This window comes from Convolutriloba macropyga, chromosome 3 (genome assembly GCF_964194025.1).
Source record: "Convolutriloba macropyga chromosome 3, txConMacr16.3, whole genome shotgun sequence".
Taxonomy (NCBI): Eukaryota; Metazoa; Xenacoelomorpha; order Acoela; family Convolutidae; genus Convolutriloba; species Convolutriloba macropyga.
Genome location: NC_134470.1, coordinates 38830875 through 38951131, shown reverse-complemented (window position 1 = coordinate 38951131; position 120257 = coordinate 38830875). Strand labels below are relative to the sequence as shown.

At 38.0% G+C, this 120257-nt stretch overlaps 1 protein-coding gene across 4 annotated transcripts; it reads left to right on the top strand.

The window, feature by feature from the left end:
• Positions 1–15735: 15735 nt before the first annotated feature.
• Positions 15736–88067, top strand: LOC142336193 (uncharacterized). 4 transcript variants are annotated; one of them, XM_075384838.1, is made up of 7 exons: positions 15736–16155; positions 19263–19677; positions 29289–34279; positions 36926–37099; positions 57057–57184; positions 59701–59864; positions 87810–88067. In XM_075384838.1, the coding sequence occupies exons 1-7, from the start codon at positions 15957–15959 to the stop codon at positions 87847–87849; spliced, it is 6111 nt and encodes a 2036-aa protein (XP_075240953.1). In that variant the 5' UTR covers positions 15736–15956; the 3' UTR covers positions 87850–88067. The 4 variants fall into 4 exon arrangements, 3 of the variants coding, with proteins under 3 accessions (XP_075240953.1, XP_075240952.1, XP_075240954.1); XM_075384837.1 differs by having other exon boundaries at positions 15736–16170; XM_075384839.1 differs by having other exon boundaries at positions 15736–16170; positions 59701–59884.
• Positions 88068–120257: the final 32190 nt, after the last annotated feature.

The following is a 120257-nucleotide window of genomic DNA, read 5'->3' as shown; positions in this document are numbered from 1 at the left end:
GGGACAATAGATCGAAATTAAAATTATTCAAGTTACGTACTGGCCGATCAGATTTGAGCGCTCATATATTATACAGCATATAACATGTTCTGTTGAGATATTTTGTTCGGTTTTGATAGATTCATATCAAGTCCCATGGGCCGCTAAGGCATGGCCATGGCTCGCGAGGCATGGCCATAATGTGGTAATTATATTGCAGCTCGCAAAATTTTGTTTTCGAACTGTTGTCCTTTCGATCTATTGTCCGGTCACCTGTTTCCCGATAGCAAGATTGCAGCAATTATATTACTTCTGTGGTCTTTTAATGCGATTTCTCGGCTAACACATTTGAGTTTTTGTCCTCAAAAACGGGATAAACAGGTACAGCCACGAGGGCGTTAAGTGGCTGAGCAATGACGCCTTACTAGCTTCAAAGAATAAGATTCATCGAACCATTTTTGAGAAGATCGTTGCAAGGTGAGAAGGGCGGTTCCTATTTAAAAGTTTGACCCCAATCATTCACCCTTCCCCTTCAAACCTCATCTTCAGCCAACCTCCCCCCCCCCCCCCCCCCAACCACCACTACCACCGCCACACTCATTCCCCATTAATGATCCCCCGTCCACCCTCCGGCACCTGGCAATTTGGACCTCCTTTTGGTCTAGCCATCCCAACCCTCACCCATCGGTTGGCCCCCAACGCTTGCCCCCCATCAGCTCCCACCCAACGTTTAACCCACCAACGCTTGCACCCCTATCAGCTCCCCCACCGCTAATGCTAGCATCCCCAAGGCCCAGCTGGACAATACCGCAGGCAATCGCACCACTCGCCTGTCGTTTGAGAGCAATTCGCCCGACGTTAATCGGCTATATTTATGTGACTGGCTATTCGTAGAGTTTCAAACCCGTCAGTCCTCCATTGCTATCCACTTGATCCGCACACCCCTTCAAATATCCTTACAAGCATCTACCGGTACCGAACTAAAACTACTTCCAATAAATATGGCTGGCGCTTTCGGGCTCTGAATAACGCTAAATGTGGGAAGTGCTTAAATTTTGTGAAAGAAGTTTCCACAAAGCAATTAAAAGCCTTAAAATATAAAACAGGATCAAATAAATGTGAAAAGTATTTACTTTCGGCTGTAAGGCCATTTCACGAAATTTTAATTCTTTTGCCGCTCAGTTTTACGACTTGATGTTTTACTGAAATGAGGGATCAATCAATCTGCCGCCGAAGCAGTTTTTACTTATCAACTTCCAGTTTGAAAGTGAAAAATGGTGTCAGCACTATTTACACAATTTCATGTTACCCAATGCTATTATACCAAATGCCATTTTATCAAACCAGCCATCTTACCCAATTCCATTTTACTCAATGCCAACTTACCCAATTTGCCCTATTGCTAAAATTACTAAAACGATTATTTAGCCAACTTTATATAACTAAATGACCCGTGGGACTTGATATGAAACTAAAATGGGATTATTTTGTCAACATAAATATTTTAAATCATCCTTGTAATAGCGACTGCTTATTTGTAATCAGATAATTGAACAAAAACATCAAAGAGCATCGGGTATGTTGGTAATGGGTAAAAAGGCATTGTGTAAAATGGCATTGTGTAAAATGGCATTGGGCAAAAGGGCATTGAGTAAAATGGAATTGAGTAAATTGTCATGTAACCGCGAAAAACACTGACAAAAATTTCCATATAAGGAACCGACTTTTTGTCCGCAAATTTTGAAAGTATGTTTAACACGCACAATGTATTAACATAGGAAAAGTGAAATCTGGAAACCAAAACGAGAAAATTTACTCGAAAAATTGTTACCCGTAGGTTGCTCGTAATGATGGTAAAGCCAGTCCACATAAAACGCAGCTAGCTACAAAACCCCTCGCCAGTCGTTTGTGAGTACTATTGCCGTCTTTGTTTTTATATTGCCGTCTGTGGAGAGATTAATAACACATACACACACACACACACACACACACACGCACACACACACACACACACACACACACACACACACACGCACACACACACATATACACACAAGCACACAGTACCCCCAACATAACCCCAGTCCAACCTCCTCTACCTGGCGGTCTGAACCCTCCTCTGCCCATTCATTCCAACCCTCTCCCAATCACTTGACCCCCCCCCCCCCCCCACCGTAACCGACTGCCCCACTCTGCCCACCCCAACACCGCCCCCACCCCACTCCGCTCAAAATGCAAATGTTTTCCCCAAGCTGGATGCTACCGAAGCCCACCGCTCGCCGTTCGAGTGAGATCAGTTCGCCCGACGTTAGTCGGTTATATTTATAGGTTAACTCATAAGTTATAAGCTTGTAGTTTCATTATTGGTTTTTTACTGGTTTCGTGCGTTAAAGAATATGATGGCATATTTCTAGAGTCACTTCAGACTCTAGTTTATTTGGACTTCGCAATCAAAAATCTTTGAATTGTTGCAGGACTTGTATTGCTATTAATTATTTGAAGACCTGCACACGCATTTTTATAAATATTGAAATAAAACTTAGGTGATTATTTTGGTCTCGCCAGAACACGAATTAGACCGAAAAAGCGAACTGTTTTGCTTTGAAGAACTTTTTTACTCGAAACTTGGTACCCGTAGGTTGCTCGTAATGATGGTAAAGCCAGTCCACATCAAACGAAGCTAGCTACAACACCCCTCGCCAGTCGTTTGTGAGTAATATTGCCGTCTTTGTTTTTATACTGCCGTGGAAAGATTATTAACACAAACACACAGACACACACACACATACACACAAGCACATAGTACCCCCAACATACCCCCAGTCCAACCTCCTCTACCTGGCGATCTGAACCCTCCTCTCCCCAGCCATCCCAACCCTCCCCCAATCACTTGACCCCCCCCCCCCCCCCCAACGTCACCGCCGGCCCCACTCCGCCCACCCCAACTGTGCCCCCACCCCACTCCGCTCAAAATGCAAAGTTTTATCCCAAGGTGGGCTTCTACCGAAGCCCACTGCTCGCCGTTTGTTTGAGATCAGTTCGCCCGACGTTAGTCGGTTCTATTTTAGGTTATCTCATAAGTTATAAGCTTGTAGTTTCGTTATTTGTTTTTTTTTTTGGTTTTTGATGGCATATATCTAGAGTCACTTCAGACTCTAGTTTACTTGGTCTTCGCAATGAAAAATCCTCGAATTTTTGCAGGACATGTATTGCTAATATTTTTAAAGACCTGTACGCGCATTTTCAAAAATATTGAAATAAAAACTGAAGTGATTATTTTGGTCTCGCCAGAACACGAATTAGACGGAAAAAGCAAACCCCTTGGCTTTGGAGAACTTTTTTACTCGAATTCTGAAGCAGAATGACAAAACGGTCTTTGAGCAAAAATTCGCTGTCTCGCCAATGATTTTTTGTTCACATGCAGCAATTTGACATTGATTTTCACAGTTTTTTCGAGTTTTTGATGTAATTTGTTTCTAAATGGTTTTCCCAATCCATTCATTGTCCAATCTAATTCAAGTTTCCTGTTTAGTCATTGAAAATGCCTTCAATTTTGCGTAAGTACTTGTCCAGCTATGGTTTTACAATTCAAAAAATTTGAATTGTCTTGGTGAGCTGTCTTTTTTTTAAGATATGTTCACGCTTTTTCCGGTTTTTTCACGTCAGTGAGATGTCAAGTTAGAGAGGTGATTTTGGTCGCATTGAAATAGTAAAGAGAGGAAAAAATGGAGTAGGTTTGAGGCGTGACTTTTTTGAAAATACCTTTAGAGTGGAGTGAGATAAAGGTGTTTGAACAATTTGGCGGTTTTGAGATAGATTGTTTTCAGTTGCGTCATTTTGACTTCTGCTTTCAGAGTTTCTTCTCCTTCAGTGATATTAAGACGGTACATATGTGTTCTAAATTTGCCTATTATCCTTTGCTTGAATTCATTACAGGACAGCTAATACTTTTTATGGCTTTGCCACTTTTTGTTGTCATAAAATTTTAGTGAACTTTAGATTTTTTCAAAATATCTGTTGTCATATATCACTTAGTTCATTCAATGACAGGTCTGATTGGTTGCTAATGAGGCATAAAATAACCAAATCAATGACTCGATTCAATAGCTAGTGGTTGTCATGACCTTCACTGTACTTTTTCAAAAAAAATGTTGAGTGAACTTTCCAGTTCTGCAAGTATTTTTTGTACTTTTTTGATGTCTTATCTTTTAGTCTCATTGGGGATAAGTCTCTGATGCTGCTATTAGGGGTTAAGTTTATCAATTTTATCGCTTTTGTTCAAAACTAGTGCTCTCTATGGCTTTTACACTAATTGTTTTCAATAATAATTATCGAGTTTATTTAGTTTTGCACGTTTTTCGTTTTAATTTCTCTGAAACGAAGTTCATAGCAATTTTATTAGTTCTGTCAGTCTTTTTTATGCGATTTTTCGCCTGACCGAGTTTTCTTCTGATGCTTTTGATTTTTCATCCGCGAACACAAGATAAACAGGTAGCTCCCAGCGGGCAGTAAGTGCTATCAGAGCTTTTCAACTTTGTGTCAGCTCATAGTGTTTTGGAGAATTAGACTTAGGCTGTGAAGGGCGGTTCTTTGAGGTTGGAGACCCCTCCACTCTTGATCCCCCTCCCGCTACCAACTCCATCCCCCCGCGCTGTTACCCCCTACCCCACTGTTGCCCTATCCCCCCAGCTGCTCTCGGTGCAACCCCTGCCCCATTTCTAGCTACTGACGATCAACCACGCGCTAAACACACGCAAATTTATACCATTTTGCACATTTTTTTGCTTTTTGAAAACAAATGACGTTTTGATTTTCATTAGCCCTGTGTGTCAAGGAATTTCTTCTAGGTTTAAATAATAGTTTACTGCATAGTTTCTAATTTTAATGGAATGGTTTCAACATTTTAACATCACAAATTTTAGCATTTTTTTGACAAAATGTGCATTTTTTTCAAACTCTTTGACATCTTTTTTTCTTTATTAAGGTCTTTCCAAACACAGGGGCCAAAAAACCTCCTAAAATTTTGATAATAAGATACCGAGAAATTTTTATTGGCCATAGATTAGTTTTTCAACTTTTTAATGTCACAAATTTTTGCAATTTTTTTTTATAAAACTTGTTTTTTTTTTCAAGTTTTTTGAATTTTTTTTTGTCATTTGTGGCTTTCTCTTTCCTCAAGAGCCACGGAACTTGTTCTAGGGGTTGATAATATATTACTGCATAGTTTATACATGAAATGGAATAATTTTCAAAGTTTTAATATCACGTATTTAAGCGCTTCTTTAAAAGTTTTGCAATTTTTTCATGTTTTTGAATTTCTTCCAGCACCATGTGCTCTCGGACCTCCTCCAGGGTTTGTTAATAAAATGCTGCATAGTTTCTAGAGTTAATGGAATGCTGATCAATATTTTTCTGACTCCAGATTTTGTAATTTTTGGAAAAAATTTTCAATTTCCGGAAAATTTTTGTAATGTTCCAAGTGTACGGATCTTTATGAGCCAGTGAAACTATTTCAGGCTTTAAACAGGGATACTGGAGAGTCTCTTGAGACAATAAAATGGTTCTTAAGAAATTAATGTCCTGAATTTTTTAAAAAAATTTTTAAAACTTGCAATGGTTTCCAAAATTTTTCAAAAATATTTGTCATTTTTTGAGTTTAACGACCATTACTGGCAACGAAACTTTTTAAGTCTTGGATATGGGTTACCTGACAGAAGTTTCAAGACAAAAAATAGTTTTTAAGTTTTCTACTGCGAAGTTGAAAACTTTTGTTTTTAGTTTTGCTTTTTTCAGTTTTTTATATGATTTTTTTACAAACAAAGCTAGAAAACTAAAACTAAAGAAAACTAAGAGTCGAAATCCATCAAGGAAAATTTTCCTATCTCTCTTACCTTCTCTGTCGAATAGAATTTTCATTTTTTTCTTTATCGTTCATGTTTTATCTATCTCGCTCTCTCTCACTCTATCGCTCTCTTTGTTGATACCGCACTTCAGCAGATTTTATGTGGCGTAATGTCATCATCTCTGAGCTTTAACAATGAGTTATAGTGGAAACGGTTTTATCAAAAATTACCTAACAGGCACATATTAGGAAATCATTGTTTATTGCTCTCAAAAGCAATTTGTAACAAATATATTAATCCTGTTTGTCTCGCAATTTTTCGCTTGGCTGATTTTTCATCTTACCCATTTGAATTTCGTCTTCAGAAACGAGATAAAGAGTTAGCGCCCAGTTTGCGTTAAGTTCTCTTAGAGCCGTTTAGCCCTCTGGTCTTCAAGTATGCGATTAACAGAAACTGTTTTGGAGACTTAAACTTAATGTGTGAAGGGCAGTTCTTAGAAATTGATCCCACACCTCCACCTACCCACCGCCCCCACATCAGTCATCCCATTCTATTTGCGCAAACCCGCTGCAGTGCACCCCTACGCTCACCTTACGCTCCTTCAAATAGTCTAAAGCTAGTCTCACTAAACCAAAGCCAACTGACGAAGCCAACCGCCCGCCGGTCGTTTGAGAGCAATTCGCCCGACCTTAGTCGGTTAAGTTTATTTTTGTCGCCCTAACTTAGTCTCAATATAGACAGCTCTCATCGGTTGCTAAAAACGCTTCAATTAAAGCAAGTCATTTTAGTTCATAGCTATTTATTTTTGTGACTTATACGCCTGTTCGTTTTTTGAAAAAAACTTTAGGGGTTTTTTTAGTTCCCTAGTATTTGTTGTACGTATTGCTCTCAAATCAATTGATCTTATATATGACAGGTCTTAACAATGGTCATTGTGGACTCAATCATTTGATGTAATTGTACCCTAGAGTAGCTGTTGCGTTCTGTGACTTCTATACTAAGTCTCTACAAAAAGTTTCGGTGAGTTTTATTGCGATGTTTGGATATTTTTGCCGTATTAATTAATATTATTAGTAAGAGGACTCATTGACATTTAATAATAAATTGCTAAAGAAAAATAGAGGAGAATAATGGCAATTTGAGTTCATAGCACATGTTTTTTGTGGTTGATCCCTTCTTTTCAAAAAATAAAAGTTGAATTTTTAGTCTTGCTCTTTTTTGTTGCTGTGGGTTTTTTTTATTGCGTAGTCTTATTACTAACAGCTCTGAGTTGCCTTTTAAAGCGGAGTTAATGATTTTCCGGTTATAAGTTGATACAATTTTTTGAATTGTATTTCAGGACTTGTCCTGCTCTATTTTTTCAATTAAATTTTTTGGTCACGCTTGACTAAGTTTAATCTCAAATTGACTCTTTGTCTGTTTTAAATTAATTTTTGCTACGTAATTGAAATGAGCTGAGGTTAATTGTGGATACCTTTACCTAATTGAACCTTAATGGGGCCATTTTTACCGTACGTGCGTAGACATTAGAAAGTTAAAAGCATAATTACTCGTTACTAGAAAACGAATTTGAACACAGAAAGTTATATTAATTGATGTTTGAGATGCTCTTTAAAAATGCTCCAGGTGTACGTAGCTTTTTGGCACCATAGTGTATTTTATGACTTTCTGCCATCTACATCTCCCATTTCCTTCCTATGAAACGTGGTATAATTGGCAGCCCGTATGAAATTAAGATGTTGAACAGTTTTTTCTGGGCTTCATGAATCTTACTGGGTTTCATGTATCTGAGTCATCGAAATTGCTCAGAAAACAAAAATTCATATTGATATGAACAGCAACGTTTGACCCCTCCCCCCTCCCACTCAAACCTCCAATGCACCCATCGATCTCTAAGGTGTAGTGTCGTGCTCTCGTAGGGTCGTTGAAGAATTTGCGGTATCAAGTTACCGATTGTCCTTTCGGAAGGGAGAATCACATAGCAAACCATTAGTCAGTTTTCTAGAACTGTCGTAGAACTCAATTACTTGTTTATTGGAACACGCGACAAAATGAAGATTAAATTGTGTCACTGAACCGAAGTGACGAAGCCTGTACCAATTATATTAGTAATGTATTCTTTTTTATGCGATGCTTCACTTGACCGGTTTTTTGTCTGACCTTTTTAGCTCTTCATCCGCAAAAACGGGTTTAACAAGCAAAGCTTGGAAGGCGTTATTTGTCTGAGCAGCTTTATTAGAGCCTTTCGCCTTACTGGTTTCTTAGTTTGCGATTACCGGAAGCCACAGAATAGAGACAAAGAATCATGATGTGAAGGGCGGTTTCTAATCATAAAAGATTGACGCCCCGCAGTTACCCCCATTCAACCATCCCTTCCCCCCGTTCACGCTGCTCCATCTGTCGATCTATACTCCAACCTCCCGTCCACCTCTCCCAAACCGTTCTCCGTCTATTGACCCACTCCGCTGACCGTCCTCTCCCCTAATTCTAGCTTCCCTAAGCCGCAGTTGGCTACTAACTAGGCAAACTACTTGAGGGTTGTTTGGAAGCATTTTGCCCGACGTTAGCCGGTTATGTTTTCAAAATTAGTATACGATTTTTGAATACAGATCTGTAGTTTATGAATTTTGGTATCAGAATGCTACCACACTTCTGTCGATGGTGAGCAAGTGTAGAGATGGACACTAAAAGTCGACCTTAAAGGCTCCAGAGTCATCCGTTTTACGCAAAATTATGATCTCATCCAAAACTGGAACTGGCCAGCAGATTTTGCATCCCAGGTCGAGATGTGCGCTCGAAATCGTCCTGGTCAAGACTTTACCAGACCGAAAGTGCCGCTGCTCAGAATCACGCGCCCTCGACAGTTTCTATGCACTCGAACAGAACTGCCTTTCTGACTCGAACCACCTGCGTTGGATTTCATCTCTGATCACACTCAAGTGCTCTCGACAGTTTCTCTGCGCTCGAAATGGCCTACTTTCTACATCAGACGTACTCACCTGCGCTGAAGTTAAATATTAATATTACTAATTTTGTTAATATTATTATTGTTTTTATTAGTATTATTATTTTTATTATTTTAAATAATCTTCTTTCATTCGTTATTATTATTACTGTTATTATTATTAATATTATTATTATTATTATTATTATTATCATTATTATTATTATTATTATTATTATTATTATTATTATTATTATTATTATTAGTATTATTATTATTATTATTATTATTATTATTATTATTATTTTTATTATTATTATTATTATTATTATTATTATTATTATTATTATTAGTATTATTATTATTATTATTATTATTATTATTAATATTATTATTATTATTATTAGTATTATTATTATTATTATTATTATTATTTTTATTATTATTATTATTAGTATTATTATTATTATTATTATTATTATTATTATTATTATTATTACTATTATTATTATTATTATTATTATTATTATTATTATTATTATTAGTATTATTATTATTATTATTATTATTATTATTATTATTATTATTATTACTATTATTATTATTATTATTTTTATTATTATTATTATTATTATTATTATTATTTTTATTATTATTATTATTATTATTATTATTGTTATTATTATTATTATTATTATTATTATTATTATCAAGTTACCGATTGTCCTTTCGGAAGGGAGAATCACATAGCAAACCATTAGTCATTTTTCTAGAACTGTCGTAGAACTCAATTACTTGTTTATTGGAACACGCGACAAAATGAAGATTAAATTGTTTCACTGAACCGATCTGACGAAGCCTGTACCAATTATATTAGTAATGTATTTTTTTTTATGCGATGCTTCACTTGACCGGTTTTTTGTCTGACCTTTTTAGCTCTTCATCCGCAAAAACGGGTTTAACAAGCAAAGCTTGGATGGCGTTATTTGTCTGAGCAGCTTTATTAGAGCCTTTCGCCTTACTGGTTTCTTAGTTTGCGATTACCGGAAGCCACAGAAGAGAGACAAAGAATCATGATGTGAAGGGCGCTTTCTAATCATAGAAGATTGACGCCCCGCAGTTACCCCCATTCAACCATCCCTTCCCCCCGTTCACGCTGCTCCATCTGTCGATCTATACTCCAATCTCCCGTCCACCTCTCCCAAACCGTTCTCCGTCTCTTGACCCACTCCGCTGACCGTCCTCTCCCCTAATTCTAGCTTCCCTTAGCCGCAGTTGGCTACTAACTAGGCAAACTACTTGAGGGTTGTTTGGAAGCATTTTGCCCGACGTTAGCCGGTTATGTTTTCAAAATTAGTAAACGATTTTTGAATACAGATCTGTAGTTTATGAATTTTGGTATCAGAATGCTACCACACTTCTGTCGATGGTGAGCAAGTGAGTATTCAATCGAACCTGAAGAGAGACAACCGGCTGTGATATACATTCCCTTGTTTTCTTTAAAAACGTCCGAACAAATCAAATGGTGTAAAATATTTGCGGCTGCCTGGTAGAGATGGACACTAAAAGTGGACCTTAAAGGTTCCAGAGTCATCCGTTTTACGCAAAATTATGATCTCATCCAAAACTGGAACTGGCCAGCAGATTTTGCATCCCAGGTCGAGATGTGCGCTCGAAATCGTCCTGGTCAAGACTTTACCAGACCGAAAGTGCCGCTGCTCAGAATCACGCGCCCTCGACAGTTTCTATGCACTCGAACAGAACTGCCTTTCTGACTCGAACCACCTGCGTTGGATTTCATCTCTGATCACACTCAAGTGCTCTCGACAGTTTCTCTGCGCTCGAAATGGCCTACTTTCTACATCAGACGTACTCACCTGCGCTGAAGTTAAATATTAATATTACTAATTTTGTTAATATTATTATTGTTTTTATTAGTATTATTATTTTTATTATTTTAAATAATCTTCTTTTATTCGTTATTATTATTACTGTTATTATTATTAATATTATTATTATTATTATTATTATTATTATTATTATCATTATTATTATTATTATTATTATTATTATTATTATTATTATTATTATTATTATTATTATTATTATTATTATTATTATTATTATTATTATCATTATTATTATTATTATCAAGTTACCGATTGTCCTTTCGGAAGGGAGAATCGCATAGCAAACCATTAGTCAGTTTTCTAGAACTGTCGTAGAACTCAATTACTTGTTTATTGGAACACGCGACAAAATGAAGATTAAATTGTGTCACTGAACCGATCTGACGAAGCCTGTACCAATTATAATAGTAATGTATTCTTTTTTATGCGATGCTTCACTTGACCGGTTTTTCGTCTGACCTTTTTAGCTCTTCATCCGCAAAAACGGGTTTAACAAGCAAAGCTTGGAAGGCGTTATTTGTCTGAGCAGCTTTATTAGAGCCTTTCGCCTTACTGTTTTCTTAGTTTGCGATTACCGGAAGCCACAGAAGAGAGACAAAGAATCATGATGTGAAGGGCGGTTTCTAATCATAGAAGATTGACGCCCCGCAGTTACCCCCATTCAACCATCCTTTCCCCCCGTTCACGCTGCTCCATCTGTCGATCTATACTCCAACCTCCCGTCCACCTCTCCCAAACCGTTCTCCGTCTATTGACCCACTCCGCTGACCGTCCTCTCCCCTAATTCTAGCTTCCCTAAGCCGCAGTTGGCTACCAACTAGGCAAACTACTTGAGGGTTGTTTGGAAGCATTTTGCCCGACGTTAGCCGGTTATGTTTTCAAAATTAGTATACGATTTTTGAATACAGATCTGTAGTTTATGAATTTTGGTATCAGAATGCTACCACACTTCTGTCGATGGTGAGCAAGTGAGTATTCAATCGAACCTGAAGAGAGACAACCGGCTGTGATATACATTCCCTTGTTTTCTTTAAAAACGTCCGAACAAATCAAATGGTGTAAAATATTTGCGGCTGCCTGGTAGAGATGGACACTAAAAGTGGACCTTAAAGGTTCCAGAGTCATCCGTTTTACGCAAAATTATGATCTCATCCAAAACTGGAACTGGCCAGCAGATTTTGCATCCCAGGTCGAGATGTGCGCTCGAAATCGTCCTGGTCAAGACTTTACCAGACCGAAAGTGCCGCTGCTCAGAATCACGCGCCCTCGACAGTTTCTATGCACTCGAACAGAACTGCCTTTCTGACTCGAACCACCTGCGTTGGATTTCATCTCTGATCACACTCAAGTGCTCTCGACAGTTTCTCTGCGCTCGAAATGGCCTACTTTCTACATCAGACGTACTCACCTGCGCTGAAGTTAAATATTAATATTACTAATTTTGTTAATATTATTATTGTTTTTATTAGTATTATTATTTTTATTATTTTAAATAATCTTCTTTTATTCGTTATTATTATTACTGTTATTATTATTAATATTATTATTATTATTATTATTATTATTATTATTATTATTATTATCATTATTATTATTATTATTATTATTATTATTATTATTATTATTATTATTATTATTATTATCATTATTATTATTATTATCAAGTTACCGATTGTCCTTTCGGAAGGGAGAATCGCATAGCAAACCATTAGTCAGTTTTCTAGAACTGTCGTAGAACTCAATTACTTGTTTATTGGAACACGCGACAAAATGAAGATTAAATTGTGTCACTGAACCGATCTGACGAAGCCTGTACCAATTATAATAGTAATGTATTCTTTTTTATGCGATGCTTCACTTGACCGGTTTTTCGTCTGACCTTTTTAGCTCTTCATCCGCAAAAACGGGTTTAACAAGCAAAGCTTGGAAGGCGTTATTTGTCTGAGCAGCTTTATTAGAGCCTTTCGCCTTACTGTTTTCTTAGTTTGCGATTACCGGAAGCCACAGAAGAGAGACAAAGAATCATGATGTGAAGGGCGGTTTCTAATCATAGAAGATTGACGCCCCGCAGTTACCCCCATTCAACCATCCTTTCCCCCCGTTCACGCTGCTCCATCTGTCGATCTATACTCCAACCTCCCGTCCACCTCTCCCAAACCGTTCTCCGTCTATTGACCCACTCCGCTGACCGTCCTCTCCCCTAATTCTAGCTTCCCTAAGCCGCAGTTGGCTACTAACTAGGCAAACTACTTGAGGGTTGTTTGGAAGCATTTTGCCCGACGTTAGCCGGTTATGTTTTCAAAATTAGTATACGATTTTTGAATACAGATCTGTAGTTTATGAATTTTGGTATCAGAATGCTACCACACTTCTGTCGATGGTGAGCAAGTGTAGAGATGGACACTAAAAGTCGACCTTAAAGGCTCCAGAGTCATCCGTTTTACGCAAAATTATGATCTCATCCAAAACTGGAACTGGCCAGCAGATTTTGCATCCCAGGTCGAGATGTGCGCTCGAAATCGTCCTGGTCAAGACTTTACCAGACCGAAAGTGCCGCTGCTCAGACTCACGCGCTCTCGACAGTTTCTATGCACTCGAACAGAACTGCCTTTCTGACTCGAACCACCTGCGTTGGATTTCATCTCTGATCACACTCAAGTGCTCTCGACAGTTTCTCTGCGCTCGAAATGGCCTACTTTCTATATCAGACGTACTCACCTGCGCTGAAGTTAAATATTAATATTACTAATTTTGTTAATATTATTATTGTTTTTAATAGTATTATTATTTTTTTTATTTTAAATAATCTTCTTTTATTCGTTATTATTATTACTGTTATTATTATTAATATTATTATTATTATTATTATTATTATTATTATTATTATCATTATTATTATTATTATTATTATTATTATTATTATTATTATTATTATTAGTATTATTATTATTATTATTATTATTATTATTATTAATATTATTATTATTATTATTATTATTATTATTATTATTATTATTGTTATTATTATTATTATTATTATTATTATTATTATTATTACTATTATTATTATTATTATTATTTTTATTATTATTATTATTATTATTATTATTATTATTTTTATTATTATTATTATTATTATTATTATTATTACTATTATTATTATTATTTTTTTTATTATTATTATTATTATTATTATTATTATTATTATTATTATTATTATTATTATTATTATTTTTATTATTATTATTATTATTATTATTATTATTAGTATTATTATTATTATTATTATTATTATTATTATTATTATTATTATTATTATTATTATTATTATTATTATTATTATTATTATTATTAGTATTATTATTATTATTATTATTATTATTATTATTATTATTATTATTATTATTATTATTATTATTATTATCATTATTATTATTCGTTTTGGTATGATCACTCCTTTTACTGTTATTCTCGAGTTCCATCCGGAAATAAAACACAATTGCGAGAGCTTTTTTCTGCTCAACCTGAGCGAGACCTTTTTTCTTGTGATCAACCAGAAAGCAAATGTATTTCTGATCAGGCCCATTTGCGTCCGAAATCATCTCTGACCAAACTCAGTTGCACTCAAAAAGCTCTCTGATAGGAAAATTCCGAGCGCAGAATTATCAATTATCTTGAGCTCGAACGGCTTATGATCAGAACCAATTGCGCTAGAACCGTTTATGACAAGACTCAGTTGCGTTCGAATTGTTTATGATCAGACCCAGTTGCTTGTAGTCGTTTACGATCAAATTTAAGCGCGCCCAGAAGCGGTTCTGATCAGACTCAATTTCGCTCAAAATTCTCTGATCAGAGAATTTTTTTTAATTGTAACCAAATATCTTAATTTTGCTATAATATCTTCATTTCGTAAAAAACTGATAATTGCAGTAAAATACTCAACTATGGAAGCGCCAATTGTGAAAGTATTGCTAAGGCAACAAAACCCAGCTATGGCAAAAATAATTTGTATTTTATACCATTAGTGCATATTTCGTACTCAATGGATTAACTTACACATCTTTCCAGAAGAAACGTCTTGATCTACAGTTAATTAAACTCCTCTAAAGGGGACCGGCAATTGCTATCAACTGGACCCCTTGGTTCTGATCAGAGTCATTGGGCTTTAGATGAGACTCTTATCGGAACACTGCACTTGGCATATTTCGCTCAAAATTGTTTCTGATCAGAGCCACTTGCGTTCGAACCATTTATGATCAGACTCAAAGGCCCTCGAATCCACCTCTGATCAGACTCGAGCGCGCTCAAATCCGTTTTTGACCAGACTCAAGTGCACTCGTACGCTCGAAATTTTTGCTCGAAATCGTTGCGCTCGAAATGGAACCAGGACAATTTCGAGCGCACACCTCGACCTGGGAAGGGATTGTTCAAAATTCATCCACCCACTTTGTAGCCGAGTCTAGTATCTCATCCAATTATGATTGACATCTCAAGGACTTTTGTATGTGCCGCATATATGAAGTCTTTACATGCAATTGCCAGCAATCTGTCTGAGTGGAGTTTTGGCATACAAGCTCTCAAATTTGTTCATTCAATTTTTGCTTGAAGCGCCCTCCCTTTCACATTGTATATAATCAGAGAAGTACATTCAAGCAATTTTTGATTGTTGCATCATCATTATTGACCATAAGAAAGCGGGGAGTGGAATTTTGGGTTGGACTAACGTGTTTTTTTTTCTATTGTTCAAACTTTGTTTTGTTAATGACGAAAAGTTTTTGCATACAATGTTTGTCAGGTTGATGATTATACAATAAAAAGCAGCAAAAACTTTTAACTTTTGAAGTACAGCAACCATTTTCAACTCTAGTTGCTTTATAAATTTAAACCAAAATATCATCATGCAGTCATATTTAAAGTAACTAATTGACACGTTAAAGTTAAAAATCTACGATAGTCACTTTTGAATGAAACGCTTTGATTAACAGAGACAAAAGAACTTTCATTTTTGGAATTTTGAGCCAAATTTTGGACGGTACGAGTGCTTCAAGCTCAAATAAATCTTACGTCAGAGAATTAAGTATTAAAATGAACTTTTCATCATTAATGAACGCACATTTGACTAAAAAAATTGTTGGTCAAATTCTGGTTGATTATTGTTGAACACATACAAGCTTACAGTCACAAAACACAAGCTCAAAATTAAAGAATAATTCAGCAAGAAGCAATTAAACTTACCGTAAACTGATATTGTGTTTGCAAATTTCTGAGTTGAATCAACTGATGGATTGGCACGTGATACGAAAGAAGAAAAAGCGAGGGGGAGGAGAGATTTTCCACGAGTGGCAAACAGGGACGACCCTTCTGACAGTCGGAGTAATTGTTTTCGCAATGATTGGAATTTGTGATTGCCAAGCTCAACCAAGCCCAAAGCCTGATGCTGCAACTACAGACTTAAGTGGAGGGGGAAACTTCCAATCAGGTGACGATGGAAAGGGTGAGATCACTAGCACTAATACCAGATAAAGATTGCACATGCAGTCCGCATCTTGAAAAAATTAAATTTTCGTAAGGCTATAATTTCTTGCGCTTGAAAGCCGAACGTTTCGACAATACGGATAAAAAACGAGGATTCTCGTCGCTTTAATTAAGTGAAACTAAAAACATGGAAAATCCTTTGTTTAAAATTAACGTGTTTAATAAATATGACTTAGATTCTTCAATAAATGGAGAAAGTGTGTATATGTGTGTGCCTGTGTGTTGTGTGTCTCTGTGTGTGTGTGTGTGTGTGTGTGTGTGTCTGTGTGTGTGTGTGTGTGTGTGTGTGTGTGTGTGTGTGTGTGTGTGTGTGTGTGTGTATGTATGTGTGTGTGTGCGTGTGTGTGGGTGGGTGTGTGTGCATGTGTGTGTGTGTGTGTGTGTGTGTGTGTGTGTTTTGGAATGGCGTATGAGTGGGGGAACGACTACTTAAACAACGGGGTTAGCACCATAGCTATCCTTCGCACATGAAGTGTTCTAACCTGTTGAATAACATTCTTATCAATGGGTTATGGGGGAAGAGAAGACAAGAACAATCAGTAGTAATGTGAAGTCCAAGATAGCTACTGTAAAAGTTTTGTTTCTCAATTCACAGCCACATTCGGAAATTGAAAAATAGATTTGTTAGACGTCTCTCCCCCCTTTTCCAGCGACCAACTTAACCAAAAAAACTTAGTCTAAGTCTTATAGAACTGAAATATCTAAGAAAAAATTCTTGGAAAATGTTGAAACTGACTATTCTTGTTTTAGGATCAGAGAGCTGCACTTAGTGGCCTCTCACTCTTTATAACTATTATTTGTTTTTGGAGCTCAAATTCCGACAAAGAAACGAACAAAGAGTTCCAAATAAGCTGAAAAAACTTTAGTTTTTACCTCAAACTAAAACAAAGGCTTCCAAACCGTTCTCAAATAAAACACGTAAACATTTTTCCTCTCCCAATACTATGAAGGAATTGGACAAAAATTAGTTCGATTAACTGGCGACTAGAACTTTATGTTGATTGATTGGAACCATTTTATGATGATTGTGATAACAATTTTTGTGAAAGTGAGCTTCGTCTTAATTTCCACCCTGGTGTCATAATTTCCACCCTAAAAAATTTCCATTCTGAAACTTTTCCACCCTAAAAAATGTCTTAATGTCCACCCCCAAAAGTGAAACAAATGTCTTAATTTCCACCCTAAAAAGAATTTATATAAGGGTTCTTTAATAACTGACCACTGTGTTATCGCACTCAGGTTATTTACAAATCAAAGAATTTGCATTTAATTGGTGCTGTAATTTTTTGTAAGCGGTGTTCACACATTTTTCCGATGACTCAGAGCTTTCAAATTGGGATAAATAGGTAAAAGCAAACGTCATCAAATGCATTGAAGTCCCTCAGTTTTTTCTAATAGTCATACAGGTGACCATTAAGGTGAAATTACTAAATTAGTACTACATTTAGGTTGAAAAGGTCACTTTCTGAAGTTTTTGTACAAAAATGGTTTTTTCTTGTCCGTTATTTAGATTTCTCTTACATTTGTCGTCAATTGATGTTGAATATTTTTATTAGTCGTTTTTTTTTTGCGAACCATATCTTCATTTCCTGCTAGTTTTTTTCGGACAAGTACTATTGATTTTGAAGTCTTAATTCTCAATAACATCAGCAAGTTATAATAATAATTTTATTTCTAGTTTTTTCCCTTTTTGTCTGTCTTCTCTAAAAAGTCGTGCCTGTTTGTCCTGCAAGTTGTGGCAGGAAAAATCACTGGAAAAAATATGCATCAAATGAATAAATCAAAATAGCAATGCAATTTCAACTTAATCAACTTTTTGAATTTTTTCTGTCTTTTATGTTTTCAGTTAAAGCCGTCAATAAAGTTATTTTAACTGGCTGATGGGGTCTTATGTACATTTTTAGTGATTTTGAATTTTTAGTTGAGTAACAACAAGAACATAGGGTGGACATTTTGCTAGACCTTTCATTTCATTTTTTGAACTTAATTTATGGTTAGCTAAATAGTTCATTTAGGTGGTCCCCAAAACGGTTTAAAGTATCCAATATAAACCTTTTTTTTATTTATTAAGATCAAAGACTAATGATTCTATAGCAATTTTCAAAGCAATAAAAGTTCACTATTTGATTGGAATAAAGTTTTGAACGAAGAAAAAAATACTCAATAATTCTTACTTTTTATGAATCTGCTGGGTAAGTTCTGAAAGAATTTCCATTTAAAGTTTTATGCTTTATCTAAATTATATATTGCACGAACAAAAAGTTTTAAGGTCAAAAATAAGAAAAATTTTCAAACCTCATTTTTTCCTCCAGAAATTAAAAGTTCTGAGAATTTATTTTCTACAAACAATTGATTCAGTTTTTAAAGAGTTTTTCAATGGTACCACTTTTTTATTTCTCCCCAAAAGATATCGATAGCCCAAAATTGACGGAATAAAAAAGTCAGCGGGGTAGTATAAATTTTCTAACCACCAAATAAATTTGGATGTTGAAACACATAGCAGACATTAAAAATCATGTTTGGGCAATGGTCTTTTCATGAATGTCTGATATTTTCATATCGAGCAAATACTTTTTAAAAACAAGTAGACCTGTGAGTTAAAGCTATAATTGTTATAATGCTTATAATGCTTTTCGAATGCAACTCGAAAAAACAAACTGGTCGCCAGTTTTTCTTTTCCGGAGATGTGAATGTTCTTTGGAAATCTAGTTTATTTCAGAGAAATAATCCCAATACAGCCATCAAAGCCAAATTTGAAGCGTAATTTTGATCATAATGTGGGCATTTTTGCAGAAGACAACTTGTGCATAAAAAGGCAAAGACCAATTTGGGTCGTGGATAGGGGTTAAGATCAAGCAGGCCAAAAATCAGTTAGAAGTCAGACGAGCAAAGATTCAAGTTCTCTTCTTTTTTCTTTTCATTTTGTTGCAAAAGCTAAAGGTGCGCACAAAAGTCTTGATATTCTCACACACGTCCTTGGTAGAATATGATTTTGGTTACAGAGCTAGACCTGTGTAACCTTCAACTGAGTGGAAAATAACTGTTTTTCAGAAGACCAGTTACTGCCCACTGATTCGGCAGACCCGATAGCCCAAGCGGGCAACGGAGATGGGAACTATTACCCGGGCAGTGGCTACTATCCATCCGGAGGTGGATACGAGCCTCATGAAGGCGGATATCCCACTGGCTCCGGGTACTATCCCACAGACGGAGGGAACTACCCGTCAGACGGAGGTGATCATCACGCTGGTGGTGGATACGATCACGACGATGATGATGATGACCTGGAAGACGAACTGGCCGACAGTTTGACCTCTATTGCGGAAGCAATTGTGCTGATGAGCAAAGTACACCCCAATTCCCTGAAACATTTCCACCCCAGCAAGTGCCAGGACTCCTACTACCCTGCACAGAACAACGACCACGGATACAATGGTGATGGTGATGGTGACCGCCCCACATACGCGTGAGGAATATTTTTCTGTTTGCGACAGACGAACGTTGAAAATAAACCTGTTCTCCCTCCTCCCCCCCCCCCCCCCCGCGCCACCCCGCGCTTTTTAAGACCCCCCCCCCCCCGTTCTCCATAAGACGTTACCAGGTACAAAAATAATACAAGCTCCTAGGAAGCATAAAAGTAATTTCCAATGCCATAAGCAGATCTGAAAATGGTTCATCAAATACATCAGTGCTACCAGATTTATAATCATCATTTTCGGACTGTTTCGCTCCCCTTTGAACAATTTTGTGCCCCCCTCCCCCAGCTTAGTGGGTGCACATTATTTGCACCCCCCCCCCCACCATCAGACGCACGTGCCATGTTTTTACATAACGATTTACTATGTAATGACACGTGCTTTGTAACGGAGAGAGTGGGCTAGTCAAATTAGAGATAACACTAGCCATCACAGTTATTATATATCAAAAGGGAGTGAAAAAGCAAGCAAAATTGTAAGTGGTCACAATCTACGGGAGGCCACATGGCAAGTATAGTATAAGTATAGAAAAATGTCTGACCGGGATAAAGAAAAAGGCATTCAAACTTACAAGCATCGATTTGAATGCCTGTTTCTTTATCCGGGCCAGATATTTTTTCCTTATAAATAAGAGTGAACAAATTAACGACTTTTTAAACTATGGCATAAGAACTGCAATTGCTCTAAACGATGATAGAGCGAAAGGAAAATAACCAAGCAATGTAAATATCAAAGGCAGTCTCAAAAACTGCTAACCAATTCAATTGAGTTTGAAAGTGGTGAGGAATCCCTGCTCCACTTTTTATCCCCAAGATTTTATTATTGACGTTTTTGATATTTTGCGCTAGATTTGAGCAAAGACATTAGTCAACTGGCCCTGCGATAAAAACTGCTGCATAACTTGCGGCTGTAATCGCAATGAGAGTTGGTTAAAACCATTACCAAACGCCTCAGAGTTTCATAACTTCTCGATGGAGATAATAACCCTGTGGTAATATTCATATATTCATTGAAGGTATCGTGTTACGGTTGTTGATGTCTTTGACAATCTTGAAAAGCATTTAGAGATAGAACAGTTTTAAATTGTCAGCAGATAGGCAAATGAGTTTTAAGTAGACCATAAAAAAATAAAAAATTTTTTCCAAAGCAATTGGGTTTGACAAAAAAATAATTGAAAGCATAGCATCAAACTTTATGTTGATGATATTGACACGACGATTTGCCGAAAATAGAAACGTTTTCGCCTATCCGAAAGAAAATACGTAATACCACTAATAGATGCAAGAGCAAAAGGGAAAAAAGTTCAAACAAATCATATTCTCGCTGAATTCAAACTTAGTTTGTGCTTAATTTGTCACAAAAAACCTACAATTTCGGCCAGCCCTAACATCGTAATAATAATGCAATGAAAATTGATTGGTACAATAATCCACGTAGACCCATTTATTGCATTTGAAACAATTCAAAAAACGGTATTGTGGCATGATAGATTGTGTGAACTGCAAGGTTAAGTTGGATTGTTGGCCCTTGACTGTTTTTGCTTCGGCATTTTTCTTTAGAATTTTGGCGGAAGGATTTTTACTACTACACTCGTATTGCAATCGGTGAAACATCTGATACTAGTAAAACTGCCCCTGGTTTTAGAATAGGTGGGTAAAGGAAGAGGCGGAATGCTTTTTTAAACCAATCGTTCAACTTTAGCAAGATGCTTTCAGAAGATTTCTCTCCTCGCTTGTTAAAAATTTTTCTTCATCTCTTTGTAGCTACTCCACTCCAAAAGCGCACTTCCACCCAAAAAGAAAAACCTATTTTCCGCAGATGAACTACACGCAAAAAACGGTGGTATAAACTCTGATAATATCCAAAAACAATCAGTAGTTCGAGGATTGTATTCGTCATCTATTCAATTTATATAAATCTACGTATAGCTATAACAAAGCAACATTATTTGGTTACAGCTATAAGGCTCGGGGCTATACGCGGGTTTCTCGTGTGACGTTATGGACGTTAAAATCGGTTCATAATCGGTCCACAATCGTCCATAGAAACCAAAAATATTAAGCCGAAAACAACCTTAGTTAGTACATATCGTGATTATATTTACTTCATATTAGGTTAAACCGAGTTTTTGCGACGTTTCTACGTATTATATTCTTACTTTAAATGAAGCGTAGAAATACTCAATTCTGATTGGATAATATTATCACGATTATTTACTCCTTAACATCTTCCCGCCCCGAAGATGTTGGGAAAACTGGTACAAGTTTTACAAGGGGCACACGAGTGAACCGGACGGTTTACGTAAAACGATGGAGCGAGCAACGTTGTCGGAGCCGTAACGGAGTTTCAAAATCCGAGCGGTAGGTTAGTTTCCCCTAGGGTTGGTTTCCTCAACTACCCATACCAAGTCACCGGTCTTAAGGTGTTATTCGGCACGCGTCTGCCAATTAGAATGTCGGTTCAATGTCGGTACCTACTCTCTGATCCAACTTGACCAAACAGCATTAGCATAGGACTGCGCACCGGCATAGCGTTTGCGATGATCAAATTCAGTATCACCAACAAGAAACGGGATGCCGGTAGAAAATTCTCCCAACAGAAAGTGCGCCAAAGCGTTCAAAGGGTTGGAATTGGCGCTTATGGGCGTTAACGGACGCGAATTAAGAGCACGCTCCATGGGAGAAAAGATAGTTTGCAGCGTCTCATCCGTGAGGCGACTGGTACCAAGGATAGTATAGTGGTTTTTTTTTTACTAATCTATGCCCTTGCTGAAATTCTTTCAGAATCACACGTCTGTTGCTACTGCACTATCCCACAAAAGTTTTAATTTTTGTCCAATGCAATATATGTGTCCCATGTGAGAGATCTGAAGTGTCCAATAGCGTCTAATTCAGTACCCAATTAGCTCTTAAGAAGACCCTCCTGTTTATTTGCTGAAGTTATTGTTGTTTTTAGCTGTCAAAACGGTGCCTTATTTCAAACCAGGTAGTCGTTAATCGATAAAAAAGATCTCACGATAAACTTCAGTGAATTCAAATTGAATTCTGTTGGTGTTAATTTCTCGTTTTTATCAAGTCACTGTTTTTTTATCAAGCGTCTTGAGTTAACTGAGTTAAAGATACACTTATTTTCCATCTGTATGCCATAACGGATATCTTTGATCAAAGTCGCTCGCAAGTCAGCCCGCGTTTAAGTAGAATATAATTGCAGAGTCGCAAGTTCTGTCAGATCGCAAGAGAAGAAACTGCGTGGAGTAAATTGGGGCAGGGTGACCCGGGTCGAGGTGTCACCGCTAAAAGTCGCTAAAAGATGGAAGATTTGCGGTGAATTTGAGTAAAAGTGTAAGACTTGCGTTCAATGCGATGAATGCGGTGAAAAAAAACCTTTAAGCGGTGAAAAATTTTTTTCAGCGCTTAAGCGGTGAAAGCAAATTTTTCATCGCTACAAGCAGGATGCGGTGAAAAAAAAATTCACCGCTAACAGCAGAATGCGGTGATAAAAAATTTTTCACCGCTAAAATCGCAAATCTTACAAATATTCACCGCGCTAATTTCAACGCTTATCTTATATTCACAGGAAATATCATTGAAGTTAGTGACAGATGGCGCAGTGGATTACGAAGTTGGTGACAAGCATGAGGTAGAGGTTCGAACCTTTGTACGGCAGTTTCTTTTTTGTAAGATTTCGGGTGAATGCCGTGAAAAAAAAATTTTTCACCGCAAAATTCAACGCAATTCTTAAAAAAAATCACCGCTTTCAGCGCATTCAACGCTAAAAGATGCGGACGCTTTGCGGTGAAAAAAGTTTATTTTCACCGCTATTCACCGCTAATCTTATATTATTTTTTGACAAAACCTCGACCCGGGGAATTTGCCGTGTTGTGTCGCAAATTTATTAAATAAAAGCTGGCACCAACAATATAGAGTTTCAATTATTTGATCAGTGCTAATTAAAATACCATGGATCCCAAATGTGACAAATTTGGATCCATAATTAAGACAACATGCATCCCAACTTGGTAATCTCAAGATGGGCTATTTTGTAGTGTAGCTAATATACTAAGATAGGGATGGTTTTGTTTCGATTAACAGAACGTGACAGAGAGGTTATTTTGATGCTTCCAAGATACAATCTTTTCATCGAATAGAAATCTTCGTTAAAATCAAACAACAGTATCCGCTAATTTTATAAATTTAAGGATAATTTTGTATTTTCCAATATTGTCATTGCTTCATGCATTATGTTTTCAGTATCGGCTTTGAAAATTAATCCTAACTAACTGGTCCTTAATATTTCAGCAGCTTCTGAGTGCGCTTTTTGAGCAACAAAATTTGTAAATAAAAATAACAAAACATTAACAAAAAATATGGGACGGACATAGTCTTTTAACATTTTCAGTACACTTTGTGAAGTACTAAGAAAAATGTATTTACAACGTTGAGTAAATGACCCATGCTGGCTATTTTTAGTTTCTCTTGAACAATGTTCATAGCAACTATTGTAAACGTGTTGGCCTTTTTATGCAATTTTTTCTCTTGACCAATTTTGCGTTTTTCTTCTAGAACATTTTTTGACTTCTCAAGTGACTTTTTCACGCTCTTGTTCTTCGTTTTTGAGTGATTGAGTGATCTCTATTGCTCTCGCTCTGAATTAAAGCTTGTTGCTAAAATAAAATCGGTTGCTGCATAGTAACAACAAGGGACCGATAGGCAAGTGGGCAGTGCATCTGATTGTGGATGGGTAGGTCAATGGTTCGAATCCCGGTTGGCTTAACTGTTTTTTCATCCGCCTGTTGCTCGAGGGCAATTCTTCCGACATTAGTCGATTTTTGTTTTCAAAGCAGAACGCTTGTTATAGCTTGTTTTTATGAATCAAGAACTGCTCAATTGATTTCAGGAACGTGATGTTTGGGAAACAAATAGATGAATTAACTACTGTAATAGTTGAGAACGACTGTAATTGCGAAAAAGCTGCTCGAAAAAAAGAAAAAGCGTGTCAAAAAGAAAAATTTTATTGTTATAGTCCTTATTGCCATGATAGTGGAATAGCAGTTCTTTGAAATGAAGGCTTTCAACCTTATTACGTATTTCAATTTCGGGTGGTGGAACGCCATCGCATGAGAAAATCTTTTCTGCATTTCCAAGTTGATATTGCATAGAAAAAAAGTTTGTCGGCTTTATGAGGTTTTGCATTATGTGTTTTTAGGTATTCCCGTCTGTAAAATGACGTGCAAAATTGAAATAGAATCTGAACTTTTAAACTAAATTTTTGAGAACGGTTTTATCCGCTATATTGTGGAAAACAATGGCATTAGTTGTTACACATTTAGTCCATAAACTAATCGTTCAGCTTGTATTCGCTTGTATTCATCAAATAACTCTCGGTTTTCTTGACTACTTCCTGGACCGTAAATGCTAGAAAAAGTGCTGATTTATGTTGGCTAGGCTTACTGTTTGATGAAAGATAAGCAAAAAAATATATGGATGGGCATGGCCTTTAATATTTACAACCGATGTTAATACATGGCTACATGAAAAGCATTATATTTTTTATGAAGAACTTCTCGGAATTACTAATGAAGACCGGAATCAACTAGGTAATTGGTAAGTGAACGAAACAAGAATACACAGTTGATCTGCTCCTATTAATTAATGGCTTTTTATTAGAACTTTGTTCTTCAATGTTAAAATTTGAGAAAATCAAAGTAAATTCACTTTTCAATGAGTTACAGTTAATTTAAGGCTGTAAAATCACTGATGGTTTACAAATGATTTACAGCAACAACACGCAATGACCAGTTAAATATACTGTTTAAGTACCAACTTTCAATACACACTCTAGATTAATTTAAAAGGAGAGAAAGTTGTCAGATTTCAAACGTTTTTTTTGTATATTTCAAGCTCTTTGTTTGCGGCTAGTCACGTGGTTTTACATGTCAAAACTGTATCTCCGATTGGTTGTAGCGTTATGGCGTTCAGTTCATTTGTTTCCTCATTTGGGAAGCGCTTTCTTATTAGCATACATTTTTTAAAATCTCTTTCTCATCTATCTGTTACGCAACTTTGAGGTGTATATAGAGGCCTTTAAATATTATAGTCACCGATTTTGAGGACATCAATGCTACTTTCAAGTCCACTATATCACAGGCTTTTGGCCTCGTTGAACATATTAATTTTAATTTTGTCCAGATGTTGCAAGAAGAAAAATCTCATATAACATTGCCAGTCTCTTCAAAGGATCGAAAAACTTGAATTTATGAGTTCAATCGAGTGCGAACTTCAGCAAATTTAACTGTTAAGTTATTAATTTGCTGGGCTTCTTTGCAACCATTTGATTCTGTGATATTCCACGTGATAAGCTCTTCTTGTAGCTTTTAATTTTGTACTTAACGCTGCCTTACAAAAGTGAGCTTCGGTTCAAAAACAAAAACTAAGTGCAATACTCGGTTTATTCGTTCGTCATACGAGTCAAAATATTGGTTTTTTTTGTTTCATTAGAGCGCTGAGCTGATTCGTTTGGCCGCATTAGGAACTACAGTTTTTGCAGTCGGTTCACCGATAAAATACATGCAACTCATTCTTAAAAGGTGATGAATTCAGTTTATTTCGCAGTTTTGATGAAAAAATTAAAGCAATTCAATTCTTGCTGATAGAAAATAGAGAGCTAGGAGGGGGAACAGTGGGTTTAATTGTTTTTTCACCCGCCTGTTGCTCGAGAGCAATTCTTCCGACATTAGTCGATTTATGTTTTCAAAGCAGAACGCTTGTTATAGCTTGTTTTTATGAATCAAGAACTGCTCAATTGACTTCAAGAACGTTATGTTTGGGAAACAAATAGATGAATCAACTACTGTAATAGTTGAGAACGACTATATTTGAGAAAAAGCTGCTCGAAAACAGAAAAAGCGTGTCAAACAGAAAAAGTTTTTTTTTGTTATAGTCCTTATTGCCATGATAGTGGAATAGCACTTCTTTGAAATGAAGGCTTTCAACCTTATTACGTATTTCAATTTCGGGTGGTGGAACGCCATCGCATGAGAAAATCTTTTCTGCACTTCCAAATTGATATTGCATAGAAAAAAAATTTGTCGGCTTTATGAGGTTTTGCATTATGTGTTTTTAGGTATTCCCGTCTGTAAAATGACGTGCAAAATCGAAATAGAATCTGAACTTTTAAACTAAATTTTTGAGAACGGTTTTATCCGCTATATTGTGGAAAACAATGGCATTAGTTGTTACACATTTGGTCCATAAACTAATCGTTCAGCTTGTATTCGCTTGTATTCATCAAATAATTCTCGGTTTTCTTGACTACCTCCTGGACCGTAAATGCTAGAAAAAATGCTGATTTATGTTGAATAGGCTTACTGTTTGATGAAAGATAAGCAATAAAAATATATGTATGGGCGTGGCCTTTAAAATTTTCACCCAATGTTAATACATGGCTATATGAAAAGCATTATATTTTTTATGAACAAATTCTCGGATTTACAATTAAGAAACCGGAATCAGCTAGGTAATTGATAAGTGAACGGAACAAGTATACACAGTCGATCTGCTTCTATTAATTATACGCTTTTCATTAAAACTTTGTTCTTCAATGTTAAAATTTGAGAATCTCAAAGTAAATTCTCTTTTCAATTAGTTAATGTTAAGTTAAGGCCGTAAAATCACTGATGTTTTACAAATGATTTACAGCAACAACACGCAATGACCAAATAAGTATACTGTTTAAGTACCAACTTTCAATACACACTTAATTTAAAAGGAGAGAAATTGGTCAGGTTTCAAATGTTTTTTTTGTAGTTTTCAAGCTCTTTGTATGCGGCTAGTCATGTGGTTTTATATGTCAAAATTGTATCTCCGATTGGTTGTAGCGTTACGGCGTTCAGTTCAGTTGTTTACTCATTTGAGAAGCGCTTTCTTATTAGCTTGCATTTTGTAAAATCTCTTTCTCATCTATCTGTTCCGCTACTTTGAGGTGTATATAGTGTCCTTTAAATATTATAGTCACAATTTTTGAGGACATCAATTCTACTTTCTAGTACACTATATCATAAGCTTTTGGCCTCGTTGAACATCTAATTTTAATTTTGTCCAGATGTTGCAAGAAGAAACATCTCATATAACATTGCCATTCTCTTCGAAGGGTTGAAAAACTTGAGTTTATGAGTTCAATCGAGTGCGAACTTCAGCAAATTTAACTGTTAAGTTATTGATTTGCTGGGCTTCTTTGCAACCATTTGATTCTGTGATATTCCACGTGATAAGCTCTTCTTGTAGCTTTTAATTTTGTACTTAACGCTGCCTTACAAAAGTGAGCTTCGGTTCAAAAACAAAGACTGCATGCAATACTCGGTTTATTCGTTCGTCATACGAGTCAAAATAGTGGTTTTGTTGTTTCATTAGACCGCTGAGCTGATTTCGGCCACATTGAGAACTACAGTTTTTGCAGTGAGTTCACCGATAATATACGCCCAACTCATTCTTGAAAGGTGATGAATTCAGTTTAATTCGCAGTTTTGATGACAAAATAAAAGCATTTCAATTCGGATCTTTTCTGCTAGCGCCCCCCCAGCCTTATATAGCCGATAAATTTTGCACCCCCAAAATCTAAGTTTTCGCGAATTATAAGAGCGATATTTGAATTTCATTGAAACAATAGTGTCTAGGTAGATTGAAGGCACTTTTAGAATAGTTTCCTTTAAAAAGTTTTAAAAATTCAAGCTCTATAGTAGCCGATAACACCAAAAATGATCTAATACAGAAATTTTTATTGATGCTTACGTTATATGCAACAAATTTTGGTTGAATACGTAATACTTTCAAACCATAGCTGTGCTAGCTTTTAGTAAATGCATATTGCTCATATATGTTCACGTATAAGATTACTTAGCTTTAACAATATGTTTACACATTTATAAATGGGGGTGCCTAACTAAGCGGGGGGGCGCTAGCAGAAAAGATCCTTCAATTCTTGTTGATAGAAAATAGAGAGCTAGGAGGGGGAACAGCTCAAAGTAAACATTGCATAACAAAACTCACTTGGCCATTTTCTGGGTTTACCGATCAAACAGCGTATTATTTAGTTCCGATTGTTTCCGACCGGAAAAACAGTTTTGAAAAAAATAGTATCTTATTTTGGATCCATTCAGATTCTATTAGAGCAACTCTTTGCTCGTTATGTTGATTCAATGTCAACACCATTATAGTGAGAGTAAAGTTTGGGACCTTTGCGGGTTACGACCCCCACAATCTCTTAATTGATTACAATACTGTGCTCTCCACTGAGCCAACATGTCCACATTGAGAGAGTCTTACTATGCTCTCTTATATTGAGCTATCATTTCAAGCTCCATCTTATGATCACAGCTTACTTACTAGAGTGTGTACTCTAACAGTTTCGCCACCCAGTCTCTTTTAAGCCCCCTTACTATTTATGTTGTTATATAGCACGTTACCATGTAAAAACAGGACGGGCGCCTAGGGGGCGTAAAAGTTTTAGGCTCACTAAGCTCCGGGGGGGGGGGAACAGAATAGATAGAATATATATATATATTTTTTTAATTTTAGGGCAAGCAAATAAACTGCATCTGTTTTAGATACAGAAGAGAAAGGCGACAGGCTTCGGGTGACAATGAAAACAAATATGAAAATTTCCATTTGGAGACGGAATATGGGTGGTACCAGATCTGGGGCCATGGCCACTACGCAACTGGATCCTTGGGGCTCTTTTGGCATCAAGGATATGGAAGCTGCAATATTTCAGCTTACGGGAATTACAGTATTATGGTGTACGGGAATTTTACTTGGTCAAACGGAACAGGATTTGAAAGCGGAGTTTCTGAATATTTTGCACGGAACGAGTTGGACAGTTACTTTATTCTGAATGTAACTGATGGCTGGTACAATGTCAGTGGTACAGGAGGAGTTGATGCTCGTGGAACTGGTGACTACTTCATCCAAGCTTATGGGGGCTACTGGGTAAAGGGATCTGGAGGGTTTGATAACAGTACTTCTTGGCAGAATACTGATGACGACCACGATGATGATGATGATCTTCTCATGGTCAAGCCTGAGTACCATTTGCAGGGAGACTCTGCAGGTGCCGACATAACAGGAAATGGTACCTACAACTGTTCTGGATATGGCAGTTTCTTTATCTGGGGATATGGAGATCTTGAATTGAGCGGCTATGGAGAATATCTTCTTGAGGCGAGCGGGAGTTGCTCAATTCAAGACCAATACGGTACAACAGTTGAGGATATAGGTGGACTTTGCCACTCTGCCAGCGATTGGGGTAATTTCAATTTGAGCGCTACGGGAGGGTTCTACAACGTCACTATTTGGGATGGTGGAGTCAATGTGTGCATTGCTCAATACGGGTACTACAACATCTCTTTAAAAGGCAGTATCGCAATTCAAGGAGATGGAGCCGAGGAGACCTCGATCGCATGGACTGACAAGGTGATTGAGTTCAAGGACCTACCCGATGAATACTGGAAGCCAATTGAAGAGGACGGTACAGGCTACTACTACGTCCAAACTACAGACCAGGGTGCAGCATACATCCTGGGTAACGGGAACATTGACTGTGGAAATGGGCACGGAAACTTTACCCATTCAGGAGACGGAATGTTTTCAACTTCGGGTTACGGACAGTTTCATTTCGAAGGCAATGGCTCTTATGTCATTCAAACAGATTGGTTCGGAAAACAAGAAAGCCCCTGGGGCGAATTCCAGGTCTACGCTGAAAGCGGCTACTACTTCGTCAACATCTCTTATGGACATTACGAGATCTCAACTTCAGGAGACAAATACAGTTGCTACGGACGGAGTACTAACCATTATTCATTGTACGCTCAGGGGCGAATTGACGTGTGGGGAAGTGGACTCGATACAGAGAACAGTCACAAGTGGGAAATGGATAAGGACGATGATGATGATGATGATGACGATGATGATAAAGATGGGCGCGACAAAATGGAGTCTTCGTCTGTTCGATTTGAAGGCTCATATCAGCTCAGTGTTGAAGTGGGTGGGTACAGAATTGAAGGCGAGGGAGATTTTGAGAACACATACAGCGAGGGCAACTTCACTTATATCGGGAGCTCGGGAAACTTCAGCATATCATCAGACGCTGAATGGTACTATGTTTACGCTGACGAACCCTGCTATTATCAGTCAGATGATCCCAGCATCCAAGTCATAGATTCCGGACCCTGTCAACAGAGCGGGTCTGGCTGGTTCTACCTCAGTGCAGCGGGTTCTTGGTACAGTGTCGAAGTGCATCAAGGCAGGGTATATGACGCACGCTCTACTGGGTATAATTACTACAACATCACAGCCACCGGAATGTACAACGTATCTGGCTCCGGCGCATGGGATCACAGTACCGCTTGGGACAACAAGACCAAAGTTTTGACCAAACAAGAACACAGATCAGAGTCAACAAAAATTTATGAGAACTTCCAGTTGGAATCGTACGGTGAAAAAGGGTTCGAAATCCATGGTGAAGATGGGTCCTATAGTTGTGGACAAGGAGAAGGATTTTTCGCATTCCAGGGCGACAATGGGAACCTGTCAATCAGTGGACATGGTAAATACATGGTGAGTGGGTCTGGAGATGTAACAGGAAGCTCTAGCATGTATGGCTGGTCTGAAATGTTTGACCAATCGTACTTGATTGCTGGCAATGGTGATTATTCATTCACCGTCAGTAAGGGAGCCTTCTATGTTGCAGTTTGGGGCACAAAATACTACTGCAATGCACAAGTACCGGATAGCGATTTTTCGCTTTACGGGGTGGGCGAGTACAGCGTGACTGGCAAAGGTGCGCATCCGGACAGGAGCTCCCATTGGGTTGTTGAAGAAGATGATGACGGTGACAAAGGACCTTTTGATGGCCACCTCAAAAACGTCACCGCTTACCACCAAGTGAGTGAAAACTTCAAGTTGGACATTCACAACGGTGGATACAAAATCGAAGGGGAAGGAACCTACAGCGGATACGGGGAAGGCAACTTCACATTTGCGGGTAACTACTCGGCCTTCAAAATATCCGGGTATGGATATTATAATGTGTACGCTACATCTCCTTGTAATTTAACGTCCGATGACACCCCGGTCTCATATGAAGGGAGTTCAAACAGTCCGTGCCAGGAATCAGGGTTCGGTTGGTTTGAAGTATTTGCGTCTGGAATCAACTACGAAGTTTCAGTTACGTACGGCAACGTGAACTACGTTTACGCAGAAAGCTACACTTATTTCTTGAAAGGCTCTGGAAAATTTAAACTCAACGGAACGGGAGCTTATAGTGATGAAAGCACGTTTTGGGACCACGAAACAGCAAGGATGATGGACGATGGCCGGGACAATGTCAAACAAGTGCCCGAGGAGTTTGAGTTGGAACCCCAAAACATGGGCGGCTACGAGATTCACGGCAATACCGGATACTTCTCCTGTGAAAAAGGGGAAGGAATGTTCAAGTTCGCAGGTGATGGTACTCTTACAACATACGGACAGGGAAAATATGTGATCAGTGGTTATGGAAGCTATTCGGCAGATACCACCACGTACGGTTACATGGAAAGTTACGATGACACCACATGGCAGCTAGCTGGAAATGGTTCATACAGTTTCAGTACTTATTCTGGTTATTACAATTTAACCGTTTGGGGACACAACGACTACTGCTACGGATACGGTTCCTATTACTTCCTGTACGGACTGGGAGAATTTGACATAAAAGGAACTGGCGCAGACCCACAAATCAGCGAGCACTGGCGCTTTGATGATGGTCCATACCCACCCCCAGATGGTGACGATGATGACGACGACATTGATTGGAAAGACAGTGACATCTGTGAATTGAGCGAAGACGAACAATGGGCCGCGTACCATTTGATTAACAACCAGAAAAAGACCCTTAGCCAGTTGCTAGAATACTTTTCAGGACTTGCAGAGGAAACGTTTGAAGATATGTGCTCCGATGACCATGACAAACCAGATGAACAGATGTGGGCATGCTCCATTATCAAAGCATTTGTGAATTCCGACGGAAGAGGCGACGGCGACGATGAACGTCCTCCGAAATGCTCTGTTTTTGACATCATGGGTGTTCTCATGCATCCAGATTCATACCTGTCCCTTCTAGATGAAAGCGTAGAGTCGTGCAGCTCAGACAACCCAGACATCTCAGTCAGCGACAACGAGTATTGCAAGTCCGTCATGCTACAAGAAGATGTGGCTAGGACTTTTGGAGCACTGCTCAAGACCATTGATGAGGATGGCCTCTCAACAATCATGTTTGACGATAAACTAGTCTGTCCTTCTGAGGAGAACAAGAACTACTGCAACTACAAGAAATACCTTGACAGAGCCCTGAATGTTGGGGAACTGACAAGTTTCACCAACGAGGACATTGGCGATTTCTTTGAGTTCCTGTTCGACATCGCGACCGGCAATGAAGAATGCCCTGATTATTTCAAGGAGCTGTGCGAAAGTGAGTGGTATGGCCCGTTCAAAACGGTAGTCAAGCTTGCGGATGGTCTCTTTTCATTGCTTGAAGACTTCATGGACGATGATGAACCCAATGAGCCAGATTTGTATAGACGTCAAGCACCCACAACTGTCGAAGAGAAGTCAAACGTTGTCATGTTCTTCGAGAAACTTGAAGACTTGCTCAATATAGTTTCGGAGGGTGGCGCCGTAATGCAGGTTCTCAGTTCTGTCGAAATGCTCGGCATTCTCGGAGATTACGACGACGCTCGAACATTCTGCGCCCAATATCCATACTGGTACGATTACAGAATGTGTACTTTGAACAACGTCGAAGTTCAAAACTCAATTTTTGGCATGCTCGATACTGTTTGGAATCGAAACAACGCAAAGATGCTGTCATCTATTGCAGCCATGATGACAGACTACAGATCCATCCGGTTTGTTGTCGACAACGAATATGAAATGAGTGATGACCAAATTTGCTCTATGGTAGATTTGAACTGGCACGACTCCAATGGAGATCCGATTCCCAATACCATTCAGGAATTATGCAATGACGACCATCGCCAATCAGTTGCGAGTTCCACTTCAATTGTACGAACTATGGGCAAGTCAGTATCGGCAATGGGTCCAATGTTCTGTCCCGCATTCTCGGATCTGGAATGGCTGGATCCGTATTTGAAAGATTCCTTCAATGAGAGCATGGTCGAAGTCGTCCGTGAAGTATTAAACATGGAGATGCAATGTATGTCCGACAACCTCGACATTAGAGATCTTTTTGACATTGACAAGCTGTTAGATGACCATGAATTGAAGGACTTCGTATGTGGAGGAAACGGATCTTCCCATAACGGTAACACAGGAAAACTGTACGGCGAAGATGATGATGACGACGACGATGACGATTCCCTTGAAATGATAACCCGGTTTGTGATAATTGGCCTGCTGGTTATAATTCTCATTGTGATGCTAATGATTCTGTACATCCAGTTCCGTATAATCCGTCAAATGGGCAAACAGTCCAAATCATCGCAGCAAGAAGAAACTGGCACTAGTCACCTTTCAGCGAACCTTGCGGACAACCATCCAGGTTAGAATTTGGGACATCATGAGCAAGAAAAATTAACAGCTGATTGAAGTTTAAGCAATCATAAATTATGACACGCCTGCTAAAGGACCATAAGGTAGCGCGCTTTTAAGATTTGGATGAACAAGATTTGGATCGTTTCCTTTTGTGTCCCAGTACGTTTTGCTCCCCCCGAGCATGTGTTATTACACGGTAAATCATTATCTAATAAGATGGCACGTGCTTCGGGGGGTGCAAATAATATGCACCCTCTAAGCTTGGGGAGGGACACAAACGGAAAAGATATTAAAGTTTACATTGTCTATCGCCAAAGAAATTTAAATGAACTCTGAAACTTCTGTGACGTCTCAAGAGAATTTACATATCCCTTGTTATGTCTTTGTATTAACATAACTTCGGGAAATTCAATTTTGACAATTCAAAGGATTTGAATTGCTTTGGTGCGCTTTTTTAAAATTCCTTTTTGGGGTGACAATTCATCAAAGTGCTTTTTAAAGTGAAGTGAGAAAATGTTGTTTAAACGGATATTCACTTTTTGAGAGCCAGCTTTTTTGTTCACGTGTGGCAATTTGATTTCTGTTTCCGTTGCTTTTCTCTTGCTTATCTGTGCGAATACATTTGAAAAGCAATTTGCACGTTCTAATAATGCGTGGTTTTTGTGGTTGCTTAGAACTCCCAAAAGGAAAACTAATAGCTTTTAATGACTTTGACGTTATTTGTCTTCATCAATTAGTGATTTTTTTTGTGACTTCGCCTGTTTTGTAGTTCCTTTTGCTGTTTAGCTATTAAATCTCGCCAATGACAAGTCTCAATGGTTCTCAATGACGCATGCTAAACTCAGTTGGAGTTTTAGTTGAAATTACTGGTTTTAAAGACTTTGACGCTAGCTGTTTTCGAAAATATCTCCATTTTTTGTAGTTTTTAATTGCTCTCCAGCAAAATTTGAGGCAATATTGTCAACGTTTTGGCCTTTTTTATGAAACATTTTTTGCTTGACAGACTTTGCGCTTTTGTTCTAGAACATTCTTTGACTTCTCAAGTGACTTTTCCAAGCCTTACTTCTTCAGTTTGAGTGATTTCCAGTGCTCTCCTTCTGAACTGAAGTTTGTTGCCTATATAAAAGTGATTGTTACAAAGTGTTTGTAGCCAAGTGCTAACGATGTCTGACTGCTATGCAGGAGAAAAATTGGACTATGATCGACGGTTCGAACCCACATCAGGTCCGAATTTTTGCACCCAAAAATTTCTCAGCTACACCCCCAAATTAAGTTGCTCCCAGCTTGTCGCTCGACAGCAATTCATCCTGTCGCTCCCAGCCAGTCGCTCGAGAGCAATTGAAGCGACGTTAGTCGCTTCATGTTTTTTGGTCAGTCAATTAGGCTTATTTCCAGAGACTCTTAACTCTTCTGCTATGCCTGTTGGTAATTCTCCCTAATGATGGGTTTCATTTGGTCTTCAGTTAACAGTAAATGAAACTATTGGATGGTTTCACTTTACTGCTGATAATTTATTCGGCTGAGAGCTTTTGTTTTCGTGGTCCCCCAATTATTTTCATTAAAAGTCATGTTTGTTTTTTTGGTGGACAGTGCAAAATATGCTTACGATTTCAAATTTTAGTTAATTGTTTAATTGACTTTTATGCCATTTATTTTCAAAGGTTGTCGTCAATTTTTTTGGCGAATGTCGTTTCTGTTGTCCTTTCACTTTGTCTCCAGCGGTTTTAAACAGTTTTTTTTGTTTTCTGCCTAAAAGAATTCTCATAGTCCTATTTTTCTAACATTTTCTTTAAATGAAACAATTTATCCTATTTTCTTTAAATGAAACAATTTTAGTTTTCGATTTTTAAAGTGTTCTGTTTAGTTTTCTGAAAGTCCTGGTATCTGATTTGTTTGATATTGGAGGTTTTTCTTCTAAGGAGGCTTCTATTGTTGTCTTCAGTTGCTTCAAGGTTTTTAATTGTTCAAGAGGGTCTTGCTATGTTTTTTCAATAGAATGCTCCTATTAGTTTTGTAAGCTCTAATTTGAGAGCTCTAGAACGCTGTTTTTGGAAAGAATTGGAAACAACAGAATTTAAATTTTTACTTCAACCAAAAAATGTGACCAAGTAATGCCATTTGTTGATTACCCAGAAGATTGGTAAAAAATGTTAGATATTGTTACCCCACTGAAACAGAAATTGATGCATCAAGATACAAACATGAACAGTCTGTTGGCAAAACTTGAGGTTATTTATCAATAACTTGATAACATGTACCCCTTTCCAGGTTCCTGTCAATTAAGTCATAACAAGTAGTTTCCTCGGCATCAGTTCCTAAGTTTTCTGTTCTTCTATGAGCATCAATGAACAAAAAATATGAACACTTTTTTATGCAGTGATCAACTATCAGGAAAGTCTAATCAATTGATAATCAATACCCCCCCCCCCCCAAAAAAAACAAATATTGACTACCATCTGCCAATTTTGTGATTTTTTGTTTATTCTATTTCTAACATTTACAAGCATATTTGACAATGTAAAAAAGAAATCTTAATCCGACATCATCCCGTGAGAACAGTAAGCTCTTTTTTAGAAACAGAGAGACAAAATAGTGTTTGCATGTAAGAGCAAACAGTAAGCGTAACGAAACGAAGAGTAATGTTTTTGAATAGGAGGTCACGTGAGCAATATTGAGAAGCGTCTGGCAGTTCCTCCAGCCTCTGCCTCTTCGACCAGAAGTGTGTCTCAGGTAGACGCCAATGACAGGACCAGACTGATGAAGCAACCCCCGAACCTCCCGCCACCTCCGCCTACTTTCAACAGCAGTGTCATCAACGACATGAAAGGTCAGATAAATACACACATACATATACAAACATGCACGAAAGCAAGCATTCTTCTATATGCACAGGGCGACACGACTTAACACAAACAACATAACGCGCACAAACGAACACAACACGCACGCACAAAAGCGCGTGCACACACAAGCGCGCACACACATGTGCCCACCGATGCAGTCGCACACACGCACGCACGCAAACGCATACACACACACACACACACACACACGCGCATACATATAAACAAGCACATACAGACAAACACACACGAACGCACGCAAACGCACATAAACACGTAAACGCACAACACACACACACACACACACACACACGCACAAACAAACACAAAAACACATGCAGGTGCACATGCAGGTGCACAAACACACACACACAAACACACACACACACACACACACACACAAACACACACACAAACACACACAAACACACACACACACACACACAAACACACACACACACACACACACACACACACACACAGACACACACACACACACACACACACAGAGACACACGCACACACACACACACACAAACACACACACACACACAAACACACACACACCCACACACACACACACACACACACACACACGCACACACACGCACACACACACACACACACAGACAACAAACACACACAGACACACACACACACACAGACACACACACACACGCACGCACACACACACACACACACACACACACACACACACACGCACAGACACACACACACACAAACACAAATACACAAGCATGCACGCACTGTTACGTAGTAAATGAATGCATTTTAGCCAATCAGAATCGAGTATTTGAATTTGAATTTAAATGCGTATAAAAGGTTCAAATATACGTAGAAAGTACCGAAAAAGTTCATTTAACCTAATTTTAAGTAAATATAACCACGATATGTATCGATTAAGCTGGTTTTGGGCTTAATATTTTTAGGTTTTCTAGACAATTGTTGACTGAATTTGAACTGATTTTGACGTCAATAACATCAGACAAAAAACCAGTAAAAGAGCATCAAAAAACCTTGCCGTTTAAGTTTCACTGGTTGGTTTGTACGTTTTACAGATAATCGTATCTTATAGGCTTACCGTTGCTCATATGGAGATTATACTGTAGATTGAATTGAATCCTCCAACTACAGATTTTCGTTTACTGAGTTTTATATGGTTCCGCGCCCATCTAATTCGAGGGAGCTTTTTACTGTTAATTCTATTACATCTTCGTTTCATTTAGCCTAATTGTTGTGATGAACTTATTAAATAGATGGGGGAATCAAATAGGCATGTTATCTTATCGCAATTTTGGACGTTCCCAACCGGTCACACGTTGCATCAACAGTTTAATGACATTGGTAAGTGGTTGTCGTTCCCCGAGTATCTGTGGTGTGGATACTGTACTGCATCAAGGCGCAGTGGTTGGTGACGAGTGGTCACAATTAGGCTCATCATTCCACCGATGTTTCGACGTTTCAAAACACGATTATGAAATGAATGAGATCTCTACAACCCTAACTGAATTGGTTACTTCTGATGGAATTTGGGTTCCCGAAAAGATGCAGATAACTGGTTAATCACCTTGTGTCACGGAAATCAGCCTCTGGTTTTGAAACATCGGAGTCTGAACCCCCCCCCCAAAAAAAACATGGATCTGGAGTCATCGAGAAAGAGGTACCCAATAATGACTACGGATTTGTCTGATTCTGGAGCAGGTTAAAACAGCTTCAAAAACTGTAAGACAGAATTGAAATTTTACTATAACTTCTCGCTATAAATTAAATTTCAGAACTTAGACGGCAAGAAACCCAACCCGTGTATTCATTTTCTCAATATTGCATGGGGTACTCAAATCAAAATTTTTGGGTAACTGGTCACCAATAATCCCCACAGCTAATTTTTTTGAGACAAAAAACATCGATTTTGAAAGTTTTTGGTAGATTTATCAAAAATTCGAAAAAAAAATTGATATTGTCGGTTCGTATATCTAAAAATAATCTCTAATAAAGAGAAAATTGAGAGAAAATTATGCTAATTTGTCCAATTTTGAAAATTTTTGGTCAATTTTGATGCAAATCAAAAACATAGAATATCAATATAGAATATTGAAAAACCGTACCAACACGCATAAAACCGTCCAATTTAGTGGATTACAGTTCCGTATTCGAGAAATTGCAAAAAAATGACCAAAATTAGATAAAAATTGGACAGAAACATAAAAATTTGACATATTTGTTAAATAATCAATTTTCCCCACGAGAAGGTTCGTCAATTGAGTAAAACTCAAAACACACAAAAAAGGTTGTGAAAAAATCACAATCTCCGGCCTTCAAAAAAGAAAAAAATTATCGAATACCGTGTTTTTTTTCTTGTCGCTTGTTCCAAAACCGTACCGTGCACGTCTTTTTCGTCCTTTAATTTTTCAATTCTCCGTGTTTCGTTTTTTCAATAATGTCGCTCTCCCGAAACTTCGCTTTTCGTTTTCTTCCGCTACTTTTCGGGATTTCGATGTAGTATGTCATATGTGATGAAGTATGTTGTTGTTTTTGCTGTAGTATGTTGAGTATGCTAGTAAGCTAGTTTGTTGTTTAGGTCTCATAGTTTTCTAGGGTTTGACCTAAATTTATTCTCGAGTTACGGCTGGAGTGTCCTTTGACTTTTCAATTTTACTAATTTACTAGCCCTACGGTTGTAGTATTTTCATTTTGCTGCTCTATGTTTGTGTGTACCTGTATGATTGCTAGTTGGTTTGGTCTTAATACCTTCTAGGGTGTGACTTGAATTTATTCACGAGTTATGGCTGGATTGTTTCTTGACTTTTCCAACTGCCATAGTCCACAAATACAATGCTGTAATTTATTTAAATTATCTGTAGCTTGTTTAATATTAGTATCCTAATTGGTTGTTTCGTTTTGGGTATTGCTGGGTTGTGAATTAGGTTTATTCTGGAGTTAAGTCTAGTAAATTTCTTGACCTTTTCATCCTTTTAGTTTACTACTGTTGTGCCGTAATTTAAGTTGTTGATATAATAATCCCATCCCCATAATGAATTATGCTGACTTATTTTGCAGTAGCTTCTCTCCTTCCTCCTAGGGTGTGACTTAAGTTTATTTTGGAGTTACGGCTAGTTCGTTTGGCTGAATTTGTTGTTATTGTCTGCTAGCATAGTTCTTCGCCACCTCCTCGAAAGTTTCCCGAACGTTCTTTCCCAACCATCCCGTTTCCGTTGCGTTGCGCGTTACTCGTTCGACTTCCCGTCCGTCCCCTTTCCGTTCCACCGCGCACCGCTTGCTCGACTTCTCTCCTGTCCCGTTTCTCTTACGTCGCGGGTTGCTCGCTCGACTTCCCGTTCGTCACGTTTCTATTTCGTCGCGCGTTGCTCGCTCAACTGCCCGTTTGTCCTTCGTCTCCCGCTGAGCTGAGCTCATAGCGTTCAGCGCTCCACTTTTGTTTTTGTCAGGCACTGTGTGCTCGACGACCTTTTCAGCTCTTTTGGATGGTTTGTTTCACAGACTGTCTACAGTGTGCTGTGTTTGGTGTCTTTTGCATTGGGTTTGTTGTGCTTGGATTTGATTTGTTTAGAGTGTGCGTAAGATAGATAAACATTTGGTGGTAGTTTTGCTGATTTTTCGAAAAAGTAACATCGTAATGTCTAATAGTCTTGATCAAAAAGTCAAAAACTTGTACGCTGCCAGGTCAAAGCGTGAAGTTGAATTGCATGCCATACATGAAGATATCCTTCATTGTATAAAAAGTCAAATTAGGCGAGTAGTAATAGAAAGTTGAACGCCTAGTAACAAAGTGCAACGAAGCCTTCATAACTGTTGTGGATAAAAAGGAGGACTTGATTGCGTTTGCTGGAAAAACTGAGGATGCTAGCGCACTTTTCCTTCATTAAAGTCTTGCTTGGAGGCAATGACAACTAAGAAGGACAAGATCCTCCCTTCAGCACGAAACTACATCAACTCTGCTGATGATAAAGTGAGTGAATTTCAGGAACAGGGGGCTTCCATTCGTTCTAGAGATTCATCACTCATTACCTCGTCAGAAACATTTAGTCAACGCGAACATGATTACGTTATTGCAAAAATGAAGCACGAAGAAATTGAAACACAAAATGAAGCAGCCATTCGGCTCGCTAAACAAAAAAAGCAAATGGAATTAGATGAATTGGAGGAAAACAAAAGGAAACGGTTGGCGGAGGCAACTCTGCAAGAGTTCAAATAGCTGGACGAATGGGAACTCTAAAACAACGGCAAGTGCCAGGAGCTCTATGAGAAGTGAAAAGGCTGTCCAGGACTGGATCAACACCTCACTTGCTTTAAGTTTTAGCAGTGAGGAGAAAACTGGTGAACCAGAGGTTACGAAAGACCCTCCAGAATGCCCTAGCCGCAACAACGGCAAAGAATTGGAAGATCACAACACTGACATTTCAAGGCATTCCGTTCCAAAAAATTGTCGAGGCAATTACACTTTAAGCAATGAGAACTCGCAGCAACTCGACCTTAATATTTCCCACCTGATAATTTTTTGTCTGCTGCTGACACACAGGCGTTGTACCAGGCGAATCCACGGGCGCAAATGAATCAAACAGGCCAACAAGGCTCAGCGCTTCCGAGCATAATTAAACAAGCAGCCGCAGATTATCCCCCGCCTTCTGTACACGACCCAGGGGCTTCTTCACCACTCATTCAACAGCCCGTGCCAACACAGCCGTTCGCACCCCAAGAAAATCAAAAAATGCATCCGGGTTTTTTCCACACGCACAGCTTCAAACTTCATCTTCAAGGGACCTGAAACATCAAGTCTACCTATGAACAATTCAGCCCAGCGTATATGCTCCCGACAACAAATTATTTTTGTTCTCCGAGCCCCAGACGCCACTCTTCCTATCTCCAATAACAAAAAATCCAGCCCCTGCAAAAAATGATTCCTTGCACCCAAACGCCCCACCGAGTCTAAACACTCAACCGCACGATCCCGAAGCCACTCATCCTAGTGCCCTTCCCATCCCGAACGCAGTATTTGAACCTAACCCCACTGCTCCCATTCTAAACGTTCCCTTAATCAATCAGCCTCCCATCCACAACATTTTCCAAAACAATAATAACAAAGTACACAAAGTCGTACGTTTCGTTGCTGCTCCTATCCAAAATATGCCCAATTACCCTCTCGAACAACAGTTTTTGCAAATATGAGTCATTGGCGTTTTCCACAGCACAGACCGTTAATAGTCAACCAAGACACTACCAACGTGATTAGTGTTCCTGGTCTAGCCACTCCAGTTTTTCAGACACCATATCCTTATGTTGAGTCCAAACATTTGTGTTGGAGTGGTCCGCAGGTGTCTTCACCCACCCCTTCAATAGCAGACAATGCGTCATTGATTAGGGAATTGGCTGATGCGATAACAAGTAAGAAAAAAAGACGTTTTGCCCGAATGGACACTTGCTCATTATAATGGCGATCCATTACAGTGGCATGAGCGGTATGGTCAATTTAAAAGCGCGATTGACTCGCAGTTGCTCACTGATGACTTTAAATTGACCTACCTTAAAACACTCATCACGGGTCAAGCAAAGATTGCAAAGTCAGAGTTTACTTACTGCGGTTTAATGTACAAGGATGCACTTGATACTTTAGAACGTAAATTTGGCCACACACAGGCAGTCGCAAGTGCACACTTGGATAAACTAAACCATTTTCCGACTCCTAAAATGCCGAATAGTGAAAACATCATTAACTACTCTGCAGCCATGTCCAGCCTCGTTGGGTTTTTCACGTCACTATCATATGATGCTGACTTGAAGAGCGCTTCCTTACTTAACCAACCCGTACAGAAGTCACCACCAAACATGAACGAGTCATGGTCGCTCTATACGGTTGAAAAGCACTGGGTTAAGCCTACCCTCCTTGAATTTAATGAGGCCCACAATCGTATGAAACAAAGCGCAACCAAGGCAAGACCTGAAAAGAACAGCACTTCAGTCACCAAGACCAAATCAGCCTCAAAAGTGTTTGCGTCAAATTCACAACAAGGGGAAACAAAGAAGCAAATGCCATCTTCTTCCACAAACACTCACTCTCGCTGCATTATATGCAAATGTAACCATCGGTTAGGGGAGTGTCGAGTTCTTAAGGAAAAGCCTCCAACCCAGAGAACTAAGTGGGTGGCGGATAATAAACTTTGCTTTTCGTGCTTACGCGACAGAGCACATTCCGCTAGCGTCCTCAACCAAGAAAGTGCCGAGCAGAGGGGTGCAATAGTTCGCATAACATACTATTGCATGGGACAGATAGGGTTTTCCCAACAAAACAGTCAACAAATCCCAACACTAACCAGTCCTTTGGCAACACAGGTCACAGTAAAGTCAACAGCCGTCTAATAAGACCACAACGATGTCATCAATTACTGAAGTTAAGGGGCTCCTTTAGATGACTAAATTGCAGTTGGTGATTTTGTCCGGTCTAGATACCAAGGCTTTAGTTTTGTGTGATATCTCCTGCAGTAACTCTTCGGTGGCCGGTAGTCTCGCGTAGATAGACTCGGTTTGCACGGTAAAGCACTAACGCTAACTGTCAAGGGTATTAATACCGAAGAAGTAGTTAATGCTAAGGTTGTTAAAGTTACAGTGAAACCAAGAGAGTATCAGAATTTCGAAACATTTAACATCAACCCATTCGTTAAGGAGAGTCTGAACGTCAGCTCAGATATAGTTAATGTACAGGCCTTGCAAGAGACCTACCCACACTTAGCAATCCTTGATCCCATGACATATTCCTACAAAGACATTGAGATGATACTAGGACAAGACGTATATCATGCCATCCGCCCGTTAGAATACTTCTCTGCCGATGAAAAGCGTTTACCCGTTGCCGTACGCTTACCCATAGGTTGGTATTAAGCGGTCCGTTACCGTCGAGTTCGTGTTTGACCTCAACGTGCTTTGAAGCGAATATCGAACTTGACAAGGAGTTAGCAAGTCAAGTAAAGTCATGAGACGACATCGAATCATTTGGGGGCAAATAAGCAAGTCGACCCACGATCTGCAGCAGACGAAAGGGCTTACAAAACCCTCGAGAATACCACCGAACACAATGGCCTCAGATACAATGTTGGAATGCTTTGGGCAGCAGATAATACCAAGCTCCCAAATAATTACTTCTCCTCCCTAGTGCAACTAAAGTCTCTCGAAAAACGATTGGCCAAGGATGAAGACCTTAGGGAAAAGTATATAAGTACCATCAAGAAAGATCTAAATCAAGGATATGTAATTGAGGTTCCGGACGTTCACAAGGTTGAGAACCAGTCCGATAAAGAGTGGTACCTACCCCACCATCCAGTTTGAAACCCAAACAAACCGGGTAAGGTGCGTAGGGTGCTCAATGGAGCAGTAAAGTTTCATGGTGTCCCGCTGAATAAGTCCTTGCTCACTGGCCCTGATCTGCTCCAAAACCTTAATTATGTACTTCTTAGCTTCCGAAAACAGCCATATGCCGTCTCTGCCGACATCGAGGGAATGCTTCTACAGGTTTGTTTATTACCATCAGGTCAACCATCATTTCGCTTTCTGTGGCGGGAGGACCCCAAAACTAACGTTGTAGTGTATCAATTTACGCGCCATATATTCGGGGCTAAGAATTGCCCACATGCGCCAAATATGCATTTCAACGCACTGCGAGAGACAACGCAACGTTTTAACCCAAAGCTGCAAAAGCCGTCCTTGAAAACTTTTACATGGACGATTATCTCGGCTCTGTGGAGTCTCCTGAGAAGGCCATCAATAGATCGAAGGAATTGGTACATCTTCTCAATCTTGGTGGGTACAAGCTTACAAAATTTGAAAGCAATGAGCCAAACCTGGCTGATCGAATTGATGGTTCTCTTCAATCTACTGAACCCAAGGTTATTGTTTCATGACAAGAGGATTAATCGCACGTGCTTGGGCTAAAGTGGGGCCACACTAATGGTACTTTAGTTGTGAGTAGGGGTACAAACTGCGCTATCACAAAGTCAGTAACTTAGCTCTTGGTCTTAAGTCTGGTCTCGAAAGTCTTTGACCATATTGGTCTTGTCGCACCGTTTGCTGTTGGTGCTCGACTGCTCTTAAAAGACATATGATGTGTCACAAGACAACATTGGGATGATGAGCTCCCGCAAAACAAGGTTCAAAGATTTTTGGTTTGGAGTGCGGACTTATCAGAGCTTGAAAGCATCAAAACTCCGCAAAATTATTTTACTGGACCCTTTGACAATATATAATTGCATATGTTCGGTGACAGTTCACAGGATATTTTTAGTGCCGTCGCATTTCATCGAGACCGAGTAACAACTACTACGGGCAGGGTAAAAACAGAGCTTGCGTTTGTTTTGGGAAAAGCGCGCGTAGCGCCAATGAAAGTTATGACTGTCCTGAAACTATAACTGCAAGCAGCTTTACTTGCCGCTCGGCCGAAGAATGAAATTATTCAGGCCTTTACTATAATTTTTAACGAAGTATTCATGTGGACAGACAGCACGACCGTTCCTCATTGGATAAAATCTAATGAAAAGCAAGCAATCTCTGTTGTAAACCGCGTTTGCAGGTTTCGGAGTAAACCAGCGTTGACCAATGGAACCACGTCGCAACGTAGTTCCGCGTTGACATCCCGCTGACGCTGGCACGTGTAGAATGTGCGCTGAAGTTTTGCAACTAAGGAGTTGGGTCAAAGGTCCACAATTCTTAACTAATTCACGTTTCCCGTTCGCACCGAACAAAAACGTCATGAATAACATCATACTTGTCGTCAACCAAGCAGTCACTATAGGAGACACTATATCTCTGGCTACATCTGTCGAAAAACAGACAACTTCCGTTCCTTCAATATTTCCGTTTGATAACTTTAGCTCTTATCAAAAGTAGTTGCACATTGCCGCATAATTTTTCCAATTTTTGCCGAAACATGCTGGCTTCCTTAACCTCGATTGTAGCATTACTGACCCTACTGAACTTGACGAAGCCGAGCGTCATCTACAGTACTTGCTGCAAGGAGAGTCTTTTGAAACCGAAAGAAGAGATCTTCTTGACAAAAAATCTGTTAAACGGAGCAGCCGAATCGCTCCACATTCACCGTTCCTTAGTCCAAATGGGCTAATCCGTTCCTCGGGCCTAATCAAGCAGTTAATGGAAGTTGGGTTTAACTTAAAGTACCCAATCATCTTAGATGCACGTCATCCGTTTGTAAAAGTGTTCCTTGAACACACCCACGTAAAGCATTATCATCAAGGTGTTGAATATCTAAGATCATTATGCAGGAACACTATACAGTACTGAAATTAAGATCATCTTTGCGTTCTATCAAAGCACACTGCCTGAGATGTCGATAACTACAAGCTGCAACTATGCAACCAATCATGTCTGACTTAGCTAAGGAGAGACTTGCTTACCAGTCTCCTCCCTTCGCGAACACCGGCGTTGACTACTTTGGGCCGTTTTATGTTACTGTCCGCTGTACTACTGAGAAAAGGTGGGGCTTCCTTTTCACCTGTCTCACTACTCGCGTTGTCCATGTTGACATAGTTACATCCATGGAAACCAGTTCTTGAATTATGGGAATTGAGCGGTTTGGGTCACGTAGTCTTACACCTGACATAATTTTGTCGGACAATGACACTAACTTTTTTGGAGCCGAAAAAGAACTCCGAGAAAGTGTTGAAATAAGGAACATTGTCAATATTGCGGCTGAGCTGGCTCACAAAGGTATAAAGTGGAGGTTCAATCCACCCAGCGCACCACATCAGGGTGGTATCTGGGAGATGTTGTTACGCAGCTCCAAGCGCGTGTTGTAAACTGTTCTTGGAACGTTTCGCCTCACGGATGAGGTGCTGCATACTACCTTTTGTCTCGTGAATGCTCTCAATTCACGTCCTTTAACACCCGTAAGCGCTGATCCGTGCGATTTGAAGGCTTTAACGCCCAACCACTCTCTTTTAGGAACATAGTCTACCGGTGTCCCTTCTCTTGTCGGCAATAATGACTTTGACCATCGTAAACGTTACGCCCCTGCGCAGTCTTACGCTAATGCGATCTGGACCCGTTGGATCAGAGAGTAGGTACCGACGCTGAACCGACGCTCTAAGTTGCAGACGCCTGCGAGCAACACCTTTGGTGACTTGGTTTGGTGACTTGGTTTGGAAAGTTGAGGAAACCAACCCTAGGGGTAACCACCCTACCGCTTTGATTGTGGCACTTCGTTACGGCTCCGATAGCGTCGCGCGCTCCGCCGTTTTACGTACGTCGACAGGTTCACTCGTCCGCCCGCTCGTAAAACTTGTACCAGTTTTCCCAACATCTTCATGCTGGCCGGAGGATGTTGCGTAGTAAATGAATGAATTTTCTTTCAACCTAATTTTAAGTGTAACCTTATTTTAAGTAAATATAACCGCGATATTTATCGATTCAGCTGGTTTTTGGCTTATTATTTTCAGGTTTTCTAGACAATTGTTGACTGAAATTGAATTGATTTTGACGTTAATAAATCAGACAAAAAAACCAGAAAAAGGGCATCAAACAACTTTGCCGTCTAAGTTTCACTGGTTGGTTTGCATGTTACAGATAATCGTAGCTTATAGGCTTCTCGTTGCTCATATGGAGATTATACTATAGATTGAATTGAATCCTCGAACTACAGTTTTTCGTTTACTGAGTTTTATACGCAAACAACCACGCACGCCCTTTCAACAGCAGTGTCGTCAATGATACGAACAAAGGTCAAATAACTACACACTTCAAGATTTGACAGAAAAGCATAACGAACAAGTTAACACAACAAGCACACACGAAAGTGCGTGCAAACTCACACAAAAGCGCGCGGCGTGCACATATACACACCAAACACAAAAAACACACGAAGACGTGCACGCGCACAGACACACACAGACACAATGGCACACACACACACACACATACACACACGCACAAGCACAAAAAACACACACCAACACAAAGACACACACAAACAGCGACACATACACACACGCGCGCACACACACACACACACACACGAAAGCACGCACATACGCAGACACAAAAAACACACACACGCACGCACACACACACACACAAACGCACAAACACCCACAGCGACACATGCACAAGCGGGCGCGCGCACACATACACACGAAAGGACGCACACACATACGGACACAGGCACACAAAAAACACACACAGACATGCATGCGCACGCACGCAGACACAAACACACACACAAACACACACACACACACTTACACACACACGAAAGCATGCACATACACACAGACACAAAAAAACACAGAGAGACATGCATGTACACACACAAACACACACACGCACACACACACACACACATACACACACACACACACACACACACACACACACACGCGCACACGTACACACACATGCACACGCACGCAAACACAAACAAAAAAAGCACACACAGACGTGCACGCGCACAAATACAAACACAAAGACACAAACACACAAACACACACACACGCACACACATATGCCAACATTTGATATATCCAAATTTTACTACTTTGATATATCCAAATATTTCTGAAGAGTTAAGCTGAAGACAAGAAGGAAAAGACTATTTGGTGCCAAAAAACACTGACATATGGTTTCCTAGATAAATTGAAATCATTTATAAGGCAAGAGTTGTAGGCTACAAAGACGAGCGGCCCAAAACTTATTAGGTCAACTGGAAAAAAGTAAGGCATAGTTTTCGAGTTTTATCTTTTGGTGTTTTAGAAAAAACTAAAAAACAATAAAGTTGTCATCAAAACTGACGCAAGAAGTTTTAGTTTAATTCCGTCTAACACAGGAAATTGGCACCAGGAAAAGCGGTCATTCGAACACCCATAATAAACATCATGGATTAGAATTGTCCAGGAAAGTAATTGGGCGAAAGGATTGCTCACATAGAAACTTTTTAAATCAAAAGGCGACCAGTAGAGTGCGTAAACCTTATGCTGAAACCCTAAACAACAGAGCTTTCTAAATTCAAACTTTCTGTCAGAGAAATTAATTATGATCTCTGAGCTAGTACTGCACAAAAATAATAACACTTTGAAGACATTAAAGTCCTTATTAAAAGTATACCACGATTGGTCAATGGAAAACGTCAGTTTGTTTTCGCAGTTCTATAGACGAGGTAGCCAATACACAAACAACAAGCGGAGAAAAGGGGAAAACTGAAAATATGTTCCCAACTTTTGAGACATCAAAAGTGCAACTAGATATCTTGCAGACAATAAACCTACTAGAGCGCTAAAAAACTTAAATTTTAGGGGTGTTTCTGATCCAGCGCTTATTAAAATCATGGATGCATGTTAGAATATCGATCAAACTATAGTCTTAAACTTAGTGAGAATTAGAAAGAAAGTTTAACTTATCAGATTAGGAAGACAAAAGCAAATTGATTTTGATCAGAGAATTTATATAAATGAATCGTCGAGAAATGGTCCTTAGAATCAATATTCGGTTCAAATTGGTGAATCTAGATAACTAATATTAGAGTGAGATTTTTTGATGTAAAATCTTCCCAGCATGTTTTGAATGATTAAATGATGAAAGTGTAAATGCATACCATCTATGGTAGCCCCTGCGACGTGCACGCGCACAAATACAAACACAAAGACACAAACACACAAACACACACACACGCACACACATATGCCAACATTTGATATATCCAAATTTTACTACTTTGATATATCCAAATATTTCTGAAGAGTTAAGCTGAAGACAAGAAGGAAAAGACTATTTGGTGCCAAAAAACACTGACATATGGTTTCCTAGATAAATTGAAATCATTTATAAGGCAAGAGTTGTAGGCTACAAAGACGAGCGGCCCAAAACTTATTAGGTCAACTGGAAAAAAGTAAGGCATAGTTTTCGAGTTTTATCTTTTGGTGTTTTAGAAAAAACTAAAAAACAATAAAGTTGTCATCAAAACTGACGCAAGAAGTTTTAGTTTAATTCCGTCTAACACAGGAAATTGGCACCAGGAAAAGCGGTCATTCGAACACCCATAATAAACATCATGGATTAGAATTGTCCAGGAAAGTAATTGGGCGAAAGGATTGCTCACATAGAAACTTTTTAAATCAAAAGGCGACCAGTAGAGTGCGTAAACCTTATGCTGAAACCCTAAACAACAGAGCTTTCTAAATTCAAACTTTCTGTCAGAGAAATTAATTATGATCTCTGAGCTAGTACTGCACAAAAATAATAACACTTTGAAGACATTAAAGTCCTTATTAAAAGTATACCACGATTGGTCAATGGAAAACGTCAGTTTGTTTTCGCAGTTCTATAGACGAGGTAGCCAATACACAAACAACAAGCGGAGAAAAGGGGAAAACTGAAAATATGTTCCCAACTTTTGAGACATCAAAAGTGCAACTAGATATCTTGCAGACAATAAACTTACTAGAGCGCTAAAAAACTTAAATTTTAGGGGTGTTTCTGATCCAGCGCTTATTAAAATCATGGATGCATGTTAGAATATCGATCAAACTATAGTCTTAAACTTAGTGAGAATTAGAAAGAAAGTTTAACTTATCAGATTAGGAAGACAAAAGCAAATTGATTTTGATCAGAGAATTTATATAAATGAATCGTCGAGAAATGGTCCTTAGAATCAATATTCGGTTCAAATTGGTGAATCTAGATAACTAATATTAGAGTGAGATTTTTTGATGTAAAATCTTCCCAGCATGTTTTGAATGATTAAATGATGAAAGTGTAAATGCATACCATCTATGGTAGCCCCTGCGACTGATTTCTGGGAAAATTGCAGAAACAAACCATATTGTGTAACCCTTGCAACCCCCACTATAAATCATGGTGCTAAGATTGGTTTTGTATCTTGACTTTCTTGCACTGACAATGGGAATCTTTGGGTCTTTTTTCATCCCCAAAATCAAGCCACCATCTTGATCTAAAGATCGGATCTCTCCTGTAAATCTCTAAATTCTACGGTTAAATATCTTTCCTGTTATTCTCTCATTTTGAGAAATTATTTTTCTACATAGTTAAAAGCGCTTGTTATACCGCTTGCGAAAACCCATAACCTAACAGATTATGGGCCCAGCAATTTTCTAAGTCATAAAACTAACTTCTAAAACAAAACTAATTTGTTGTTGTCATAATCCTTTTATGCTTAGTACCTTTTCTTTTCACGACTGTTTTGCCTGTTCAAACTACGATGGATCAACAGACAGTGAAGCTGCTGACCTACACAGGAAAGGCCCAGGAATTTCCAATCTGGAGCACACAATTTGTGGCAATGATGCAGACGAAGGGACTCTACAAATCACTTCTTGGGACGAAGAAGCAACCCAATGAGCCTGCACCACTAGCCAAGGGGGCAAGCAATGATGAAAAAAATAATCACAAAGTGCTAAAGGATGCATATGAAAGGGAAGTTGCAGACATTATGGGGAAAAGGAACAATGTGTGGTGCCATCTGGCACTGACTCTAGCAACAGCCCTCATGCTGATGAGACATGACTGTGTGGGATATGACGGCATCGGAGATGGAGCAAATGCTTGGAAGCTTTTGCAAGAGAGACTTCAGTGTGTGGAGCCGCCGACTTTATGATTTGGTGGCACAGCTTGCTCGACTGCAGCTCGAGGATGCTGATAATTTGAATAGCTGATTCATCAGAGGACAGGAGTTGCTCACAAGGCTACAAGAAGCAGGGGAAGCAGTCTCAGAAACCCTCTTCAACGCCTTGGTCCTCAATGGTCTGCCAATGAGGTATGAAAGTTTTGTTATACAGGAAAGCTTTAACCCGGCAACGAATTTCACAGAGTTGAGGAAAAGGCTGCAAAACTTCCATGAGAGCACAGCACAGAGGCACAAAGGAAATTGTGGTTCAGTGGCACTGGAAGTGAAGTGTGAGTTCAAGAAGGGACCCAAGAAAAGAAACTGGTTTTTGTGTGAGATACTCGGACACTTTGCTAAGGACTGCAGGAGGAAGGAGACTGCAGGAGGCCAAGAATGCAGCAAGTGTGGTGAAAAACGTCACCTAGAGAGGGCATGCATGACACAAAGAGATGGAGGCAAATATGAGTCAGTGGCAAGGGGTGCAAGATTGACTTCACCAGATAAGGAATACTGGGCCGCTCTTACCCAGGGAAGACAGCACGCATGCTGATGAACAGTGGTTGCGCAGATCACATAGTGACGAACATCGATGCGTTCCTGGACTTTGTGCCCATTCAATCAGTGGTCAGAAATCCCAAAGGAGAGGCTTCCAGAGTGGAGGGCAGAGGCTGTGTGGGGATAAGCATACCCTCAAACAAAGGGGAATTCCAATGCGAACTCAAAAATGTGTGCCGGACTATTCTTCAAAGCTCTTATCAGTCTCAAGATGCACGGAGTGGGGACATAGCTTCACTTTTTGAGAAAAGAAAGAGCTGCATGAAACTCCAGAAGGGAACTCGGGTAAAACTAACGCAAGAAAATAGTTTGTTTTTTTTTACCCTGCAGCGTTCTATATTTCAAGATGAGTTCCAACAGCGTGAAACTTGACAGTGCAAGGAAGTTGCACAAACAATTGGGTCATTTGAATCAAACGGATGTGGTCAAGAAGGCACCAAAGACTGTTGGGGAACTCGATGATGTATGCAATGTGTGCGCTTTGGCCAAGATCACAAAGACCAAGAGTGGCAGAGACCCAATCAGAAGAGAAGCTAGAGAGGGTGTTCACAGACGTGATGGTACCCTTCAGAGTAGAGTCACTGTCAGGGTTCTGTTCTGCATTGTGTTTGCAGACCAGTATTCGAAGTTTGTGTTGGTGGACTTGCTTAAGGCAAAGAGTGAAGCACTGGCCAGCCTGAAGAACTTTGTTCTTTGTGTGGGGACGCCCAAGAAGTTGAGACAAGACAATGCGAAGGAGTTTTTCTCAGAGCAGTTCAAGATATACTGTTTAGATGCAGGCATTATACAGGAGAAGACCATATCAGAGACCCCACAACAGAATGGGTTAGCTGAGAGTTGCAACAGGACTCTGCTGGATATGGAGATGGCAAGATGATTGCTCATTGACTAGGGTCTTCACAAGATGATGTGAGGAGCAGCAATTCTCCACGCAACAAGGATCAAGAACTTGGTTGTTAGACGAGGAGAAGAAAAATGCTTAACAGGGCTAATGCGAGGTATAAAAACTAAGCTTTCAATTAGTAAACTATCTATTTCTGGTTGCACAGTCTTCATGAGGAAGCGGGACAGAGATTGAGCGGGACAAGAACTTGAACCCAAGGCACTGGAAGGAAAGTTTGTGGGTTACACTGAAGGAGACAACGGATACCAGGTGTACGTACCCAACACACGCAAGGTTGTGGCAGTTCGAGCTGTGATCATCAAGGAGTACGAAGTGGGCTCAACCCCTGACAACACAAAGACGACCGACCTAATAGATGAGGGTTCACAGCAACTGGGTATCTGCCACCCAGACGATGGTCTTCAAGACGATGGCAACAAAAAGGAGCAGGGCACATCTACTGCACTAAAGGACGAGTGGCATGACGCAGAGAGCGTGAACACTCAGGAAACGACACTGAGACGAGATGCCTCAAATGTTGAGACAGCAGCACTGGATGAAGAATCTACTGCAACAAGAGGTAGTCTCAGAGACTCGGAGTCACTGGAAGACATTGAAACGAATGATTTCTCACAGTCAGAGACAGTTGGCTGCTTTGAGGAGGCACTGGAGCAATTGGACAGGGCAGAGCCCAGACGAGGGACACAGGCAAGGAATGTTCCGCAATTTTTGAGGGAAGTCAGGACTCACCTTGCTGTGACTGAGGGTGACTATGGTGAACCTAAAAGTCTACGAAGCCAAGCATGGTGACGATTGGGACCAGTGGCACGGGGCAATGAAGGACGATATCAAGGCACTCCTAGACAACGAGACTTGGGACCTAGTGAGACCACCCACAGACAGGGACGTCATACCGGGCAAACGGGTATACAAAGTAAAAATGGGACCCAGTGGTCAAGTGGATAATTAAAAAGCACACTACGTGGCAAAAAGCTTCAAACAGGTGGAAGGACTGGACTACTTTTAGACTTTTGCGCCTACCTGTAAGCCAGAGACATTCAGGATTCTACTTCAACTAACAGCGAAGCGCCAGTTTGATGCACCATGTGATGCACCAGTTTGATGTCAGCACGGCTTTCCTGCACTCACCAATAGAGGAAGAAATGTATCTGGAGCAGCCACAGGAGTTTGTTAAACAAGGATTAGATGGAGAGAAATTAGTATGCTGACTGAATAAATCAATTTATGGTTTGAAACAGGCAGCTAACAACTGGTATAAGGAACTGGGAAATTTCCTGAGACATGGGGTCACCAGAAGCAGGAATGACCCTTGCTTGTTCGCAAGAGCAGAGACAGATGGTCACACCTTCAACTTGGTCTGGGTTGACGACATCATAGTGGCATCAAGGAGCATGACATTGATCTCCGATGTCAAAAAAGCACTCGAAGCAACATTTCACATGGAAGACCGAGGGAGATTACACTGGTTTCTGGGTTTAAGAATCAGACGAGAAGAAACAGTCGACCAAGAACGCTACATAGAAACGATGCTTGTGCGGTTTCAAACTGATCAACGCAAACCCTCAAGAACTCCAGCTGATTTGAAACTGAAACTTTAGACAGCACAGAACGGAGACGAAGAGTGGACTAGAGGATGTACAGAAACTTGGTTGGATCACATCTGTATCTGGCCAAACAGACGAAAACAGATATCATTTTCACAGTCAACATTCTGTCCAGACACATGAATTCACCTACCAATCAACACTGGATGTGCGGAAAAAGACTTTTGCGATATCTTCAAGTTTGAAAAGGTTTAAAACTTACTTACACCAAAGCTAGTTATTATTTATTGGGGGAAAGTGATCTAGGTGATCTGGTGACGTGAACGACAGAAAATCAACGACGGGCTTCTACTTCAAGCTCAACGGACGTGGCGCAGCACTCAGCTGGGGTGTCAACAAGCAGGCCACAGTTACTCTTTCTTCATCAGAAGCAGAATATCAGGGCATGGCAGCAGCAGCTCCAGAAGCATTGTATCTGAAACAACTTTTGGAGGATTTCGGCATCCAACAGAAACATCCAACAGCAATTGGAGAGGACAAGCAGAGCTGTATTGAATTGTGCCAAAACCTAGTCATGCACATGAGGAGCAAACACATTGAGACAAATTTTCACTTCATTCGTGACAATACGGAAGATGGGACTATTTCAATTCATTACGTTCCTACTGACAAAATGGCAGCCGTCATCTTCACGAAATCTTTACCCGTATCGAAGGTGGGAACACTCAGAACTCTTGTGATGGGAACAGACTCTACGCAATCAGCTCAAGTCTGAGTGGGGGCGTTACAATATCGATCAAACTTGGTGAGAATTAGAAAGAAAGTTTAACTTACCAGATTAGAAAGATAAAAGCAAATTTATTTTGATTAGAGAATCTATATAAATGAATCGCCAAGAAATGATGCTTAGAATCAATATTCGGTTCAAATTGGTGAATCTAGATAACTAATATTAGAGTGAGATTTTTTGATGTAAAATCTTCCCAGCATGTTTTGAATGATTATGATACCACCGGAAATGTGAACGATTTCTTAGAAAAGTGTAAATGCATACCATCTATGGTAACCCTGCGACTGATTTCTGGGAAATTTGCAGAAACAAACCATATTGGGTAACCCTTGCAACCCCCACTGTTATCATGGTGGTAAGATTAGTTTTGTATCTTGACTTTCTCGCACTGACAATGGGTATATATACAGCTGATTTTTCAGCCTTTTTTCATCCCCAAATTCAAATCACCATCTTGATCTAATAATCAGATTTCTCCTGTAAATCTCTAAATTCTACTGTAAAATGTCATTCTTGTTATTCTCTCATTTTGAGAAATTAATTTTTCTACTTAGTTAAAAACGCTTTTCATTCCGCTTGCGAAAACCCATAACTCAACAGGCCACAAGCTCTATTTTTCTACAGAATAATTGACTTGGATAAGCACCATAAAAACAGTTTGTATTGTCAATACTTGGCGACGTTTGCTCGGAAAAACGAACACTGGTTTGACAGGCAAAAACTTAGAGCAAGTGTTTGAAGCAGCGCAGCTGGGGTATTTTGTGCAGTATTGAGGTACCAATTCGTGGACTGAGAAATTGTTTGAGAAATTTTTTTGGGATTCTTGATACTGGACGCAGCAAATGCCCTCCAACTGAGCCAATAGCTGTTACAGAGAAGTATCGATACTCGTGGCCATGGGTCTTCTTAGTACCATGGGCCACGAGTATCGATACTTCTCTGTAAAATCTTCTTAGAGAAGTCCAAATTTATACTTAATAATACCAATGTTACAAGGTTTATTCAAGGAGGAACAACTAAATGTGATCCTTTCTCATGGCTCTCTTGCGCTGTTGCCTTGCTACCACTGATCAAGCGCAAAACAAAGAACCAAATGCAGCATTTTTATGCTGATGATCAGACATCAGACGAAAGTTATGCAAGTTTTACATTGTTGTACAGCAACATTCCAAAAGTTCAGGTAACGTTTCACCTGAGTTCATCTTAAGGTAAAGTTGAGGAGCTAATCGTTACCTTTAGTTATGAACTTGAGTTTACATTAAATGAGTAGACGTAAATTTGCCTCAATTTTAAGCTTCATTTAGTGGGTATCCCACCAAACCCACCCCCCCTCCCCCGAGCTCCTTCAAAATGCACTGAATGTAACTTATCTCAATTAAACACATCGACCTGGATATAGCACAATTTTTTCAACAAATTTTGTCTGAACTGTTTCTCAGCTCTAAGTATAGTTTTTTGTTCTTGACCTTTACAAGATAGTTGTATTTGTTTGCAACAGGGGATGAAGAAAACAAGAAGCCTCGGACCACTCAGTTCAACGTGAATCCGGCTAACTTTGGGTTCTACAGTCCCAATGCTGCCTCAATGGCCCCACAGCCACCCACCTACCCAACACAACCGGGACAGGTTAGAAATTGTATACAAAACCCTGCATATAGGAAACCAAAAAACAAGCCTGTATGTATATAGCACGCCATGTTCTTTCGGCGACTCAATTGATTTAAGTGCACAAAAATTGATTACCTCGGACCAATTATCAAGTAAAACTAACAAAAACTAACAAAAGATTTTCGTTCTTATTTCGTTCACATTTTCCGTAGTTCAAAGCAATTTTTGCAAATTTTGCTTAAAAATAAGATAAATTTGGTAACGATAGTGTTATTGGCTTTACCTCCAAAAAAGTGTTTTTGAACTGTTTGATCAAATTTTTGGCTAAAATGTGTGCTAATTTTTTCAAAAAATTCCGCCTTTTTTTCATCAAAAATGACACGAAATAAGCCTCGTTAGTCATCTTTGTTTAATTTACCGGCTAAACACTCCTAAAAATTGCAGACACAATCCCGGTTAACTCCAAGGATAGCTAGTTTTACTTGTGGATCATCTCTTCAAGAGTATTCTTGAATTAAAATTCTGCCGGTCTTTTCCTAATTTACCTCGATAATTATGAAAAATGCATTATTTTTTGTTAAATTGACTTCTATTGTCGGATTGTCTACATCCGTAATATTCGCAGCAAGTAAGTGTTCCTAATAGACGGAGAACAATAGCAAAGCTAGTTTTGTTTTGTCTTTTTTTCTTTACGTGCAAAAAAGTCGAACTGTAATCATTCGTTTTTTTTAAAAATCATTTTCGCACTTGTTTCTTTTCTTAGGTTAATTGCAGAAAAAAACAATTCAAATCAAAGCAGAGTTTCAGGGAAACATGTCTAGTTTTTTCGTCGAAAGCGAATGGTTGTTTTGGATTTTAAGATTGCATATTTTTTAAATATAAACAATGAATTTTTGAATTCTGCCATTTTTCTCTCGTCTTAAGGCCCAATTGTAGCTTAAATTTTTGTTGCGGTTTTACGTTTTGAAAATAGTTTTCTGCTTTAAAACTACGATTTTTCACTAGCATTTTTGAATTTCAAAATATTTTCATTATTGAGATTCTTTTTCTGCTCTTTTCAAATTTTTGGCGGGTCAAATATCACATTATTGGTATTTAAAAAGAGAGCATAATTGAACAATTCAGTTTTTAAGCGAATAGATTACGGTTTCAACGCCTTCGACACCGTTTTCTGGCAGAATTTCATGAAGTTAAAACAAATACTTTTTCGTTGTTTGCTGTTCTTCTGTAGTCGCTTCAGTTAGTCAGTATCACTGTACAATTATTCAATTTATCATTTGAATTTAACGACATACAAAGAGAAAAATCGGAAACAAAAAATTAAAAAAAAAAAAGATTTATTTTAAAAAATTTTGTTTTGCTATCCTGTTTTGTCTGTTTGTTACCTAGCTTCATTAGCTACAAGTCCTCATATGAAATTTTTCGCGTTGAAGAGAAGATTTATTGAACATATCTAAAAGCATTGTTTATTGTTTCAACGGCTTCGATACCGGTTTTTTGCAAAATATTCTTTTAACTTTGGATTTTAGTCTATTTATCGTTCATTTTGTAGACGTATGACATGTTGTGAAAAATGACAGATCTCAATGGTTATTTCTCAAAAATGAAAAAATATTTTTATTGATTTCAATTGCCAGTAATGTGTTTGTGTCGTTGGAATTAATTGTTTTAGAAAAACACATTTGGGTTTTTTTTAACTTTTCCCTTTTTTGTTCTTTTTAAAACCTGTTACCTGGTCTCAATATTCAGGGGCCACATAACTTATTGTTGGTTTGCAATGATTACTTCTTATTTATAATATGGATTAGATTATGGTTTAACGGCTTCGACACAGTTTCCTTTCAATCTTTATAGGAATTTTTTTTCTTCTGAATTTGTCGATTGGTTGTAGACGTATGACGTATTGTGAATAATGACTGTTCCCCAATTAGTTTTATTGCAATGTGAATAAAAAGAAACCTTATGAAATACTTTAATTGATTTCTAATGGTAATCATTATTTGAAATTATTTATTTTCAAGAAAACGTAAACTTATTTTTTAACTTTGTCGTTTTTGTTCTGTTTTGTCTACTTGTCACCAAGTCAAGAACTGGTCCAATGTGTCTAGTGGAGAAGAAACTAATTTGTTTAATATGTTTAATTTAGGTTGTATTTGACACTACTTTGACTTTGCTCTTTATTAGTTCTTTTTTCAAAAAATAGATCATGAGTTCTAGATGTAAATCTTTGCTGTTGTTATCTGATTTTTTTGTTTGTCTTGTCTCGTAGTCCTAATAATGGCAGGTCTCATCGGCCCACTAATGTGTCATTATTTACTTTACTCAGTGATTTGAGCTGGAAGCAATTTTTTTGTTCATGCACCAATTATTTCTGATCATGAGAATTTTAAAAAGTTTTCTATCTCTTCCTCATTCGGTAGAAATTAAGCCAAACTTTTGGATAAGAGGGATCGGAACATTATGTGCGAATGCACATTACCGAGACTCCTTGTTCTTTATATGGGCATACTATAAATTTGCTTTTTCTTTGCAAGGTCAACTACGGATTCTACGGTGACGGTACTGCAGGTGCTTTTCCACCAACTGCGCCCGATTTTAAACAAGCCCCATCAGGATCTAATTCGGAGTCTGGCATCTCCACCGAGTCCCGAACTGCAACCCCAGACAGCGCCTTACCCGACGTCGAAGGCAGCGAGCGGTAAACAAAGAAAAAGAGAAGTAAACAAGGAAAACAACAACAACTACTAATACGAAGCAAATGTATGGTGCATACTAACAGCACGATCTGAGACTAAACGAAGTAACTATCTAATTAAATCTGACGTAAAAAGTAACAGATTCCGGTACATTTTTAAACGGATTGTTTACTACGAATCTCCTGTTTAACTAGAGAACACCCACGTGGGTGTTAAGGGTTACAGGATCCCATTTTAACCCCATGTCAAAATATCCAGTGTACCAAAATACCCAATGCATAATACCGAATAAGGGTTTTATCATAACCATTATACCCGGTAAGTTCGATCTCATGTTCAATTTTGATAGTTTCATGTCAAGCACCACTGGTCGCTAGGCATGACCGTGGTGATTGCATAATTGTTAGTGTGATTACATCAATGTTACATCAATGTGATTACATTACTGTTACAAGTGATTACATTTCTGCTCTTCCAAGTTGTGATTACATAACTTTTGACGAGTGGTGATTACATCACTGTTATGTCAAGTCCTATGGGCCGCAAAGACATGGCACTACTGGTTACATTACTCTCTATGGTATGATTATGCTCATTAATTGCATTAATATTTTGAGCTATATTGGGTAAAGTATTGGGTAAGCTTCAAATATTTTGGGGCATTGGAGTTAATGCTACTTGTTTGGAAACTGTTCTAGCTTAGAGAAATTATAACTCATGTCTGCAAAGTTTTCTTACTTCGAGCACAAACACCTCTTAACAAAAATGTAACCAGGTCTACTCCTCGACTTACCAAAACACTGTGCTCGTCCGAAATGCGTACCAAAAGACGTTACTCGAAACAAATAACCCATGAAAAGACTTTAGCTTGACGTTACGGTTGTCTCGCCTTTAGCTCGACTGGAGTTTTTGCTGCTGGAGTTAATGTAACCCAAATCATGAGTCAAGGAAGGGTCTGGTTTTTGCCTCTGACATGGCTATTTTACGTACATGTCTATTTCTCACTATGCGTATAATCTAGTCAGTCGCAATACTCCTTCATCTGTTGCAATTCAAAAGAACCAATAATCAAACAAAAATATGTGTTTCCATTAAAAAATGATACTTCAGCAAATTGGAAGGAAAAAATACATAAAAAATTAGTTTCTATCATGTCTAATAGGAAAAACCAAAATACAGTTAAACCACCTAGTGCTCAGCAAAATTCGAACAACTCTTAAGACAATGTCGTATAGTGATATCATCAAAAGTGTCAGCTTTAGTGCAAGCAGAATCTTAAATAAGAAAATAGGAAAAAAAAGTACATGATAGTATCAAAACTGCCAATAACAACTTCACAAAAGAGGTACCGCAAGGAATTTCAGCAAACAGCCATCGGTTCAGTCGGAGATAATAAAATCATGCAGTGGAACTGCCGAGGTCTGTCGAACAAAATGCGAGAACTTCTTGTCTTTTTGAACGAAAAAGTTTTTGAAATTGTGTACCTGAACGAGGTCAAGAACTGGCAAAAAGAAAATCTAACTGATAATTAATTCGTAATTGTGGAAACGAAGGCAAGATAATCACATGGACCAATGATTTTAGCGGAGAAGGGTGCAACAATGACCAATGTTCAGCCATTTAAGTTTGATAGAATTGAACAAGGGAAGTTTATTAAAGTTTTAAAAGCTTGCTTTGAAATACATGCTGAGGATATCTTTGAGCTATAGCTCCATATAACACACCAAGGCGTGATTTGTCAGAATATGTAAGAAAATTTTCGAACTGATTCGTAAAACATTTTTGTTTGCGGCGATAATAACGCTCCCAACCAAGACCTAAAACTGCACAAATAACATGGAAAAGTGAAAAAAAGAGACAAGGCATGACGAAAACTGGAAAAATTAAGCTGTTAAACAATGGTTTTCCAAAAAAGCAAGCAGATCAGAGAAATTGCCTGAACATGCTTGAGGAACACTTTAACGATCTAAGAGTTTTCATATATTTTTTGACACAACTTCTGTTGCCCGTAACTTTGATAGTGACCACAGTGCGACGATCACAACTTAGAAAACAATAATTCACAAAAAAACTATGTCAGGCAAAAGTTATTTTCAGAAAATTTAGACATTTTGTGAGAGAGAAGTACGAAAATTCTGTGCTGTTACCATCAATCTATCCAAAAGCAGAATAACCGAAACAATTTAGTCAAATATGTGTACAGATCATGCAGTGTTCACTACAAAAATGTTCTTCACAAAAGCGAATTTCTTTGTTTCGGTGTCTGCCAAAAAACAGATACAAATGCAAAAAAGAACACGGAGAATAGTACAAAAATTTGTAAAGAAACAATTTCTGTGCGAAGAAAAATACATAGATCCATGAAGCCATCGAACATCATTGAACAGTCGACACTGATTGCAGTTGCTCAAAACAAGGGGAAGCAAGAGATTTGAAGTGCAGTTAAAGCTTTATATGTTGACTTAACAGAAACAAACTGTAAAATCTTTTGTAAACAAGTCACAGTAATAACGGGCAACAAAAAAAAGCGAATGATCAAAACGCTATTGGAAGATGCAATGAAAGACCATAAATATTTGCGTGGAATTAAATGAAAAGATCAAAAAAATTCGAGAAGGGACACAAATGGGTTCTGAAGTCCAGGATCTGATAAAATCAGCTGCAACTTTCTAACAATGTTTCCTCAATACCTCAAAACGTATACTGGTCTTCCTCCTGACAACGAGTTCTACAAATAATTCTCATTTTCGAATTACATGGGAAGTGTCCAAAGACAAAGTACTACCTCAGCCCAACAAAAACCGAACAGAGGCAGAAAACTAACCGACTGATCAGTCTCCCAAACGGCTCCTCAAAGATATGCGAAACTGCTGTAAAGGAGAGTGTCCTAATGCATTGCGAAAACCATAAGGCCTTCTGTTAGACGCAGGCCGCATATAAAAGGAACCAATGCACGTCTGTTAACATACGCAAACTAACTCAACACGTCACACAAGCAATGGTTCAAAATTTTTAGATTTCTCTGCATGATTGTTGAAAAAGCAATTGAAGCGATTATGCGGTTAGGACTTCTTAGCAAACTGCTAAAAAAGTAGTGCATAAAACTGTAATAAAGTGAGTGAATTATTTTACTCTCCAAAATTTTTTGTAGGAAATTCAATAACTTAAAAAGCAAATATGAACCACCAATGTAACACATTTACTACATAAGCTGCAGAAGCTCAGGGCAGAGTAATTTTAAAAATATTCTTCCTGGTTTATGTCAACGGCACTCCTAATTTAGCAGCTCGACTTTCCACATTGGCTGATAATTTTGCCTTTAAGTAAAGGTCGCCAACTTGTAGATCACAGAAGAGAGACTTGATTACTCACTGGACAAATTCATCAAATACTGCGCAGATAAAACAATAAAAAATAAATGCTGGTAACGAAAATTACTTGCCTTTCAAGAACCCTTCGAAAAAAATCTCTACTCTAAATCTTTTCCTCAAAAAGTTTGAACGAGGAAGCAATGTTAAATCTCTTGGTGCAACTTTAACCCGTCATCTAAAATGAAAGGAACATTGCAAAACTTGATCGGAAGAGGAACTAGAATAATCTATAAACTGTGGCGGTTGAGTCAAAAAAACATTGATGAAAAGAATTTGCGGATCTGTGGTATAAACAGATTCGACTTCTACGTTTTTTGCGCAAACCCTTGCTGGATTAACCAATCTAAAAGAGTTAACGCAAATTAGATCAATAAAGATCTATATGAAAACATCGCTGGTGAAATGTTAAAAAAACTCCACCAAGGATCTAATATACCTGCTGCGAGAAATATTCAGGTCAGATTAAGCAAACAATTATCTAAAACTTTAAAAAGGTAAGGTAATAAAGAGGATTCAGTGATTGAACTAATCCCGAAAAAAAGACAATGTCTGAGAAACAGTTTCCAAAAACATGGAATCATCTGCAAAAAATCAGCACGCCAATTCTTCTAAACTCACCATGAAAGCTTCGAACTAACGTGCATTAGCTGTGCAGCTAAAATCTCAAAAGAGAACATATTTGAAGCTTTTGCTTCAGAGAAGTAGTTCGAATCCAACTCATGGAAAACATATGTTTAGAGCTTAAGAAATAGCCTACTATGAAATACAAGAGAGCGCATACAATCCGATCAGTTAACTCCAAAGATTTTTTACGTGGTCATTGTTATCGAATCTCAACTAAAACAATTTTTTTTTATTTTAATTAACACTCAACAGCCTATGAACACGATACACAAAAGAAAATGTAGGCATTGCAAGCCAAATCGAATCCGTTTCAAAAATCAGAGATCAACGACTAAAACACAAATGATCCTTCGAATCAGAATCAGGATCACATTGTGAATCACAAAGGCCAATGGATTTCTTGGGACCTTAATTCCTCCTTCTTCTGCGGCTTTGAAATACGTTGCTGAAGCTTCCAGACTCGATAAGCGTCTGTGGTGCCAATTTCAATCAAAGCCAGAGTCAAGGACTCTTGTCATAAATCTTTTCCGAGGAACCTTCAAACCGTCTTCGAACGGCACCAATGGAATCACTCAGACTGGATTATGAGCAGCCTTGTGTTCTGGTGGAGAGGGTCTCAGTTGAACTGCGTGTACTCATAATTTTGGAGCCCTTAACTGATGTAAAAATGACAGCTCATGCAAAGCTCACAGTGGAAATCCGCCCAAATAAAACTCCATGGAACACGATGCCAAAAAACAGTTTTAAATTATTATTTTCAAAGGCAGAAACGCAATGAACATGTAAAAAAATGGCGAGGAACTGGAAACAAAATGAAAGTATAAAATTGGCAGATTTCGGCTGAATGGTTGAAATGAAAATAACGTAATTGGACAAGCAGCTGCGGCCCCGTTATTCAGTTGTACAAACTCTATATCAACAAACACGGAAAAGTTTAAGCAGCTCCACCGTCAGAAGAAGTTGAAACTTTGAGCAAAGAGCTAGAGGTGGCTCAGTAGCTATGACAAAAACAGTGCCAAAATTGACTTGTGAAGACAATTCGATTCAGAACTATAGCTGCCTACGTCCTTCATTGTCCTCATTTTTTTTGCAACGTGTATCAATGACAACAAACTAATTTCGACTATTACTCAACAGTCACCTCCGAAATCCACACATGGCATACCTCGTCAATTAACTAGAGACTTACAATTTTTATCACAACAACTTGTAGCGCAGTGGGCTTTTCACTTGATCAAACCTTGCGCAGTGTATCAAAACGCACCAGTCTTGCAGCATTTTTTTTCCATTACACACTTTATCACGCCTTATTTCTTGCCTTCTTAATAATAAATACACATTGGTGTCAATAACGCACCAACTTTTAGCGGAATATTATCTTTATCTGATCTACCCGGGCGCAGTGGCTCAATCCCCATCAGGCGTAAAGCTTCTTTTTTTCTAATTCGTTTTTATTACTTTTTCTTCTTACGTTCTTAAATATAATTAATGACATTTTTATTTGATCCAAAATTGAAATCAGATACCTTACGACCAATGGAGAATTAACAATCAATTCTAATTGGTTCCCAGCAAAAAGTAGAATCAGTTAGCTAAATAAAAATTGGATAAAAATGATTGCACGAACTTCGAAATTAGTAGTACTTACTTTAACCAATTTTTTGTCGCAACTTCGTTGTGCAAAGATACAAAAACAAAAAAATCGAGAATTGCAAAAAATGCTTACAAAAATGAATATATTGAATTCAAATTACATTGTTCTAGTCCTAAAAGCTTATATCAGCTAAGTTTTCTATGCTTCAAAAGCTGCGAGAAGGAAGCAACGCGTTTTTGCGTTTGATCGAACAAAAATCAAAGTTTTTATTATGATTCACATCCAAATTGTTTTATGTACAACATGCTCCGGGGCAAAGAAGGGGGACCAACAGTACGACAGTGAAGACATCCAAGGCAAGCCCAAGTTGCCTAGAGTTCCTTACGGAGAAAAAAAATTGATGTGAAAAAATGGGCTAATCGGTCAAAATCCGGGCGAGAGCAGAGACCAGGAGAGCGAACGTGCCATAAGCTATTTTCACCTTTATCACAGGAGCTGACCATCTCGTCCAGGGTACTTTTTACAACGCGCCAAACAGCCCAAAATTCTCGTGGAGTCATTTCTTTCAAACTCCAAAGAATTTCATGTACTCTGAGAGCTATCTGATCATTGTCGCTCCAATTGGAACTCTTTAACAGCGTCAGCAGATTTTCCTTGACGATTCATTTACAAATGTGATTGACAATTTCTGCACATTCCTAACTGAATTGAAGCTGGCCGGAATTTGGCTGTCAAACTTTTCTGGTAGCAGAGAGTTGAAGACTCCATCAATCAAAAATTAATATGAAGAGGCATCCCGTTTTCTGGACCGTCGGCGACAATAGTCAGTAGTCTGGTTTTCAGTATTGCCTCTGTTTCGACCAAAACTGTCCGCAACGCATCAAGTCACATTTCTTTGGAACCTAGGTTGAACAACAGAGTGCGCTTTGCGCTCTGAATCAAGCGCTCCCAAATACAGCCAAAATAAGTTCCATAGAAAAGATTAGAATGCCAGGTTGTGTTTGTTGCTGCCAAGGCTATTTAGATTTTGTTGTTGTCGAGACGTTTCACACATCCTTCAACTTTTCAGGAGCACAAATAAATGCCTTACCATTATTTCTGAGCATTTTGGTCGGCTTGCATCTGTCGCTTACAAAATGTCGGTAGGCGTTCAAGAACGTGTGTTTGGATGAGGACGGGCTTCTAAATGGACACATCTTGTAACTGAGCAAGTAAAGATGAGGCCGTAATCCTTTTCAATTTGCCTAAGTGCGTCTGCTTTAAGTGTCCGAAATCGACATCGCTGTTTGTGAATGGATACCGTGTGGAACTTGTAGCGAAAATGCAAGCAGGGAAGGAGCCATGACGGGTTGAATTTCCTGCGTGGCAAATCTTCTGAAGAGAAAACATCTGAACTTTATGCTCAAAAGATTTTTACTTAGACCAGTTATATGATATTTCTACTACACGATCGCTTTCACCGGCTCTGTTCCTTGGTAAAGGCAAATATTATGCGCATGTTCTAAAACAGCCTAAAAACTCGTTTTTTTAGCCTGCAGTTTAACTGGAAACTGCTCAATTTTCTGATTATCGGACGCAAACTGCAATCTTCTGAACAAACGAAACACTCCATTGTTGTCCATAATGGGGCTGAGCAGACGGATTTTGGTCTTTGCCTCTATCCTGGAACCATTCTTCAGGGCTTGGATAATTAAGGAGAAGAAATTCTGCTGTAAAGATTTTATCAGTTGAATTCTTGCAAGATTGATGTCATCCGTTGTACAATGCTGGTCTGTGGTCCTTTGCGTTTCGATTCGAAAGAGCAGACTGAAAACTGCTGCTGAAATTAGGAGCAACTTATCCTATGTTGAGAACCGTGCTGAGTGAATTTTTTTTTTCATAAGCTTGGTGAAATTGCATATCCTGCTAACAAGTGCTTTGGAGGGTTACTGGACGAGCTGTTGTTCCTTACAGAAAAAAATAAAGGCGTTCTCAGCCAATTGACTTGAATTTCTTCTGTAATGAGGCCACGTGTACTGTAAAGCTGGATTATAGTTTGTAGGCAACTCGCAACAAGAACAGGTTGTGGATTCCAGACAAGTATTACGTTCAGCAAATCAACCGGGTAAAGTGAAAAGATGAATCTTTCCAAATCGTTGAAATTAGGTTCACACCAATTACTGCGTCTTAAAACTCTAATGTAGGTGTGCTGACTGGTTTAAGAGCGACAACATTTCATTTTCATACTAGACAATAGGTTTCAATTTTAGTTGCTACATTAGAAACTGTCTTGAAGTATGCAACGGCTGCAATTGCTGCATGTGAACTTGTTTCCACTGTTTGGTGGATGGAAACTCTTATCAAGATTTCTAGTCAAAGTTACCTCTGGTGAGGAAAAATAAGAGTACAAATCTTTCTGAAGCACTTTCACTACCTGAGGTGCAATTGATAGGTCCCATTTTGTCATAGTTTTACAGTTTTCGTAAAACTATTTTGCAATAGATATTTGTTGGCAACATTATTCCCATTGGGTCGAAGATCGAGGGGACAATACTGAAGACCTTACGTTGCGTGTATGCTCAGGCATCTTTTGGGAAATCGGCACGCGGTTTCATGCTAAAGCAATCCTGGTCAAGTTTCCATTTAACACCGAAAACTCAAACAATAACAGTCTGGCTGCCCTTTTTCTGAGGGAATGTGATTTTTAGCAGAATGACTGTTTAAAATAAATTGTTCCAGTCGAAACCCGCCTGTCTCCAGACCTCGCGTTGTTTCCAGTTTTGCTTTACAGGCGTCTTCTTCTGTCGCATGTGCTTGTATGTAGTCATCCATGTAAAGATATTTTTCCACGGCTTTGTGGTTTTCTGGAAACTGTTGACTGTTTGGCCTGCCACAATGGTTTAGAACATAAATCCCGATGAATGCGAGGAGTTTGCTCCAAATATTAGCTCAGTAAACTGATATTGTTGGATTAAAATATTTGCTAGCCATATGAACCAATTTTCAACTGGATGGTGCGGCAACTACCAATTCTGTCCGGTGGAGGAGCATGCATTTCCACAGACTTTACATGGTTTTTCTCAAGATCTGTCCAAAGAGTTTTCTAGAGTATTTTGTAAAAACGATTTATGTTGGAGCCGTGTGTTGAGGCTTTTGACCTTGTTGAGTGCAGAATAGTTGTTGTTTTCCAACCTTGCTTCAGATTTTTGGGGCAGTTCGATTTTGTGTCTCTCACCATTGCGGTTGATGGAGCTTTTCAAAATATCAATACAATGTTTGTGAAAACTAGGTTCAGGATCATTTTGAATGCCTTCTGCTTCAATATAACAGAACTCTTGAAAAAGTTCAGATGATTCTGGTTCATCTGTTCTGTTTACTGTCACGCCGAAAATTAAGGTCTTCTAAAAATAGAGGTTGATTCGTGGCAGAGAAACAGTTCTTTTAGTCGCCGGCAACGGTGCAGATACGTTTAGTGCACCTATTTAGCCATCGCCAATATTTGGAAAATAAATGTAGCGCAAATTGTTGAAAGCATTACAAACTTGAGTAAGATCAAAAATGTTTGCGGGTGCAACGTTCAAAGACCGGGTGCTTGACGTTCGAGAGAGTTCGAAGGATATTTTCGTTGACTTCCATGGACCTATTGTAGCTGGCTCACTAATTTTTGAGAAGGACATGCTGTTTTCAATATTGAGAAATTGAATTGTATAGGAACTGACTTTTTGAGAATCGCATGGAAGCACAAAAAATTCCAAATTGACATCCAGAATGAAACCACACTGCCTGCCAGGTTTAATTAGAGCGTATGTTCCAAAGGCCTCATTTCTTTTCGGAAACGAAACGGGGATGATTTGAAGCCGCTCGCACCATTTTTTCGGTGCATCGGGGCTCTGGTTTATGCTAAAAGACTGGTTATGGCTATTTTTCTTCAGAGTTGTCCTTGGGGGTTGATCTGGTTCTGACTGTTGAAGAATTGTCCTTAGCCGCTTTTCCAATTTTTATTCCGCTGGTTTTTTATTTGGGGACCATTGACTATATATTCAGTCAATGTCTCATTATGTGACGAGACTGTAAATTTTTCTTCTGGAAGATTTCAGTTGAAAAGGAAGCTGATGCATCTTTAATTTGATTTTCTGGGTCAAGCAAAGTTGTATGGCGGAAACTATTGCATACTTATCAGCGTTTTGCTGAAAGGCAAGATTGTTTGCGGTGCTTCTTATTGAAACAGTTTGTGCACAAACTGTTTTTGCATCCAATTCTGTATCTTTCAATGGGTTGGCAAAGTTAGTATTCAGAGCAGAAAGCATTGCTGTGACTGATTTTGCGTTTTTCACACGGTCTGAAGGCATTAGAATTCTTCGGGGAATATTTTGTTGATTGCAGATTTTGTTGAGATGAAAATTGGTGGTTCTCTTTCAGGTTGGTAACCGGATAGTTCGAGGACTATATTGCGTGGTCTCGGTAATTGGTAATGACATGCAAGTTAGGGATCCCATATTTTTTTCCTATTAGCCAGTGAATTCCTCAAAGAGTTTTTTGACTTTGTCGTAATCCTGATCTTGAAGCTCTAACAACTGCTGAAAGTCTGCAAGAGAAGGGCCTGATTGAAAATCAGTAAGACATTTTAAAATTGGACTCTGTGGAACCCTTTCGTTGGCTTTCTTTCAGCAGAGTTGTTGACTGAAGATCTGCTGTGAAATCAAGGTACTGAAATGATTGCCCAAGTTTTTTTTTAAATAGGAAAAGGCAATAATTTTTCTTGTTCCCGTTTTTTGGCAGCAGTCAAGCTGGTTGATAAAAGCATTAATAACAATGGTTTTGTCACCGAAACTATTTATTGACTTCCTTAAGGCTGACCGGTATCAAGACGAGTCACATGAACCCGCATGTTTCAGGACTATTTTTTTCAGACAAAATTCTGCAAATATGTGGTCCGATTTATATATGTGATTCAGGTGTTTTGGCAATCTTCTGAACGAACGAAGCACTCCATTGTTGCCCATAATGAGGCTGAGCAGACGGATTTTGGTCTTTGCTCTATCCTGGAACCATGTTTCAGGGCTTGCATAATTAAGGAGAAGAAATTCTGCTGTAAGAATTTTATCAGTTGAATTCTTGCAAGATTGATGTCATCCTTTGTACAATGCTGGTCTGTGGTCCTTTGCGTTTCGATTTGAAAGAGCAGGCTGAAAAATTAGGAGCAACTTATCCTATGTTGAGAACCGTGCCGAGTGAATTTTTTTTTTCATAAGCTTGGTGAAATTGCATATCCTGCTAACAAGTGCATTGGAGGGTTACTGGACGGGCTGTTGTTCCTTACGGAAAGAAATAAAGGCGTTTTCACTCCATTGACTTGAAATTCGTCTGTATTGAGGCCACGGGTACTGTGAAACTGGATTATAGTTTGTAGGCAACTCGCAACAAGAACAGGTTGTGGATTCCAGACAAGTATTACTTGACTGCTCGTTCAGAAAATCAACCGGGTGAAGTAAAAAGATGAATCTTTCCAAATAGTTGAAATTAGGTGCACACCATTTACTGCATCTTAAAACTCTTATTTAGGTGTGCTGACTGGTTTAATAGGGACAACTTTTCATTTTCATTTTAGACAAGATGCTTCAATTTTAGTTGCAACGTTGAAACTGTCTTGAAGTATGCAACGGCTGCAACTGTTGCATGTGAACTCGTTTCCACTGTTTGGTGGATGGAAACTCGGATCGAGATTCCTAGTCAAAGTTACCTCTGTTGAGGAAAAATAAGAGCACAAATCTTTCTGAAGGACTTTCACTACTTGAGGTGCAGTTGGTAGGTCCCATTTTGTCATAGTTTTACAGTTTTCGTAATACTTGAAACTTATTCTTAATACTTTGAAATAGATATTTGTTGGCAACATTATTCCCATTGGGTCGAAGATCGAGAGGACAATACTGAAGACCTTACGTTGCGTGTATGCTCAGGCATCTTTTGGGAAATCGGCACGCGGTTTCATGCTAAAGCAATCCTGGTCAAGTTTCCATTTAACACCGAAAACTCAAACAATAACAGTCTGGCTGCCCTTTTTCTGAGGGAATGTGATTTTTAGCAAAAAGACTGTTTAAAACAAATTGTTGCAGTGGAAACCCACCTGTCTTCAGACCTCGCGTTGTTTCCAGTTTTGCTTTACAGGCGTCTTCTTCTGTCGCATGTGCTTGGATGTAGTCATCCATGTAAAGATGTTTTTCCACGGCTTTGCGGTTTTCTGGAAATTGTTGACTGTTTTGCCTGCCAAAATGGTTTAGAACATAAATGACGATGAATACGAGGAGTTTGCTTCAAATATTAGCTCAGTAAACTCATATTGTTGGATTAAAATATTTGCTAGCCATATGAACCAATTTTCTACTGGATGGTGTGGCAACTACCAATTCTGTCCGGTGGAGGAGCTTGCATTTCCACAGAATTTACATGGTTTTTCTCAAGATCTGTCCAAAGAGTTTTCTAGAGTATTTTGTAAAAACGATTTATGTTGGAGCCGTGTGTTGAGGCTTTTGACCTTGTTGAGTGCAGAATAGTTGTTGTTTTCCAACCTTGCTTCAGATTTTTAGGGCAGTTCGATTTTGTGTCTCTCAGCATTGCGGTTGATGGAGCTTTTCAAAATATCAATACAATACTTGTGAAAACTAGGTTCAGGATCAATTTGAATGCCTTCTGCTTCAATATAATTTTGAATGCCTTCTGCTTCAATGCCTTCTGCTTCTGGTTCAACTGTTCTTTTTACTGTCACGCTGAAAATAAAGGTCTTCTAAAAATAGAGGTTGATTCGTGGCAGAGAAACAGTTCTTTTAGTCGCCGGCAACGGTGCAGATACGTTTAGTGCACCCATTTAGCCATCGCCAATATTTGGAAAATAAATATAGCGCAAATTGTTGAAAGCATTACAAACTTGAGTAAGATCAAAATTGCTTGCGGGTGCAACGTTCAAAGACTGGGTGCTTGACGATCGAGAGAGTTTGAACGATATTTTCGTTGACTTCCATGGACCTATTGTAGCTGGCTCATTAATTTTTGAGAGGGACATGCTGTTTTCAATATTGAGAAACTGTATAGGAACTGACTTTTGAGAATCGCATGGAAGCACAAAAAACATCCAAATTGACATCCAGAATGAAACCACATTGACTGCCAGGTTTAATTAGGTATGTTCCAAAGGCCTCATTTCTTTTCGGAAAGGAAACGGGGAAGATTTGAAGCCACTCGCACCATTTGTTTGGTGCATCATGGCCCTGGTTTAGGCTAAAAGACTGGTTATGGCTATTTTCCGTCAGAGTTGTCCTTGGGGGTTGATCTGGTTCTGGCTGTTGAAGAATTGTCCTTAGCCGCTTTTCCGATTTTTATTCCGCTGGTTTTTTAATTTGATTTGCTGGGTCAAGCAAAGTTGTATGGCGGAAACTATTGCATACTTAGCAGCGTTTTGCTGAAAGGCAAGTTTGTTTGCGGTGCTTCTTATTGAAACAGTTTGTGCACAAACTGTTTTCGCATCCAATTCTGTATCTTTCAATGGGTTGGCTAAGTTGGTATTCAGAGCAGAAAGCATTGCTGTGATTGCTTTTGCGCTTTTCACACGGCCTGAAGGCATTAGAATTCTTCGGGGAATATTTTGTTTTCTTTGAATGCAGATTTTGTTGAAATGAAAATTGCTGGTTCTCTTTCAGGTTGGTAGCCAGATAGTTAGAGGACTGTATTGCGTTGTCCCGGTAATTGGTATTGACATGCAAGTTTGGGATCCCATATTTTTTCCTATTAGCTGGTGAATTCCTCAAAGCGTTTTTTTGACTTTGTCGTAATCCTGATCTTGAAGCTCTAAGAACTACTGAAAGTCTGCAGGGGAAGGGTCTGATTGAAAATCAGTAAGACATTTTAAAATTAGACTATGTGGAACCCTTTCGTTGGCTTTCTTTCCGCAGAGTTTTTGATTGAAGATCTGCTATGAAATCAAGGTACTGAAATGATTGCCCAAGTTTTTGTGAAGAGGAAAAGGCAGTAATTTTTCTTGTTCCCGTTTTTTTGGCAGCAGTCAAGCTGGTTGATAAAAGCATTAATAACAATGGTTTTGTCACCGAAACTATTTATTGACTTCCTTAAGGCTGACTGGTAGCAAGACGAGTCACATGAATTCGCTTGTTTCAGGACTATTTTTTTCAGACAAAGTTCTGTAAATATGTGGTTCGATTTATATATGTGATTCAGGTGTTTTGGTGAATCATACTGTAGACGTGGTTGATAAACTCGTGTAAGTGAAGAGGATTTCCCTTAAAGTTTTGTAACCTTAACAGTTGTAAGTTAATTGAATATTTGTAATAAACATTTTTTATTTGAGGGCCATTGGCAACTACATTATTTGACAAAAGTTTGTAGTGACTAGGCTGATTTTCTGCGTTTTGTAGGGTTTTTGAGACCAAAAATGTTTGGTAAATTAACACCGTGCATAAAAAATGTGTTAGAAAGAGTCGGGTTATTGTTGTGATGAATTTGTATACCATTGGACCAAACTATGCGCTGTGACAGCGGTTGAATGACAGTTAGTTCAGTCGAGAATTGATGAGTTTACTGATGATGAAGAAAAGAGGAAAACTCGAAGGTTGCAACGCAGTTGTGTTCGCGAAATGATTTTGGTATTTATGAAAACTTCAGTGAGTAAACTTCTGGAATAATTTCTGTTGCGCTGAGGAAACTTAAATCTGTTCTGAAAGGAAGCGTGCTCAGTATACGTGATGTCCTGAGAACTAGATAAATTATTAGCTGGTGAATTCCTATTAGCTGGTGAATTCCTCAAAGAGTTTTTTTGACTTTGTCGTAGTCCTGACCTTGAAGCTCTAACAACTACTGAAAGTCTGCAGGGGAGGGGTCTGATTGAAAATCAGTAAGACATTTTAAAATTAGACTATGTGGAACCCTTTCGTTGGCTTTCTTTCCGCAGAGTTTTTGATTGAAGATCTGCTATGAAATCAAGGTACTGAAATGATTGCCCAAGTTTTTGTGAAGAGGAAAAGGCAGTAATTTTTCTTGTTCCCGTTTTTTTGGCAGCAGTCAAGCTGGTTGATAAAAGCATTAATAACAATGGTTTTGTCACCAAAACTATTTATTGACTTCCTTAAGGCTGACTGGTAGCAAGACGAGTCACATGAATTCGCTTGTCTCAGGACTATTTTTTTTTCAGACAAAGTTCTGTAAATATGTGGTTCGATTTATATATGTGATTCAGGTGTTTTGGTGAATCATACTGTAGACGTGGTTGATAAACTCGTGTAAGTGAAGAGGATTTCCCTTAAAGTTTTGTAACCTTAACAGTTGTAAGTTGATTGAATATTTGTAATAAACATTTTTTATTTGAGGGCCATTGGCAACTACATTATTTGACAAAAGTTTGTAGTGACTAGGCTGATTTTCTGCGTTTTGTAGGGTTTTTGAGACCAAAAATGTTTGGTAAATGAACACCGTGCATGAAAAATGTGTTAGAAAGAGTCGGGTTATTGTTGTGATGAATTTGTATACCATTGGACCAAACTATGCGCTGTGACAGCGGTTGAATGACAGTTAGTTCAGTCGGGAATTGATGAGTTTACTGATGATGAGGAAAAGAGGAAAACTCGAAGGTTGCAACGCAGTTGTGTTCGCGAAATGATTTTGGTATTTATGAAAACTTCAGTGAGTAAACTTCTGGAATAATTTCTGTTGCGCTGAGGAAACTTAAATCTGTTCTGAAAGGAAGCGTGCTCAGTATACGTGATGTCCTGAGAACTAGATAAATTATTAGCTGGTGAATTCCTATTAGCTGGTGAATTCCTCAAAGAGTTTTTTTGACTTTGTCGTAGTCCTGACCTTGAAGCTCTAACAACTACTGAAAGTCTGCAGGGGAGGGGTCTGATTGAAAATCAGTAAGACATTTTAAAATTAGACTATGTGGAACCCTTTCGTTGGCTTTCTTTCCGCAGAGTTTTTGATTGAAGATCTGCTATGAAATCAAGGTACTGAAATGATTGCCCAAGTTTTTGTGAAGAGGAAAAGGCAGTAATTTTTCTTGTTCCCGTTTTTTTGGCAGCAGTCAAGCTGGTTGATAAAAGCATTAATAACAATGGTTTTGTCACCGAAACTATTTACTGACTTCCTTAAGGCTGACTGGTAGCAAGACGAGTCACATGAATTCGCTTGTTTCAGGACTATTTTTTTTTCAGACAAAGTTCTGTAAATATGTGGTTCGATTTATATATGTGATTCAGGTGTTTTGGTGAATCATACTGTAGACGTGATTGATAAACTCGTGTAAGTGAAGAGGATTTCCCTTAAAGTTTTGTAACCTTAACAGTTGTAAGTTGATTGAATATTTGTAATAAACATTTTTTATTTGAGGGCCATTGGCAACTACATTATTTGACAAAAGTTTGTAGTGACTAGGCTGATTTTCTGCGTTTTGTAGGGTTTTTGAGACCAAAAATGTTTGGTAAATGAACACCGTGCATGAAAAATGTGTTAGAAAGAGTCGGGTTATTGTTGTGATGAATTTGTATACCATTGGACCAAACTATGCGCTGTGACAGCGGTTGAATGACAGTTAGTTCAGTCGGGAATTGATGAGTTTACTGATGATGAGGAAAAGAGGAAAACTCGAAGGTTGCAACGCAGTTGTGTTCGCGAAATGATTTTGGTATTTATGAAAACTTCAGTGAGTAAACTTCTGGAATAATTTCTGTTGCGCTGAGGAAACTTAAATCTGTTCTGAAAGGAAGCGTGCTCAGTATACGTGATGTCCTGGGAACTAGATAAATTAAATCTTTCCACAAGATTGTTTGAGGGTTTTCGCAGCTGCTATAGGAAATTATTTGACTTTGTGGCAACGAGGGAAGAGCACTGAGTTCCTCTGAATATGTTTTGACTTCCAATGCCAATAATTTTGTCAGCAAACGCTAGTAAGGTTTGCTGTTGAAGACTACCAATTGATTTGCTTTGGTTGCTTGTAGCTATCTATTCCTAAGAGTAATATCAAAAATCTTGATTTAGTGATTGGAAAGGAAACCTTTTTCCCGAGACTGGTTTTGCGATTAAATGGTAAGTATTACAATAATGAGAGAGATTCTCAAAATAACTGTTTCCATTTATGCTATTGCCTGAAATGCTCGAGATAGAGATAGGCGGTAAATGTTAAACACAACATTTTTGTTGGTTTTACTGTTGTTGGGATTATTCAGCGCTGCGCTGTTTGGTGGCTGCAGGGTGGCAAGTTTGGCAGATTAGAACAGATAACTGAATCAATTTGCCTTTACTCGCCACCCTTTTGGAGAAGAGCGCCTTATGAATTTGTGTAAAAGGTTTAGAAAAGAATTCTCAGTTACAAGAAGAGGCTGATCTTTTTGACTATTTCCTGTGTTTGGGATATCTGACTGTTGACGATGGGCATTGAGGAAACGTTTTGAAACACTCCGTGGAGCAGTTGAGTGTTGTAGAAAGATTGTTGGTGTTCTCTGTCGGGACGGGATGGCAGCCGGCTCATAAGTGTTGGCTGTGCTATTCTGCTCTTGTTCTGCGTCGGATTGGAGCTGGTTGTCTTCGTTGACATCTATTGAGACAGGTATCGGTCGTCAGGATTGGCTTCCTCTGCTTTAGACTAAACTGATGTCATCTTTTATTGGGCTGCGGGGCTGGCTCAATTGAGCATCATCGTCCAAAAAATCGACTTGCAACTTTCGTTCATTAGGACGATTGGTCAGTTTGGATTGCCTTCCTAGGACTGATGACAATCTGTTCTGATGAGGCTGTTGTTCCATCACGTTCTACGATCGGTCTTTCAGCTCTTTTTCTTGTGCTCTGGTTCATTTGATCTGTGACAAGGATCGAAAACTCTTCCGCCGCTGAATAATTTTCTTTAAGAGGTCGAGTTGATTTTTCATTGTCATTACGTTAGTTTTGACCTTCTTAATGGCAAAATGGCACGGGACACTTAACTGTGTGAAGATTTTGTCGCTTTCTGTGTTCTGTAGACTGGCTGTTGCTGTTGAACGCGTTGAAGTTCTTTACTGAGGGCAAAAACGCTCCAAATTTGATTGCTAATGAACCTAGTTTTTCCTCTTTAAAAAGTCAACAAATTTTCTCCATGAACCTTGTCTTAAATGGTGTTTTTGTTTGTTAACTCTTGCTTTTGCTCTTAAGAAAAAATAAAAAGCCTCTTCGAGATTTCGTGCGCTTTATTTGACTTTTGTCTCACAATTTCATATAATTGCGTGCTTCTCTATAAAAAACCACACCTGTCTTCTAAATAATCGTTTCTGAGTGCTTCAGGGAAGTTGTTTGGCTTCTCCAATGAACATTAAACTTGTCTGATGTCGCAAGTAAACAGTCTTAACCTGTCTTAGACCAGAACAAAAAATTGTTACATAAACACCTTTGTTTAAAAATTGAAAAGACTGCCACAACAATTTTCTAGATACCAGAGCTTATAAAATTACCAAAGAAAATTTTCTGAGTTCTCTAACCCTGACCACACGGTATGATTAAAGAGTACCATTCAGAATTTTCTGCAAAATTTGAACTTCGAAAGCTGTTTCTAGGAGATTTTTTTGAGGGCTAAAGCAAAAAAATTGCTTCAAATGTAATGCATTCAGTCAACAAGGGTTACAAAAAAGCTGAAAGGTAGAAAAGTGTTAAAACCGAAGCAAGCTTCAAAAATTTGTAGAAACTTTTTTTTCAACATTTCCGAAACTCTTTTCTGTTTTCCAACTTTTTGTCAACCTGAGTGCTCTCCTGAGGGTTTCTGTTGTCTTTCAAAACCTTAAATGGCATCACCTTATAGATTGATACCGTATTTCATAATTAATTGAGTTGATGACTGAGATCTCTGTATGGAGAGAATCGGTTTCGATTATTCAAAAAATCAAAAGTTCAATAATTTCTTAAACCGTTTACTTTTGTCAATTTTCTCCTTATTTTGGTAACGTCAGAAACCATGGCGGTAATGAAATACACAGACGGCAATGTCTGACAACGAGGACTTCTGCGAAAAAACATGTTAAGCGCAAAACAAAAGAGTTTCTTGCGCTGATCTGTTTTTGACGGAGATTGCAATACACTTTAGTTACGTTTTCATTATTTGAGTTTCACTCTGGGCTTAGTTCTGTTAATATTACTTCTCCAAAACTAATTCAGGGTAGGTTTGGAATAATAATGATTCGGTGTCAGTCAAATATGCAGCCAGCAATTTAGGCAACTTTTTTTTTTTAATTTTTCTTTTCAAAACTTTTTTTTCGTCAATTTTTGTTTTCGAACGGCTTTTTGCACTTTTTCTAGGAGTGGTTTTTTTGGCTCAATAACAACCTGTTCAAAAAAGAGGTTGATATTTGAAGTTGGGTTTTATTGGAAAATGAAGCCAAAAGCTTGCACAACGTTTTTTGAGTTTGTTGTTTCAAAATTATTTTTTTTGATCAACTTTGTTTTCGATCAACTGTCTGAAGTTCCTCTCGGAATGAAATTTTGGCTCACTAAAACTAATATAGACGTTGGCTTTAACTATTGCTGTCCGGTTTTATGACTACATAAGGCCAGAAATTTATACAACGTTTTTTGAAATTTTGTTGTCAGAAACGTTTTTTCTGTCTTCAATTTTGTTACTTAAACAACTGTCAGAAGTTCATCCAGAATATACTTTTTTAGCTCATTAAAGGCTAATCCAAAAGCGGGCATGAACTTTTAGCTTCAGGTTTTATGAAAATGTGAGGCTAAAATTTTATGCGTTTTTCGGTTTTTTTCGTCAAAAACTTTTTTTTCGCTAATTTTGTTTGTTCAGAGCAATACTTTGCCTTGTGACTTTGTCACTGCGTTTGACTTTTAACGCTAGTATAAATATAAGATATATTGTCAATGATGGGTCAACAATCAATTAAAGAGAATACTTTTTTTGCTTTTCTTTTCACCTGTAAAGAAAACTATTGGTTTTTGGATTGATCGCACCGTCAAATGAGACTTCCTGAAGTGGCGCCTGGAACCTCATGCGATCTGCAACGGTGAAATCTGTAACCGTAAAGAAAAAAATCCTCCTGGGGTACTGTATCAGACCCAAGAACAAAAATAGTCCTGCCGGATAACCTCTTTGTCCCAAAAATTTTTTGCTTTTTGTGTCCTGTCTTCTGTCTTTGTGTTTTTCATCCTTTGTCTTCTATCTTCAAAGGAAAACAGATAACGTACTGACTTTCTGGGCGAGAGGTTTGTCTGCAATTGAATTTCAGGGGAAATGACGGTTACTGTGTTTTTAACGAAGGTGATTACCAAATTTATGTAATGAACATAATGAATACAAATTACATTGTTCCAGTCTTAAGAATTTATAGTTGTTCGAGCCAATTGCTAATGAACTTCGGTTTTCCTCTAAAAAAAAACTAACGACGCTAAGTTTCTCCAAAATCATTGTCCTAAATGGTGTTTTTGTTTGTTAAATCTTGCTTTTGCTCTTAAGAAGAAATAAAAAGCTTCTTCGAACTTTCGTGCACTTTTTTTTGACTTTAGTATCATAATTTCAAATAATTGCGTGCTTTTCGATGGAAAAAACTACACTTGTCTTCTGAATAACCGTTTTTGAGTGCTTCATGGAAGTTGTTTGGCTACTCCAATGACTTGTTTCTGAAACACCTTTTTGTTTAAAAATTGAAAAGACTGCCACCACAATTTTATCAAAATCGCAGTTTATAAATTTACCAAAAAAGAGTCTTCTGAGTTCTCTAACCCTGACCAAACAGTATGATTAAAGAGTACCATTCAGAATTTTCTGCAAAATTTGAACTTCGAAAGCTGTTTTTAGATTTTTTTGAGGGCTAAAGCCAAAAAATTTGCTTCAAATGCAATGCATTCAGTCAACAAGGGTTACAAAAAAAAACTTAAAGGTAGAAAACTGTATTAAATCGAAGCAAGCTTGAAAAATTTGTAAAATTTTTTTTTCAACATTTCCGAAACATTTTTCTCTTTTCCAAATTTCTGTCAACCTGAGTGCTCTCCTGGGGGCTTCTGTTGTCATTCAAAACCATTAAATGACATCACCTTTTAGATTGATTCCGTTTTTCATAATTAAGGGGGTTGACGACTGAGACCTCTGTATGGAGAAAAACCGTTTCGATTATTCAAAAAATCAAAAGTTCATTAATTTCTTAAACCGTTTTCTTTTGTTAATTTTCTTCTCCTTATTTTGGTATCGTCAGAAACCATGGTGTTAATGAAGTTCACAGACGGCAAGGTCTGAGAACGAGTACTTCTGAGAAAAAACATGTTAAGCGCAAAAAGACAGTTTCTTGCTCTAACCTGTTTTTGACGGGGATTGCAATACACTTTAGTTCCGTTTGCAACATTTGAGTTTCACTTTGGGCTTTTTTCTGTTAATAATACTCTTTCAAAAATTTTTCATGGTAAGTTTGGATGATAATGATTATGTTTCATTCAAATTTGCAGCCAGCAATTTAGGCAACGTTTTTTTTTATTTTTCTTTTCAAAAACGTTTTTTTTTTTCGTCAATTTTTGTTTTCGAACGGCTATTTGCACTTTTTCTAACAGTGGTTTTTTGGCTCAATGCCGACAAGTTCAAAAAAGAGGTTAATTAATGAAGTTGGGTTTTATTGGAACGTAAGACACAACGTTTTTTGAGGTTGTTGTTTCAAAATTGTTTTTTTTTTCGTCAATTTTTATATTCGATCAACTGTCTGAAGTTCCTCTCGGAATGAATTTTTTGGCTCACCAAAACTAATATAAACGTGGGCCTGATATATTGCTGTCCGGATTTATGACTACATAAGGCCAGAAAATTAAACAACGTTTTTTGAAATTTTGTTGTTGGAAAAGGTTTTTTTGTCGTCAATATTGTTTCTTAAACAACTGTTAGTAGTTCATCCAGGAATAAATTTTTTGGCCCATTAAACGCTAATTGAAAAGTGGGCATGAACTTTTAATGTCAGGTTTTATGAAAATATGAGGCCAATAATTTATGCGTTTTATCGATTTTTTGTCAAAAACTTCTTTTTCGTCAATTTTGTTTTTTTTGTTCAGAGTAATACGTTGCCTTGTGACTTTGTCACTGCGTTTGACTTTTAACATTAGTATTAATATAAGATAATTTGTCAATGATGGGTGAACAATCAATTAAAGGCACACATTTTGATTTTTTTGCTTTTCTCCTCACCCGTAAAGAAAATTATTGGTTTTTGGATTGATCTCACCGGCCAATGGGACTTCCTGAGGTGACGTCTGGAACCTCGGGTGATCTGCGATGGTGACGTCTTAAACCGTATAGAAAAAAGTCCTCCAGGGGTACTGTCTCAGACCCAAGAGCAAAAATCGTCATGCCGGATAACGTCTTTGTCCCAAATTTTTTCGTTTTTGTGTCCTCTGTCTTCTGTCCTTTTGTTTTTTGTCCCTTGTCTTCTATCTTCAATGGAAAACAGATAAGGAACTGACTTTCAGGTCGAGATTTTTGTCTGCGATTGTATCTTAGGGAAAATGACGGTCACTGTGTTTTTAACGAAGGGGATTACCAAAAATATGTAATGAATATAATGAATACATTACACTGTTCTAGTCTTAAGAATTTATAGTTGTTCGAGCCAATTGCTAAGGAACTTCGATTTTCCTCTATAAAAAAACTAACGACGCTAAGTTTCTCCATAATCATTGTCCTAAATGGTGTTTTTGTTTGTTAAATCTTGCTTTTGCTCTTAAGAAGAAATAAAAAGCTTCTTCGAACTTTCGTGCACTTTTTTTGACTTTAGTATCATATTTTCAAATAATTGCGTGCTTTTCGATGGAAAAAACTCCACTTGTCTTCTGAATAATCGTTTTTGAGTGCTTCATGGAAGTTGTTTGGCTACTCCAATGACTTGTTTCTGAAACACCTTTTTGTTTAAAAATTGAAAAGACTGCCACCACAATTTTATCAATATCGGAGTTTATAAATTTACCAAAAAAGAGTCTACTAAGTTCTCTAACCCTGACCAAACGGTATGATTAAAGAGTACCATTCAGAATTTTCTGCAAAATTTGAACTTCGAAAGCTGTTTTTAGGAGATTTTTTTTGAGGGCTAAAGCCAGAAAATTTGCTTCGAATGCAATGCATTCAGTCAACAAGGGTTACGAAAAAGTTTGAAAGGTAGAAAACTGTATTAAATTGAAGCAAGCTTGAAAAATTTGAAATTTTACTTTTCAACATTTCCGAAAATCTTTTCTGTTTTCCAAATTTTTGTCAACCTGAGTGCTCTCCTGGGGGCTTCTGTTGTCATTCAAAACCATTAAATGACATCACCTTTTAGATTGATTCCGTTTTTCATAATTAAGGGGGTTGACGACTGAGACCTCTGTATGGAGAGAATCCGTTTCGATTATTCAAAAAATCAAAAGTTCAATAGTTTCTTAAACCGTTTTTTTTGTCAATTTTCTCCTCTTTATTTTGGTAACGACAGAAACCATGGCGGTAATGAAATTCACAGACGGCAAGGTCTGAGAACGAGTACTTCTGAGAAAAAACATGTTAAGCGCAAAAAAAACAGTTTCTTGCGCTGATCTGTTTTTGACGGGGATTGCAATACACTTTAGTTCCGTTTTCAATATTTGATTTTCACTTTGGGCTTTTTTCTGTTAAATGTACTCTTTCAAAATTATTTCAGGGTAAGTTTGGAATGATAATGATTCGGTTTCATTCAAATATGCAGCCAGCAGTTTAGGCAACGTTTTTTTTATTTTTCTTTTCAAAAACGTTTTGTTGTTAATTTTTGTTTTCGATCACCTGTCTTAAATTCCTCCCGGAATGAACTTTTTGGCTCACTAAAACTAATATAAACTTGGGCCTGAACTATTGCTGTCCAGATTTCCGACTACATAAGGCCAGAAATTTATACAACGTTTTTCGAAATTTTGTTGTCAGAAACGTTTTTTTTTGTCGTCAATATTGTTTCTTAAACAAGTGTTAGTAGTTCATCCAGGAATAACTATTTCTGGCCCACTAAACGCTAATTGAAAAGTGGGCATGAATTTTTAGTGCCAGGTTTTATGAAAATATGAGGCCAAAAATTTATGCGTTTTATCGATTTTTTGTCAAAAACTTCTATTTCGTCAATTTTGTTTTTTTTGTTCAGAACAATACGTTGCCTTGTGACTTTGTCACTGCGTTCGACTTTTAACACTATTATAAATATAAGATATATTGTCAGTGATGGGTGGACAATCAATTAAAGGGCACATAGGGTTTTTGTATTAAAGGGTTTTTGGATTGATCTCACCGGCAAATGGGACTCCTGAGGTGACGTCTGGAACCTCGGGCGATCTGCGATGTTGACATCTGAAACCGTAAAGAAAAAAATCCTCCAGGGGTACTATCTCAGACCCAAGAACAAAAATCGTCATGCCGGATAACGTCTTTGTCCCAAAAGTTTTTCGTTTTTGTGTCCTCTGTCTTCTGTCTTTGTGTTTTTTGTCCTTTGTCTTATGTCTTCAAAGGAAAACAGATAAGGAACTGACTTTCAGGTCGAGATTTTTGTCTGCAATTGTATTTCAGGGGAAACGATGGTCACTATGTTTTTAACGAAGGGGATTACCAAAAATATGTAATGAATATAATGAATACATTACACTGTTCTAGTCTTAAGAACTTATAGTTGTTCGAGCCAATTGCTAATGGACCCATTGCAGCCCATTGCAGCCCACTCTTACATGACAATTTTAGTCATGGGGGGTAATTCCTGAAAACTCCTCCCATTGCAGCCCGTTGCAGCCCACTCTTACATGGCAATTTCAGTCAGGGGGGTAATTCCTTAAAAGTCCTCCCATTGCAGCCCATTGCAGCCAACTCTTACATGGCAATTTCAGTCAGGGGGTAACTCCTTAAAAGTCCTCCCATTGCAGCCCATTGCAGCCCACTCTTACATGGCAATGTTCGTCATGGGTGGTAATTCCTGAAAAGTTCTCCCATTGCAGCCCATTGCAGCCCACTCTTACACGGCAAGGTTAGTCATGGGTGGTAATTCCTGAAAAGTCCTCCCATTGCAGCCCATTGCAGCCCACTTTTACATGGCAATTTCAGTCATGGGGGTAATTCCTGAAAAATCCTCCCATTGCAGCCCACTCTTACATGGCAATTTCAGTCATGGGGGTAATTCCTGAAAAATCCTCCCATTGCAGCCCATTGCAGCCCACTCTTACATGTCAATTTCAGTCATGGGGGGTAATTCCTGAAAAGTCCTCCCATTGCAGCCCATTGCAGCCCACTCTTACATGGCAATTTTTGTCATGGGTGGTAATTCCTGAAAAGTCCTCACATTGCAGCCCATTGCAGCCCACTCTTACATGGCAATTTCAGTCAGGGGGGGTAATTCCTGAAAAGTTCTCCCATTGCAGCCCATTGCAGCCCACTCTTACATGGCAATTTCAGTCATGGGGGGTCATTCCTGAAAAATCCTCCCATTGCAGCCCATTGCAGCCCACTCTTACATGGCAATTTCAGTCATGGGGGGGATATTCCTGAAAAGTCCTCCCATTGCAGCCCATTGCAGCCCACTCTTACATGGCAATTTCAGTCATGGGGGGTAATTCCTGAAAAGTCCTCCCATTGCAGCCCATTGCAGCCCACTCTTACATGGCAATTTCAGTCATGGGGGGTAATTCCTGAAAAGTCCTCCCATTGCAGCCCATTGCAGCCCACACTTACATGGCAATTTCAGTCATGGGGGGTAATTCCTGAAAAGTCCTCCCATTGCAGCCCATTGCAGCCCACTCTTACATGGCAATTTCAGTCATGGGGGGTAATTCATGAAAAGTCCTCCCATTGCAGCTCATTGCAGCCCACTCTTACATGGCAATTTTAGTCATGGGGGTAATTCCTCAAAAGTTCTCCCAATGCATCCCAACTCTTACATCATTTTACCCCCTCTGAACAAATTACCCCCACACTCTTACATCAATTTACCCCCCATAGACAAGTTACCCCCCCCCCCCCCACTCTTACATCAAAATGGGAGGATTTTAGGGAGGACATTCGACCCGGGCAGATAAGAAACCGACTCTCAGGGGGAGACTTTTGTCTGCAATTGAATTTCAGGGGAAATGACGGTTACTGTGTTTTGAACGAAGGGGATTACCAAATTTATGTAATGAATTACACTGTTCTAGTCTTAAGAATTGATAGTTGTTCCAGCCAATTTATACATTGTTCCAGCCAAGTTTTTTTGGCTTCGAAATTAGCGGGAAGTAAGCAACGCGTAATCGGACAGAGGTCAATGTTGTTTCATGATTCACTTCTCACTTGATTGATATAATTCACTTACGAAAAGACTTTTGTTCGACCCACTAACATATCACGCTCGACCAGTACATTGACGTAATCTGGACTATTGATATTTAAAAGCCCATGAAAAACCGGATCTAATCTGTCCGACCCATAAAAAGACTGTATTTGTAGTCCCCGTACTAGTTTTTTTTTTAGTCTTTTCATAAGTTAAGGTCTGAAATGTGGCTGGGAAATCTTTCTCACCCGCAAAACTTCTTAATGTGCTCTGTTAATAAGTTTCTTCCTAATTGATGGGTTGGGTTGCTTTTAACAGCCACTGACATGTTAGGACGGGCGTTATTTGTGAGGCCCGTATGTCCAGATTTGGCTCTCTTCCGTTGATGCTCACCGTGCTTTATATGCGGACCCATTGATCATTTTGATTATTGATAATTTTTGGTGTTCTAAGAGTTATATGGCAATATATCCAATACTTAATGTCTCATTATACCTAATTTATTCTACTAAATTTTATATGCTGAATGGTCGTTCGGCTAGTTTCAACACTAGGATAAAATGTGTACATGTTTGAAAAAATTGTTAAAGATAAGTAAGTTTGTACATGAACATATATGAACAACATGCATCTATTAAAAGCTAGCACAGCTATGGTTTGAAAGTGCCGCGTATTTCAAAAAAAAAATGTTGCAAATAACGCTAGGAACAAAAAAAATTAGCGTTATATCTTTTAATCGCTCTAACAATTGAATTCAAAACGCATTCAATATTCAAGAACAAGGTATTTTTGGAAAGAATAGGGTATTTTTTGGAAAAAATTGGGTATTTTTTGGTATTTCCAGCATAAATTTCATATTTTTGGCAGGAATTGGGCTCCTGGTCTCACGTTCGGTTGTGGTAGATTCATATCAAGTCCCACGAGCCGCTGAGGCGCGGCCATGCCCCGCGAGGCATCGGCAGATGCGGTAAAAATTATAATCTAACATTAGGCTATCTCCAATTTAGGCTAATTGAACGCATAAAGGTACAGTGTTTTAAATTTCTCATCCAATCACATTCGTTGAAATTTCTACATTTTGGTACGTCAATTTGTTAAGACGTCTTTTAATCGCTCTAACAATTGAATTCAAAACGCATTCAATGTAATCACCAATTTTCGTTTGCAAAAATCACATGGTGGGAATTTCAAAAAAGATGAATACTGCCAAAACGACCACTTTTAATTGATCTCCCCTATTAGTGTCTTAAAAAATTCCTCAGCAAAGAAGGTTGTCTCAATTGTAATGCACCTTTGATCTAATCGATTAGAATTTGCGAGTGACTCTAATGTATAAACAAACTGATGTATATAACACTCGCATTTGGATCTTTTCTACTGGCGCCCCCCCCAAGCTTATATAGCCGTTAAATTTGCACCCCCAGAATCTAAGTTTTCGCGAATTCTGAGAGCGATATTTGCATTTCATTGCAACAAAAGTGTCTAGGTAGATTGAAGGCACTTTTAGAATAATTTCCTTAAGAAGTTTTAAAAAGATCAAGCCCTTATTGTAGCCGATAACACCAAAAATGATCTAATACATAAATTTTTATTGATGCTTACGTTATATGCAACAAATTTTGGTTGAATACGTAATACTTTCAAACCATAGCTTTGCTAGCTTTTAGTAAATGCATATTGCTCATATATGTTCACGTATAAGATTACTTAGCTTTAACAATATGTTTAAACATTTATAAATGGGGGGTGCCTAACTAAGCGGGGGGGGGGGGGGGGGGGGGGGGCGCTAGCAGAAAAGATCCTCGCATTTTTGTTTGCCTAATGTAGTGAAATAAAATCTTTACTGGATGGGATTTTTGTATCCATTTTGTACACTTTTGAGTCCCCGTGACATTCCTCACCGAAGATGAAAAGATAACCGAAAAAGGCGAAGAGCACTGCTCAATCGAAGCGGGGTCGAAACCAACCAGCTATGCAGAAATAAACACGCAGTACGAGAGAAAGCAACTCAAATAAAGTATCAATATCTGGTCTGTAATTGAAAGCATCTTTCCTGATTAGATCAAGTGGAGGAGTATTGCCCAAAAAGTAACCCATGCAATGTTTTAGGAGCCAAACTGCAGCAAATGTAAACATGCATCAATTCTGAACAGACACCAACAGCACAACCAACGAATAACTTGAACCCACAAATTATTGACACACTGACTTGATCACTTTTGGCAACCTATTGTTCTGCATTTTGTAAAAAAAAAACATTGATATTGACTGCTAACTTCTGATGAAGCAACTGATTAAAATGCTCGAATGCAGCTTATAACCGACAATTGTAAATAGCGTTCAATTATAATTTAGTTATAGTTCTCATTTTTCCGTTGTGGTATATTCACTTGAAAGTAAATCAAGACTATAAATATGTAATTTGAAAAAGAAGCATGTAATTGTTCATGGATTGACGAGCCCACGCCCAGCTCAGTAGAAAATAAAATTATTTCAGTGAGCGCTAATACTTCTACAAATTATGTGAAGAAGACTCCCAAACTAAAATAAAGAAGTGTCATCAGTGCATCAAATCCAAGTATATTCGTTCTAAATGAAGAATGAAACTATATATTCTATTAGCTGATGAAAAAACCAAAGTTATTTGTCAGTCACGTCCGATTCCTTTCCGTCCTATTTTTAATCATAATACTACCTCAACATTCGAAATGCAACTAAATTGTACGATTCAAATCGGGCGCTTAAATTGGGCTATTATATGGCTTTATAGATGGAGAAATACCTTTCTTTATGTTTACAAATAACATAAAACAGCAGAGGCATACCTAAATTGAAGTTGACTGTTTCTTCGCCTCTCGGATTTCGGTTACGTTATTTTTTTTTGAAATTAGGCTACAGCCTCTGTAGTCAAATAGTATTGAAAGCAATTTTCGATTTTGTAGAAATGAGTCAAAGCCAAAACGGGAAACTAGCTGTAAATTTTGAACTACGCTTCATTAAAAATCAGATAACTAAAATTTACGAAGTGTGTAATTATGTTTCGAAAAATTTGTAACTATAAGCCACCAGTTGTACACTTAAAAATTTAGCCGACAACCAACAAAATGAGAATATTTGCCAACTTTTTAATTTTAGTTTAAGTAAAGTTAGCGATAAAAATTTACTCTGAAGCTGTTATTGGCCAATTTAAAACTCTATTCCGTAAGCGGATAAATATGCCGGAGTTTTTTATCAACTAGCGTTACGAAGGTTTATCCGTGGTCGCACCCCCCCCCCCCAACCCCTGACGGTTGCAGCCACGCGAAGGCCGAGTGGAGCGCCACCCGACCGCACACCAAAGATAATGGTCTACCGAACTACTGATTTATGGACTTAAAAGGACGTACCTAGGTATTAAGATTACATATAGAATATTTTCATCAGTTTCACAAAGACGTACTTGAAAAAGAGAGAGAAAAAAGTTTTGTGGTCAGAATTGGATAATTTAAGGCAAGAATTGGGTATTTTGTGATGTGAATTGGGAATTTTTTGGCAAACACGGGTTTTTGGGCAAGAGTTTGGTATTTTTGAGGTTGAATTGTGTTTTTTTTTCTGGTGAGAATTGGATAATTTTCGCACGCGTTGAGTATCCCTGACAACAGATAGGCATTTTCAGAACAAATCTGGAAATTTTCTGCAAAAATTGGGCACATTTTGGACATATTTAAGTATTTTTTGGCAAGAAATGGATATTTTTTGAAAAGAATAAGGTATTTTTTAGAAAAAACAGGGTAATTTTTGGAACGAATTGTTTCTTTTTTTGGCCGAAGTTTGGTATTTCCAGCATAAATTTGATATTTTTTGGCAGGAAATGGGTATTTTTGAGCAAAAATTGGGTGTTTTTGACATTGGGTGTTTTCTGGCAAGAACTGCGAGTTTTTAGTAGAAATTGGGCAATTTTCGAAATGACTATGTCTTTTTTTGTAGGAATTCAACATTTGTTTGATAGATATGCGTGTTTTAGGCAAGAATGAGGTAATTATTGGTAAAATTGGTTTTTTTGGTAAGAGTCGGGTAAAATGTGAACAAATTTTTTTTTGAAAATCTGAAAAAAAATACAATTAATTGGCCTCTTTTTTCGACTTAAGTTTTGTCTCCATTGAGTCTTACGTTCGTTGAAGAACAAAAGTAAAAAAAATTGTTAAGCAACAAGATCATATACCTTCAACAAAATTTCTGATGCCAGATTCCGAAATTATCACCATTGGATTATGTTACGCTACAAAGTTAAAAATTACGCTACAAAGATAAACTGTGACAACCAATTAAAAAAAACTGATGATTTGAGGTTTCAAGTGTCAAAAGCTGACACTTCAGAAAAACGGAAACCGGTGATTTCCTAAGCCTCAAAAAACAACCTTCAAATGATTTGTTTATAAACAACAAACAGACACGTATTACTCGATACCATTCTCGAAGAATTTATTTCCTGGTTTCATGATTGAGAAACTAAATCTATAAAAAAAACCCAGGTTTCTTTTTTCAGGACCGTGGAAATACCACTATTGAATTCTATTTCAAAAACCACCCTGTAAAATTGCACTTCCACGTACACTATCACAAAAAAATGTATTTGCTGCTTCAAAATCCAAAAGTACGGAACAGAAACAAATTTCAAAGTTTTCCGTGCTTTAGTAATATTCACTGAAATCAGCGTTTAATAATACTTTAAAAGAGTATTAGAACATTGTTTTGGGTGTAGTTTGATAGGACTATTGATATTTCAAAACCCATGTAAAACCGGATCCATTCTGTCCGACCCAAAAAAAGACTGTATTTCTAGTCCCCGTACTAGAGTTTTTTTTAGTCTTATCATAAGTTAAGGTCTAAAATGTGACTAGGAAATCTTCCTTCTCACCTGGGAAAACTTCTTAATGTAATCTTTTAATCGGTTTCTTCCTAATTGTTAGGTCGAGTTGCTTTTAACAGCCACTGACATGTTAGGACGGGCGTTATTTGTGAGGCCCGTATGTACCGAGTTGGTCGTCGAGTTATCACGTTCCTGATTTGCCTCTTTTCCGTTGATGCTCACTGTGCTTTATATGCGGACCCCATCGATTAATTTGATTATTGATTATTTTCGGCGTTCTAAGAGTTATATGGCAATATATGCAATACTCAATGTCTCAATATACCTAATTTATTCTAATAAAATGTGCATGCAGAATGATCGTTCTGCTGAATTCAAGGTTAGGATAAGAAATTGGATATATCTCAGGTATTTTGTCTCATTGGTATTTTGGTATTGGTTATATTTTGTTCTGACACCTATTCTAAACAATCTATTGCAAAGTATATTATTTTAGCAATTAGCCTAGTTATCTTAACTGTGGCAATTGATAGTAATAAATCAGTTTTTTAATTGGTCTCTTTTCTACTAGCCCCACAGCCGCATAGTTTCCCTCATTTATACAAGTTTGAACATATTGTTAAAGTTAGGTAAATTTACACATGAGCATATATGAAAAATATGCATCTATTAAAAGCTAGCAAAGCTATGGTTTGAAAGTGCCGCGTATTTCAAAAGAATGTTACAATTAACGCTAAGAACAATAAAAATATAGCGTTAGCAGAGAAGATCCTTTAATTGCTCTAACAAATTAATTCAAAACGCACTCAATGTAATAAACAATTTCCGTTTGCAAAAATCACATGGTCGGATTTTCAATAAAGATGAATACTGCCAATGCGGCCAATTTTAACTGATATCTTCTATCAGTGTCTTAAAAAATGCTCAGCAAAGAAAGTTGACTCAATTGTAATACACCTGTTATATAATTGATTAGAATTTGCGAGTGAATCTTATGTATGAAGAATTTTTTGTAAATAACACTCGCATTTTTGTTTGCCAAATGTAGTGAAATTTTTACTGTATGGGATTTTTGTATTCATTTTATACACTTCTGAGCCCCCGTGACATTCCTCGCCGAAGATCAAAAGATAACCGAAAAACCGAAGAGCACTGCTGAAACGAAGCGGGGTTGAAACCAATCAGCTATGCCGAAGTAAACGCTCAATATGGGGTAAAGCAACTCAAAAAAAATTCAACTGGTCTGTACTTGGAAGTCTATTGAAAATACGGATGGATGGATCCAGTCGAGAAATGCATAAAATATAACTCGTGCAATGTTTCAGAGCTAATCTGCAGGAAAAGTAAACATGCATCAATTCTGAAGAGACACATCCAACGCTCGAATGCAGCTTATAACCCACAATTGTAAATAGCGTTCGATTATAATTTGGTTATAGTTGTTTTAGTTCTCATTTTCCGTTGTGGTATATTTACTTGAAAGTGAATCAAGAATATAAATATGTATTTTGAAAAAGAAGCATGCAATTGTTCATGGATTGACGAGCCGATGCCCAGCTCAGCAGAAAATAAAATTATTTCAGTGAGCGCTAATACTCCTACAATTTATAAAAAGAAGACCCCCAAACTAAAATTAAGAAGTGTCATCAGTGCATCAAATCCAGGCATATGTGTTCTAAAAAAAAGAAGGAAACTATATATTCTATTAGCTGAAGAAAAGAAAACAAAATTAATCGAAGCACTTCAGTTGTCAGTCACGTCCGATTCCCTTCCGAGTCGAAATCCAACTAAATTGTACGATTTAAATTTTGCGTTTGGGCTACTATATGGCTTTATCGATAGAGAATCACCTTTCTTTAAGTTTACAAATTACATAAAACAGCAGAGGCATACGTAAATTGAAGTTGACTGTTTCTTCGCCTCTCGGATTTCGGTTACGTTAATTTTTTAAAATTAGGCTACAGCCTCTGTCGTCAACTAGTATTCAAAAACTTCTTTCAATTTTGTAGAAATAAGTCAAAACCAGTACAGGAAACTAGCTGTATAATTTGAACTCAGCTTCAGTAAAATTCAGATAACAAAAATTTACAAAGTGTATAATTATGTTCCGAAAAATTTGTAATAATAAGCCACCAGTTATACACTAAAACGCGCTTGATTGTACTCTGGTCAAAGAACCAAAGCGGTGGCCGCTGTATTGGCCGACAGGCTGTTTAGCCAACAACCAGCAAAATCAGAATATTTGCCAACAGTTTAAGGAAAATTAGCGATAAAAATTTATTCTGAAGCTATGATTGGCCAATTTAAACCTGTATTCCGTAAGCGGACAAAAATACCGGAGTTTTTTATCAACAAGCGTTACGAGGTTTAATAGTGGTCGCAGCCCTCTTCCCCCTGACGGTTGCTGCCACGCGAGGGCTGAGTGTAGCGCCACACGACCGCACACCAAAGATAATGGTCCACCGAACCACTGATTTATGGACTTAAAAGGAATATGTATAAAGATTACACATCAGTTTTCAGAATATTTTCATCAGTTTCACGACAATCTACTTAAAAAAGAGAGAGAGAGAACAAAATTTTGTGGTCAGAATTGGGTAATTTATGGCATTATTGGGTAATTTGTGATGTGAATTGGGGATTTTTTTTTGGCAAACATGGGTTTTTTTGGCAAGAGTTTGGTATTTGTGAGCTGGAATTGGGTTCTTTCTGGTAAAAAATGGATATTTTTTGCACGAATTGAGTACTTTTGGTGAGAAATAGGCACTTTCAGAACAGATTTTGAAATTTTCTGCAAGGATTGGGTAAATTTTGGAAATATTTAAGTATTTTTTGGAGAGAGATGGGTATTTTTTGAAAAGAATAAGGTATTTTTTGGAAAGAATACGGTTTTTTTGGAAAAAATTGGGTAATTTTTGGTCCGGAGTTTGGTATTTCCAGCATAAATTTGATATTTTTGGCAGGAATTGGGTATTTTTGGGCAAGAATTGGGTGCTTTTCACATGAATTGGTTATTTTCTGATAACATTTTCTTTTTTGCAGTAGGAATTGGGTGTTTTTGGAACTAACTAGGTTCTTGTTTGTAGGCATTTGACATTTTCTTGATAGACATGAGTTTTTTAGTCAAAAATGTGGTATTTGTTGGTAAAATCGGGTCTTTTTTGGTAAGAGTGGCTCTCATGTATAAACAAACTTATGTATAAAACACTCGCATTTTTACTTGCCTAAAGTAGTGGAACAAAATCTTTACTGGATGCGAATTTGTATCCATTTCGTACATTTTTGAGTTTCCATGACAATCCTAACCGATGATCAACGATCAGCAGAAAACCGAAAAATGCGAAGAGCCTTGCTGAAACGAAGCAAGAAACCAACTAGCAATGCGCAAGTAGACGCACAAAACGGGGTAAAGCAACTCAAAAAGTAACTTCACTTGGTCTGTACTTGAAAGTCTATTGAAAATTTGGATGGATTGATCCAGTCAAGTATTGCATAAAAAATAACGCGTGCAATGTTTTAGGAGCTAATCTGCAGGAAATATAAACATGCATCAATTCTGAAGAGACATTGACAGCACATCCAACGAATAACTTATACACACAAATTATTGGCACACTGCCTTTGTCACTTTTGGCAACCTATTGTTCTGTAATTTTTAAAAAAAACATTGATATTGACTGCTGACTTCTGATGAAAAATAGCAACTGATTGAAATGCTCGAATGCATTTTGTGACCCACATTTGTAAATAGCGTTCAATCATAATTCAGTTATGGTTGTTATAGTTCTCATTTTCCGTTGTGGTACATTTACTTGAAAGTAAATCAAGAACATAAATATGGAATTTCAAAACAGATGAATACTGCCAAAACGACCACTTTTCATTGATCTCCCCTATTAGTGTCTTAGAAAATCCTCAGCAAAGAAGATTTTCTCAATTGTAATGCACCTTTGATCTAATCGATTAGAATTTGCGAGTGACTCTAATGTATAAACAAACTGATGTATATAACTCTCGCTATTGGATCTTTTCTACTGGCGCTCCCCAAGCTTATATAGCCGTTAAATTTGCACCCCCAGAATCTAAGTTTTCGCGAATTCTGAGAGCGATATTTGCATTTCATTGCAACAAAAGTGTCTAAGTAGATTGAAGGCACTTTTAGAATAATTTCCTTAAGAAGTTTTAAAAAGATCAAGCCCTTATTGTAGCCGATAACAACAAAAATGATCTAATACATAAATTTTTATTGATGCTTACGTTATATGCAACAAATTTTGGTTGAATACGTAATGCCTTCAAACCATAGCGTTGCTAGCTTTTAGTAAAAGCATATTGCTCATATATGTTCACGTATAAGATTACTTAGCTTTAACAATATGTTTAAACATTTATAAACGGGGGTGCCTAACTAAGCGGGGGGGGCACTAGCAGAAAAGATCCTCGCATTTTTGTTTGCCTAATGTAGTGAAATAAAATCTTTACTAGATGGGATTTTTGTATCCGTTTTGTACACTTTTGAGTCCCCGTGACATTCCTCACCGAAGATGAGAAGATAACCGAAAAAAGCGAAGAGCACTACTCAATCGAAGCGGGGTCGAAACCAACTAGCTATGCAGAAATAAACACGCAGTACGAGAGAAAGCAACTCAAATAAAGTACCAATATCTGGTCTGTAATTGAAAGCATCTTTTCTGAATAAATCAAGTGGAGGAGTATTGCCCAAAAAGCAACCCATGCAATGTTTTAGGAGCCAATCTGCAGCAAATGTAAACATGCATCAGTTCTGAACAGACACCAACAGCACAACCAACGAATATCTTGAACCCACAAATTATTGAAACACTGACTTGATCACTTTTGGCAACCTATTGTTCTGCAAATTTTAAAAAACATTGATGTTGACTGCTGACCTCTGATGAAAAACATCAACTGATTGAAATGCTCGAATGCATTTTATGACCCAAATTTGTAAATAGCGTTCAATTATAATTTAGTTATAGTTGTTATAGTTCTCATTTTCGGTTGTGGTACATTTACTTGAAAGTAAATCAAGAATATAAATATGTAATTTGAAAAAAAAGCATGCAATTTTTAATGGATTGACGAGCCGATGCCCAGCTGAGCAGAAAAAAAATTATTTCAGTGAGCGCTAATACTTCTACAAATTATGTAAAGAAGATTCCCAAATTAAAATAAAGAAGTGTCATCAGTGAATCAAATCCAAGCATATTCGTTCAAAACGAAGAATGAAACCATATATTCTATTAGCTGAAGAAAAAAAACAAAATTATTCGAAGCACTTCAGTTGTCAGTCACGTCCGATTCCTTTCCGTCCTATTTTTAATCAAAAGACTATCTCAATATTCGAAATGCAACTAAATTGTACGATTCAAATCGGGCGCTTAAATTGGGCTATTATATGGCTTTATAGATAGAGAAAGACCTTTCTTTATGTTTACAAATAACATAAAACAGCAGAGGCATAGCTAAATTGAAGTTGACTGTTTCTTCCTTTCTCAGATTTATGTTACGTTATTTTTTTAATTTAGGCTACAGCCTCTGTAGTCAACTAGTATTCAAAACTAAAATTACTTATGCTCTATTTTCACAATTTTTCAAAGATGTACAGTAAACGAGAGTGAGAGCAATAGACCGGTCAAATTGTCTTAATTGACCCGGGGAATGGCAACCACTTATCTTCAAAAAGTGAAAACATTTGTGAGCTAGAATTGGGTATTTCGTGTTGAGAATTGGGTATTTTCTGGCAAAAATTGAGTATTTTTTAGCCAGAATTGACTATTTTTGGCAAGAATTGGGCATTTTGTGATGAGAATTAGGTATGTTTTGGCCAGAATCTGGTATTTTTGGCAAGAGTTGGGCATTTTGTGATGTGCGGAAAAATTTCCGCAATAAGTGGGTACTTTTGGAAAAATTTGGGTATTGTTGGAAAGAATTGGGTTTTTCGGGCGAGTTTGGTATTTCCAGCACAAATTTGATATTTTTGGCAAGAATTGGGTTTTTTCTGCAGAAATTGGATGTTTTTGACATGAATTGGGTATTTTCTGGTAATAATTGCGTGTTTGTAGTAAGAATTGGGTGTTTTTGGAAAAGACTACATATTTGTGATAGACGTATAAGTTTTGGGCAGAAATGGGGTATTTGCTTGTACAACTGGGTATCTTTTTGTAAGAGTTTTGTAAAATGGAAATAATTTTTTTTCAAAATCTAGAAAAGCCTTTTGCGGTTTTAGGTTTCCTAAACTGAAACTTTATTGAAATGTAAACCAGAAGCTACCGAATGAAACTGCGAAAAATATCAGTTGGTTGCATGCTTCTTAGTTTTTCACATCATGAGGAATAAAAAAATGAAAATTGAAAACTTCAAATATATTTTTTTCGAGGATTTTCGAAAAGATTGAAAAACTTCCCAAAATATGAAATTTTTTATTTGAAGTTTATGAAAAGTTCTTCAGATAAATTTTCTTACGTAAGATTATCTAATGGGCTTTAGAGCGAAAAATCAATGATCACAACTGGATAAATTTCACCTGGGGTAATTAAGATAAGTGGCCGCTTTTTCCTGGGGTAATTGTGATAGTTTGACAGTCCTATGGTTTTCGCTCTCGTTTATAGGTACGTCTTTGGAAAAATGATGTAATTTTTACATAGGTATCCCCCCTGGTATGCTTATCTTTTACTACAGACCAATAAGACTTTTTTGAACAATTATGAGAAATTGTGGCCTAAACTTCTCTTTTTTTCCTTGTCGGCTAAACGCCCTGTCGGCCAATTTTCCGAGCACCGATCAAAGCAAACATGATAAATCGAATCAAATTATTAATTTTTCAATTTGGTAACTAATTAGTTGTCAAATTTAAGCCAAACTATGTAATACATGAATAGTTTCAAAAATTTTGCGGTAAAAGTTTTAATCAACTATTGTTACCATTACAACAGTTGTATAAATAAAATAAAGAAGTGTCATCAGTGCATCAAATCCAGGCATATTGATTCCAAATGAAGAATGAAACCATATATTCTATTAGTTGAAAAAAACCAAAATTATTCGAAGCACTTCAATTGTCAGTCACGTCCGATTCCTTTCCGTCCTATTTTTAATCAAAAAACTACCTCAACATTCGAAATGCAACTAAATTTTACGATTCAAATTGGGCGCTTAAATTGGGCTATTATATGGCTTTATAGATAAAGAAAGACCTTTCCTTCAGTTTACAAATAACATAAAACAGCAGAGTCATGCCTAAATTGAAGTTGACTGTTTCTTCGCCTCTCGGATTTGGGTTACGTTAATTTTTTTGAAATTAAGCTACAGCTTCTGTAGTCCACTAATATTAAAACAATTTTCAATTTTGTAGAAATTAGTCCAAGCCAAAACGGGAAACTAGCTGTAAATTTTGAACTACGCTTCATTAAGAATCAGATAACGAAAATCTAAGTGTAAAAATTACTTATTTTCTTTTTCCACAATTCATCAAAGATGTACTGTAAAAGAGAGTGAGAGCAATAGACCGGTCAAATTGTCTTAATTGTCCCGGGGAATGGCAACCACTTATCTTCAAAAAGTGAAAACATTCTTGGGCTGGAATTGGGTATTTCGTGCTGAGAATTGGGTATTTTCTGACAAAAATTGAGTATTTTTTGGCAAGAAGTGATTATTTTTGGCAAGAGTTGGGCATTTTGTGATGTGCGGAAAACTTTCCGCAATAAGTGGGTACTTTTGGAAAAATTTGGGTATTGTTTGAAAGAATTGGGTTTTTCGGGCGAGTTTGGTATTTCCAGCACAAATTTGATATTTTTGGCAGGAATTGGGTTTTTCTGCAAAAACTGGACGTTTTTGACATGAATTGGGAATTTTCTGGTAATAATTGCGTGTTTGTAGTAAGAATTGCGTATTTTTGGAAAACACTAGATATTTGTGATGGACGTGTAAGTGTTGGGCAGAAATGGGGTATTTGCTTGTAAAACTGGGTATCTTTTTGGTAAGAGTTTTGTAAAATGGAAATAAATTTTTTCAAAATCTAGAAAAAGAATTATTTGACATCCACCTTCATCATAAACATTGTCCTCGTTTTATTTTGCGTTTAAAAAACCATATGAAGATTTATTGGATTGTATAGCTTCAGCAAAGCTTTTGGTGTCAGGTTTCAGAATTTAAAACTTCAGAAAAACACAAGGCTCTCCTGTTTTCTTGAAACTGAGACTGTCAACATTAGATTCTACGTTAAAAATTACGCTGAAAAATCGCTGTAACAAATTCTAAAAAAGAAAGATTTGTGGTTACAGGTTTCAAGAGCTGAAACTTCGAAAAAAACCGAAACGTGTAATTCCTCAGAGCAAAAAAAGTCATCATGAAATGCTTTGTTCATAAACAATTTATAGACAGGTGATATGGGATCACATTCTCGAAAAATTCATTTCGTGGTTACAGCTTTGAAACAAGAAAATCAGCGTTAAAAATATTTTAATAGAGCTTTAGAGCATTATTATCTTAAAAATTCTTTTGCGGTTTTAGGTTTCCTAAACTGAAACTCTGGTGAAATATAAACAAGAAGCTACCGAAAGAAACTGCCAAAAAATATCAGTTGGTTGCATGCTTCTTACTTTTTCACATCATGAGGAATAAAAAGTTGAAAATTGAAAACTTCAAATATATTTTTTTCGAGGATTTTCGAAAAGCTTGAAAAACTTCCTAAGATATGAAATTTTTCATTTGAAATTTAAGAGAGTTCTTCAGGTAAATTTTCTTAAGCAGATAAGATTATCTAAAGTGCATTAGAGCAAAAAATAATGATCACAACTGGATGATGTTCACCTAGGGTAATTAAGATAAGTGGCCGCTTTTTCCTGGGGTAATTGTGATAGTTTGACAGTCCTATGGTTTCCACTCTCGTTTATAGGTTCGTCTTTGGAAAAATGATGTAATTTTTACATAGGTATCCCCCCTGGTATGCTTATCTTTTACTACAGATCAATAAGACTTTTTTAAACAATTGTGAGAAATTGTCGCCTAAACTTCTCATTTTTTCCTTGTCGGCTAAACGCCCTGTCGGCCAATTTTCAGTGCACCGATCAAAGCAAACATGATAAATCGAATCAAATTATTTCATTTTTCAATTGAGTAACTAAATAGTTGTCAAATTAAAACCAAACTATGTAATAGATGAATAATTTCAAAAATTGTGCGGTAAAGGTTTTATTCAACTTTTGTTACCAATACAACAGTTGTATAACTAAAATAAAGAAGTGTCATCAGTGCATCAAATCCAGGCATATTCATTCCAAATGAAGAATGAAACCTATTAGCTGAAGAATGAAACTAAATTCTATTAGCTGAAGAAAAAAAACAAATTTATTCGAAGCACTTCTGTTTTCAGTCACGTCCGATTCCTTTCCGTCCTATTTTTAGTCAAAAAACTACCTCAACATTCGAAATGCAACTAAATTGTACGATTCAAATCGGGCGCTTAAATTGAGCTATTATATGGCTTTATAGATAAAGAAAGACTTTTCTTTAAGTTTACGAATAACACAAAACAGCAGAGGCATACCTAAATTGAAGTTGACTGTTTCTTCGCCTCTCGGATTTCGGTTTTGTTAATTTTTTTGAAAATAGGCTACAATTTCTGTAGTCCACTAGTATTAAAACAATTTTCGATTTTGTAGAAATGAGTCAAAGCCAAAATGGGAAACTAATTGTAAATTTTGAACTACGCTTCATTAAGAATCAGATAACTAAAATCTAAGTGTAAAAATTACTTATTTTCTATTTCCACAATTTTTCAAAGATGTACTGTAAAAGAGAGTGAGAGCAATAGACCGGTCAAATTGTCTTAATTGACTCGGGGAATGGCAACCACTTATCTTCAAAAAGCGAAAACATTTTTGAGCTGGAATTGGGTATTTCGTGTTGAGAATTGGGTTATTTCTGGCAAAATTGAGTAATTTTTGGCCATAATTGATTATTTTTGGCAAGAGTTGGGCATTTTGTGATGTGCGGAAAACTTTCCGCAATAAGTGGGTACTTTTGGAAAAATTTGGGTATTGTTGGAAAGAATTGGGTTTTTCGGGCGAGTTGGGTATTTCCAGCACAAATTTGATATTTTTGGCAGGAATTGGTTTTTCTTCTGCAGAAATTGGATGTTTTTGACATGACTTGCGTATTTTCTGGTAATATTTGCGTGTTTGTAGTAAGAATTGGGTATTTTTGGAAAAGACTAAATATTTGTGATAGACGTGTAAGTTTTGGGCAGAAATGGGGTATTTGCTTGGAAAACTGGGTATCTTTTTGGTAAGAGTTTTGTAAAATGGAAATACATTTTTTAAAAATCTAGAAAAAGAATTATTTGACATCCATCTTCATCATAAACATTGTCCTCGTTTTATTTTGCGTTTGAAAAACCATATGAAGATTTATTGGATTGTATAGCTTCAGCAAAGCTTTTGGTGTCAGGTTTCAGAATTTAAAACTTCAGAAAAATACTAGGCTCTCCTGTTTTCTTGAAACTGAAATGGTCAACATTAGACTCTACGTTAAGAATTACGCTGAAAAATCACTGTAACAAATTCTAAAAAATAAGGATTTCTGGTTACAGGAGCTGAAACTTCGAAAAAAAACCGAAACGTGTAATTCGTCAGAGTAAAAAAAGTCATCATGAAATGCTTTGTTCATAAACTACTTATAGACAGGTGATATGGGATCCCAATCTCGAAAAACTCATTTCGTGGTTACAGGTTTGAAACAAAAAAATTCAGCGTAGAAAAATTTTTAATAGAGCATTAGAGCATTATTATCTTAAAAATTCTTTTGCGGTTTTAGGTTTCCTAAACTGAAACTTTATTGAAATGTAAACCAGAAGCTACCGAATGAAACTATGAAAAATATCAGTTGGTTGCATGCTTCTTACTTTTTCACATCATGAGGAATAAAAAAATGAAAATTGAAAACTTCAAATATATTTTTTTCGAGGATTTTCGAAAAGCTTGAAAACTTCCCAAAATATGAAATTTTTTATTTGAAGTTTATGAAAAGTTCTTCAGATAAATTTTCTTACGTAAGATTATCTAATGGGCTTTAGAGCGAAAAATCAATGATCACAACTGGATGAATTTCACCTGGGGTAATTAAGATAAGTGGCCGCTTTTTCCTGGGGTAATTGTGATAGTTTGACAGTCCTATGGTTTTCGCTCTCGTTTATAGGTACGTCTTTGGAAAAATGATGTAATTTTTACATAGGTATCCCCCCTGGTATGCTTATCTTTTACTACAGACCAATAAGACTTTTTTGAACAATTATGAGAAATTGTCGCCTAAACTTCTCATTTTTTCCTTGTCGGCTAAACGCCCTGTCGGCCAATTTTCCGAGCACCGATCAAAGCAAACATGATAAATCGAATCAAATTATTCATTTTTCAATTGAGAAACTAAATAGTTGTGAAATTTAAGCCAAACTATGTAGTAGATGAATAATTTCAAAAATTGTGCGGTAAAGGTTTTAATCAACTTTTGTTACCAATACAACAGTTGTATAACTAAAATAAAGAAGTGTCATCAGTGCATCAAATCCAGGCATATTCATTCCAAATGAAGAATGAAACCTATTAGCTGAAGAATGAAACTATATTCTATTAGCTGAAGAAAAAAAACAAATTTATTCGAAGCACTTCTGTTTTCAGTCACGTCCGATTCCTTTCCGTCCTATTTTTAGTCAAAAAACTACCATTACAACAGTTGTAGAACTTGGCATAACAACAGTTGCATAACTTACCAGTGGAAAACACGTTAACGTCGAATTAACACAAAGCTGCTTCTTCATTAGACTGAAAAATTATCTTTTATATCGCCACTGTTACTATGTACACAGTGGCGAGATTAGTGTGATAAAACCCGTGGCCCAATCACAGCAACAGTGGGAAAAAGTTATGCAACTGTTGTAATCGCAACGAGAGTTGGATAAAAAAAATTATTGCAATGCAATTTTTATCGTCCTTTCGCTGCTATTAAACTACTCGGCTTTGCCTCCAGAGCTTGATCACTTCTCGCTAACGTAGTAAAAACATTGTGGTAATGTTGCTTATCACACTGCTGCCGTGATTAGACTACGAATTTATCAAACTCTTTCATCGCCAGTATTTATACAGAAACGGTGGTGATAAAAAGTGTAATAAACTAGTAGTATGAAGACGAAGGAGATTTCGTAATGTTTGGCGTTAACGCGTTATTTCATCAGGAAGTTATTCAAATGTTATCGCAACGTGAGTTGATGAAAAAAGAAAACAAAATACCCTTTTTCATTCTTACTTATTAAATTAAGAGAGCCCTCAATATGGCAACATGAAAATACCTATCCAGATTATGGAAGTGACTGGTCAAAAGTTGCAGCCTTAAAAACTCTTTGCATAATAACCAAAAGTAATTAAACCACTATTGATAAAGTATCATTATATTTTGATAAGAGTACGCGACTAATTGACTTACGAGAACGAAGAGTATTCTGTTTGAAAGATGGATGAAAAAAAAAACATTTCGGAGAAATCTTTGATGTGAGCAAAACTTATAACATAGACTTCAGACAAAAAACCCAATGTGGCGCTCCAGGTGGATTGAATTTCCAAACAATCTTTTTCTGAGCTAAGTCACTCTCGATCTTAGTTTTGTCCTATGCGTCCAGGATGATGGAATTTCCAAACAATCTTTTTCTGAGCTAAGTCACTCCCGATCTTAGCTTTGTCCCATGTGTCCAGGTGGATTGAATTTCCAAACAATCCTTTTCTGAGCTAAGTCACTCTCGATCTTAGTTTTGTCCTATGCGTCCAGGATGATGGAATTTCCAAACAATCTTTTTCTGAGCTAAGTCACTCCCGATCTTAGCTTTGTCCCATGCGTACATGAATGATCTCAGCTCGTTGGCTGCTCCAACGAATTCGTTCCGTTGTCACTGATGATGGTGTTCGGGTAGCCACGTTTTAAAATGAATCTTGTCACTGCAGCCAGACATGACTCGGTGTCTAATGGACTGTGCCACTTCGATGTGTACTGCTCTAGTTGTTAGGCAAGTGAAGAGGCAGAACCATTTTTTTAAGGTACGTCGTAGGAACTTTACTTCAAAGTGTCGGACGCGATCAACTCCAGTGAGGGTGAATGGGAACATATGTTCATCGGGTCGTTCTCGGGGTAGGTGTGTCATCGGCGGACGAATTGGTTTGGCGTCTCTGTGTCCGCATTTGAAACATCTCGTCTTGATTTTCCTTAACGCATTCCTTAACCCGATGATCCAGTATTTTTGTTGGAGCACATTTCGTACATACTCTGCGCCTTCGTGTAGGTTGTCACGATGGACTCTCTCCAACAGAAGATGTATGACTGGATGTTTTGCTGTCAATAATATTGGATGTTTTGCATTGTAATCAAACTTCGAATGTTTCAGTCGACCCTTCACTCAAGTTGTTCCATCTTTCTCTATGAATGGTGACAATTTAGCAATGTTCAATGATTTTGAAATTTCTTTGCTATTTGTTATCGACTTCGAAACATTCAGGAAGTTTTCGTTTTGAAGAAATCGAAATAAAATTTGTTCTGCTTGGTGGATCTCGTCTGCCCTGAGGGGTCGCCTCTACTTCGTCTTGAACCTCATGCGGTAGGCAATGAAGTTTCTAATTTGATTGAAGGTACTGTATCGTCTCAAGTCAAATAGTTGGTCGTTTAGTTTTTGTGGCTACATTAGTGGCAGCTTGCTCAGCTTCAATTTCGTTCGATTGGCACCATGGCATTGGCCAATTTTTTATCTGTCTGGAGCCATGTCGGCTCGTTAAACCACCCGGACTCCTTGAGGCCTTCGATGGTTATCCCTCTTATCTGCAGGGTTCTCAATGCCTTTGACATGTCCCCATTAATCCATGGAGGAGTTTTCCAGTATTTCTGCTGCCCCGTTGGCAATGAACACTTGTTATTTCTTGTAAACTGAGTGTAACCACTGTAACACTGTAGATGAATCTGTGCAATGATAGATTTTGTCAATTTTCACAACATGTTCTCTCAATATTTGCTTTCTGAGACGAACACCGTAGACTGCGGTTTGAAATTCTAACTTTCGGAATCGTCGTGTGCGTGATAGGTGCTACACGGCATTTTCCTAACACATAGATAAGTTTCAACGTTGCCTCGTCTTGTAGATATGCCACGTTGCACATTGCTTCTTCTGATGCGTGTCAAATGATTTGGAGTCTCAAGTTTGCACATCCGTTTTCGATTTATCGACATCGTCCTTAATTCTCTCAGCTCATTGCACCAATCAGTGAATAGTTTTGAGTGTTCTGCTGATAACTCTTTGTTTTGTCCCATGCTTTTCCCATTGCTGCCCGAATGCTCCTGAGCAGAAACCGCATCTTTATAGTGAAGGTTGAACATATCCCAAGTGGGTCGAACACTGCGGAGACAAACGATAGAATAATTATCTGAGTTATTTTTGCTGGAACTTCTTGTTCAGTTCCGCGACAGACTATGAGACTGTCCGTTTCTACATACCAATTCAGTTTGAGGATTGAGGATGATCGTGGCATGGCCTCGAATGTTTTCACAACTTTCGTTGATCTCTCTGCCTCTGGGACTTGTGACTTCTTCGTCACTCGTTATCCACTTTGTCAAACTCAATACACCTTTGCTTAGAAGGATTGGAGCCTTTTGGTAGATTTCAGTTCTTCTTGGGGTGTTCTACAGACTTGAGGAAGTCCTCTACGTAAAATTTTTGCTGGACAGATTTGACAAGCCTTCCGTCGTCTTTCTCCTTTTCTTTCGCCACTTGATGCAAAGCGTAATTTGCACAAGTCGCCAAGCTCTTCGCCCCAAAAACATGTCGCTTATACTCGTAGACGTCACTCTTCTGCTCTGAATCTTCCCGCCGGAGAAATCGTAAGCATCGACTGCCATCGCTTGGGACAGCAACTTAAGGAAACATCGCTTCTATGTCGGATGAAAGCTCTATTTGGTGTTCTCAGAACCTAAAAAATGTTCCTATCAGGCTCTGCAACAGGTCTGGGCCAGATAGAAGTTTTTCATTTAGGACCAAACTTTGATACTTTGCTGCTGCGTTGCACATTCTGCTGACTTTTTTGAGTTTATGAGGGTTCATGACAGGATGATGTGGCAAATACCATTAAAGATTATCTCTGTTTTCACTCAATTGATCTTGTTCGACTTTTCGGACATAATCAGCTTTGACGTCAGTGTCAATGGTCTCCTAAAAACGCTTTAGTAACGTATCATCTTTTTGAAGGCGTTGTTCCAGGGACTTCAGTTGCCCCATAGCAGAGTAGAAGTTATTTGATAACTTCACTTCATCTTCTCACCATAGAAGTCCTACATTGTTGTATCTTCCACCGGTGAAGAGAATTGTTTGCTCGAATGTCTTGATTGCTCTCTGTTTGTCTTTCGAATGAATGGCAACATCACAGTTGGAGACATAGGATTCGACATCCCACCACTTACTCAACTGGCTTGCTACCTTGTCCTCTGATACTGAGGTTGCGGTTCTAAGAAGAGTTGCTGCTTGTTTCGCTGGTAGGGGACAAATTAAGGCCCATTCTATTTTTGATTTTACTGCACAAGGTGCAGTTTTATCATCTGACTTCTCAAATTCTAATGGGTGCTGGATTTCGTAGCAGTCTTGTCCAAGTATTAATTGAACTTCGTTTAGATTGTAGCTCTGACTTGGCAAAATCCTCAAATGTGGGTAGCGATCTTTCAACCCTTGCAGATCTACAATCTAGTCACCCAACTTCAGTCAGTTTTTCATGAACATAAAATTGCACTGTTGTCAATGGTCGACACTTCTCTTGTGCTCAAACCACTATAGGCACTATTTCGGTCTTGGCATCCATTTCCTGCTACTGGCGAAGATGCTTTTCGGCCTTGCAGGTGCAGTATTGATACAATTGGCTTGTCCAAAAATGAAATTGAAGACCCTGCGTCACACATTGCCATCACGCTCAGGCATCTGAGGCACCTGTTGCAGACGTCTTCTTCGAGAAGTTGTTGGGCAAAAGTTTGTTGTGTCGTCGTTCACAATTGGGCACGCTGTAGTTTTTACTTTTGCAACCCCTCCAAACGATGGCCAGGTCTCAAGCGATTCAAATTCAGTCTGAACTTCTGCACATGTTGTCAACGTTCATTCAGTTTCATTGATTTGAATTTCTCGCAACTCCAAATGCCATGCTGTCCATCTTTGAATGGACATTCTGAATTACTTGATTTGGTGGAATCACTAGCAGTGGATGCCAAAGTACATCTTTTCGTTTTTCGCGGCTTTGAAACTTGGAGACTGGGCTAACAGGTCTTCATGTATGAAAGCAGTTGATTATAACCAGTCTTTGAAAACAATCAAGTTTGCTGCGAGTAGTCGATGAGCCTGTAGGTGTCGTAGCCATTGCTCCTTCAGCTGAGGGGATAGTTTTCTGGTTTCTAATGCTACTGGAGTCATCGTGTCTATACGGAGGATGTGTGTATATCTTCTTAAGTCGAGCTTCGACTATGACTCGCGGTCTGCCAAACTTTTTGCAGAGAAAGTCGCAGGATTGATAATGTGCCTGTGAGCTGAAACTCAATCCAGAAATTGAAGTTTTCGCCTTACCAGTGAGGCTATTCTTGAGATACTGCATTTTCTTAGTATCACTCAGTCACTTTTGATGAACAATGACATCGAAGAGTTCTGCCCAATCGGGCCACTCCAAAGGGTCTCCTGAAAACTCCGTTAACTTGAGTCACCACTCGGTTGGTAAATTACTTATTGGGTAGGTTGGCTCACTGTTGTTGGGTTTTGGCTCTGCACCAATCTGTTGCGAGAGTTGGGCTTGGGACTTTAGCTTCTCTGCTTTGTAATGCCAACGTTCTTTGTTGCTGGATTGTTGTCTTGGGCAACTGCTTTTGTGGTTCGGTCACCCTAATTAAATTAGGGATTTCTGGTTTCCTGAGAATACTCGAATCTTGCAGTTGCCTTGAGAAAAGTTCTGCAACCGGTTGGAACAGCGGAGTAGTTTTCGGGTGGGCTCCGAAACGTGTGTCACTTCTGTCCCGTATGGCATTATTATGAGGGTTGATCAAAACATTTGGAGATAGTGGCCGGCTAGCGTCTGCCTGTTGGGCCACAAAATTTGTCCAGCCTATCGTTCTTTCTAGATTGCGTCTTGATTCAACACTTTGTAAGTCATCTGCCTGTGACCCAGATGCTCTTGAACTTCCTTTTGTCAATTCATTTTCCATGTGCCTCTGCTCATCGTTGGCTTCAGCTTTCTTTCTATCATTTTCAAGAGCTCTCATGCTTTCGCAGACGTAGTTCATCTTCCTGTCGTTACTTTAGACGGAACTCTAGACGGAACTTTAGACAGAACTCTTGTTCTTGTTGCTGTAAACGTAATTCTTATTGCTGACGCCGAAGTTCAATTTCCTCGCGCTCCTGCTCTAACTCCAACTGCTGCTCTCACAGTCGTTGTTCTGCTTCATTCTTACCTCTTAGGTTATCGAGCTCCAATTTGTCGATCTGGCGTCCTCTTGATGTTCGCGAGTCGGCGATACTGAGTTCTTTTCGGCTTCCTTGTTTAGCAGAATACCTGGAAGAGACATCGAAGTTCTCCTAAGCGTTCTCTATTGTTCCCGTTCCTGTATCATTTATAATCTCGCTCGGGTCTTTGTCACCAGCTGATGTGGATGACACTAACGATGTTTGATTTCCATTCTCGGTGGTTTGCTGGTACTGCTTTAACATTCCTAGATGATAATCTTTAAGATCACTTAAAGAGCTCAACCAATCTGTAGCAATAGCTGAGTTCAAGATTCGTATAAGTTCTGCGTGAGTTGAATCTAGTTTCGCTATCATACATTGATATGCTTTTTCAGCAGACATAGTTTTGTTCTGGGCGCAGTGACCTTTCACATCAGCAAGGTGTCTGTCAGATGTTTTTAGCAATTCAGCTTGCGCACTTTCTAGTTTCTTTAGTTGACCTGACATCTTGTAGTCAGTCGTTTTCCAATGTCTATCAGGGCTCTTTCCAAGCATTGTCAAGATTTCGTTCCGGTCCACCAAATTGACTCGAATATTCGTTGCTGTTCGTGTTGTCCGGGTCGGCGGACCGAATGTTGCGGCTGCTCAATAATCTCAGCGGAACCAATATATCACATTCTGGTTCTCGAGCTTTACGCCGGCCTGGTTCTTCACAGTGTTCGATTGACTAATAATCACGTCGAAAAAATTTGTCGCTCGGAGGTATTGAATGACTAATTTCAATTAGTTGATTGAAGTTAAGAAAACTCTTTGTAAATATCTACGTTCAATCTCGTGCCGAAGCTTGTAGGTCTTCAGCCAGTGTTAGTACTGTGGCTAATTTCTCGTCGAGTAAGCTCAACCAACTTGAAACTCGCCAGATCTTAAGTTCTAACAAAACTTAGCAGAAAAAATTTTTAAGGTTTTTAAAGAATCAAATTTTAGTCTAAACTGAGAGCCAACTGCTCTTGGTAACAGTTTCTGATGGTTCTGGATACAATATGGTTTCACTATTCAAACGATTCGGTTAAAATAAATAATCAGGTAAAAATCATTTATGACATTATTGCTACTTGTTTCTGATTGGTTAATCAAGTAAAGTGACTTAGGTCATTGCATACATCGTAAATGTCAAATTACTGCAATATTTGATTTTGTTTACATAAGCACGGTTGGTTATTACGTAGCTCTAAATGACTCAAATGTACGGTATTTGACTTTTAATGAACAGCTAAATTATCATAAAATAAACAGCTTAGGAAATTTAAAATTAAATGACAAATTGAATATCAAAAAACGTCAATTTTGCACCATATAAGTGCTAATAGCCACACTTGCGGGTCTGATGCGATATCGTTCGTTGGGTTCATGAGTAGCATAGAGGTTACCCTATCCGTATGCTATAACCTCGGGTTCCTCAGGTTTTCCCTTCCAAAAATCGGGGGGTGTACAAATTTTCGGTCCCAACTTGTAAAAACTTTCAGTTTTGACCATTTTTGAGTTTTGCAAATTCTAAGTTTCTTCTAATTCAAAAGTTATTTTTTGCTTTCTGATGGCTTTGTTGCTGATTTGAAGTGGCACCAACATATTTGTTTCCAAAATATGAGTTCATGATATTTTTCCAAAATCTATATTTCCTTTTATTCTATTGCAGATATGGCAAAACATGGTACAGAGGATTTAAGAGAGCGCTAATCAAAATGGCCAACAGGGTACAAGAGTGTGATGGCACTCTTCAAAGGAGACTAGTCCGCATTTGAGGTTCAACTTTAAGTTTTGATCAACAAATACAATTTCTGGTCCTTTAATTTAAGATAATTAGGATTGGGACCTGCAGTTTGCCACATTTTATCATTATTTGAAACTTCAGTCGTTGAGCAAAAAGTTACAAAACGACCAGTTGGCTTAAACATTTGACAATGATCGAATATCTGTTTCTAAATAAAGCAGTAAGGGTAAAAAAAATAGCAGCAGGTTAGTTGGGAATTAAAAACAGCTGCATATGAAATTTTACCAACATCGAGTTATGTTTAATCTACCAAATCGCCATCAATGTCTACCCAGACCGAACAACTCCAAGTCATTTGCAGTACTAGGCAAGTCTAAATACAAGTCATATTACTCTTTCAGTATTGGGCAAGTCTAATCCACTTGGGCAAGTCTAATCACAAGACTGACACATCTGATAACACTTGCTCCCCTTGATAAGTTTTTAAAAAATTTAGAGTGAAAATTGCGAATGGCAGAAAATTTTGTAACGTGTCACGTTTTCGGTATTATAATACCGAAAACGTGACACATTACAAAATTTTCTGCAATTCGCAATTTACACTATTTTCTTTTGAACTTGGTTACTCTAAATCCAAGTATAAATCCAAACCCCGGAAGTTGCCTAACTATAGTTATTAGGCAAATTCCGGGGTTTGGATTTATCCTTGGATTTAGAGTAACCAAGTTTTGGCCAAGACTTTGGTTTAGACTGCCAACTGTAAGAAGTGATATGCTCATAGCTCTGAATCAGTAATGAAATGAGACACGTAGTAAGGCTTGTCCAATACTGAAATTAACTTCGCATTGCGTCCGGATTAGTGCAATGTCTTAATGTCGAAGTCATTAGGCGGCATCATGTGACAATCTTTTGTCAGTTGATTAACTAAACTGATTTCATTGTTGTTGCAGACCATGATTATAATTATCAAGAGTATACCAATATCAATTTACACGGAATTATGGGAAAAAATCAGGAGTCAGTGAGAGTCAATCAAAAATGAACAAGTGTTTCAATGATTCCATAATTTAAATGCACTCCTCATCACCTGCTTCAGTACAAATGAGAAGGTGACTGAGGTTTTATCGTCTTAAGTTTTATACGTCCCATTTTTTTTCTCGAGCAGTGCTCCTCATAAACAACTTATCTTATATTGATACTTAATAGCGGCACTTGTTGTCATTGACTCCACGAGATGATTTTTGTTGAAAGCAACATTTGAGGAATTTGGATTGATTTGAAGTTGAGAACAAATGCTCAGGATGCGCTCATTGCTAAAACTTGTTAATCACTTTTTCTACTGTATTTTAAAACCTGTTTTGCCGAGATTAATAATTGAAATTTAAAATGGTTTTCGCAACTTAGAGAAAATTTTGTGATTCACTTAACCCTCACTTTGCATCATTTTGTCGCTTTATGGATCCTTACTTTTCTTTTGAAAAGTTTAAAAGAACAGAGGCTCAATATAAGGCAAAGCAAGCTCCAAGCTAGAAAATTGGAGGTTCGATTTATCCAACGTAATCGATTAATACCATTGCACAATTTTGGTTTTTCAATTTAGAGATAGTTTTGTTTATTTTGTCATTTTATTGAAAAGAGATTTTCAGGAAAAAATATAGATCTTGAGAGACGCTTGTAATATAAGCGTCCGGATCTTGCAATATAAACGTTATTTGCGAGACTCTTGCAAGATCTTACGAGAAAAGCGTTAATTGCACAAAATCTGGCAAGATCTTGCAGGATAACCGTTGTAGTTCGCCTGGGGTGGCACTTTCAGCTACTGAACTGTAGTACTGTATGATGTTTTGAATACTTTTTTCGAAAAGTGAAATTAAAATTAAGTCAACAACTATGTTACCACACTTCGTGCCAAAACTAAACAGCTGATCAAATTATCAACATATAGAAAAGTAACGTTAATTCAGAAATGTTTCCATCTGTCATAATGAATAGTTAGATATTCATTGGATTCGAGAACTATAAATGTCCTAAAATTAAGTGAATGAATCGTCGTTCAAGTCCTCGCGGGACACAATTTAGTACAATAGAAAGCGTGCATAAGGGTTGAGGCAACACATGGAACTTGCTAAAAAGTATGCCAATTTGATGATTCTTCAATTTGTTAATTTTGGTGGTGACTTTTTTGTCAAATAGGAAAAGTAAAATTGGTGGTTTCAAAAATTTGACGTTTCAATCAATTTCACACTTCCTCAGCTCTGACAAAAACCAACTTGTGACGCGCACGGGTGTGTTAGACCATCTAAACTGAAAAAGATTCTAATCAGACAAACTTGGGTCGCAGATAGTGAAGCACAAGAACCACTTGTTGCGGGCAGTATCAGATACACTTCGGGTGCACATAAGCGGCATCAGATACATCTGGTTCGTGCATAGGGGCATCAAATACATAGGAACATCAGATAGACTTGGGTAGCGCATACGGGAGAAGTAATGAGAACAGAAGCAAACTTGAAGCACGTGTAAATCCATATCAAAAATTTATTTTAACACTCCACTTTATAAGTAGTTTGAAAAAATACGCCTCAAACCTGCTCACTTTTGCCTTCTTTAACTATTCCAGCGTGATAAAAAATCGCCACCCTAATTTCTCATTGAAGTGAAAAAGCTGAAAAAAGTATGAACAGATCTTAAAAACATAGTCGAAAGAATTCCGGAAACGATTCAAAGTAGAAAATTAATCATCCTCAAAGACCAAACCTAATGTACCTTCTATTAAACAGAACATTTTGAAACAATAACAGAAAAAATAAAAGTAACTGGAGATAGATCGCAGTACAATGACAGCATTTGGCAGATAATCTAACAAAAAGGGTTCATAAAGAGAAACCGATAAAAAGGGAAGAGACGAGATGACGATGGACAAAATCATAAAATATTCTCTATAAAAATCTTTAATAAAATTTTCTTGAAAGAAAAACAGTTTAACAAGAGTTCAAAAATGAAGAACAACCTGAAAAAATAACAGAAATTAGCATATTTTCAAGGAAGAGTGCCCTGTCTGGCTTTAAAATGTCTTCCATACCATTGTTCTGCAAAAAATGTTAATTTACATCTGCTACATCAGTCACCCATCTAATACCAGACAGAGAAATATTAAATATTAATTAAAAACATAGCCGACAGATTGCCAAAAAATAGCCACAAAAGCCTCGTAGATCTGCAGTCTCAAAAAGATACAGACCAAAAAAACTTCTTTCTAATAAATGCTGAGATATTATATTTTGATCAAAAATTTGTTTAACCTATTGCTGCTTCTATTAGCTGCCCTCGAAACCCTTCAAATAGAAACATAACCGACTAACGTCGGGCGAATTGCTCTCAAACGACCAGCGAGCGGTTGGCTTCGTCAGTAGCTAGCCACGGGGGGGGGGGGTGCACCGGGAGCTGATGGGGGGACACTGGGATGGGGGGGGGGCAACAGCGCGGTGGGGGTGGCGGCAATAGTGGGGGTGGGGGTCAACAGGGGGGGGGGGGGTGCCTCAACCTCTAAGAACCGCCCTTCACACCATAAGTATAAAAATAAGTCTCTCATACAGTTTGAGCTGAAACAGAGCTAAAAGGCTCTAAGAGCACTTAATGCCCGCTGGGCGCCACCTGTTTATCCCGTTTTTGAGGACGAAAAGTCAAAAGCGTCAGACGAAAAATCGGTCAAGCGAAAAATCGCATAAAAAAAGACCGACAGGACTAATATAATTGTTACAAACTTCGTTTGAGAGCAATTAATGACACCCCCTCACTTGACCTTATTTTTTAAGATTAACGTGAAGAGAAGGAAGTGAATTTAAGCGTGAAGAAGTCATTTTTGAGAGTGAGGTAAGTCAAGGGTGACCAAAAACTATCACGCGAATGAACAAAAACTCTCTCCAGTAAGAGATGAAAAAAATAATATCACACGTGCAATTCATTTGAAATTGCATGAACGATTGAACAGGAAGCAGATGAGGCGATTGTGACGTCATATGGTCGTATCAAAAATCTTGACGATGAAATAAAAAAAACAACAAGGTCAATAATAGCCTCAGCTATCGTTGCTTTGCGGGCATTAAAAGAGCAACGAACAAAAAAAACCTGAAAAAAATTGTATGGTTTAATTCAGCTAGAAGTGTCATGTCTAGCTTTTCAGGAGAGAGATCAGAGTTCCAAAACCTATACAATAAAACGCTCAATTTAGAATTGATTGAGAAAACTACAGAGAAATCAGAAGAATTAATTTTAAAACCTATAAAGCAGACACAAAACGGCAACAATCCGCTCAAACTTCCTCAATTTACTTTAACAAAAAATTCTAGAAGAACTAATTTTAAACTGAGCAGCTTAAAACAAGGCGGTATCGTAAAAATCGTAAGAACAGCTCAAAATTGAATCTAGAAGTTTATTATTTGCTCCAGATGGTCACAAATGCTTCCAGACGCACTATTGCTAGTTTGATTAAAGATAAAGAACACATTTCACTAAAAATTGGAGATTAAACTTGAAAAACTGTATTGAAAATGAACCGTGTGATGAAATCGCTCGCCTAGCTAAAGATTTTTCAAGTCTACTTTTCTCGTTTTCATTCTCTCTCTCTCTCTCTCTCTCTCTCTCTCTTTCTCTCTATTTCTCTATCTATCTATCTCTCTGAAAAAATGACATAAACAGAAAACCACTCTTTCTGCGCTCTTTAGCAATTTGACCTAAACACTTTGTTTTCACGCATTTCAATTCCTGTTTTATATACACTCCAACAAAATTACCGATAGAAAAGACGCTCCGCCAAAACTCCCTTTCAAGTCGTAAATAAGACAGCGCGCCAATACAATCGAAATCCTTTAGATAGTAAAGAAATGGGCCGCTCTAATAGTCGGCTGAGGAGATAAGGGTGGCTAGTAGTAAGAAATGGGGGGGTCTGTCGCCCACTTTTCGACTCATTTTGAAATTTTGTCTTCTCCGCTCAGAATGGCTCCAAATCAAGCCTAAGGCTTTGCTGTGCCACACAAAGCCACTATAAACGTCTACAAACGATTTAAACATGCTCTTTGAGTTCAATTTTGAATTGACATTTACCTTAATTTACTATAAAATCGCAAGTACTTAAAACAAAATAAAATTAATGTTATTTGATGCATTTACAAGGTAACTTGGCGCATCTAGTTATTTCATGTCCCTCGTCATTTGTACGTGTTCAAAACTCAATGTGCCAATTTACCTTTTGTGGAAAATTCCGAAATCTTATCTCCAAAATAAACTATTTCTGGCAACAATTAGTTCTCTCATTTACAATCTTACTTTTTGAAAATCAGTTGACCATGAGCACTCAAAACTTCGCTTCGTTTCATTACCGTTTCATTGTTTATTCAGCAAAATTTCTCGTCCCTGCAAAACTTAGTCCTGAACCAAGCAGTACTTTGTCGAAAAAAAGAAAACACGATGACTCGGTTGACGATCCCTTGTTCTGTGTTCCAAGCCAGCCGCACGGCCTTGCCTATTGGATTGACGCTTACACGGATCTCAGTTTTGCAGTTGCAACTCATGACATTTCTTCGACGATCAATAAGAGCTGCTTTCGTTGGTGTGAAGACTTAAGTTCTGAACACCAACATGTGATGGTTGTAAGTGAAAACCCGAAGCAAATGGAGAAAACAATAAAATCTTTCATCAAACACGAAAGCAAAGTACTACAAGAAGTTCGGGCACGTATGTTCATACCACATTCACCATTGGGGACCTTCATGGCTCAGATGCTTCAACTGGGAGCTGTTCATGTAACAAGACGTGGGGATGTTTTTGAAAACTTTATTCGGTCAGATGAACTTGGCCTCGAAGCTAAGTCTATTGAGCGAATGGATTGCGTCTGGGAGATTGAGAAAGTTTGTCCTATTAGGCGACTAGAACTTTCAACGCTCACTGAAGATCAGCGACGACTTCTTGGCAAAATTGAAAGCTTGCAAGCCAGTGATTCCCCTTTTAAGTCCACCCTGGAGGCATACATTGATATTTTGGCCTCTGGATTTGGTTCAATCCACCAAACTGGTCATTCAGCTTTTCTTGAGGTGAGATGTGGCCTAAGAAACGCTCAATGCACTTGTTGGGAATGTTATGAGGACTCGTTTGACAGCTGCAATTTATCGAGTACAGTGGATGACGTAACAGACGAAGAGACGATTTTCACTAAACAAACATTATCAACTGATTAGATTAGACAACTTCCTTTTATTATTTATTCATTGATTTGTCATTGTATTGTAATTTCGGCTTAAAATCAGTTGCTTCATGTTGTTGCGGGAAAACATAAATCAAGTGTTAGAGAACCTCAAAGTTTCAAGCAGGCTCTTCAATAAAAACTCAGAAACGAAAAATGCGTTTTTAGCTGTTTGTCTGCTTATTGACCCCACTTGTAATTTAACTGAGATAAATGAAAGTACACCATATGGTGGTCTGATTGGTCCAGGTAATAGTATTCTTCACAACTATTGCAAGAATTCAAAACTTTTGCGTGTTCATGCAATTTTCCATGATGCTTACGGTTTTATGAAAAGTAGCTACAACATTGGTCCAGGCTACGTTTACGTTTTACCAAATCTCCCCAACCATTTTCTCTTTGGTCATTTGAGTGGTTTACTGTTCTGGTTAATAGTGAAATTTCAGTCGTCTGAACTCTTTGATCAGTTGCCTTTTTAAATACTATGACACTTTTTGACCCTAACCTGTTATATCTTCATCTATCAAAAATATCGGGACTTCAAATACAGAACAAGGGAGAAGATACTGAGATAAAGTTGTGGAAGCAGAGCTTTAAAAAAGTTGGAGGCAAAACGATTTTGATAAAAAACGAATTGGACTTGACGTTACAGGAACTTGAGATCCTCTCCGAAGCTATTCAGCTACTGCAATACTTCTTGACAATCTCACAAGCGAGCTCACAAGTGTATCCACCAAAGCCACCTCCCAGAGTTACTTCAAACTGAGCTGTCATGAATCAAGATCAGGTGGATTGTAGCGTGGACTTTTCAAATCAAATCATTTTTGACAGTGAAAATAAGGAGAGACCACCCTGGAAACTTTGCTGTTCTCTCGAGCGCTCTCTCTTCTTTACACTTCTTTATTTTATGCTTCTTTCTACTTCTATTGTTGCTTGTGTTGTTTGTTTAGTGGTTAACAAGTTTGATAAGCACTCATCAGCTCAAGTTTGGCCAGTTTTAGCGTTTTGCATCGGTTGTATTATTCCGTCGCCATGAACAAAGTTATAGTAACTCAGCCGCATTTTGTGATGACCGTTGTTGGACCTAGTGGCTGCGGAAAAACCAGACTCGTCTCTGAGTTGCTGAAAAACAATCAGCAAGTGTTTCGACCAAACTTTGACAACATGATTTACTTTTATCAACATTGGCAGCCCACATACGACTCGATTTTAAATAGCTTGGGCAATGACAGAATAAGTTTCATCAACGGAGTCAGCTGGAGCAAACTGAAATCTCTACCAATCAGGAAGAGGCATCTAATAATCTTTGACGATGTTTTTGACGAAATATCTCGATCAGAGGAATTTTTAAACCTCATAGTATCCGGTCGCCACAAAAACCAACACGTAATTTTTCTAAAGCACAATCTTTATCAGAAATGCCCTAATTCAAAAACAATTGATTTAAATCTTACACACATTCTCCTGCTGAAAAGTCCACGCGACATCAACCAAATTGATTGTTTAGGCAGGCAATTGGGTTGCCGATCTGATTTATTGTCCGCCTACCGTTCTGCAACTTCTGAAAATTTTGGGCATCTCTTGATTGATCTGGATCCACAGTGCCACGAGAATCTACGCTTCTGTTCTGGTCTGTGTCGTCAAACTCCGACAGTTTTTTATTTGAACTCAAAAACACCTGATTTTGTCTCACTCGATGGTACATTCACAGAATCTGAATACTTTGAAACTGCTTATAACCCTTAAACCCGTACTGCAAAGATTATTCATTGTTCACGCAGATATAAAATTCATCAAGTTCCTTATAGACTGTGTTTTCAACGTAGTATCAGGCACAGTTGCGCTTCCCGGATCAAGTCAAACAAAAAGAAAACTAAAAAGTTTTCGATATTTAATGTCCGTATTATGTAACAGGAAAACTAAACTAGATGAGAAGAAACGAGTACTATCAACTAATCGCGGAATATCGCTCATAAAGTTTTTGGCACCCATTGTTCTAGTTCATTTCCGAAATTCCGAATGAATAAACAAGTTGCCTCCAAAAAGTTCATTTTGCTGTCGCTTGACTCATACAACGATCTTATTGTAAATTTATCTCTTTCTGAAAAAACGTCAGCTAAAAAAGAAATAAGGGAAGCAATTTTAGTTGGAAACAAACCAAATTCCCAAGTAGCTCCACAACTAAGTGTATCCTCTGCTTTGTTCGACGGAGATACGCCAACTGCGCCTTCCCCTCCGCCTGAAAACGATCAAACGTCAGAGGAGGAACAAAATAAATTCATTTCAGACCAGTTAGCAGAAAGAGTGTTTGACAATTTGGCAGCAACCGGGCTCAGCAGCAGTAAAATTGAGCGCTCAAAAAGAATTATCAAACAACTTAGTAGATCCTCAAAAGTTGTTCTTGACACGTCCTCAGGCGCTATTGTATTAAACAGTGATACTGCAGGAGGAGCAAACGCTTGTCTTCGTTCTTCGAACAGCTTGATTGATTTCTTGACAAATCTACAGAATCCAAACAAAAAACTCTCCAACGAAGATTTAGCAACTGTTCGAGAGACCAGCCTAAGTCCCCATCTGATTGCAAACAAGTTTGCCAAGAAATCTGCTTCTCATGTACTCGCTGCTTCAACAGGTACCGCATCTTCATCGGTTGAAACCCAATGGATATCAATGTTCGACTGTTGAGCTGTTCGTTTTTTTGTCATTCAATATCTTTCTTCATCTCTTCCTGCGTAGTCTCTTGCAAATCGGATGCGTGGAATTGAATCCGGGACCCAGAAAAAAACTTCTATGCGGATCGTGTAAAAAAACACTTGGGAAAAGTACAAAGAAAAGACCCCTTTTTTGGTGTACAATTTGTGGTTGGGTACATTTTACCTGCAGCGGTCTTTCAAATGCTACTCAGTACAATGCATCGAGTTTTGTTTGTCTCAAATGTTCACAAGAACGTGTGGTCTCGGACGCTCTTACAAACAATCCCAACTTCCAAAAAGCTTACAAATTTTACTCTGACACAACTAAAAGTAGCGCTTTCGGGAACTCTCAAACTCTTGCGCAGCATACAGGTCTTCCGCTGAAAACTGTGAAGCAGTACCTCTCAACAAGCGCAACCTATACTAAATTCAGGCAGGCGCGTCGCAATTTTAAACGTCTAAAAGTCCTTACTTACCGTTTGAATGAAATCTGGTCACTTGATCTAGCCGATATGCAATCAATTGCGAGCAGAAACGGAGGCATTCGATACCTGTTAGTAGCAGTTGATACATTGAGTCGTTATTTGAGAGTTGAGGCTATGCGAAATAAGAATGCGATCACAACAAAACAAGCTTTTTTGCGGATGATAACGAAAGTGATACCCGAGCGTGTTTGGACAGACGACGGTACTGAGTTCTTGGGAGAATTTGCAACTTTCTGCAAAAAGAAACAAATAGTTTTGTACCAAACACACAACGAGAAAAAGAGTGCGTTCGCGGAGCGCAATATACGCTCATTAAAAGCACTCATATATCGCTACATGAACGAGCATCATACAGACACCTATATTGACAAATTACAAAATTTTGTGAAAATTATAAACAACCGCACTAATCGAGTAACCGGACTGTGCCCTAGTAGTGTAACTGAAGATCACGTCAGCTATCTCGTTTCACTCACTCTGGACTCCAATATTCAGAAGCGGCCCAAGTTTCAAATAGGAGACACTGTACGCATCCGAAGAAAGATTGAGACATTTCACAAGGGCTACAAAGTTCAATTCAGCCACGAATTGTTTAAAGTTGTTGCCATTCTAACAAAAAACCCTACTACCTATCGGTTGGTTTCGAACGGAGAAAACGAGGAGGAAATCAAAGGTCGTTTCTACGAATCAGAGTTAGTAAAATATCTAGAAATATGAGCACTAGTGGAAAAACGGTCACTTCTTCCTTTACCTTAACACTAGTATCAAATGCATCCATGGCACATTTAGCAACAACACCTTGCCGAGCTTCACAAATTTACAGCCGAGCGTTGTAGAACTCAATAGGTCAGGAGGTTTATGGGAGGTGGCCCTGCTTGAAATATCATGGCCAGGCACCATACTAAACGTAACCGAAGGTGTTCTAGAGACAACAAACAGTTTAGATCTAGATGAGGATGATTCGATCAGTAGTGGAAGAAGCCGCAGCAGTAGTGAAGAAAACAGCCTAGAGTAT

Bases quoted from the DNA above. Each gene is read 5' to 3' on its own strand.
- LOC142336193 (XM_075384837.1), top strand. From the start codon at position 15,957: ATGGATTGGCACGTGATACGAAAGAAGAAAAAGCGAGGGGGAGGAGAG. The intron at 57,185-59,700 runs GTTAGAAATTGT...TTTCTTTGCAAG, and splicing joins ACCCAACACAACCGGGACAG to GTCAACTACGGATTCTACGG. The intron at 59,865-87,809 runs GTAAACAAAGAA...GCAATGTTTTAG, and splicing joins GACGTCGAAGGCAGCGAGCG to GAGCCAAACTGCAGCAAATG.